The sequence below is a fragment of the Phalacrocorax carbo genome, chromosome 1 (genome assembly GCF_963921805.1).
Source record: "Phalacrocorax carbo chromosome 1, bPhaCar2.1, whole genome shotgun sequence".
NCBI classification, from domain to species: domain Eukaryota; kingdom Metazoa; phylum Chordata; class Aves; order Suliformes; family Phalacrocoracidae; genus Phalacrocorax; species Phalacrocorax carbo.
The window spans coordinates 144,383,234-144,527,412 of record NC_087513.1 but is presented as its reverse complement, the minus strand read 5'-3'; the positions used below and the strand labels follow the sequence as shown (position 1 = coordinate 144,527,412).

General features: G+C 39.7%; 1 protein-coding gene across 1 annotated transcript; it reads left to right on the top strand.

Annotated features, from left to right (window-relative positions):
* Positions 1-62,407: 62,407 nt before the first annotated feature.
* LOC104051281 (gamma-aminobutyric acid receptor subunit gamma-3) lies at positions 62,408-123,626 on the top strand. Its single transcript, XM_009512304.2, has 6 exons — positions 62,408-62,603; positions 65,073-65,210; positions 102,713-102,865; positions 110,482-110,678; positions 112,237-112,266; positions 115,646-123,626. Exons 1-6 carry the CDS (start codon positions 62,408-62,410, stop codon positions 115,922-115,924), a joined length of 993 nt encoding a protein of 330 aa, XP_009510599.2. The 3' UTR covers positions 115,925-123,626.
* The last annotated feature ends 20,553 nt before the right edge of the window (positions 123,627-144,179 follow it).

Below are 144,179 nucleotides of genomic sequence, written 5' to 3'. Positions count from 1 at the left end.
AAGGTCTCAGTGGTAACATCTGAAAAATAATAATAGCGCTCTCCAGGCTTCACAGTATATTGGAGTGTGAAGTGCTGATTCATTTTCTGTTACTGTGCTTGTCAGACTTATGCCTCTCAGCAAAGAGCTGACAAGAACAATCCATCAGTTTGTTCCTCCACCCCCCACCCCCCACCCATATATTAGAACAAGTTTGGGTTTTGTTTTGTTTTGTTCAAAGTTGCTTCATTTTGTTTTTGAAGTACTTATTTCTTAAACTTGTAAAACAGGCAAGCAAGCTGCCCCCTTCCTGTAAGCGAGGCACCACAGTGTTGAGCAAGGAACCAGCATATGAACTAAAGGCATCACTCAAGAGCATCCGTGGGGAGGATGCATTTCCTTCTAGATGATAAACACAATGAGAGGTGCAAAGTTACCATAGCTCCCAGTCATTGAAGAAACTGGAGGTAGAGGGAGCCTGGGAGGTCCAAAGTCAAGCCCAACCAGGTGCCTGCTGTCCCCATCAACACATGCCATACCACTTGTTCAGAGCTTCCATCACTGAAGGCTAGAACCAGCCTGCCCAGGCAGGCTGTATCCATCACTCACTGTCCTTGCTGTTAGGTTTCGTTGGGTATTTTCTTGATACCTGACTGAACTCTTCTGATGAAACTAAAAGTCGTTACTCTCTGTTCTGCCCATAGAGGAGATGGATTTATTGATTTTATACCTGTCTTTTTACAAAGTTTAAAGAATTACCTAGTGTTCTTATGCCCCCATAATCTTCTCCAAACACCATTTTCTAGTTTACATACTTTGGACTCTTCTTGTTATTTCCCTGTATCTAATTACTTTGCAAACTTTTAAGTTCAAGTAAAAACAGTTTTCCAACCAGCTCAGAGTGGAACATCACAGGTTCAGCATCTGCATTGCTTCCTATTGAACTATGTCCTGTTTTTCTCAAACCATTTCCCCAGTTTTTTCAGTTTTCTTTCAATTTGATGCCATCTGAAAGTTTAATTTAGGTTTATTTCTTTCCTGCTAGTAAAAATACTAGGTAACACTGGATCCGGGACAGACTCCTGTGGAACTCTACCTCCTGTTTAGGCGGCGAAACACTGATAAAGACCATTGAAAGACACAGTGGGTACTGTGCTTGCACTCTTCTGTCGGAGAACCAGCACATTAGCACATTGTTGGCCTAAAACTATTTCTATTCCTGAGCTTTGCACAGGTGGGCATCTTACCGTATTGCAGTGCTTGCTATGTGATTGTACCAGCTCCAACCACTGCTACTTCAGGGTGCTGGAACATAGGATTTTGTAGAGGAAAGTAGATCAGAAAAAAATAGTATTATTTTGCAAAATTCTTTGGAGAAAAACTGTGCTACGACTCAAACATTTTTTCATGACTGCTACAATAGATGAGGACATGCATTAGGTAAGACTAGAATTAATGTAGTTATAATTAAGCTGCTCTCAAATCCATTAGATATTTTAAGCTGTTGAGCCATTTTTCCAGCCCATTAACTTTATTTAGACGTAATTGTATTTTTTAACACGTTAGCCTAGATAACATGATTGTGGTTTTACATATACTATGGTGCAGTAGAGAGACGACACAACAATGTATCTTTGTTTTGCGTTTCTTGTATGGCCCCAGATATCTGATGATGAATTGTTGTAGGGGTTTCTTTTGGGAGGGGGGGTGTTCAGGGAGATGCAGGGATATGCTTTGAGATGGTGGTGGGGTTTTTTGTTTAGTATTTGCATTTTTCTCCAGAGTTTTTACAATCTTTGTCAAGACTGTGATTGCTTCTCAGACTATTTGTCCTTTTCCTGGCTACTGTAATTACACCCCAGCTTTTGTTTCACAGTTGGCATCCTGTTTGCCAAATATGATGGTATTACATGGCACCATTCCAGAATTAAGAGAATCCGTATTTTACTAAATTTGTGGAATTGTTGTGGAATTTAAAGCTTCATTTACTACTTGGCTTCTGGTGGCCTGAAAAGTGTTGAACAAGAAGTAAGAAATTGGCCAAGTATTTCTCCCTGCACAGAGGTAACTCTCAAACTTCCAGCCAGGAGCACCCTTGTTTGATGGATGGAGACTGATTTGTGACTTTGAAATACATGCATCAAGTTTTAAGGAAAAGCAATACATTTTGCCAGTTAGGAGGTTGTTAGGAAATCTCTGCCTGTGGATGGGAGTTGCTAAGGAAGACTGATGTGCTATATTTGGAGAGTTTCAGGGAGATAAGGCTCAGGAACAGTTTTGTTAATTCCCTTTGGCTTTGTGAATGTTTTTGGTTAGGATAGAGAGGAGCATTCACAGTCTTTACAGATACTGTGCTATGTTACATAGCTATCTCCACATTAGTTAACAAGGCATCTCAAGTTAAGCAGAGAGTCTGCATTAGATCCAGCGACATGCTTAGGGGTTTAAAATGAGGCAGCTTATCCCAGCAGCATAGTCCAGACCACTTCCAGGCCATCTGGTCCCCCATGACAGTGGTGGGGGTAGTTTGGTACAGGCTGACAGGATCCCCACAGGCTGGTCCTCAGATCTGGAAGATGCTAGACAAAGTAAGCGTAGGGATGTTTAAAGACTGTTTTTCTTTCCCATCCCTAGGTATCTTAGCCAGAGCTTCAGAAAACATTTGCCACTGATGCCCTGGATTCTCTTTTGAAATAGTCTAAAGTACTTAATATAGGGTTTGTGCAAGTGGTACGGAACAAAAATATTTTCATCCCTAGCATGTAACAGCTTTTGCCCTAGAGATGAGAAAACTGGGTTCAGCTCCTTCTTTGGCTTCAAGCACTTTAAATCCCCCCACAACATATAATGCTGACAGTGGAAAAATACAAGAACAGATTTGGGAACAAAGACCAAGACAGTCTTAACCAGAGGCCATGCTCTTGATTGATCCACTGGATCTTGGGTTACGTTTAGCCTGTCCTTACCAGACCACATGGATGTCCTAGTCCATCTAACCCTGTGTACAACATGGAGCAATCCTGCAGTTAGTGGATTGTGTGGATTTGGATCCCCAGAAACTGAGGGAGGAATTTTCTCACAATTTTTCTTATCTTCCAGACTAATACTAAATGAATACCACCTGCCTCTAGTCTCACCTAAATGCCATGTGAATTTGACAGTTTCAGCTGGTATCATTTAGGTGTGATCTGAAAATGTCCACCAAAATGAGCGTTGAGAGGCAAGGTGTTCCACCACAGAGATTCTGGGCTCTGATCAGATTTAGGTGTTCCTAGGCCAAGCCAACTTATGATCACAGGCAGCTTTGTAATGGGGATTAAAGTCAAGCAGAGAAGCACCTCATGAATTCAGGCACTTGTCTCATTACATAGGGACAAGAGGAGGCTTTGTGAGGTTAGGAGTGGGACTGATGCACTTCCATTCCTCTTAGCACTGTGGTGGATTTCACTGTTTATGACTAAAGTGAAACAAATCATCTCAATTATAAGAGTTGTATGAAGAGATGAAACTTACTGATGAAAAGTGGGTGAGCTACAGTATTTAATTAATGGGTTTAATTACTGCATCTAATCATTGTGTTTAATTAATTACTGTATCTAATTAAGATAACATTAGCTATGAATAAACTAAGTTGGGCTGGATGGAAAACCATCTCTCCACTACCAGTCTCCCAGGGAGAATCTGTCATTACACATTGAACTGATTCTGTGGATATTGCATTCTTCCTCCCATGTGAAGCAAGAAGGCATGCTTGGAGGCTGAGCTGGAGCTTTAGCTGTGGTTATATAAGGCTTGTGCTCCTTTACACCTTTGTGACTCTCTCTTGTGCGTGGATTGTAACTTCACTTGGCTATGCCAATTTCACTGCTGGACTTCAAAGGTAGCCACGTAACTCTCCCAGGAGTAGGGAGTCTGGGTTAAGTATCTGAGAGCAAGGTATTGTACACATGAAAGGTACTGTACAAGCTTCAGTCACTTCAGTGATGCATACTATTTTGCATTTCTTTCTGATCTTTCTAATTTCCTGCATTGTGCTGCTGTACCTGTAAATACAAGAAATATTTTCTGAAGGGTCTTTTTCATGTCAGAAATTATATTTATGTAGACTGCAACAAAGGGTTTGTGTTGTATGACCAGGGTTTGACATGGGAATATATAGGGAGTGTCCAAGGATATAGTTTGCTGGGATGGAGCTGGAAGACTGTGTAACGTGGAAAGGGATAACCCTGGCCTGCATTTATCCATACTGACTGTTAGTACTGGTCCCTGGAGTGAATCAGATCCAGAAGAGTCCTGGATCTTCATCTGAGAGGACATTAGTGGTTTTACTTCAAAGGCAAGTTTTGAAGGAAACACATACAATATGGACAAACAGGGGTCCAGCTGCTGGGAGGTAACCAGAGAGCTTAGTTAACTGCCAGTAGATGTGTCCTTGAGATTGCCTGAGGCTACTGCTAGCAGTGGTGGTTTACTAGACGCTGGTCCAGTTCCCCATTCCCACAGTCATGGTCCCCCCAGCAGCTGCCCTGCAAACAGTCAGCTGTGTGCCAGTAAAGATAGCAGCTCTTTGTGAACGTGAGCATTTAGATATTCTGTTTAGGGAACTTTGCTTTCTTAAGACTTGCTTGTTTTGTTTGTCTCCCAGAGCATTTCTGTTGAGGCAGGGCTGGATCATCCTAACAGTTTGTGTGTTTTCCTGAGAATATGTAGTTTGTTCTCAGGGGTGGCTGTTGTTAACTGTTTGCACTATAAGAACCACATATCCAAATGAAGTGCTTAATGTGGGTAATGTGGGTATAATCTGAACTACCCATATAGCACCTCTGCTAGGTAAAACATACAAATATATATGCAATTTCTGTGACTCCATCATCTATGGAAATACACCACCTTTACAGTTACAACACTCATCTCCACTTTTGAATCCCCAGGAAGACCATGAGAGTTTTGATAGTCATCCGTATATGGAGCTCAGGCAAAGACAGAAACATACATCTGTGGTTTTTGTAATGAATGAATAAGCTGTATTTGGACTCATTTTTCTGTAAGACTGAAATGTACACCCTTCAGCTAACAGGCTTCAGAAGGCAAGGGTATTATTTTCTCCTTTTGTTTCTGAAAAACAAAGACTATGTCTGGTGGCAAGAGGTCATTAGTTTTCAGAGGGAATGATGTTTCTTCTGGTATTTCACAAAGGCTTAAAAGAGTGCCATATTTTCTCAGAAGTTTCTCAGATGAAGAACAGCTGACTGAAGGAAGTTGGCAGCTATTATTTGGTGAAATTCTTTAGTGTTTCTGCAGTAGATTCTCTTACTCATTTGTTATAAATTCTAGCATACAGCTGAGAAAATAATGTGAAGAAATAGAATGTGTAGAATCTGAATTTCTCTCAAAAGTTCCCAGGGGAATCGCAAGCTTTGAATAGAACAGGTATAAAGAATGCTGAAAAGACTATGGTTCATTACTCCTGACTTGTCTTTGAACAAAGCAAAAAATAAAAAAATTTGCAGTGATTTAGTCTAATAACTGGAATTAGTAAAATTGGTCTATCACTTTTTTTCTATAATGACTTGCAGTTTTCACTTGCAGCACTGCAAGTATAAAGTCACTGTTTCAGTTCATAATATTGTTTATAGTGTTTTATTTCTTTTTTTTTTTTAAATCTAAAGGATTTCTTTTATCGAATTCTTAGTGAAATAAATGAACAGTTCTGGTAATATTATACCTACCAGCTTTTCTTGGCTGATTTGCATCCCAAACAAATGCATAACTTCTTCCTGAAGGCAATCTGCAGGAACACCGTGCACAAAACATTCATTAAGAGTCACAGTAGTGACAGGAACCAAATTAGAACAAGAACATTGCCATTACTATGCATGTCCAAACTTGACGGGCAATGAGAATAAACACAAACACAAATACAATTTCAGTGAATGCCTTTACTTGCAGAGAAATAGCTAAAACAGATAAATCACATTTCATTTCCTTTTATTTACAGCTGGGAGAGAATAGCCACTGTCTTTCAGCCTTTATAGTCAACTATGCTTTTAGGTGAACTGCTGTCGATATCGATTATAACATAAGGTCAGAAATATAGTTGAGGCTATTCCGCTTTCAAGTGGACAGGAAGGATAAGAAGTGGCTTCAGTGGCACCATTATTCACTGGCTGTTGGAGGTGAGGGAGGTGGAGAGCGGGCAAAGAACACAATCATCCAGTCAGTACCAGCACAGAGATATCAAATACTTAAAGCCGTATATATGGAGCTTGCATCTTGCATTCTTGTGCTGCTTCTCAAATAAATTTTGAATTTCCAGCTGAAGGCTTAGTTCTCCACCACTGCCATGCAGAGGCATAGACATCTAAGGATCTGGTCAATCAGTTTTCAGGAGAGTGAGGCAGAAATTCTTCAAGTCAAGATTCCTTGAAAATTTCCATTTATATTATTAGTATGCGTTTGCCCCTAGGCACTTGCATCAAATCTTCCTCATTGGGGAAAGCTGCAGTGCCTCGAGGATTTTGGTTGCTCAGTCATCCAGGAGACTTGCTCACAGCACGTCAGAATCCTCTATACCCATGGGTGTTTCTTCTCTGAAAACCTGAGTGCAAGTGGGGCTGGTGAGTGCCCAGATCTTGCCCTAGTATGAAGATGTCACACAGTGGGACATCTTCAAACATACATCTACAAATGTGGATCTGGAAACGTGAAAGCATCCCAGTGTTAAGCACATACATAACTTCATGGGTGTGAGGAACTCAGCTGTTACCCCATGGAGCTGCTCATGGACAAGACACCAGAAAGCCTCCAGCTGTCGGGAGTTAGTCCCTTTTCCCACGGGACCTTATGAGAGAACCATTGCTCCTTATGGTTAGAAGACATAGGCCACCTCGACAGCGTCCTGCTCCTTGCAGTGCACCACCTGCATTCCTGCTGGTGGAGCCCAACTCCTTTTAGACAGGGAACAACTGCTGGAAATCATCTCCAGCCTGGTTTGAGAACCCCCCCACCAGCATCTTTATGTGAGCTGTCTCATCGGTGAACAACTATATATTTTTTATTTGAAAGGCAGAATAAAATAGTGCAGTTATAATTTCTCTTATGTGCTGTTATTAAATAAGACTGATAGGTGTTTGTTGTTTGGCTTTCTCACACTCCCCCAGATTCAGCCACTTGAACTCAGCTAAGAATTAGGGTTTAATTTATTTTAAGTAGGGATGTTCTGTTTTCAATTATTTTCTGTTACCTCCCAAAGGACTGTTCTATCTGGGTATTTATTTTTCAGCTGGAGATTACTGTTACCATCCTTGGATCATTTATTAGCTGATGACAGTTCTTGCTGACTTGGTGGAGAGATTGCCAAGGAAAACTAATATACCAGCCTTCCTACTATATTAAGGGCTTCAAGTTGTTTTTAACAGAAGAGAGGGAAAGAGTTTTTTTCCCTTCACATTTTAGCAGAGATCAAAACTGCATAATTTGTTTTCTCCTGAAATTGAAAGCAACATCTCTTAAAGAAAATTTAAGTGGAAAACACCTGCTGTACTGTTTCTTGTTCTTGCTCTAAAAACCAGCATGCTAAATCCAGTCTTCATTTCCATATCAGTTACCTAAGGAATGTTATCTGAATGTACCTGACTGACGTTTTGTCTGTCACTGTCTGTCACATTTCATTACTGGAGATACCGCTTAGACTTTGTACAACCAGTCTAACAACTCAGTGATTATTTAATTGTTGCATCGCCTGGTGAATATATGTTGCTTATTTGTTAAAGAATGTAATGAAGGGAGCGTAATAAAGTACTTGAGCCACTTTGAGCTGAAAATAAATTGAGAAGATAATTCCCATCATTTTAGGAAGCTTACTTTTTTTTTTTTTTTTTTTTTCCTGGAGCTTGAGTACTTTGTGATTACAGCAGAGTAACATGTATACCAAACTGTTGCTTCCAGGAACGGCAGCCATAAGTCTGTTTATCAGCATGGCATATATGTGTGCTGCGGTATCCCCTTATCTTTTGGCAGCACTATTTGTATTGTTCTTAAATAACATTTCAGCTGAAAGCTTTGGAGCAAGCTGTGCCTCAGAGATGCAAAGAAAGAGACCCTTCACTTTTCGTTCAGTCTCACCCTCTTCCATTTTTGCCGTTTTCCTCTCTGTATGAGCATGTGAACGTGTGTTTTATTCAGAAAAAGAAAAAAAGAATCCCAACAAACTACCAAGAAAAAGACCATTTGTTTTAAAAGAGACCTTTTTTTTTTTTCCATGCTTATGACTATACCTTCACTGTATTTATTCTAATAATTTTTATGTAGTTAGAAAAATGGACTCTGTTCGATGGAGTCTTATGTTCTGTCCTTTTCATTGCCAGAATTTCAGTGTCAGGAGGACTCTCACCACTAGCTACTACAGGTTTTGCAATACAGCACTAACAGCCTGACTGGTCTTGAATTCAGAGTCACAAGAGGAGCTGCCTAACAGATATTCAACGTTGTAAATGGGCTGTTAAAGGAATTCCTCATTTCTTCCATCCCCCAGTGCTGTGCAAGCATAAGTAATAACCATAACGCTTTCTCTGTAGGGCTTTCTTTGGTTAAAGGACTTCAGCAGTCATACAATCTGACATTCACAGAGTGCAGGAGTAGATTTTGTGAATTAACAGGATTTTTTAATATTAAATCCATTTGTGAATACAAATATAAAAGTATAAGTGCATACATATGTCTACTTTGGGGTTACCATCTGCCCATGGCATATACGTGCTAGCTGGCATTTTGGGAAAAGCTGAATAATCTTTTTTTTTTAATTAGAAAAACATCTATCATTATGCATATACCCCAGCTCAACAGGCATCTGCTGGCCAATTCTGAAGATAGCGAACGCATGTAGTCTCTGTCTCCTTCATAATACATTAATCTTGTAGGTATAATTTAATGACACACAATTGCTTGATTGCTGTTTCTCTCTATAGAAACCCTGAAGGATGTTAATCAGCAGTATGATAATGAGCAAGTATTTTGTAATGTCTGATATTAGTGTTCCACAGGGTAATACCACAAGAGGGGATTTCCAAGTAAGGTATTCCTGCTGAATAACCAAACTAGCCAGAATAGTAGAATTCACTAAATAGCTACATTAAACAGGGTTTTTTATTTTGGGTTTTGGGTTTGGTAGTGGGTTTTTTTATGAGCTAGAACTACGAGCTGTTCTACTTGCTTTCAAAGAGAAAATACTGTTAGTATGTGTACTTGTGATAGAGAATAGCTGTGAATGACTGCACTGGAAGCAGAGAACACTTACTACTAGATTAGATAAAGCATTAGAAAGCACTGATTCACTACCAGCATAGACTAGACCATATAATGGTACTGCTCAGTCTTCTACCACAAAGAATCACAGGGAACCAGGAGAGTTACAGGCTCTTACAACATCAAACAAGGATGTCTTCTGTAAGTCACTCTTCCAGCATGAGTGACTCACTGCCAAAACTGACTGAATGCCAAGTTTATGCCAGGTTTCTTTCAGCTGAAATAGAAATATATGTATCTAAAACCCTGAAGTAGCTTCTACTCAGGGAAATCGTATTGCTGTCTCCGAAGTCCTGTAATGAATTAGGGAAAATAATAATTAAAAAGCAAGTGTTTTAAATAGCAATCTATCACTCCCTGTAACAAATGTACAGTACTTGGGTTGCTAGTTGTATTTTAGCAACTGCCCATGCTGTTTAAGCACAGCCTGTTCTGACAGCTATGAAAACAAATTGTTCCAGTGAGCCATGGAGCTAATAAAACCCCATTTTCAACACACTTTGTCTTTTGTCCCCACACCTGCAGTAAGTTCAGCTTGTGTCCAGATCCTAGGGCACACTCACAATGGAAGACCCAGTCTTACTTTGCCTGGGTGCACAGGGCTTAGCCAGCCACAGGCCTGTAGCTGCTACTGGCTCATGAAACCTGTAAAAATTTCATGTTTAAGCTTCCTTCTTGCTTTTTTACATTTGATTGAAACTGGCCTCTGGGCCCATAAATTAGTGGGGAAGGAGATCACAGAATAGGTGATTTCCTTGCAAATCAGACTAACATTAGCCCCATAAATTTTCTCACCTATTTTATGTCTCAGTAACGCCATATTCCTCATCCATAGTTTTAAAGTAAAAAAGATTGGATTGTCAAATATGTTTTCTCTGCATTTGTATGTCTTTACCACACAGGGTGAACTCTGTTCTGCTTAATTAAAGATCTACCCTTATATAGGTTGTTTATCCACAAATTCAGAGACTTCGTCAAGGCGTCGAAGTATGTGCTGGTATTAAGCAGCTGAGTAGCCCTGCTGACTCCAGTTGCACATACTTAAGGACCTTGATGAGGAAGTTTCTGAATACGTGGATAAAGATCTGGTGCTTTCCCAAAGTGAATGAAGGGGTGAGCTGAGAAATATAAAAAATAAAAACAAAGGAGAAAGAAAAAATAGCTGGGTGTACTGAAAAGAGGAATTCTGCAGTGAGGATAACTGTAAATAATTAGCTGCTTGTTAGCTCATTAGCTGAGCTCAGATGGACTCTGAGGGCTTTGGCAAAAACGTGGTGGCAAGTTAAAATCAGATGGCTGAAGTTGCTAGTTCCCGTCATAAACCACCCTGCACCTTTGATGCCCTGAGTTAAGGCAATGTTATACACCTTGGAATCAGATCCAGCATCAATTAACTTTCCATCCAAGAATATTAGGATGAATCTAAATCAAGGGCAGAAGCAGTAATAGGAACATCAGAATGATTCAAAACTGATTGAGCTTTATTTTCTATTTTATGACAAACTATTGCTACTCATAGTGTAGAATAGATTGTACTTTGCTAAACATATAATCCCATTGCCTTTTGATTAAGTGCTTTGCAAACCTCACTGTCTTCAGTGGGGCTTCATTTTTGAAACTAACAGCAACATTAATCTCAGAGGGAGGATTCGCAGAGCAAGATACTACTCAGCATGAACAAGGTTGTGCATTAAGGGAAAGCTGGTCCTGCAGGGGGGTTAGGCTTAGCTCCCTCTGTGATTAATCATCTGCCTCCCAGCTGCTGCTCTGATTTTTTTTTAGTACACTCCAAATGCAAACAAAGGCACAAATATACCTGAAGCCAAAACTAGCTCACAGCTTTCAAAGTTGTTTTTCAAACACAAAATCTTTCAAACACAATTCTTAAACAGATATATTCCTACTGTTATTTACCTCAGTGTTGCTCAATCCTTGCCCTGCTAGTTAGGTAACCAACTCACTCACAGGCCAAATTCATTCCTTTATCACATAGGTAGTAGGCTGTTTCACTCACCCCAGTGGACCTTGGCAGTGCAGCACTTAGATATCTACAATTAGAAAAAATAGACACTTAGGTAAACAAAACATAAAATACTAGTACATTGCAAGTTCCCACTACCATATTCTCTTATAGTCACAAGATGTATTAGCAGAAAACCTTATGGATATTTTTAGGTAAAAGATTCTACAAGTGTTTGCTGGAAATCATTCTGGGACTAAACTGAAATATGGAGGGAAAGCCAGATATAGCCAGAAATATGGCCATTGCTTGAGGCTAAAAAGTAGGAAACAAAGAAAAACTATTCCAAATTCTCACAACAGGAGAGGTTAGCAGTGAGGTCTCAGAGGGAGATCACAGAATCATAGAATGGTTTGCGTTGGAAGGGACCTTTAGAGGTCATCTAGTCCAACCCCTCTGCAGTGAGCGGGGACATCTTTAGATCAGGTTGCTCAGAGCCCCGTCCAGCCTGGCCTTGAATGTTTCTAGGGGTGGGGCTTCCACAACCTCTCTGGGAAACCCGTTCCAGTGCTTCACCACCCTCGTTGTAAAAAAATTCTTTTTCTTCCTTATACCCAGTTGTCACGATCCACTGTTGGGTTGAACAATTTGGCAGAGGTTAAACCCTCTGGGTGAGAGGTAGCTCTGGGTGGTTGGGGGCGGCTGGACTTAAATTCTGATTAACTCAAATCTTTTATCGTGGCTAGGTTTCTTTTACATTCTCAGAAACAGAATTAAGACTCAAAATGGAGTCAAGTGCCAAGTCACTTTATTTGGCCAACAACAAGTATGGAAGAGAAAAGGAGAAAAAGAGAGAAAAGAGTGAGAAAGGGGGAGAGAGAGAGAGTTGTGATAGCTACCACCACAGATCTGTGGCATCCTGTCGGTCTTCAAATCCACTGGGAGAACATCCTTCTTCCTTTTCTTCTTCCTTTTCTTCTTCCTTTTCTTCTTCCTTTTCTTCTTCCTTCCCACTGGTCTCTTCTGGTTTCGCCTTTTATAGCGTTGTTCTCAGAACTGTTTTGCATACCTATGCCTCCCATTCGGCTATGGGGACACACACCCAGTACTGTCACTAGAGGGTCTAGGGGGTCCGAGCCCCCCATGTGAGGTCAGTCGACCCTGGGCCCAGGCGCATGTGCAGAGGACTAGGGCTATGTACTCTGAGGCAACAGGAAGCATATGTTTTCCTGTGGGGTCAAACTGTCCTGGTTGCCGTGGTGATAAGGTTTCGGTGGTTAAACTGTCCTGCTCAGTTGCCATGGTGGTTAAACTGTCCTAGCTGCCTCATAACTAAAACTGTCCTGCCAACAATGTTGAGACAAGTTTCTAGTCCCCTACATTGGTCTAAATCTGTCTTCCTTTAGTTTAAAATCATTACCCCTTGTCCTGTCACAACAGGCCTTGCTAAAGAGATTGTCCCCATCCTTCCTATGGTCCCCTTCTAAGTACTGAAAGGCCACAAGAGGGTCTCCTTACAGCCTTCTCTTCTCCAGGCTGAACAACCCCAACTCTCTCATCCTGTCCTTGTGGTAGAGGTGCTCTCCAGTCCTCCAGCACCAGCCTCAGATCTATTTTGTGGCCCTCCTCTGGACCCGCTCCAACAGTTCCATGTCCTTCTTGTGCTGAGGGCTCCAGAGCTGGACGCAGCACTCCAGGTGGGGTCTCACAAGAGCAGAGCAGAGGGGCAGAATCACCTCCCTTGACCTGCTGCCCATGCTGCTTTTGATGCAGCCCAGGATACGGTTGGCTTTCTGGGCTGCAAGTGTGCATTGTTGGCTCATGTCCATCTTTTCACCCATCAGTACCTCCAAGTCCTTCTCTGCAGTGCTGCTCTCAATCCCATCATCCCCCAGCCTGTATTGATATTGGGGGTTGCCCCAACCCAGGTGCAGGACCTTGCAGTGGCCTTGTTGAACCTCATGAGGTTCTCACAGGCCCACCGTTCCAGCTTGTCCAGGTCTCTCTGGATGACATCCTGTCATTCTGGCATGTCAGCTGTACCACTCAGCTTGGTGTCATCTGCAAACTTGCTGAGGGTGCACACGATCTTGCTGTCTATGTCATTGATGAAAATATTAGATAGCAGTGGTCCCAGTACAGACCCCTGAGGGACACCACTTGTCACTGATCTCCATCTGGAGATCAAGCCCTTGACCACTACCCTCTGGATGCGACCATCCAACCGATTCCTTATCAATGAAACAGTCCACACATCAAATCCATATCTCCCCAATTTAAAGAGAAGGATGCTGTGGGGGACCATGTTGAAGGCTTTACAAAAGTCCGGATAGATGACATCCATTGCTCTTCCCTTGCCCACTGATGTAGTCACCTCATCATAGAAAGCCACTAGGTTGTTCAGGCAGGACTTGCCCTTGGTAATGCCTTGCTGGCTGTCTTGAGTCACCTCCCTGTAATTCCCTGAGATCTACTCTTTAACATATTCATAAATGACCTGGAAAGGGAGATGAATAATGAGGTTAGAGAATTTGTGGATGCCACCAAATTATTCAGGTTTATTAAAAGAAAATAAAGATTGCAAATACTTGTAGAAAGATGTCATGGCAGTTTTGGATGAATAATGTACAGCATATAAATTATCAGTGACCCAGAGACAAGGAATGATTACTCTCTGTTTCTTCTGACATAAGAACTCAGGAGCATCAAGTGAAGCAACAGAGAGGCAGTTTTTCAATAAACAGATAGATTTACTTTCCTCTATATGCCATGCAACTTGATTTTTAAACTCTCTGTCACAGGTGTTCTGGAGACTAAAAATATAAATGGTTCAAAAAGCACTTAGCCATGCCGCTAGACATTGAGAAAAACCCATCAAGAGTTATTAAACATCAAAATAAGGATATAAAAATAGCTAGCTCTAGGGAATTTCTCCTGCAGCACTAGTCACTCCCCCAAAATCCAGAAGAGTTGAGAATTTTAAAGGAGAGAAGAAACCATTTGTTAGGAAGAAGAGAGGAGCTTGCTATTCTTTCTCACAAATTATTCTTCTTTATGGTATCTCTTGCCTGTTCCAGGTCTAAGCTGAACCTCCACTACTGATAAATCCCCAGTGTTTTACATTTCCTTTCCTCATGGTTGTTCCATTGGTCTTCTAAACAGGGAGATGTTAGTCTGCCGTTGCCTGTTGTGGGCCAAATTTCTTGGCATCCTCACAACTGAAATAGCCATAGCAAATGTCATTAGATGGTGAGAGGAGAATCTTGTTACCATTAGCCTCAACATGATGGTAGTCCAACTGACTGACAAGCCAGAGGAGCCACAGCAAAGAGATGTCTTATTCCTGCACACAGAGAACCATTAACCCTTTCCCTTCCCTGATCCCTGCTTGAACACCCTTTGAATACAGAATTTGCGATGCTGAATGAAGCTGTCCAAACAACATGTTTGGGCAGTACAGTTAGTTATATTCATGTGTTTTAAGGACAAAGCCTTTTATTTAATTTGCAAAACAGTAAAACTTCTGGGTAAATTTTCCAGCAGCCAGGCTTCATCTATTTCGTATCAGAGGTGCCAACAAGTATGAAATGAGCCTGCCCTTCATTTATGCTCTGCAAGGCAAGCACTGTTCAAGTCAGTGTTCAAAGCAACTTCCTTAACATAATTTAGCTAGCCGGGGGGTCTTAGTTGTGCAAGGATGTGTTTTATGCCCATCTTTCTAGACAAGATGGTAATATCTTTTGTAGGGAGTATCACACACTGTTTATGTACTCTGGCGAATAGTGATGTAGTCTAGTAAGTACTCTAGCAAACAGTTTTGGAAAAGCCAATTGTCATAGGCTTTCTAAGTCTAGAGAAACTTTCTGCTCACAATATTGCTTCTCCCAGTTGTGATAAGATAATGTCCTTCAGATCCAGTAGCATCCCTAGTACTGTGGTGGCCAAGTTCTATACCTTTTGCACTTTTGACACTTGGGGAATGCTGATTTGATACTCCTGTCTCTCATCTGCTGGGTAGGCTTCTCCCAAGTCCACCAGCAGGAAGCAGTGCAGCATCCTTAGTCACTACCTCACTTGTCAGTGATCTGGAGGAAAGCCCTGAAATCAAGTCCCTTTTCTGTTTAGGAGTTCCCTATACCCTGCCTATAGTGAGGGGGAAGTTGAGTAAACTATTCCAGGGCCTTTCAGTATCTTGACTAGCATTCTTCTATTTCCCTGCTCTTAGACCACCATTATTGTGAGTGAGGAAAGGAAAATATAATACCATAGATATAAACTTCCATTTCCAAAAGTTCCTTTAGGAAAGTTAGAGAGTCAAGTCAATTCCTACACTCAGTCAGACTTCATTACTTGGTGAATATGGTGTTGGTCCAGAGAACAAAGAATAAATGCATCAGCCTACCCCAGGAGGATGTTAACTTGGATCTGTCTGTTCAGCGAGGCATATGAATTCACATTTCCCACATCTTTAAGGAATAATAGCCCAGCAGTAGCTGGTGAGCAAAAGCTTCCTTCCAGAAAGCTTCTGTAAAAACGGTTGTTTATCTTAGTTTTTAAAGAAAGAAAGTGTGGGACACTCAGTCCTTCAGAGACCACTAAGAGAAAGGAGGTGTTTTTTCTTATACTAGAGAAAACTGCCTAAATCCAGAAGGGCTGAAAATGCAAGCCTTCTCTGCAGGATTTCTCACTGTGACTCTCCACTCACTATTATCTGATTTTCCTATCATACTGTGACAGGATCCCTAGCTGGATCCCTAGAGGGCATGTTGGACTGTTGGTCCTATTGCGCTGGCAAAATTTTCATTGTGAACTCAGGCCTGTTTGTTCTCTCAACTGAAAGACTGACAAATTTAGAATTAATATCTTCTCCTACCCAATGTCCTGTTCTAGATGGCCCAAAACAAAATGTAGCCGTTAGAGACCTATGGCACAGAATTATTAAATTATTACAGAATCCAGGAGCCTTTGAAACTCACTAGATAATTGTTATTTTAGATTCTTCCATGTTAATGTACTTGTGAGGTCATAGTGCCAGAAAGATTAAATTATAGATTTTATTACTTGTGCATAGCAGAAATGCTTGTTTTACATATATTAATTGCATACAAAACAGGAAAAAAAAAAAAAGAAAAACCAAACCAAAACAAGAGACGCTCTTGGAGACTTACCTTTAGCTAAAATAGGCAGGTTTAGATATGATTTAAGAGGCTTATTAGCCTTCAGTGGAGAAATCAAAGAATTTCCGAAGTATGTCTATATTTTTTCCTGGATATGCTTCAAAGACAAAGCATATCCTATAGCAAACAAGCTGAAAATGCAAGCTAGAGAGTAAGTTCTTTCTTGTGACCCTGAGTCTTATCAGAAATGTTCAGTTTATTTCGGGTAATCGCTGAATTCAGTTCATTTTTGGTAATCTGAAGTGAAAGTGTTTAAAAAGAACCCAAAAGTGTGATATAACACTAAAATTGGCCAGTGAGTTTGGTGTTATAGGAAGAAATCCTGTTAAATAAATGAAGTAAAACAAAGTTTGAACTGTGCAACCAAGAAAATCTATACTCTGTTTATGTTTTAATGACATCCCTCAGACTCAGTGTTAGAAGTTCCTGCTGACTTACTGCAGGTGGCTAGAGAGAGGCTGCTCCTACTTTCCTTCTCATTAAGTTTTTTTTTTGTGTAAATGGTTATCCAGTTTATCATAAGACTTCTGTAACCTCTGCTGATGCCTGGAGTTGTTGATTTTGATGGGCTGCTGCTCTTAAGATGCTGCATGCTCTTTGTTTAATCACTGTGGTAAGCAGTTTTATCATTCAGTTGAATTGCTCTCTTAGCTTTAAAAAAATTGATTACAGAGTATGCAGTGACACAGCAATCCTTTTTAGACTTCAAAGCTGCACAAAAGCCCCCTCAAATATCTGGCTTCTTTAATGTTTTCCCGAAAAATATGCAATGAACAAATGTGTCACATCCTGAGGCCCAATTCATTAAACGTTGATCCTGAACTGAAAAACTTCCAGAAGCTTCCTGTGAATTCTTATCCCTTTTTTAGTTAATTCTCATCCTTCAGGTATGTTTGATGAGCTGTGACACTCTACCATTGCTACAGTATGTGTACTTCTGCTGGCTTGCATTTCCAGTGCAAGGAGAGATGAGGGAATACAACTTGGAGAGATGAGGGAATGTGGTAGACCCAAGCGGTGTGGGGTCTAGCAATGTGATGCTAAGCGATGGAACAGCTCAAACACTGCACGAGTGGAAAGCATGAGAAGCAACCAAGACAATTATTTCAAAACATCCTTGGGAGTATGGTGACTTGCTGAAAGAGTTTGTAACTGCAATGGGAAGACAAAATTCATTCAATCATTTGCTATTAATTATTCACTGAGCTGTCATCTCCACTTAATGGGAAATTGAACTAAACCTAGTGACCTTTGGAACAATTTCATTAATGCCTAACTGCTTTGCAAAACGGTTTCAGACCTGATTTACTGAAGTAATATTCTCTGTTCCTGTTAAAAGAGCATCACGGAGGTCTGTTTTTAATAGAGGGTTACGGAGCTCTTGGAGATAAAAATGGAACATGCAGTATGTGAAGAACTTTCACAGGGAATATTTAGAGTAATTGTGTCATGTAGTTGTGTTTATAGAAAGCTGTTAGTTGACTGCAGTGGTTTTCACTAGACTTTCACTTACGATCTTTCCTGGGAAAGATGAAAATCCGTCACCCCTAAGTAGGAATATTCCACACAATTTGAAGCTCCTCTTCAAGGGGTATATGATGCCATAGTGGGAGCATTCCCCTGGTTTGCTTCCTAGATATTCTGTATTAGATGTGTTTTGAAATAAATGTGCCCCACAAATTCAAACACAGGACATCACCAATTAATCTTGTACCTAACAAAACAACAAAAAGTAAAGGTGTATTCTGTCATTTCCATGGCCAAACTGTAAAGTTAAATAGACAGTACAAATGAAGACTGTTTGCAGGAACCAGTAAAATCATAGACTGAGGGATTATGCCTGGTGTTTAGGCCTGTCTGCTCTATATTATTCCAGTTTTATGCTGCTGTAATGTGATTAAAATTAGCGGGGTTAAACTGCTTTCAAAATCAGATCACAGTAAATGTATGCATGAGGCTCCAAACTGATTTTCAGGAGTAAAATCTCTGTACTGATACATATTTTTTCTGAAGGTGTACCAGTTAAATCTGCTTAACAATGACACTAAAGCTCAGCTAGAGACCTTGCAGGCTGAATAACATCAACATGTTTATGAGACATGAAATACCTAACAAATGAGCCTGCAGTACTATTGGATACTGGAGACAAAAAGGTAAATAGTTCCCAAAGTATTATTAGAGCTTTTGTTTATGTGGCTGATGTTTTGCCACCATGTTTTCCAGTTACCATGGCAACTCTGCCCAACTGCCAGAGCCTTATAAGGCATTTTTACTTGGGCAAACACAAAATCTGGTCAGACGGCTGCAGGGATGCTGGCACATGGGGGCACAGTGTTGAATAGCACAGCCTGCATGTCCCTCTAGGGATTAGTAACCAGAGTGGCACCAAACAGTCATCCTTGCCTTGACTGCAATTACATCACATATCTTATGAAAATGGAGTTATACCTAAGATGTTTTGTTCAGGAAAGAAAGGTTTCACTGCAGAGATAGAGAGGGAAAAATACTTTCTTAATCAAAGTCGTAAGTCTCCTGAACTTTTCCCCATTGCAAATTCTTATCATATTAATATTCAAATGGCGAATGGCTAGGTAAGAACAAAAAAGATATTAAGAAAAAATACAAGAAAAAAAAGATTTCTCTGGCTGCTTATAAAAGAGAGAATTATTAGCCTGTACCATCAGTAATGAAGTTGTGTCGAATGCCAAAGATCTGCTAGCAGAAGACCTCTGATAACCACCCTCCAAACAAACATTCTCCTCTGACTTGGTGTCTTATGAGTTGTGTTGATACTTAGAAACTTTTTGTTCTCCCAGGAAAAGCCTGTATCAGCTTGATTATACTCAAATGCACATCTTAAAAGAAAGATTTTTCTCTCACCATTGCTGTGAGTAAACTTACTTCTGAGGAGGGGTAAAAAATTGGCATCTATTAAATGGCTACTTCTACAGGGACTTTAACAGCTCCAGATGTCTATGTCCCAGGAATGTCACCTTTCCATAGCTGAAAAGGAGTGCTTCTGGCATGGAGACTTTGAGAGTGCATTCTCTTTATAAAAGGCAGTGGTACTTCACATCACTAAAGCATAGAAATGTAAAGCTGGAGATGATTTCAAGAGGCCATCCAGTACCCTTTGCATTGAAATAGGAATAAGGACACCTACATAAACCTTAACAGAAGTTCATTTGATCAGCTGAAAAAAACCCTTCAAGAGGAAATTGTATGGTCTACGTAACTCTTACTAAAACTTTGCTGTCTTTTTTTTCCCCAAAAACTAAACAAATAAAATCCTTCCATCCTTTCACCATGCTTCTTGAACCTGTTCTTACTCTACGTTTCTGAAGGACTCTCTGCAGCTTGTCTGCATTTCTCAGAAAGGGTGGTACACCGAATAAATAGGCATAGGCCTTGAATGGTGTTCATATATTTCTGCAAAACTGCTGAACAGCCATTGCATAGCTACCCAGTTAATACATTTATATTTAGCAAGTTGCTTGTTTATTTTGGGCTCTACTGACCCTACCTCCAATTTATCCATATTATTTGAACTCTGATCCACTCCGGAATGTTTGCAGCTCTTTTCAAAGCTGATGTCATTTACAGAATTTGAGAGTGGTTTTTATTCCATGATTCAAGTCATTACTGAAAATATTAAATGGAAACAGATTTAGAAAACAATTTTATCAGATCTTGTTTGCTATTTCTCCCAATGATACTTAGAGGTACGGAGTAGAGTAAATCCTTTTTTTAGCAATACGTTACAATGGGCTGTGCCAGGATAGCCAGTCACAAGATGGCACTGGCAAATCAGGGCATTTCAGCGTTCCAAGGACATATGTGTGTATGGGTCTTGCTCCCTGAAATTCCTGTTAAAGGTACATTCAGAGTGGGCTACCAGAACAGAGCAAATGCTCCTTTGCTGCGCATAGAGCTCCTGTATGTAGTGGGAGCAGAAGGAGCTAAGCTCCCTTGCCCAGATTTCCAAGGTGGCCACCTCTGGTATGCAAACTGGGTGCCTGAGCAATGTAACATGCATCTGCTAACACTTTCCTACTTTCCTGCTTAGGTACTGCGCTACAGTAAGGTTTTATGGCTGCATCTATATTACTGTTTTGGTTCAGATCAGCTGAGCTTTCCCTTTAGAAATGGATCTCCCAATTGCCTCCCCGTACTGTGGCTTGGTGACACCATGGAGTGATCTCAGAGCTCACAAACCAGACCGCTTTTAGATGAAGATGAATTGGAAGCTGTGCTCCAGCAGAACACTAGAGACACTCCAACTGCAAAGGGGCACTTAATCCTTGGGCTAGACTAACATCAGCCTAAAGAAAAATTGTGGAAATGTTCAGACAACACCAAGAGCTGTTCACTGTAACCCTCAGCACAGCTGTACCTCCTCGACCTGTTTCCTGTAGTGGAGGAGAAATCCTACTGTATTTCATGGCTTTCTCCAGCAAACTGAATTGGCAGAGGGCAGACTGGTTGTCTGGTACAGAAAAAATAGAGTAGGGCATTCTAGCAGCTTATGAAAAAGTCTTTTATTCTGAATTGCCTGTCATAAGAAGGATCGGCTTATACAAGAAATCCCTAAATTGCATTTAGTCAAGTCATCCTCTTGTCACAGAACGGGAGCAAAGAGCAGCTAAAATCCAGAGTGAGTGAAAAGCTCAGAAGTACTTTGTCAGGTTACTGTTGAATCCACTGGATTGAGATTCTTGATCCTGCATAATTCGGGCACTCAAATCACTGAACTATGGGATTTTTCTTTTTAGCAAGTAGGCTTTTATTTTTTATAAAATACAAAACTACAGAAAAAGTGCCAATGCTTTATGAAGTACTTACACAGGCCCACAAAGATGGGATGTTGAAGCAAGCATGTAATAAGTATTCACATAATAAATAATGCATTAGTGGCTAGTCTTATAGCAGTTATGTGTTAAATAGAGATTTCCAAAGCCAGAAGGAGGCTTTTTGGAAGCAAAGTTTTGAGGAAATGGATGGAAGCGCAAAACAAAATTGACGTGAAACAAAGTTACCTGTGCAGATTTCAAAGATATAATCCCCAGGAGCACAGCAAAAGCTTTGTTTTTCTTGTAAAATAAGACTGATTCAAAGTGAAAGATTGCCAAGACTTCAAGGAATTTTTGATTCCTTAGTACACATATAATAATAGGAAGGATTTCCATGTCATCCTATAAACACTTGCAAGCATAAATCAACAAAAGTTTTTTTCAGGAAAGCTTTGCTATTTCCAGTCCACACTCTCCATGACCAAAGGAACCAATTCATTTTCCTAAACTGAGTATGGCTTTCCTTTATAACTCTGTAATAGTGGATACTAATTTTTTGTCAGGTTCATTTCTTAAGAATCTTCTCTTTGTAGACCTTCATGACTGAAATATGTTTATACTAAAATAAACACATGGTGATTGCACCATATGTCAACACACCCTGCTCAACAGTGAGAGTTACTGTAGGGCTCTTATTTGGTACCAATGTTATCCAACGGGATGAATGCCCATTTGATGCAGGTGATCAACTATAAAAGTGGAAGAAGATTCAGAACAAAAGATTCTGTGCAGGATCTTAATTTTCACAGATTTGCAGTTCATGACATAAAGATGATGTGTACAGGATTGGCCATAAAGTATGGCATGCATAGGGGTTGGAATATCTTTCCAAATAGTTTGAGCTATAGAAATACAGCTTTGTTGTTCTTGGTTTTGGTTTGGTATTGTGGTTAGCTACATGAGAATATCATAACATAAGAAAGGCCACACAGGGCCAGTCCGGAGTTCTAGCTCTATATCCTGTTTCTATCTGTAGCCAAGAGCAGGTGTTCAGAAAAGAGTATAAAAATTGAAAGTTTATACTATTTCTTCCTCTGTGCATTCTAATCTCTACATATCTTCAGCCCAAGGACGTCTTGAGCTGAAGAGGATACCTTTGTGTTTAATAGCTTTTATGCATTTTCCTTCCATAATTATTCTTGTGGCTTTTTAAACTTAATTTAACATTTCAGCACCTACAGAATTCTGTGCCAATGAATTCCCTAGCTTAAGGGAAGGAATACTACCTTCAGTTTGTTTTGGAACTGTCACCTGCTAGTTTAATTTAAAACCTCCCTAAATATATGTGTGTAACATCTATATGTAAGACAACAATCAGATAAATAATCAGCAGTCACTCCAGTTGCTTCTAGAAAATACTTTGAAAGGTTGCTGAATCTCATTGTCAGCTGAGTGCTTGAAGATTCTGTTGAAAAAGTGCATCTTGATTCTATCAGCATATATATAAAGGAGGCTTTACCTACCACTTAGGGAAAAATGAGTCATGATGCAAAAGCAACATTACCCTGGTTCTTCTGAAACAGAGCTAAGATAAGGTTAAGGCAGCACAGAGAACTAACTACTAAAAGTACCAGGATTCAGACAGCCCAAACATTTTAAGAGCATAGACAAATGTCTTCTTGTGACTATGGTGAGATTGTTTTTATCTCAATGTCTGCCACTCTAATAGCAGTTTAAGTGAATATATTACTTATTTAAGCTAGGTGGCTGAGAAATTCAGCTTCTTTCTAATTCCCTGTTTCAGATGTGGCAATATCCAGGAGAGAGATGATATGGGCAGGTGTGGGGAGAAATGTCTTCAGCTCCCTCACTTGATTCTCCAGCAGATATCTCTGAGTATCTTTGGAGACTAGAGTTACAGGATGGCAAGGAATCTTGCACTGACGGGAAGTCTTTAAGAGACTGTGGGAAGAACCCTGTTGCTCAACCTGTGTCCCCATTCCTGTGGTCTTGGTTATCCATGGCCTTTCAGACTTCAGGCCCAACAACACTTCTTACAGGGTTTGCTTGCAATTAACTCCAGCAGTGCCTTGTACTGATAGGTACAGATGGCAGTTTCCCCAGACAGTGCCTTGGTTGGTCTTCCCCACAGCTTAAGGAATATCTGGTCCTATACAGAATATGTTTGAATGTGGGGAGCACCCTGATTAAACGTATTCTGACACTGATGGTATGATGGAAGATTAAGGGACATCCAGGAACATTCAGGCTGGGCACAGACTCTCAGCTCTGCAAAGAAGATCCTGGATATCTTGGTGGTTGACAAGTTGAACATGAGTTGTCAGTGTGCTCTGATAACTCTACATGAGCCCATATTGAGAAAGCAGAGCCAGCAGATAAAAAGAATTGATTATTCCTCTCTGTTCCTCACTGATGAGGCCAGTTCCGAGCACCTTAATGCAAGGCAGATGTCAGCAAACTAGACAGAGTCCAGCTGAAAGCCACTAAGGTGGCTGGGGAGAAGCCAAAGGAGCTGGGTTCATTCATTTTGGAGAAGGGAAGGTTTAGGGGGAATGTTGTTGCTGGAGCCAAACCCTTCTCAGGAACACACAGCAAAAAGACTAAAGCAATGATTATATGCTTCAGCAAAGGAAATCCTGGCTAGGCATAAGGGAAAAACTCCCTGTCAGAGTAGCTAAATAGAGAAAAAAGTGCTGTGGGAGAGGCTTTGGGATCTCAGTTCTTGGAGATTTTCAAAACTCAGCTGGACCTAGCCTGATCTGACTTTGAAGCTATCAATGCTTTGAACAGGGGGCTTGAACTGAAGGACCTCCAGAGGTCCCTTCTAATATTAACGTTTCTATGACTCTATAAATATGACTTCTTTGAAGTCACAATTTCTTCGCCTCATTGTATGGCCTGCAGTCAGGTTGCTCTATTAATATTTAAAAAAATTAAATAAAAAGGCAATAGTCTTCGTTCTTAACACCCAAGAATCCCACTGCATTTAATGCCAGCTGAGGGAAAATTTCAGAATACTCTAAGTAAGGAATCCCAGCCACCAATATGGAAGATTTTCCACATAAAAATGAAACTAATTTTCTTTTAGTAAAGGTTTTATGGTTTTTTGTGCTTCAATATGATATAACATATACTATTTATGTCAATATGACAAAGGAGAAAAGTAGCTGCATGTATAGCTCAAGAACTAAAAACCAAATGGCATATGCATTTGGTCTAAGACCCCAGCCCAGTTTCATAATCAGATAAAGCCACACCATCTCAAGAAGTTTTGTTGTTTTTTTTTTCTTGTCAGCCATTTTGAAGCATTTATTTAATACTAAGATAAGAGAAATTAAGATTTCCTCACAAGCAGTGCCCCTTCACTACTGCATTCCATTATGTGAAGCAACACAGTAGTCTCTTGTAAAAATGACTTCTGTGTTGTCAAAGAGATGTTAGGAGTGTGACATAACTCCTCAAATGTAGAAAGCTCAGAGAAAACCCTTGTCTTCTTGTTCCCAGTGAAAGTTAAAAGTATTATTAACTGTACAAGTATGAATGCTTCCAAAAGTGTTGAGCAGACTGACAGGCCTCCTAGCTTGGCAATGTACTGACTTCCTCATGCCATTTACATAAAGGTTTTAAAACAGGATTTTGGTTGGAGAAATCCAGACAAAAATATTGTAAGAGGCTGACAAATGTATTACAACATTTGTAACAGTACACAACTTTCAAATTAAGATATATTTTCTTTCCATTTCAAAGCCTGCAATTTCACCTCGGCATCAGATCCAAAATATTTCTCTCCTTCCTTTCTTATTCTCTCCACAAATGGATCCTTCAAAAATTCTGTTTTTCAGTATGATTGAGGAATGGAGTTGGAAACTGCTAAATTATTCTGTTGCTCATGGTAGAAAACCCAGCTCTCTCTCTCCTTTCTGTGTGAGCTTTACTGTGCTATTGGGAACATGCATTATTAAAACGTTATTTGTCAGTGAAGCCAATGGAAATGAATTTCAGTTCTCATGAGGACTGTACCTGTTAAGCAATAAAGGCCTTGTCTTATCTGGTCTTCTTGCACAGTAGCATCACACACTGAAACTAGTGAAAAGTGCTGCTCACTCCTTTTCAACATAGGAGAGTGCTGTCTGTCAGAGGTAACTGTGTACTTCAAGCAAAGAGAGGCTCATATCTACCCTTACACAAAGTTCATCTGTGAGCAAGGCACTCTGCAGCTTGTTATACAATGAGTCTGGATGCTTCAAAGAGCACTGGTGTACTGACCCACATCTAAACCTCTGCAGTCTTTGGAGTGGCTGCTCAAGCTTCCATTTTCACTTTGAATTCATATTTTCACTGAAGAAGCTCAGTTCATGTGAAAGAGCAAACTTCTCTTTCAACTCACATATTCCTTTCTCCGAGTACAGCTGAAGAGGCCGGTTTTTGATCTGACGGCCAAGACAACATTTGTGCACTGTGACCTTCCCTTCTCCTGCCAAACACATACAGTTCAATGAATATCTGAAGAGTGTTCTTTAAAAATGGTGTCATTTTGCTGAAACATCCCTTAGCTGGTATTTAAGTCATTAATGGAGGTGGCTTGTTGCCTTGGACAGTTACCAAGAGACGGCAGACAGTAAATGGAAAATACTGTAACTTTATTGGGTTGACTGATCAAAAAGGTCCGCAGAAGAAGAAAAGTCTGAAAGAAACTTCTGCATGTATTTTGTGAAGAAAGCTTGACCTGTGGTTAAGGGGTAGTTGTAGGAAACTCTTAACTGAAGCTTTTTCTTCCCCTCAGTGTAAAAGTCTAAAAGAGTTAATGAAGAAATAAATGCAGTCATAGATCTTATAGGATATTGTGTGTAGCATATTGGTAGATTTAATTTCTTTAATTTTTTATTTTACACTGTAAAAACATTTATGTATTAAAACACTGGCAGTGATAGCACTCTTCATATTCTTTATGTATTTGTGGTATTTGGTATATTGAAAGATAATTTATTGCAGACCTACATTTGGGCACGTAACTCAAACTTTAACATCGTTGAATGCAAATATGAAATCTGTAACAGATTTTACAAAGTCAAATTTCATAAGCTTGGGGTTCAGGTTTAGTTTGGAGTTTGACATCTTTAAGTTATCACATTATTATTATCACATCTAACCTAGCGTATCATTATGTTTTGTAAGTGGCTCTGCGTTTTTCCATCCTTTCGACTTATTAAAAAGAGACAATGATTGTACACGATCTAAAAGCAATTTGCTTGATATTTCATCAGTCCTGATCATGTTCACCAAGAAATGCAATGCAAGCAGGAAATTACTACTCTTAGTCTTTCTTTGACAGCTTGTGTATCAAAATACCGACACTTAGGACTGTGACTGATCACTAGCTTAGTATAAGCTCAGTTGGTTCCAGTGCTAAATTCGGCTGAATATTTATGCTGATCAAAGAGCAATTATTTGGATCAGTTTAACTTTCCTAGATGTCAGTTCATCACTATGTCCAATAACATGTGACCTGTGGAGTCATGTTTATCAGAAACATTTTGCAGATTGACATTTTTTTAATACTGACATTTTTAAGCTCCAGTTGCCTGAGAGTACTTAATGATGTGAAGTGTCAAAAATGGTGTCTGATATATGCATTGGTTAACAGATTTTGTAGCATCCAAACAGGCAGGTGTACCAGTGATTCTCCACACTTACCTTCTTTGAATACAATATATCTGCAGTGTGACTGAAAGCCAGGTTGGCTTCTTGATCTGATACAAAGCAGAAAAAATTAAGATTTTAACCTGGTGACCAATAAACCATCCCCCTACACCAAGTAATGTTTCTTGGTACTGTATATATAGTTTAAATTTAACTTAAAATCAAATCGTCTTTCAGCAGTGTGAACCTCTGCCAACATTCTTCCTTTTCCAACCCTTCTTCCTCTATCTTCTCCTCTGCAGACTGAAAAACTCACATTCTGCTTTCTGGAAGTAAAGTATTGAGTATCCTTCTCTAACATGGCATTCCATTTCTGCACACTGTAGCAGATTATTTAATCATAACAGATTAGATATTGTGCAAATGTTGGCTAATTGGCAATGGGAGAAATTACAGATATTTCTAACCAAAAGGTACACTAATTGGCTTAAAGAAATAAATACGATGCAGTACTGATGCAGGTATCTATATCTACATAACAGTAGGTAGAAGGGTGGATAGTTGGATGGATGGCAGAATGGATGGATGGACATGTGCCATCCAAACGAATTAAAGCCATTCACACTGCAAATCCCATTTCATCCTACCTATCATACAATAACACTACTACTGCCTCTACAATGGCTGTGGTACATGAAGGCAAGTGATTACTGAAACAGAGCATTAAATGATGTATTGCAGAGCTGAGTATAAAAGGCATTTATTCTACATACAGATTGTTCTTCTTTGGCTTTTCTACTAAAATCAGCCACAGTGCTAATTAAAAAAAAAGTTGTTGCTGGCAGACTGTTTGTTAAGAAAATAAATAGCCAGAGAATAAGGACAGCAGGAACAAAGAGGTAACAGAAAACCCACTGCAAAAGGTGACATAAAACATGCACCTTCTGTCCCTTCTGTTCTCCCTCTAATTAAAAACAGAACCAGGAAACAAAGTAAATGTACTAAGCCTCTGCTATGTGCAAATCTCAGACCTGGCAAGGCATGCATACCTCCTGCAAAAAAGTACATGTGATGGGTGGCATCTGATCAGACTTTAGTCCTTTTTCATCCCATTGCTACAGGACTGTGGAGCAATGAAATACTGAACAAGTAGGCGTGCTTATACTGTCAGCTTGGTTTGCTCCCTGATTTGCTCCTGGCCCTGATTTCCACCAGCCTATATTTACGTACATCAGACTTTGCCTGTAGGTTTCAGTCTGGAGTGCACCAGGTTGCCATAAATGTGGGTGAAAACTGACAAAAACCAGGTAATTATTTGCTCTAGGGTCTCTTCTCCCTACCTGCAGTATTGAACATGAGACAGTCCACACCAGTAAATCTGTAGAGCAGGCCCCACTCCTTGGCACCAAAACCAGTTCCTCTTACCGGTATGGATGTACAGAAACGTATCCAAATCACTTTGTATCCAGCAGTGTCTCCTGTTCTAAGAGTTTACAGCACAGGTAGACCTAGTGTGAGAATAAAACAACTAATGTATTTTAACCATAAAATTTTTCACCGTCTTTGAATTTTTGGACTCTGAGGATGGGGTCCGTCTCACCAACTCACAAATGGAGGAAAATATGCACCACCAGAATACGATTCATGTGACGTGTTAGAAAACTCTTAGGACGTGCTGAATCACCTTGTAAAAGCACGTCCAGAAATATTATCTGGATAGTTTGAGATGACTAGCTCAGAATTTGCTCTCTAAGTTTTGGGTACCTAGTTTGCAGCAGGTGAATCAGAATAATATCATATTGGGAAATCCTAGAATTTACATTTTCATATGTTTTCTTTCCTTTTTTTTTTTTTAAGGTGGAAGTTGCTAATTCAGTGTATTTTAGTGCTAATTCCTTTCTGAAGATCATATTCTGAAAGCAGACATATGGAACCATGTCAAAGTTACATTCTGTACTTTCTGCAGCGTATATGGGAAGTAAACATGTCCTAACTGATCTACAGGTGTATTTATTTCTGAAAAGATCACCTGACAATGAAGGGACAACAGCAGCAAGGTTAAGGTGCCTCCAGATTTGGTAAAATTATGTAAATGCACAAAAAAAGTAGAAAAACTAATTTGGGGAATTTCTTTTATCTACAATATAGTGAAATAGTGCCAAAAATGGGATTTTGAAGGGGAAAAATATTTTAAATATTTTAAATCTGAAGTTTGATTTTAAATTATCTTTTAAGAAAGCTGAAAAAAAGTTCTGTTTGTAACAAACGACTGTCATAATTCCCATCTTGTCCATCATGTCACTGGCTGAACAGGAGACCTGAAGTTGGAAACATGAGCTCCTGCACCTCAGACTACATCCTGCTTTGGTCTGGAATAAGGTGTTATTGCCCCTTTGGCTGTTAACACTTTGGTAAACTCTGCACCAATGAGGACCTTTAGTGTACACATATTCCAGGTTACATGAACAGTCAACATTAGTTTTACTAGAAGTTAATTTTCCATCATATAAATGAACATTAAAATCTCTGTTACTTGGTCATAGTTAGAGATTATATGTATCTTCCTAGGGTTTCCCAGATGGAATTGCATCCATGTGCCCTGAACCATCCATGTCCTGCTCCAGTGCATTATGATTCACACATACACAATTTTCTCCTGCTCTCTGGTGAGATCTGTCGTGGTTTAGGCTCAGCCAGCAACTAAGCACCACGCAGCCGCTTGCTCACTCCACTCTGGTGGGACAGGGGAGAGAATCTGAAGAGTAAAAATGCAAAAACTTATGGGTTGAGATAAAGACAGTTGAATAAGTAAAGCCAAAGCCACACACGCAAGCAAAGCAAAGCAAGGAATTCATTCACTACGTCCCATGGACAGGCAGGTGCTCAGCCATCTCCAGGAAAGCAGGGCTCCATCACGCATAACAGTTACTTGGGAAGACAAATGCCGTCACTCCAAACGTCCCCCCTTTCCTTCTTCTTTCCCCAGCTTTATATGCTGAGTGTGACATCATATGGTGTGGGATATCCCTTTGGTCAGCTGGGGTCAGCTGTCCCAGCTGTGTCCCCTCATGGCTTCTTGTGCCCCCCAGCCCACTCGCTGGTGGGGTGGTATGAGGAGCAGAAAAGGCCTTGACTCTGGGTAAGCACTGCTCAGCAATAAAAAAAAAACTATTATCACCACTTTTTCCAGCACAAGTCTAAAACATAGCCCCATACTATGTTCTCTGAAGAAAATTAACTCTACCCCAACCAAAACCAGTACAGATCAAAAGATTGAATCCTTAATGCTTAAATACAAATTGTTCCTCTGTTGTTTGTGTGACTGTTAGCTTTAAAATGTTAACACTTTTTAAAGAGTAGAAACTGAGGTTTCTTTTCAGTTTTCACCCAGACCAACTCCAGCTAAGTTCCAGGAAAAAGGTAGATCACAAAATGAAAACCATAAAGCTTTGATAGATCCTGAAGGCTGGATCTTGTCAGACCTTTCACAGGTACAAGAGCCTGCCATGTTAGAACAGACCATGTCAGGGCCAGGTGAAGCTGTAGCTCGGGCTTTTCAGTACAAAGTGGGACTAGTTGCCTTTCTGCTTCCATAAGGTACAGGTATCAAACCTGCAGACCTCTGAAAAGGAAAACTATTGAAAGACATTGTCTGATACTAGTGAGAAAGATACACCATGCCCCTCAGCGATGTGCAGAAGCAAGCTCATTTCTTTGCATGCTTGGAAAACCCTCTCCGCAGTTGCAGGAGCCCCTTACTACAAGCCAGGCATTTATAGCATAGTTGAACCATAGGATAAAGACCTTAGTACATAGCCTGCAATACTGTAGACTTTAGACATATATAGAGCATGTTAATCCGTAGAATATTTCCTCTCTGACTTTCCAGATGTTCTTCCAAATTGCAAATGCAAGTAGAGTGCATAACACCTCATTCTCTGAATGTCTACAGTCATGATAATCTTGTCATCTAGTGGTGTGCGTCTTTCTTGGTCAACTGAAGACAAGTGTAACAAACAATTCATGGGTTGGCCACTGCCATTATCACTGTGCCACTGATATAGTCTTTGCAGATTACAGCGTTCTGGAGAAGAGAAGCCGTTGATCTGTAATGACAGTAAAAAAAGGAACCTCATCTGCAGGAGAGTGTTAATGTCCAGGTTGCATACAGAAGCTCTGGGGCCAATCCAAACTAAAAGAAACTAAAGAAGAAACTAAAAGTTGTAGAAAACTCAGTGTGCCTGGCATGCATATTGAGGAAGTACTGCTGTCCTTGGTTAAATACTGAGTAAAACATGAAGATAGAGGCATTCACAGTTCGAAAGAATCTGTTTCATAACCTTACCTGTGTAGCAGCTTCCTTTTTTTACTGTGCTGTTTTCAGGCTTCTCTCAGGGATGTCGTTGCACAGTAGAAAAGTATTAGAGTGTACATCCTCAGGTATTTCATTCTGTTGTGGTACGGTTTATTAGCAGTCTTCACAATATTCAGTCCAGGAAATGATTTGAAGTGGTTGCACAAGAAATGTGCTAGACGTCCTGCTGCCTGGGAGCACTCAGTTTTAGGTAAAAAATGGAAAGACACAAAAAATTTTAATATATGCTGGAAGCTAATCCTCAATAGATTATTTTTGCATTAAAAAAGAAGAAATTTTAGAGCTGCAAAAATAATCTTGTAGGAATATTTGGGGAACAGGACTGGGAGGATTTGCAGAACAAAGTTTATGAAAGTCCTAAATCCCCTTTCAAATGTACTGTTTACTGCACTGCGTAAATGACTCTGACTTGGTGAGACCAAAGTACCTATATATTTAAATAAAAAATGTTATATATGTCTCCTTATGGCACAGGGATGTAGTCCTGTCACTGAATGCATCCTGGGATGAGGAGTGTGTACCCAAGTCCATGCAGTTGCTGAGCTCATCCATCCAGACTGTAGTTATGCCTGCCCCAAATACTGCCCTCATCAGTGGGGTTTTTTGGAGTTCAGCTCCTGGGATTCACAGGATCCCCTTTTTGGTGCTAAGCTGGAACTCTGAAAAAGAGATCGCATAAAGTACAAATAATAATTTTTGTATTGCTGTTTTTCTCTTTGTATGAAGCCCTCTGTGTCTCAGTTTCTCAAGCTGCCTAAAGCCAACCCAATACAGATTCTGGAGTGTCAATTTAAAAGTACAATTTCCTAATTACTTGTTCCGCACTAACAATTGATTCCCCACATTATTTTTTTTCTCCTGCAGCAGGTGTCAGCTTACAAAAGTCTCTGCAGCAGTTAATGAAAAAGTGGAATATTCTGGGAGTTGTAGTCTTTCAAACAGAGCTTCGCAAGGACATACCTGTATTGGAACACTACAGCTCCCTGAACTTCCTCGCATCACTGCCTATGAAACGTCCTGCAACGTGACTAGTTTGGGGGTGGTGGGGGGTTGTACTCATGGACTTCCAGCACTGCAATTCACACACCACCTTGCATCTGTGTATGGGGCAATTGGGAGCCAGAATGGACACCTGTGAACCTGTGCATGCTGAAGGTGGGGAATGAATAAAGGAGTCTGGTATGAGGCGACACTGTGATTTGAAATATTTCACTTTATAAAAATTTTCAACCCACTTTCTGCCTTCACCACAGCGCTCTGCAGGAGCCACGCCACCTGGACACTCTTCAGACACCTATATTTTGGTCAAATCCTGTTGCGCTTAACTGCTTTTAGAGTTTTCTTTGATCTAAACAGCTTCCAGTGCTGGCTGTTTTCTTTACCTCCTCTTGCTTGTGCCCCAGGAGCAGGTTGTCTGTCTGCAGTCCCAGAATAGAAGAAAGACTCCAGGGCCACTGCTGAACTCCCATCCCCAACTCCTCCATTGCTTAAAAACTTTCTAACCCTCTGAGAACTATTTCATTTTTCTTTTTTTTTTTTTACAGCTTAACTCTCCAAGCTAGTTCATTCAGACACACACAGGCTTTGGAGGAATTACAAAAGCAATCACTCTACCTAGGTGGAGATCCATAAAGACCTAAATAAAAATATTTAAAACTTGGACATAGTTCTTGCCTCTGTTTCTTTTGGCAATTCCTTCGCCTCCAACTTGCCTAATGAGCCCAGATTTAATCAGACCTACATTATTCCTGATTTGAGAACTTAGGTGCAAGTTACATATTCCATGACAGCATATGGCTGGCTCCAGATGTAGACTATATTCATTGACAGAGCAACTGGAGAGCTTTACTAGAATTTTTCAATTTATTATAAGATGAGAATCCCCCAAACATCTTGCTCATCAATTTGTAAACCTGTGCTGAAACTCCTACAACAGCAGCTGTGCTTGTGCTGTGAGCTTTGTTGGATTCTGCTGCTGAGCAGGTGGTGTTAGAAGAGCCTCTTTCACTGCCTTTTTGCGTTCATGATCCTAGCTGGAGAGCAGAAGGTGGGAGAAAGCATAAAACTATAAAATAAAGAGATAGAGATAATGATACTTTCTTTCTCCCCAAGGGTTCAATTTTAGTTTCACTTCTGAGCAATTGTTCTGGGAAATCTTATTTTAGCTAACCAGCCCAGTTCTCCATCTAAGTCACAGTTTTGCTTTATCTGCACTAACACAAACTTTCAGTGGCACTGCTGCAGAAAACCTCATTTTCAAGTCACAGTATTCATTCAGACTATTATATCATTGAAATTCCATGGAATAACTGTATGCATGCATTTATATAAGCACCTAAATATTTGGCAGAAAAATGGGATTTTAATTTGCAAAAGAAGTATACAAGCCCGGAGGAGAGAGGGAAGAGAAATTGATGCTGAGGGAATCAGCTTCCACAGACGTCATTCTGTTCATAAGAAGGAACTTCAATTAATCAAAAATGTTAGGATATACATGAGAAAAGTAAATACTTTTCAAGTTAATGACTAGTTTTATGTTTTACAGTCCTTTCCTTATATGCACAAATAGATTCCATAAACATCCAACACTTAGATCTGTCAGAAAAATTATAATTTATAATTATAATTATAATTTATAATTAATGTCTTGTTGGACTGAGTGATGCTTATTTGAAGATTTCACTAATAAACAGCATGTTTAACACATTCCTAGAGAATGCCAAGGAATTCATATGAGGTGAAAATTTAACTGTATCTTGGCTGCATAAGGGAAACTTTAAATGCAAAGTGTTCTTGGATGCTCTCTTTTACCGGAGGAAATATACTTTCTGATTTTGAATATGTGATACCACCTGGTCCCTAACAGTGAAAAAATGACAAACAAATTTTTCTGAGGTGCAGCCCTCCAAAGAAAAACAAAGAAAAAAAAAAAAACCCAAATGGAAAAGATAGTGAGAGATTTTTCTTTTTAGATAATACATTCATGCAGGGGACAAAGATGTCTTATCATCTTTACTTTAAAATAATTAAATAATTTCCTAATGTTATGTGGCTTGCTATTCTTCAAAAAGCAAATCTTTGTTAGTATAAGACCTACCATCAAATAAAAAAGAACACATGCATTTTATCTTCAACCAAAATGTAATTCTTTTAAAGTCTTCTGCAATAAGGAACACTTGCATGAGCCAAGATGCTTTTGAAGATAAATATACATGTTAAATTAAAGATTATTCATTCAATTAATTAATTCAGTTTATTCAATTATTTATTCTATTAATTTATTCAATGAATAATTAATTAGCTGTTTACTTTAAAAGGTTTGAGGCATCCTTGAGCAATTCATGGACCAACAAGTCAGTGTAATTAACCACAGGCCACACTAGAATCACAGTGAAAATTTTTCAGCTGCAGCTTACAGTGGACGGAGCTGCTGGTCCTTAATGGGCTGTAACAGACCTCTTTGGAGAGTGCTGCTATCACTCTGTTCTGCTTGCTGTCTAAATACACAGGAACAAGGAAACGCATAATCATAACAACAACAGCCCCTCCTTCCATTGTAGGTCAGTAGTGAACAATGAAAAATGAATGCCATGATTCAAGCAGTCAAGACACTACAGGCTAGATCTATCTTCTCAATCTGCCCTTGGTTCTAATCAAGGGAGCTACTTCCAAGGTCAAACATTGCTCATCAGGAGCAGTGTCAGGTAATGGTCCAGGAGCACTAGGCTCCAAATTTGTCCTGATCCGTACCTACGTGGGGAGGATTTGAGGACAAAATTTAACTACTACAGTGAAGGAAGGCATATATTTACCCAGTAAAGTTCAGTGTTAACCCAGAGATGTTAATTAGACTGCATTGATATTACCACATGTTACACAACTGGTATCAGTTGTCTGCTGCTGTCCTTTAAGGCACCCTGGATTTATACAGCAACTTTGGCCCAGCGTTTGTGTCAATAATACATCATTTGTTTACAGTCATTATATTTTCGGGTAGTACAGCAAGAAAAACATTGGTAAGTGCTATTAGCTGTTTGGGCAGCAGACCAGGAAAATGGCTATCCCTCAATGAAATTACTGTAAAGCATTTGTTAGGAGATCTAGAATCATGAACTAAGGGTAAATCAAGATGTTAGCTGTTGAACTAAAGACTCCCATTGGCCTTTTGAAGTTACAGAGTGGGGATTTTTTTTGTTTCTTTTTGACTACATCACTGAAGAACTGGACACATGATGATTAATATAAAAGAGATTCCCTACATTTCAATATGGCTTTCACTTTTAAAAATAATTCATCAATATACTTTCATGTTTATCAGTATACTACTTGTAATAGTTGATGAATCCTTTGGGCTAATGTATAAAAACCAAAACTTTTACTTGGGGAAAAACTAACTGCATACCTTTTTTAGTACATAGTCATCTCAGCATTGCTTTTTCTTTCTGACTGGGTGCCTTAAAATCAAATAATAGGTGAGAAACCAAATGGCTCAGCTGCAACCTTTCCCATTTGCATGTGCATTGACATTAAGTTTTATTGTTATATAAACAGTATTTGAACATAGAGAAGTTACTCCTGCTGGTATTCCTGGGAAGCAAACAGATTTTGTTAGAAAGATAACAGAAGAAAATCTTTTGAAGTAAAACTCCAAACCTGTTTTATCCTTTATTTTGAAATGCCGATTAAATGTACTATTTCATGTCATTAGGCTGAAAGTTTGGTGATAATCAAGAATAATTTATTAATCATAACACATTAAAATATGTTAAGATGTTTTTCAAGTATTTATAGCAATTTGCATAATTATTATTTATTCATATAAGTAAATTTGCAACTCATTATGTGTAGGAAGCATTGTGAGCATGATCAGTTCAGTGATATTGCTGATCAGTGATTCCACTGAGCTCTGTGTGGTGGGGAAAAGACCACATCCTGCTGAAGCCAGCCTTTCCCTTTCCAAGGGGAAGTTCTAGCTTTAATTATTCCACAGCTGAACCTTTACAAATCTTTTCTACGTGAATTTTGCTTTGTGACCCAGGCAAATGTGTCCCAAAGTCTTTTGGACTTCTGATTAACCTTGAGGTATTCCAGGGACCTCATCTGCTGAAAATTAAGTGTATGCTGAACTTTGTCTTTCCTGGGAATTAATCACATATGTATACTTAAGCATGTGAGCATTTGGGTTTTATCTTTATTTTTAATTAAATTTAGAACAAATATTAATCAAAATGATTTGATTGAAATACAATCGTGTTTACAAGATTTTTTTTTCTAAAAAGCTTTCAATGTATTCAATTTTTTTTTTAAAAAAAATATAATTTCCCCCACTTTTTTAAGGGGTGTTTTTAATTCTTTCTTTGCATTAAAACTAAGGAACACTTAAACCTAAACGTAGTTGCTATGGAAATAATTGTCAATTAATACTTCCTGAAAAATAAGCAGCAATTTTCTATGGACTGTAGTAAATATTCCTCATTTATTACAACTTTTTCCATTACCACTCCGTGGGATGTTTGATCTCTCTAAAACCTGTGACATCACTTAAAACTGTACTTTTTAATTAAGCTTATCCAGAGAGATACTAAATGCCCTTTAATTTTTTTCTTCTAAACAGGGTAGGCATTTTATATCTGTAGACAGTAGATGTAGAAAATGATAGCATTGCTGTGTTTCAGGCGATTCCACCTGCCAAAGCTACAGTTTAAATGTTGTTGTCGTTGTAGTTGGTGTATCATTCTGATAAGGTAACAGAAGCAGACCAAAATGCTGATAGAGTCCAAAAGAAGCAGAAAGCAAATCATTGATATAGCCAGCGTTACTGGCAACTGTAAATTTAGGCCACAACAATGTGATTTTGACTTCATGTTGATCTGTGCAAAGTTATAGTACCACAGAGAGCTACAGTGTGGTGATCTTGCAGGTAGGATGTGAAAAACGTAGACGGTAGGAAAAACGTCCCACACCAAGGTGTTGTGCATACACTCAGTGAGATGGTAACTGTGGGCAGCGGGCTCTGCGGGATGGCAGAGTCAGGCAAGGGCTCAAGGCGAGGGCATGAGGAGAGGTGAGGACGCATGTCATCCTTCCTCTATTTCTGCCTTTTCCTTTTAGATTCAGACCACATTTTCCCTCCTTAAGAAGACACACAGCAAACATTCAAAGACTTAAACTGCATTTTATTTTCCCTTCATGAGTATCAGATCCTGTACAGACCCTCTCATTCTGCACTTCGCATGCCTTTAATAGGATGCTGTTCCACAGCATAAAAAGATAAACCTATACCATTTACAAAGGTCAGGGTTTTTTCAGACTGATAGCAGCACAGTTGAGAAAAGCCTTCTTAACATCATATCCTCCTGATTTTCAAAGAATATACTTATTTTCCCCTCCCATATCAAGTCAGTGGTAAATACTCTACAATTCACTGAAATGACTGATTGTCTTTCAAAAACCGGCTTATATACAGGGAGATGGAGGTATCTTTAGTCAGGGTTTGGGTTGGGGTGTTTTTGTAGATGTGGAAGTATAGTGTCTATGGAGAGGAATAAAGGTCTTTGGTTTTAAATTGATTTTTAGTCTTACTGAAAGCTGTTCAGCTGACAACAGTAGAGAATTAAATTCTCTGGCAGCCATAGAAATACTATAATATGAGCAGTGTACCTTTATTATGCTGCCAAGTGTATAACTTCCACCTTGGTCAGAAGGAAGAAGGCCAAAAATCCAGCAATGACAAAGAAGTCATTTGCCTCCATAGCCCTGCAGTATCTGGCAGATAAAATAGCTGGGACTGTCCCAGCTGTGAGGATGCAGAAAGCAGCTGGGAAGGACTGATTCATGTCACAGACCACAGAATCATAGAATCAGTCATAGAATCATAGATCAGTTTGCATTGGAAGGTACCTGAAAGACCATCCAGTTCCAAATCCCCTGCCATGGGCAGGGACACCTGCTACATCAGGTTGCTCAAAGCCCCATCCAACCTGGCTTTGAACACTTCCAGGCATAGGGCATCCCCAGCTTCTCTGGGCAACCTGTTCCAGTGCCTCACCACCCTCCTAGTAAAGAATTTCTTCCTTATAGCTAATCTAAATCTACCCTCTTTCAGTTTAAAGCCATTACCCCTTGTCCTATAACTACAATCCCATTGTAAAATGTTCCTCTCCAGCTTTCTTGTAGGCCCCCTTTAAGCACTGGAAGGCTGCTATAAGGTCTCCGCAGAGCCTCCTCTTCTCCAGGCTGAACAACCCCAACTCTCTCACCCTGTCTTCATAGGAGAGGTGCTCCAGCCCTCAGATTGTCTTCGTGGCCCTCCTCTAGACCTGCTCCAACAGGTCCATGTCTTTCTTATGTTGAGAGCTCCAGAGCTGGACGCAGCACTCCAGGTTGGGTCTCATGAGCCCTGAAGGGGCAGAATCACCTTCCTGAACCTGCTGGTCATGCTGCTTTTGATGCAGCCCAGCATATGGCTGGCTTTCTGGGCTGCAAGCACACATTGCTGGGTCACGTTGAGCTTCTCATCAACCAACACTGCCAAATCCTCAAGGCTGCTCTCAATCCATTCTCTGCCCAGCCTGTATTGTGTATTTATGTATTTGCAACTGCATCCACCAGTTCCTTCAGGACCTACAGATGCATCTCCTCAGGTCCCATGGCCTTGTGCACCTTTGGGATCCTTAGATGGTCTCAAACATCATCTCCAAAAGTGGGAGGTTCTTCACTCTCCCAGTCCCTGCCTTTGCCTTCTGTGAATTGGGCGGTGTGGCTTGAGCACTTGCCAGTGAAGACTGAGGCACAAAAGTTCTTGACTGCCTCAGCCTTCTCTACATTTTGGGTAACCAGGGCATCCATTTCCTTCTGGAAAGGGCCCACATTTCCCTAGTCTTCCTTTTATCACTGATGTACCTATAGAAGATTTTCTTGTTGCTCTTGACATTCCTGGCCAGATTTAATTCCATCAGGCCTTTAGCTTTCCTAACCTGATCCCTGGCTGCTCAGACAACCTCTCTGTATTCCACCCTCTGTAGGCTTCCTTTTTGTGTTTGAGTTTGTCCAGGAGTTCATTGTTCATCCATGCGGGCCTCCTGGTGTTTTTGCCTGACTTCCTCTTTGTTGGGATGCATTGCTCCTGAGCTTGGGGGAGTTGTTCCTTGAATATTAACCAGCCCCTCTTCCCCCCAGGGCTTTATCCCATGGTACTCTACCAAGCAGGTCCCTGAAGAGGCCAAAGTCTGCTCTCCTGAAGGCCAGGGTGGTGAGCTTGCTGTGTGCCCTCCTCAGTGCCCTAAGGATCTTGAACTCCACCATTTCATGGTCACTGCAGCCAAGGCTGCCCTTGAGCTTCCCATTCCCCACCAGCCCCTCCTTGTTGGTGAGAACAAGGTCCAGCATAGCACCTCTCCTCGTTGGCTCCTCTATCACTTGGAGAAGGAAGTTATCATCAACACATTCCAGGAACCTCCTGGATTGCTTATGCCCCACTGTGCTGTCCCTCCAACAGATATTGGGGTGGTTGAAGTCCCCCATGAGGACCAGGGCTTGTGAATGTAAGGCTGCTCCTATCTGTTTATAGAGGGCCTCATCCACTTGGTCTTCCTGGTTGGGTGGCCTGTCACAGACCCCCACTATAACATCACCTGTCCCTGCCCTCCCTTTAACCCTGATCCATAAGGTCTTGGTTGGCTCCTCATCCATCCCCACGCAGAGTTCCACGCACTCTGGCTGGTCATTGACATAGAGGGTGACACCCCCTCCTCATGTCCCCTGCCTGTCCTTCCTGAAGAGCCTGTGTCCTTCCATTCCAGCACTCCACTAGTAGGAGCCATCCCACTAAGTCTCCATGATGCCAATAAGATCATAGCCCTGCAGGTGTGCACGTGTCTTAAACTCCTTATATTTATTCGCATGCTATTCGTGTTTGCATAGAGGCATTTAAGTTGTGCCCCAATGAAGCTGACTTACTGGCTGGAGTGGCTGGAACTCCTTTGTGCTGCTCTTCAAGTGCTCTCTTGCTGACCTGTGATCCTTCTCCAGGCTCTGAGCATCTACTGCTGGCACTGGTATCAAACTGGTAGGAGTGGGATGGCAAGCCTACAGCCCCAAAGATGCTCTTCCTGTTCTCTGACAGTTGGATCCCATCACCAGACCAGGTTCTCAAAGTAAGTCCATGGTCTAAGTAACCGAACCCCCGGCTGTGGCACCAGTCCTGTAACCATTTGTTGATTTGCCAGATTTGATTGGCCCTTTCAAACCACTTCCCATTGACCAGGAGGATTGATGAAAAAACTACCTGCACTCCAGATTCCCTTAGCACTGCTCCCAGGGCTCTGTAATCCTTTTTTGGTACTCCTCAGATAGCTCCTGGCTGTATCACTGGTGCTCATGTGAAACAACAGCAAGGGATAATAGCGAACTGTACAAGGCTTGATAGTCTCTCGGTGACATCCCTGATATAAGACCCTGCTAAGCAGCAGACTCTCTAGGGAGTCCATCAGGCTGGCAAGCGGCTGCCTCTGTACCTCTCAGAAGAGAGACACCTTCTACTGTCACTTGTCGCCTTTTCTTAGTTGCACTGGCTGTTATACAGGGAGCAGATCCAGGTGCCTTAGCTCCAGTATCTCTCCCAGTGTGACCGGTCTTTCCTCTTTAGTCTACAGACTTGTGAAGCAGCTCTGCAAGGGCATCTCAGGCTTTGGCGGAAGTCTTTTCCTCCTGCTGGTCCTTGCCGTTGCAATCATCCATTCTTCTGCATTACTGCCCTCCCTCACTTCTGTATGTGCTGGTGGGGAAGTTTTCAGCTGTTTGGCCAGGGGCTGTGGATCCACTGCAGACTGCATTGGAGCCAGCTATCTAACTCCTTCTCAGTCTCCCTGATGTTACACGGCCTTCTCGCCGCCTTCTGCAGCTCAGCCACGTGCTGCAGGAGGTCCTCCACCTGGGAACATCTTTGCAGGCAGGTCTGCTGCCTGTCCCTGCCCCAGGAGAAAGGTCTAGGCACCTCCTGCAATCTGAGGTCTGCACTGCAACCTCTCCCTTCAGCAGCAGCATCTGGGTGGAGGCATCAGCTGCTGCTGGAATAGATGGTGCAGACCCCCCAGCCGGAGCTGCAGCTTTTGCTCTTAGAGAAGTGCCCACCATTCTGCCTTGATGGTGCTTTTGTGGGAGTGGGGGGTGGCCGCCATTACTCCTGTCCCTGTCCATGCCTTGTCAGCCGCTCCTGTGAGGGGTGCCAGCTCCTGGAAGGTCTCTGCGCTCCCTGGGCTTTCCCCGGCTCAGGAAAACCCTCTGAATGCCAAAATCGCCCACTCTGCTGCGGAATGTGCCTGCACTGGAGCCGATCACCTCCGCCAACAGCCATCAGAGGGGAGCAAAGATCAGTCACAGTTTGGCCTCTGTTTGAACCAGCAGCGTACAAAGGCAAAAGGCTCTACGTGCCATTATCAGTTCCCAAAGTCATCCAGTCCTCTCATGGAAATTAAATTTTATCTTCAGTATAGCATTCCTGAGCTCTAGTCGAGAGGACAGCAGAAATCAAGGCTGCATGCAAGCCTGTCTTTAAATTTATCTGCCTCCTGGACTCTGAAGGAAGCCATTTATCACGGGGGTTTAAAGACAGAATTAGAATTTGGTTTTTCTCTCCAGCTGCTTTATGTGTCTATGTGTCTGAAATATTTTATTGAAAAATAATTTAATACTTTTGTAATAACCATGTTTCTCATGGAATGTGACGTTGTTATGCCGGAGTCCCTGCTGTGTTCTGTAAACTTTGAATTCATTACTGAGGAAAGGCTATCAATATTTTTTCATTATTACAGTATCCTTTTGCTCTGAAATTATCACAGAGAAAGAAGCAGGCCAGATGCCATTTGTTTTCATTGTCATCCCACACATTCAGATGTCTCTCATGAAATTCCCAGAGCGGACCTTACCCCTTGACTGGTTTTGCTTCCTTCTGAACCAAAGTGTAGACTTTGCTTCACCTTCCAAGGAAACATGCAGGGCAAAGGAGCTTTGAGAGGGTATCTTACAGTTTACCCTGAAAAAAAAAAAGTAGTAGCAGTAACTGAGTTCTTCCCTTACACTACTGCAGGAGGAAATAAGCTGTAAGGTTCCAGCCCCTGACTGGTGAGCAACACCAGTGCTACTGGTGGTTACTAACTTTTTGGTCATGTCTCAAGGCCTTTTCACATTGATGGGTTTAGAATTGGGCGGTGTCCTGAAGTATTTAGCCACTCTGGAGTAAATGGAGTCATTTAGCTAGTTGTCTGGGAAATGTTGTTACCCAGAGACGGCATCCTAAATGGAGCCTGGAGGTGCCTGGGTCTGCTCAAGTACCTTAGTCCCCTTGTGCTCCTGGCACCAGCTAGGAGGAGGCTGTGAAATGCTTGTTCTTTCATTCATGGTCCCACCTCAAGGACTAGTGGAACATGGCATCCATTTTTGGCTGTCTTATTTCTTAATAACTTGGGTGGTTTGTTAATGAAACGGCTAGAAAAAATCTGATGAGGAAAAATTAGCCTTCAATTTTTAATGTTTAACCAGAAAAAAAAAGTCAGCAAGAAATGCCAAACTGTAGAGGAAGCTACATGTTCAGTTTAGCCAGATTATATGTGCTGTGTTATGTGAGGAAGATGATTGATTACATAATTTTTTAAAATTTTTATTTCTTATGAATGAAGTTTAATTAACTATGTGTTATCATGATGTAAATTGCTCAGATTTAATAATTGCAATGGATGGCTTTCCTTACTGAGATATCCATTGTATTTTGAGATATTCTGAGCACAAAAAACCCTGTTGTTCTATTAACAAAAAAGGGTAACAATATCACCGAGGAGTGAGGGTGATGCTATTAGCCTTGGCCCATTAAGTGGGTTTCCAGGCCAGGTGCAGGGAGAACTGTTAGCAAGTTTAACAATAGCCAAACAAATCAACATATTCAAGGCTATAAGCTTGAATGTCAAGAGACTATGGACCTTAAAACAAGCTTATACCCTAACAACAGGAACATTTTGAAGGATCCTCTCAAACATGCAGCAGTACATTCAGAAACCCATTGGGATAAGCAGTGCAATGCAGCAGATGTGGCTGGAGACACCAGAGCCCTCAGTATTTCTGACTCTCTTGTTGGTCTTGTGGAACAACCTGCAGCCGGTCTCTTCTCTTCCCTATTGCTTCCTCTGCCAGTCCAAAACAGGGAGGAGGTCCAAGGCTGGCCTCACATGCCACCAGGGACCAATGCTTCTCTGCTCTGCCCCTCTGCTCACCTGAGAGCCAATGTGGTCGTGGACATTACCAGAACAGGACACAGTGTCAGTCCAGAAATGCAGTTACCATGTGACATTTTAAGTCTTATTCCTCTGCATTGTGCAGCTTTATATTTATAAAATAAAAATTAGACTCCATTCTTCCACAGAAGATAAAGAATTCAGTCTTGGATTCCAGCTGTGAATATGAAAATGTGCAGTGAGGAGACGGTTATTTGAATTAACTAAGAAGAAGTAAATGTATAAGCCAGAATCAACAGTATTTCTGTAAAAGCTTTAATTTTAAAGATTATTTCTGGATTAATTTTTGTTTAATATCAGAGAAGAAATCACAGGGCAGCTGCTCAGTTTTTCCCTCTCCAGGACCATACTGTAGAGTGAACAGTACACTACTTAACTATAGTTTTGCCTGGTGCAAAAAATGGGATGGTAGCCACATCCTACAGTCAATACTCAAGGGCACTGTGATTGTCAGCCTCTTTATACATAGCAGCTTTATAGTAATCATCATTTCAGCAGCAATTGACCTTGCAAATATAAGGTCCTGAGGCAAAGAAATGATTTACAACATAGCTGCTGGAATGCCGTCCAGGGTGGAGAGCTCAGCAGAAGTGCAGCAGTGTTTAAGACTAATGACAAAAGGGGGTATATTTGTTTCCCAGACATAAACAAGAAATGCATTATCAGCAAAGTGTGAAGAACACTGAAAGAATGAATGTGTCTCCAAGCTATTTTGGAAAAGGACTCACCCTTTTGGCTCTACTTAATATTGCAAGGAAGAAAATTATTTTGGCTCACACTTTATGAGTGTGCGAGGACAGTAGGAAGGGAGCATCAGTACTCTGTTATTAAAAACACAAAGATTGCTAGATCAAACTGGACCCTACATCTAGTCCAGCATCATGTTCTAGCAACAGGTCATACTTGACGTTTCTGAGAAACTCTGCAAGACAAAATTAAATTATTTTGTTAATTTAGGAAGCTGTCTATGTGAAATTTGTGGATTCTGCACAGATCTGAATCAGACCAAAACTCCAGTCAGATCACAAGGTGATCTGTCCTGACTCATTGTCTTGCTTTTGCCTTAAATTACAGTTCCTGAAGAGTCCTGGAAGATGGTGACTCTCTGTTGGTCATTGCTGCCACATATACACAACAGAAGTATCAATACCAATCTTCTCTCCCTCTGAAGGTTTGGGCTCCCATGAGTAGCTGCTGTGGCAATGTAACATGTGCTGCCTCCCTTTAGCCGAGTTAAACACTAGGATCCCCCTTGCACCATCATCCCACTGCCCAGGGCTTCTCATGGACTCCCTGTGCCCCTTCGCTTTGGGCTGCCAGGCTAGAGCACCTCCCAACCAGGCTGTCCCCAGAGCCCGGGTGGCTCTTCGGCAGCTGGCTCAGGTATCTCTGCATCATTTCCAGGGCCAAAGAGCACTGCTAGGTTGAGTGTCTGTACCTTCCCCAGATTCACCCAGCAGCCAGAGACGTATCGGAGGCTAACCAGGTGATAACAGGCAAGACCATCAGTTTCTGCTATTCAGTGTACCTCAAGCTGAAAGGCACTGCCAAACAGGCAATCGAGTGAGGAGGGGAAGACCCTGCCTCCATCAACACTGGTAGATTTCCTGGCAGCAGGTCTGGTAGCCCTTCTGCCTTCCCTTCCCTGTGGGGAACCCATCACTCCTCCAATGATGGAAACTTTCTTCCCCGATGCTCTTGGGTGCAGGTTGAGATGCCCTGAAGGGGAACGAGGATTTGTCTCCCAGTCCATATTTGATTTTTTAAGTTCCTAAAGTATGCATCCTGTTGTCTTAACTGTAGGTTTGTTTAGTAGTTTTGGAGGTTTTTTTAATGATAGCTTTGATAATAACCATAAATGGGCAATGAATTTTATTGTCTGATTGTGTACTTCATTGAAAAATAATTCTAACTTTTAAAATATAATTTTCTGCCCTCTGAATTCAATAGCAAGCTCTCTCCTTGCTTCCCTTCTGTGGGGACACATCTAGAAGCACTTGATATCATGTGTTATTTTGAAAGCTGTTGTCAACACCTCTTTGTCTTTTTTTCCTAAAATAAACTATCCCAAACTTTTCAGCCTCTCTTCCCAAAAAGGTAGTTTCTGAATCCAGCAATTCCCATTATTCGCCTCTCAGACCTCTCTATTATCTTTTTTTTTAAATAGGACATCTGGAGATGAACACCGTGTTTCAGGTGACAGAGTATGCTGTAATGGTATTGTTCCATTTTCAGGATGATTTTCCCATTCTTGTTGGTTCTAACATTTAATTTGGTTTGTCTTTATTTTCTGACTGCTGCAGCCCTTTGGACAGCAAGGTTTTCACTGAACTAACCTAGTCTCTTCCTAGAGTAGTTACAGCTTGAATTTAGACCCTGGAAAGCTGTTTGAATAACTCAGTCTTCCACCCAGTGTGCATTTTGCTGGTCAGAACCAAGGAAGTGACAGGGATGTACCAGACAGTTATTAGAGTAGTTGCAAGGAATCACAGATGCCAAAATAAGCTTGTGGTAAGTGAGATGTTTTAGATTATCAACACTGAGTGGTAGGGTAGCTGTGAGATTGATAAAGGAATTAAGACACTTGGCAACAAGGATTTCAAACCCCTTCCATTTCTGCCACTCACCTGACTCTCCTAGAGGAAGAGGTCTGGAATACCTGCATAATTCCCCGTGGCTGAATGGCAACAATCACATCGGTGAAATGTGTTCTTTGGGGAAGGGGCATAAGAATGTGGAAACTTGAAGAGACACTGGAGCTGAATGGGATTGACACTGTCCTGGAGAAAAGCCATTCTGTCCCAGAGATGATTGTCTTTAGCCCTGCCATAACAGGCATGGCATTCTGCTGCATGGCTCCTAGGCTCAGTTATATCTCATTAGTGACTAGATGTGAGACATCTAGTCTTGTGAGACATATGTCCCACTAGACATGAGAAGACTTTAGCAAAATCAGACCTTCAGCCATATAGATTATATATGCCCCCAGAATATCTGCTTTTCCGTTATAGAAGTGTGTTTTTGTCTTAAAAAGTGGTTAATCCAATTGCACATTGCAAGGGGAAACCAAGAAATCTCTCTCAGATCACCCAGAAAATTTAATGTCTTGAATCACCCCCAGACATAATACCAGGCTAGTAATTTCAAACAGTATCTGACATCTCGTTGAAACAAGCTGTTATGCAAGCAATGATAATCCCTTCAAATTTAATGGATTTTCTGAATTTAGTACCATGCATCTACATTGCCACCTCATCTTTTTTTTCAAAAGCAAAGACTGAAAAAGGTACAAAAAGAGCACTTTTTTTGATTCAGAGTACTAATCTAGGTGTCAATCTGTTTGAGCAAAGCACTACATTCCGAAGATTTACCAAAAGTGTCATCTTTTATTATTATTTAAAACACAGCAGACCACATTGATATCTAATGAGATGCAAACTGAAGTAAAAAATTAAAGAATTATGTAAAGTAGAAGGACCTAAGGAGATAGAAAAATTATTAGAGAAGTCTGTCATGTGTAGTCTATGGACTTTTTTGTTGCTATACTAATTTAGTATTATGTATATCTTCAGTACTGCTGTTCTACCAACTCCCTTTTCTTGGCAAAGTTCATTTTATAAACCCGTGGAAGGAAATTCAGAAGCCTGTGCTCATGCTGTGGGTATTATAAATATCAGCTACCATAGTGTATAACTTCAGCTGCATTATTTTATATTTCAGCAGTCATTAGGATCATGATGGTGTAGTTTTGATGGGCGTGTGGGCTTCCTCTATATCAAGCATCTGTATCTACATAGGGGACCTATTTTGCAGCCCCTGGAAATGGAGGCCGAGTGTATGATTTGCATGGTAATCCAAATTGAGAGTGATGTCAGGCTCCCTGGGCGACTTGCCTGCGCAAGTAGGGAAGAAGGAAGAAGGAGAACAAACTCAGCATAGCCACATTTCTGTATTCTGCCCCAGGGACAGGGAGTGGGTGAAAGCTTTACTTTGCCTTCTCGCCCACCAACAGAACTGGTCTGTCAGAAACAGCAGATTTTAATGAGAAACACATGTGGCCACCTCCTTGGCCATAGAGATGGGGGAACTGGTGGCTTCCCAGTCCTGCCTGAGGTACAGCACAGTTACGCGCTTCCTTCCCTGCATATCATGACAAAGTTATAACTAAGTCTTAATAATTTCCTGAGGATGAGCTGCATAACCACTGCCAGAACCCCAACTCTGCCATTAAATATCCTGTGCTCCAGCCACAGGACAGTTTTAGTTTTGCAGGTGCACTTTCCTGAAAGTGTTCTGATTATATATTGGATTTAGAAAGAAGGCAAGGAATACGCAAGAGACACGTTTCCTCAGACGCTTAAAAACAGGTAGTCAAGTCAGTCACTGCCTCTAAAGTTGCCAGGTTTTTTTGTTGTTGGTGGTTTGGGTTTGTTTTTTTTTAATAGAGTTTTAATTGAAAATCTAGCAGTATTTGACTGACTGGAAAGAATTTCTCCCTTCAGTCCTTATCTCCTTATGTTTTATACAACCTCTGCTATAAGCAGTCTACATTAAGGTTTGGACTTTAAGGTCCCTTTTGTAGTTAAAAAGTACTTCATATTACGCTTACACATAGCACCTGGCTGAAGCAACCTGCCAGGCAGCCTACGCATCAGCATCAGCATCTACCTCTCCATACGTCATAACTCAGTTTCAAAATGTAGCCAGTTTTGAAGGGCATTGCTTGGCTTCATTATAACACAGATGAGCAGCAGGTGCCAGCTCATTATGAGATGCTGAGTCTGAAAAAGTGAATTTTCACTTTTAATTTTCACTCTTGACTTCTGTGCAGTTATAAAGGAAATGTGCCTTATGAAATGATCTCTTCAAAGCATCTGTAGCTATTATAGCCTCCTATAAATAGCTCTCACCAATATCTTAATCTCATCAAAAAGTAAGGAGAAAAATAGGCCCAAAGTAATTCCCCAGAGACTAGATGACATTTTTTAAAGAGAAGAAGATTAAAGGGTCTCCAAGCACCAGAAGCATCTACACCACCAGAAAAAAAAAAAAAAAAAAGCAGCTATGACTGCTTTTTCAAGTAGATTTCAAGTAGAGGGAGGACATTTGCACAGTGTCATCTCACATGTGCCATCCTATTCTGAAGTGAGGAGCACTGCAGCTAGTTAGCATCTCTGGAAACTTGAGAAATCTATACTTTTAATAATACAATGGCTTAGAGGCTCCAAACAGTTAAGTCTCACAACAGGAAGCATTGCAGAGCAAATGCCAGTGCATATAGAGCGATCAGGAAGAGGGGGATACTGAAGTTTTATAAAGGTGCCAATAAGCACCTAAAATACCGGGCACCACTCTCATGTTCTCTCCAAGGTAAATGAAGCATAGTGAGCATCCCACCTTCTCTCTACCACTGCACAGCAGAAGGCAAGGGCAATTTCTCTCTCTCATTTAGTTCCTCAGTATGCCATTTCTCTGATTCTTTGTAGCCAGATACACGGGTGGTGAACTGAAGGGTGAGTCAATATAAGTTATATATGTCTATTGATTAAAAAAAAAAACAAGAAAGAGAAATATAAGGTAGAGGTGGTGCTTTCAAGAGGCAATACTCTTTCTACCTAGCCTACTATGGAAAAGCTCTGTGTTTTCTGAGGTGGAGCAACTGGTTTGACAATATGCCAGTCAAATTTTCCTAACTGCTGCTGGTAGTAAGCATGGCCTTCAGCCCCATTTTCACTCCTTACTTGACACACATCCTCATTCACAGAAGTCCACTGAACCTTTTTCAGAAGAGAGGAGGGTGACGTCAATGCTGGAGGGCTGCTGCACTGTTTGCTTTGCTGTGTGATAGCATCACAGTTACTGTTGTTTCCTTCCTTTGAAAGTTTCTTTTACCGAGCCAGCTGAAAAGCCAGGACAGTTATTATTCTCTGCATGTGTTTATTTAGGCTGCCAAGTTAGTAGACATGGGAGACTTTTTGCAGAAAGGAGCAGGATTGGTCACATACAGACAGATAGTTTCATTACAGATGGTGTAATTTCTGTGCGAGGTGCACCGACTGTGCAAGCAGCCCTGGACTTTGGTAACCCCTTTAAAGGAAACAGGAAACTGCTGACAATTAGGACAGGGAGTCTTGTACAACTGGACACACTGCTGCGGTGAGTAGGTGGTGGAGTTGCTTCTCCCTTCTTTAGCTGATAAACATGATTTTTATTGTTACTACAGTTGAGCCCGAAAAACAGCTTCTGGCCTATCATTCAAGAAAGGGAGCTCTCATTTCCACAAAATCTAATCCTTTCTTGATCCAGAAATCGTGCAATAGGTGCTCACAGGTTTTCAGCATATTCAGATTCCAGCTTGAAATTTATCCTGTTCCTTTCTCAGTGGGGTTCACTTCCAAAGAGAAAAGAAATGCTGCTCCCTGTGCCCATCTCACCTTAAATTCTTCTGTTTGTTCTGACATGCAAAGTATTAGTCAAGGAGCATATTTTGGGCTGTAGGGCTCTCCTTGCTCTCCTCTTTCACTTCTGCATTAATTCCTGTCATCTTGATTTCCCTGCTTTAAAAGCCCGTACCTGGCAAGCAAGAAGAGGCAGCACCAAGACAGGAAAATCAGCAGTAGTCTGCTGTCTGGGGCAGCAGCATGCATGTTTCTGCTGACCCTTTTGCCCATGCCAGAGCCTTGGAAAACTTGTACAATTCTTAAAGTCTTAGACCAGCCATCTGAGCCCCTTGCATTTGAATCACTTTACCCCATGTTTCTCTCTCCCCTGGGACACAGGCTGTGTGTTTTGGAGCTGGGCTTCCCGTCCTGGTGATGTTTTGAATAATAGCTACCTATAGCATCTTCAGCAATCTCTCCTTAGTGAATGGGCAAACAGAATTAAGAACAGACCAGAACCCCTGCTTGCAGTGGGGTTTTAAATACCCAGAAAGAGTAGGGGACAGATGGGGAAAAAGGAGATAATGAAAACATATACTTCTTCCAAAATACTTTCAAGGAAAGGCTAGAGAGAAAATCCAGGACTAAAATTTAAGATAGAGGCCAAAAGGGTTTAGGTAATGTGAATGGAGAAGACTCAGTGTCAGTGGTGATCTGGTTGGGGCGCACTTTGAATCGCCTTCAAATGAATGTGATTGGCATGAAACAATAGCATGTCACATCAAAGTCAGCCATTACAGCTGAAAAACTTGTGCTTGCTGAGAAGCAGAAGGCAGTGTCCAGAAAGCCTCCTTGATGACAGGTTTTTGCCTGCTGGTAGGCTGAAGGATTAGATCCCCTACTTGCCAATGCCCTTGGGCAAAGCCATTTGACCAGCCTAATGCCCAATTAAATATGGCATCTGCCAAATCACTGGGTGGTAGTAGGAAAGATCTTTTGGGAGGGATGATAAAATAACTAGTGCTGCTGGAGAAATAAGTGATGAAAGGAACACAAAGGAAATTGTATATTACGGACAATGTCAGGAGACCTGTTGAGGCTCAAAGTTGAGAGTTTGAGCTCAGCAATGTGTGTGGCATTGGGACAGGATGAGCCCACATATCCATTTTTAAAAGCAGGTGCTCTGTTCCCCTCCACTTTTTTGTGGGACCGGTCATCTCAACCCATCGGAGCAAGTGCAGTGTTCCCAGCATCAGCAGCATTTTTGATTGCAAGAGCAGTGAAACTAATGAAGGCCGATATCCCAAGGGCATACGACTTGAGGATGAGCGCCTGTGGCCTTTCTCTGATCCTTAATAAGGTTGCAGCCTTTTCCTCCTTGAAGGACATGATTAAGAAAAGTCTCCCCTGTTTGGGAGCTTCTTATTACAGAATATGAGTCTTACCTTCTTCCATCAAATTTCAGTGAAATTGGTGAATGGGTGCAAAAGGTATTGAAGCAAGGACACATAACACACACATAAACTTAGACAACAAATATAATTACAAAAACCTAATTTCCTAAGCAAACTAAGCTAAAAAGTATTTAATTACTGTAACTTGGCCCATACACACATGGAGCAAAAACTGCTGAGGGTGGGATTTTCTGACTGGGGATTCTTTTTTTTCTTTTTAAATAGTTGTCAGTATGATTTATAAAGGGCCTGGAATAGCCATGAAATGGCAGCCATACACTTTTCAGGAGAACAGTGTTCAGAATGGTGCTGGGATATGAGGAGTAACAAGAGTGCGGAACAATGGGGAGCTTGGGAAGAAACTGAAATTTGACCTCTCCCAAAAATTCCAAAAAAGGAGTTTTCACAGATAGGATTGTGCACAGAGAGTCTCACAGTTTTATAATGGTGGGTTTTTTTTCTAAATATAAACACACAAAGAACATTATTTAAAGAGGGTTTTCCCTGAGCTGGATATACAGACAATATTTTCTTTCAGAAACATGGGCACACACTTTGCAAGAACGGATGATTCTGACAGAGCCTGGCAACTGCTTTGTGAAATTGGCATCACTGCCATTTTAAGTGCCACTGGAAAGGCATTTTCACTGTGAATCAGCCAAGGGCCAGAAAGCACCTTTGTCTGAGACAGGGCTGCCAGGCTCCCAGGGCTGCAGCTTGGAGACCCTCGCAACCACGCATTTGGGCTTTTTGAGCAGTGGCAGCTGCCTGATGACCTGGAAGGGCTTGGGGGAGCAGTAGCCTCTGGAGGATTCAGAGCTATTGGAGGCAGTTGTGTTGTGTGCTGATGCACAGTACTACTGCTTTTAAGCTTTAGTGAAAAATTAAGTGGCACAAAACTATGTACAGTTAGTACGTAGACTTATTTCGGATAGTGCCTTGTTCTGAAACAAGGTACTGAAGAACTTGTTCTTAATACTTCTTAGGTAACTATAGGCAAAGCTACCTATTAATCTAAGAGCTGAGGAATGCTGCACCACAAGGAAAACTGAGATGCATGAGAGAAGTTCAGCTGATATCTGTGTTTTATCAGGCAAAAATATTAGTGAGTTAGCTTCTTCAGCCTTACCTCCACCACAGCTCTTCAATTTTAGAGCAATAACTGATCGTCTGAGGAGATTTAGATCAATATTAGTGTTTAGGATGAGAAACTGAAAAATAAACTACCAGGAGACTCAGAATTCACCCTACTGTGTACTATAAGATACTGAGATTTACAGTCACTGTGGGTGTCTGGGGATAACAATAAAGGAGCACGACTCCTCAGAAACTTTAGAAAGAATGTTTTAGCTGAGCTAAAGTAAAGCTAACCAAAACAACAGTCTCATGTGCTTGAAATAACATACCTGGACAAGAGATTAAGACATTGAGATAGACAGATCACAAAAAGATTGCTGTGATAAAAACGGGTACCTCAATAGGTAAGAAAAGGACATGATGAATACTTGGGCTGACGTACTACACAGGAGCATTAGCTAATTTCCATCAGCAGTATCCTGATGTATTCCTCCAAACTCTAGTTTGGAGGAAGAAAAGGCATTAACTGGAGAAGTGACAGCCCTGAGGTCCTTAGAAAGTAAATGACAAACCAAGGCATTGATAAATGCCTCCAGAGAAGAGGAAGGACAAGTTTAGTGATTGCAAAATTAATGTATTTACCAATTCATCATAACACTGTTGCTGACGTTTAAATGAAAACAGTGCAGTGCTCTCACTAATTTAATTGAGTGTGACTATAAATATGTCAGGCTCAACACAGTGTCCTGTTCATCTGAAACTCTATTTCATCAGCTAATTTCTGATGGGCTGTGATGAAGAACAGGGAGATTACATCTTAGCCATGACCTTTTCAGGAACTACTCTTTTTGTAAGCATAAGATACAAAGAAGTATGTTAACATTTATCTTTGGTTGCCTAGCCTTGCATGCTATGCCAACAAGGTGCAGACAAGTCCTAAGGAGCTAAAATTGAAAACTAGCAGAATATTACAAAAAATAGAAATCTCTTTGTTGCTTTACTTTACATAGCTATAAAAACCTTTCGTGTGCGTGAATTCTAGTATGTGTGCATGTGACTACAAATGTGTGTAAATGACAATAAATCTACATACAGAACAATAATAACTACATGAATAAGCAGACACCACTGATTTCTAGCTGATAGGCTGAAAAAACCTGACTAGAAGAACCTGGTCATAAATAATTTTGATTTTCCAATATCAGCTCACATGGTAAGTTACACTGTGATGCGAAACAGAGAAATGAGTCTTTAAATAAAAAAATGCAGGTATAGGCTTTTTTTTTTCCAACGGCAGCAACAGTATTTCACAAATCTTTTAAAAGCTAACCCTGCTTAATATCAGACCTAATGAATTTTTCTGTAATGTTTTGAATTTATGGTGCAAATTGTTGTTTTATTCTATGAAATGGCATATGAAATGGTTTCTTTTTTTTTTTTCCTCAAAAAAAGAAACCGTATTTTCAGTTTTGAATGTTCTGGTGATTTACCTTTTATTGTCCATTTGTGATGCATTCTGAGAAGACCTATAAAAAAGTCATAATAATCTTGTATGGAAATCTTTAATTCGTAACCTGCTTCCATTAATGCTATGTTGACTAAGCATAGCGTATTTCTGACAGCTTCTGTAAACCCACAGGCTCTGCTGGTGTAGCTCCTGTGAAGCCTGAAATGGTTTTCATGGCAGTTCAGAAAAAGCATTGTTGAAATCTAAATTTTCATTTTCTTGGGTCTGAAATGTACAGTTCAGGCTAGTCACAAACCCTATGTACTATGTAAGCTGAATATATAACTACAATGACTTTTGCAGTTGAAATTGGATAGAAAATTTCTGTACATGGGACAACGTGGATAGGTTGCAGTATATTTCTAGCCTAAGAAGTTGGGCACTGGTAAATAGGTGGATGCTAATACTTCTGTGGATGTTATTACTCTTTCATTGTAGCAGCTACCTTCAAGTTGTGAATGTATTTTTTTAATCTATGCTTACTCTATTATTATTATTATTTTGTATTAGAATACAAAGTCTTCTTACCTGTCTTTAGAAATGCAAGCTATTCCTTGCCAGTCCTTTTTTATCTACTTTGAACAACATATAGCTTATTTACTTATATTTATATGTTGATAACAGTACACTTCTAAACATAATATTGTTTTATTTTACTGCTAATAGATATCCCTCTTTTAGTTGCACTCACACAACATATATATACTAATTATTGAGTAGCAGTTGGAAGTATTAAGCGTGTTTAGCATAGTCTTTAAATGCTGCCATGTCTGTGTAAGAAACACAAAATGAATTCTCAGTGTTAAAAAAATCTTCATATCAGGTGTTGAAATAAAAAGCTTAGATAGATTACTTGTCAATGAAGGGAAGAAGCCTGTAAGTAAATTATGTTCTTTCCATTCCTAACCACTTACACAGATTAAAAAACTTTTACAGTTTTTTACAGTCTTTCTTTTCCTGGGCTATTTATGGCTGTGTTGTTTACTTTACTAGGGCTCTGAGTCTCTATTGGAATTTCTGTTTGTTCATTATATGTTTTCAGATGAGCCAAACACATTTTCTCAGCACTTTTTCTAACAAAGTAATGGATGAAGTAAACAACATTATCTTTCTCATCAGGATAGTCTTAAGGAAACGTTAGTAGTCCTACACAGAGGATACAGTTAATCATTGCCATTAAATGGGTAAAGGCAAGATTACGTTATCTTGTAATATCCAGTACAGTTGAATTTGATACTGAGTATTTATGGGCTATTTTTAATTCGATTCACATGTATTTGATCAAATTTACTCAATTTAATTTACACAGCTATTCTGCCCCTAAATTTCAGGTGCCCTACACAGTCAGTGGAAAAAAAAAAAGTATTTTTAAACACTTCTAGAGAATGGTATTTCACTCCCATTGGGGTGTTTGAAGTCAGCTGGCCAGCATCTTTTGGTGGCACTGCTGTCCATGTTAGTCATAAGGAATTTAAGCGCTTGCTTTAGAAAGGCTGTGTCACTAAGCATCTTCAATATAAGTGCAGTTTAAATGAATGGAAGAGGAAAGCTGTGTCCTGGCTATAGCAGACTGAAGAATTGCAGATTTGACAGTTATTCCTTTAATAGACCGAGAGGTTTATGTTTCGCTTTGGCTATTTTATTGCTTTGTTTCCTAATTTGTCCAAAGCAACCCCAGCTAGGTTTGGTTTTAAATTCTGATGCCAGGAGCTTTGACTTGCTCTGGTTTATCCAAATATTTTTCATCTGCTCTATTGTTATGATGTTGGCTTCCTCTTTTTCGTAAGGCTCAATTAAGCATCAGCTTCTGTACAGAAAATTGTGAGTGATTGCCATCACCTACATCTGATTGAGATACTACTTAGCATGCAGCCGCTCAGACTTTGCACATCTCAGCAAAAATCCTGGGAAGCACCTCAAAATTTGCCCTCAGCACATCCAACACAAAATTCGTGTTTAAATAGGCCTGAGAAAATCTTGCATGCAGCTTAATATTCTTTGATAGTCAGTTACAAACTGTAAAGAGAAGTGTTTTTTCTCTTCTCATTTAAGTTCATGCAGTCAGCCAAACACAAAATTTTAGCTGCTAAAATATTCATTCTGCGCTGTTTGTTTTCTATTACAGAGCTCAATGTACATATTTAACAGTACAATAATGAGGCCGATCTCTCGGCAGTAGTGCATAGCTCTTGAAATCTCAGCATCATTCAGTCATTGTAGGCCATGTGAAGTCCATGTAAAAAAAGGGAGAAGAGATGAGACTGATGGCTAATCAAATCTCGCCCCAAATCCTCCAAAGAACAGCAGGTGAAGCCTCCCATCTCTATGCAGAGCTGGCCGTGGTATATAAGATCTAGGGCAGGGCAAAGCAGCAGCACAGAATTCCAGCAGACTCTGAACGGCCATCTTGTTGCACACATTTCTGAAAATTTTCTTTCCTAGAATCACCATCTGCAGTCTCACAGCCAGTAGAAAAGTGAGACTTGGTCTACATTATCAAAAATTATCTAAACCACATTATGAATAAAGTCTTTGACTATTCTTTGTCTGTAATGAAACCCAAATGTGAAGCATCGCAAGGTTATTATGAAATAGCTATGTTAGCAATGAAAAACCAGTACGGGGAGCTAGAAATGAAATTCTGTCTCTTACTGGCATCTTTGTTTATAAGCAGAAAACATCTATATATGTGGAGGATAGAATGAGTACGTATTCCAGAATCATTCTGATCAGGAGAGAACCTGAACTAGAAAAAACTATTTCAGGACTTTCATTTTTTCCTGGAAGGCATTGGTACTGCAGAAAACTGAGGATAAAATCTTCACATTGTTCCATACAGAACAGAACAGGAGGTTGGCATGAAGTACTCATTCTGTAAAAAGGACAAAACTGCATATGGCTAGGCAAGGTTTCAGTATTTGTCTTGAGTACACTGATCTGTGCAAGAATACTCCTTAAAGAAGATAAAATTTATATCCAGTAAGCTCAGAGGAAGATGAGCCCATTTACCATTAATGATGTTAGGAATGGGGATGCAATATAGCTAAATCAGAGGAATCTGAACATTTTTCAGGTGTTCTAATTACCATTGGAATAATTTGTGAGATAATCTGCTGGCCAGAGCAATGCAAGCAGATAGGCAAAAGCAATTGCTTCATGCAAGGCTTCTGAAAATTGCCTTCCAAATAAAACTATTAGCAAGCAGTAAACATAAGTAAAAAAATAAAAAAGCATACCAAAACCTTAAGACAGGCTATAATATGAAAATTTTTTTCTTTGGGGGGTGGTGGTGGGTTATTGTTTGGGTGTTTGGTTTTTTTTACAGAAGAGTGAAGGCTTTTGCAAGACAATAGAAAAGTGTAATTACAGGGACAAAATGTGATAAAACTAACCATTTAAAAAAACGCCAATCACTCTTGGTACCAGCTGCAAATGAATCAAAAGGGAAGTTGTTTGGTGGCCATAAAGACAGAGTACAAAAGTATGATGATGCAACAGAATTGCCTTAATTCTTTAAGGTAATTTCAAGTTATTCCACATAGAATCTGATACTTGGAACTGGGATTTTTCACTCCTGGGGCTGTGACAAAATCATAGCACCCCTATATGAGAAGTATCTGTTAGAATTCAAAAGGAAATTGGTTGGTTTTTTTTTTTCAAAAATTGAACACAAGGAAATGCCACATCTCAAAACATCTTCAAGGGAAAATTTCTGTCTCTCATTTCAGTTCAGTCCTATTCATTCTTCTGTTTTCCTTCTTTCCCTTCTCTTTTTCACCTTTCTATTCTCTTTTCTGTTTTCTCCAAGCCAACATTACGATTTGTCTATGAGTAGCAAAAAAAAAAAGAGGGAAATATTGAACTCCTACAAGTTAACAGAAAATCCTTTTGGGACTGACTTCTCTAACATCAACAATTCTCTTTTCCTCCTTTCTATTTTGAAGGCGCAAAAGATGCATTGATGCCGAAAGTTCCTCCCAAAACCTAATCTACCATATAATGTATCAGTAAATTGTATCAGCGTTCTAGCGCTCCTCTCAAAAAACCAGAATTAGTCCTGGGTAAAGGATAATTAAACATTACTGTTGATGATGGTGACTGGATCCTCTAGTTCTTGGACAAAGTGATATCACAATCATGTTCCAACACATTTTTAGGCAGAAAAATTATTCTCTCTTCAATGGGAGATGTATCCTTTAACCTCAGAGCAGTATTAGATCCATTATTCTGCAGTCATGGTTATGTTGGTTGATTTTTTTTCATGAGCTAATGCACTGTTAATAAGGTGTCAATTACCGATGCAAGCAAACAGGGCAAAGAATAACATTTATAATTGCTGTAGTTATCACCTAAGTGCAATTACCTACAACTGCTGAAATAAATCACTTCAGGTTTTAAAGCTATCTTTGCAGCATTCAGGTTTATCTTTTTTAATCATGGCTACCTTTTAAAATGCTTCATAGTTTTTTCTCCTTTTTTTCTTTTTTTTTTTTTTTTTTAATCACTCGGTGAGAAAAATGTTAGCCACTTCCATTTGTGGACAAAGGGAACTCAATATGTATTCAGTTATGAGTATTATTTTCCATACGTCTTAAGTAAACAATTAAATGTCTCCATTCTCTTTCCCTACTTCTGCTTCAGTCTACCCTAATGGTTTCCTCCTGAAAAGACATAATGAATTTTCTATATCCTCTAATTTTTGTTTTGTTTTATGTTAAACTAGTTGAACAGAAACTTCGCTCTTTCTGCCATCTAATTATGCTTAATAAGTCATGAAATCTGAGGTAGCGTAATTTTTAATAGGGGAATTTCCAGGATTCTCCTAATTAAAAGTGTACGTACCTTCTGAGAACAAACACTGGACAGGTAACAGGAACAGATCACTGAGAAACCTCTTCCTCTGAAATGTTGAGAATCTAGGATTAAAAATGCAATTTGCTTGCCAAAAAAAGAAGCCTCTATAAAGATTGCTAAAAAAAAAAAAAAAGATTTGTGATTTGTCATCCACAACACGGTACCAGAGAAAGGTGCATTTCTGGGCTTCATTATTGTCATCTGGCTGGGACTGTGCTGACAGGGGTCTCCCTCTTCCTCTGACTGAGTCTGTGTTGACAGAGGTCTCCCAATTAGCCTGAAGAAGAATTTACTAGGTAGCATTCAAGGAAGCAAAGCATGTCTGGGAAGCAGCTGGCTGTAAAGTGTAAAGGGCTGCTCATCACCTGCCTCTAATTGTGGCGGGGCATCCTCCCCCTCCAGACAACCTTCATTGGCAGCAGTCAAATCTACCACACTCCCTCCATGCCCATGGTGTAAACTCAGACCACTAGCTGATGGCGACACCTTGTCTTTCAGATCATGATTTCTCCTGACTGAGTATATATCTAACACACCTGGAAAAGCAGAACCTTCCCAGAATCTGGCTATGTCTTTCAAATATATAATCCTGTCACAAACATCAGTCCCCCTAGCAGATACTTAACTGAACCCATCCTTTCTTGCCTGCTTCCCCCACATTTTCAGCTTTGCTGCTGCTTTCATTAACTCCTGATTGCATGCTCTAAGCATACAAATTTTTCTAAAGCTAGGAGGAGAGATGAGCTTCCTTGTTTCATTATTCCTTCTGCTACAAGCTGGGTCTGCCCGTGTTACACATGAATACAAAATGCAGGGAACCAGCAGTAAAATAAACTGATTTCACAGAGGGGGGAAAATATGTCTGAAGAGAAGAAAGAGGTTGGGTTTTTTCCGTGCCTCTCTGTCTTTCCATGTCTTGGATATATTTCTAAGGCAAGTTTTTTTAGACAGAAACTAGTTCTTCAAGGGGTGTGTGTCCTTTATGACACGACCTCCTTCCTGCTATCTTCTTCCCATCTCTACTCACTTCCTAAAATAGACTCATTATAACAGAAAAGGAGGTGAAACAAAGAAATCAAGCATTGATCTAATATGTCCAGACCAACAACATTACTGGGGAAATCAAGGTTATAGGGAATATGTGCTAATAGGCATGGATACATCAATGGTTGTATAATGGAAGTTGCTGATTTTCCATCAGTGTTGACTCTTGTAGCAGACATGCTTCAGGGCCACTTGACACCAATTCTCATGGTTATCTTGCAATTGCATATGCCTCTCATCTAGTCCAGAAATGTTTCTGGCCTTGACCATTTTTCCAGCAGTTTGGTGGAGGCTTCTGCACAAATCGCTCAGTCTCCCTAGAAAGTGAAGCAGTAAGAGCGTGAAGAATGAAGTTTAAATATTTTTAACCTGATAGTTACAAATTATATGGTGGTGATGTGAGAAGATGTAGTAACATTAATTCAATTATTCCAGTAGCAAAAAGGAAATAAAACAAAATCTGCAGAATCTCACAGCTTGTCAAGACAATTTGGCTTTCTGTTATAATAGGTTTACCTCCAAAACCGCAAAAAGTGCATTTATTGTTTATCCATGTTTGTATTATTGGAGTTAAAGTCAGTCATGCACTTTGAAAATGTATATGTTTAAGCCTATGAGTAAAGCAACAAAGGTACCAATCATTTGCATTAACTGGAAAAGCCATTAAGTGTGTTTGGGGAAAGTAAACGGGAGGTATTACATGGATATCTTCTACTGGCTCTTAAAGAAATAACTTCAACCAAATTTGTTCTTAACTTGATTTTACAAAAGCGTGTAGTATCAGTATTACAAAAAGCCAAATGGTGCTCTCTAAAAGTCTTTGACATAATGATATATAAATCTAAAGCATGCAGAAGATGCAAATAGCTACAGCACAGCCTACAAAATAGCCATCAGGACAAAAAATAGGAGATTTTAAAGGCAAACAAGTAAATTAATGGGAGAGAAAGTGAAGGTGTTGACACAGACTTTTGGTTGAGAGGCTCCTGAGTTGCAGGTTGCTGGAACTTGGATGGTTGTAACACAGAACACACACTTGGTTGTCATGATTGTCTTCTTCCCATGCTATCCCCCTTGCTGTCTTACTGGTACCCACTGGAAGGCCTCCAGGACCTCCTGGAGCCTTGCCCTGCTGCAGTATGGATATTCTTACATAACTTAAAGCAACCTGACAAAATAACTACACTTGATAGCAATTTGCTCAGTGTGGATGGCTTGAAGTCACAAGGTCAAGAATTCAAGGTAGTTTACTGCCATTTGTCATGCTGGGGAAGTGAAGGAAAACAGATATTTCTGTAGATAGTACACTCTTAGTTGTGTTGCGGGCTGAACAGCAGAGGTTGCATTTTCTTGTGGAAGTACTGAAGTCTCCAGTTCTGATATTTTCTAAAATGAAGCATTTGTGAGGGTAGAAGCAATTAGGCTGTATACAAGAAATATTGGGTATCATTGAAAGAAGAACCATCATGAATAGTCCATTCTGTAACATAAATGAAACCTAGGCGTGATATACTATCCAAGTAGGTGTGTCATTATTCCATAAGAAATATTATATCTTTTAAATGAATTGAAAAGTGAAGTCACCTGGCACTGGAGCAGAACATAAGAGCAGTTATTTAACAGGTTGAAACAACTCCCATTGAATCACTAGTACTTATCTCCTCTCATGTATGTAACCCAGCCATTGTAAGATCAGATGTCAGTGACTGTGGATTAAGGGGACTACTATTGAAAGGGCATCATGGTCTCCTGAAGTCAGTTGCTTATTATTTAATGGTGATGAATAATACTTAAAGTAGTTATTCTGAAATTGAATCTGTCTCTTCTTAGTCAAAAATATAGGAAAAATCCTGAAGGATGTGAGTCTCGTGAACTTGTTCCTGACTACATGCTACTCATGCGAGGATAAACAGATATGTCTTGGATAACATGATAGCAAGCTTTCAAGCTTACTGCCAGTGTAAGGATTTTTGATGGGGTGGCCATGGGATGAAAACAAAAAAAAAATTCGGGAAGAAATTGAATTCAAGACTAATTGACACAACTTTTTCAGTAAAATTTGGGAAAAAATGTAAACAACTTTAAATAATGTATTAAAAAATAAAATCTTTGTTACTTCCAGGATATTTGAAACATTCTTACTTGCAACGATTGTGGTGAAATTTATCTGAGAATAGGGGGCCCATTTACTGCCTGCTACAAAGTCTTCAAATTAGCACTTGAGGCCACAAAGTTCTGCAGTGGGATCTGGTGTAGGGAGTGCAACAGGGCAAGGGTTTCCTTTTCTCCATTATCAGGACACAAATCAGGAGGTAGGATTACAACCCAGACCGCATGGCAGCCTCCCCTGTTGTCCTGGAACTACTTTGAAAAGAAGAGGTGGTTCTGCCACTACCACCTGGCATGAGTGCACAGCAGCCACAGCACGGTGAGGAGGCCATCTGACGCTTCTTCCTTCCTGAACTGTGGGGAACAGATATCAGAGTCTCCACAAATTAAGACAATCTGAGAAGGCTCCTGAAAGCCAAGTCTTGCTTGACTAACCTGATCTTCTATGACAAGATGATGCACTTAGTGGATGAGGGAGAGGCTGTGGATGTTGTCTACCTGGAGTTTAATAAAGCCTTTGACACCATTTCCCACAGCATCCTCCTGGAGAAACTGGCTGGTCATGGTTTGGATAGGCGTGCTCTTCATTGGATAAAAAACCGGCTGTGTGGACAGGCCCAAAGAGTTGTGGTGAATGGACTTAAATCCAGTTAGTGGCCAGTCACAATTGGTGTTCCCCAGGGCTCAGTGTTGGGGCCAGTTCTGTTTAATATCATTACCAATGATCTGGATGGGGGGATCAAGTGCACTCTCAGTAAGTTTGCAGATGACACCAAGTTGGGTGGGACTGTTGATCTGATGGAGGGTAGGAAGGCTCTACAGAGGGATCTGGACAGGCTGGATCATTAGGCCAAGGCCAATTGTATGAGATTCATCAAGGCCAAATGCCGGGTCCTGCACTAGGGTCACAACAACCCCATGCAACGCTACAGGCTTGGGGAAGAGTAGCTGGAAAGCTGCCTGGCAGAGAAGGCCTTGGGGGTGTTGGTTGACAGGCAGCTGAACATGAGCCAGCAGTGTGCCCAGGTGGCCAAGAAGGCCAACATCATCCTGACTTGTATCAGGAATAGCGTGGCCAGCGGGAGCAGGGGAGTGATCGTGCCCCTGCACTTGGCACTGGTGAGGCCGCACCTCAAATACTGTGTTCATTTTTGGGCCCCTCAGTACAAGAAGGACATTGAGGTGCTGGAGCGTATCCAAAGAAGGGCAATGAAGGTGGTGAAGGGTACGAGTCTTATGAGGAGCACCTGAGGTTGTTTAGCCTGGAGAAGAGGCTGAGGGGAGACCTTATTGCTCTCTACAACTACCTGAAAGGAGGTTGTAGTGAGGTGGGTGTCGGTCTCTTCACCCAAGTAGCAAATGATAGGACAAGAGGAAATGGCCTCAAGTTGCATCAGGGGAGGTTTAGACTGGATATTAGGAAAATATTCTTCACTGAAAGAGCGGTCAAGCACTGGAACAGGCTGCCCAGGGAAGTGGTTGAGGCACCATGCCTGGAGGCATTTAAAAGAGGTGTAGATGTGGTGCTTAGGGGCATAGTTTAGTGGTGGACTTGGCAGTGCTAGGTTAACAGTTGGACTTGATGATTCTATGATTCTGTGATTAAATACAGAGCTTTCCATTAGAGGGAGACAATATTCGGTCAGAGATGTGATCAGAGGGCTTAGTCAAATAGAAGCAAGGCTCAAGAATATTTCGAGAAGATGCAGGGCTAAGGCTCAGAGGCCCTGCAAAGCTTGACTTCTTTCACTGTACCTCTGCATCCTCTGACATAATCTGCCAGCCAGAAAGAATTAACCTTTAGATCAATCTTACAAACAGACACAGCAGAATTGGCAGTGAAATCTGCTTGGCAGCAGGAGTTCTCATGGAGAATGGCAGGGCTTGTGTTTGTTACTCTGTTGGGTTCTTCATGGGTTATTTCTTTATTTACTTTGATGGGAAATATATGAACACGGCATTTCAAATTAACACATAGTCATTTTCCACAGATTAGAACTGAGGGACTGGGCGTTACTTCTCATGCTGCGTTAGTAAGAGGGATTAATGAGGCCATGGACACCTTATAGCAGTGCCCCAGCAGGGTGGAACCTTAAACAAGATGACGAAGACACTTATAGGAGGAAAACTTCAGGAAAATAGCACCATGACCAGAGAAGTTGTTTTGTAACACAAGCATCAAAATTTATCTGTATCCAATTACAGCTGAGACAGTTATATTAACTGGCTATTGTTGTTGTTAGGCTTTTAATTTGCCTAGTAATCTACATCTATTACATTAGTTATTAGATGAATAGGCATTTATTGTATTATGCATTAGAGAACAATCTAGTTTTAACTAGCATGGGTGTGCTGGTGTTTTCTAGATGGTCTATTATTATGGTTTGGGCTGGTGGAACATTTGTTGTTGAAGTTCTATTGGAAAATGCCATTCTCTAACAAAGAAGAAATTAAATATTAGCATGAGGATTGATTATGACTACTAAGTGCTAAATTGATAAAGGAAGACTTTCAGAAGCTATTTCAGCTGTAGAGATCAGGTGATGTCTCATTAAATATCACAGACTTTGGAAGTAATATGATGGCATAATCAGTTTTAAAATCCCATACTAATTAAAAATTTGATTTTTAGCACTGTGTTGACCTCATTTCAAAAGTACAGTAGCACACACTACATTAGAACTATTGTAATTTTTAAAACAATCTGTCCTTTTCTATTGTTTACATCCTACACTGACACCCCTTTTTGGTTTTTTTTACATTCTATTTGTTTACACAGCTTCTCCCGAGCATATGTAAACTGGTATAGTTCTGTGTCTGGACCTCAAATTAGCACAAACAACTGAATCTCTGAAGAAATCTACTTATAGAACCAACCAGAATTTTTCTCCATTTGAAAAAAAATTATGATTGTGAAAAATCATAGTTTTGCCAGTATTTTGTCTCTATTTTTCTGTGCTGTACTACTCTTTAGCTGAATTATACCACCAAACTCACTGAGAAAGCATCAGATCAGAAATTTAGGTATTCCCAGACAGCTCTATATCACTGAACTGATACTGGTTTTCAGTATCTTTTTTATGAAATGCAATTTTTTTTTTTTTCTTTTTTTACCTAGATGGCTACCCTAAAGAGGAAATGATTTACAGATGGAGGAAAAACTCAGTGGAGGCTGCTGACCAGAAGTCTTGGAGACTCTATCAGTTTGATTTTATGGGACTGAGAAATACTTCAGAAATTGTGAAAACTTCTGCAGGTAAGAATGATAAAAATGGTAGTGCTTGTTTTGGAAAACAAATTATTTCAATATATTTGTTCCAAGTTTGCTTTCACTCAAGTGAAATTTTATTTCAGTGTGTCCCAATGTTCGTATTAAGACCTCTAAAGTGTGGACTTCAAAACGATTGACTTTTTCTAGATTTTTGATAACTTCTTCTCTACTCTTTTTGTAATTATACAAATCAAGGAATAAATGCTAACTTGACACGGCTGTTTGTTATATGCATGAAATTACTATATGATTCTAGTTTCTCATTAAGTTTATTAAGCCATTCCTGCATCAAGACATATATTTTCACCATAAATTAAGGAGAAAGATTTTGAGCACAATGGTAGAGTTAGTCATATTAGACACTTTCCATAATAGTTAATCATTCAGACACAGGTTTAGTATTTTTCTTAATGTTTCAAAGACACCTTTTATTTCTCAGCTGATAAATATCTTTGCTAGTGACCTTTCCAATTGATTGTAATTAAAAGCTAATGATGCTTATTTTATTTCTTCAGAAATCTTGCTGTTTCTTATAATAACAGCAACATAGAGAAAAAAAGATATAAAAATGGAATACCTTATTTGAACTGGATAAATTCTCATAAAATTCAAACAATGTCTAAACTTTATACATGACTATGCAGTAAGCTCTGTGATTACCATTTGGTAAGTATTCTCCCATCTGCAGAAGGAACCTGCTAGAAGTAGTGGTGAATTTTTGAAAAATCCAAGTTGGTTTTTTTTTTTCAAAATGTAAGCAGAACTATGTTATTCTTTTGGAAACAATGTGAATAATAGCAATAATAAAAAAAATTTAATCTGTGAAACTACTGCTTTTGGGTCATGACCCACCCACTAACATCAGTAATGTATTCTCAGGACTGGATAGCAATTTTTGTAATGAAGACTCACTGAAGCTTTAGTGAATATTTTGGGCTGGTAGTTTAGCAGAGCAAAATGTTGCAGATAGTGCATGTGTAAAAGTTCTCTTCAGTTATGGATACAAATCCCTGTAGTCTGTACATTTCTCAGGAACGCAAATTTCTCAGGTAAGTCAGCCATATGTTAGACCAGGAGTTGGTGAATAACAGTCAAGTACCAACACCAAATCATTAAAATATCTGTGTATACAGGTGTGGAGCTCATTGGAAGGGAAGGTATGAATAGGAGAGAAGGCCATGCTCTTTCTGTTTTGCTCACATCTGGAGTGATGCCATCCTGAGTTTGCATCAAGAACACATGCAAGAAGAATTACCGAATTGGCCATATTAAGGTGTTGACAGTGTCTTGATAAACAGATCTGTTAAACTTTCCTTTGCACAGAACAAAGCCATTTTTATAGAGGTGTCATTCAAGTGAGTAAGTGGTTAATGTGGAGCAAGGAAAAATATATTTCCTATGCTCTTTTTAGTGTGTGTCCAGTTCTTATTAAGATGAGTGAGCTGACAGTATGTTTTTCCTATTATTGTTATTGTTGCTTCTGCCCGCCCATGTTTATGAGTGCAGAACCCAATAGCAGTGTTAAACTGAACCTACTGGAGCCATCATGACATTTCCATTCTCCCAAAGGCATCACAGTAGCAGGAAGTTGTTGGCAAACTGGAGTTCATTCAAACACCAAAAATAAAACCCAAACCCAAAACAACCCTATCCGGAGGCTGTGGAAACTAACTTGGAAGAAACAATGTGAAATGTATGGGTCAGATTGTCAGCTGCGTTTTTAGGTAGAAAAATGATTTGTGCATATGGCCCATATATTCTGGCCAGCAGGTGGCTGAGAAGGGGCTCTCATTCAGCAAATATATGAAAGATGTGAAAAATAAAACCCTGAGTTTGCATGTGGACCTGAACTTGCATAGACTCTCTGGCTGTATTTACACTATAGTTTAAGGTACTTTCAAGGCCAGATTTACCGAACGTCAACAGTATTTACTGTCAGGAGCGAACCCAGGGCCAGGACCCCAGAAAGCTAACTGGTACCTTGGAAAACCTTGAGTATGCCCTATGCTATAGAGCAAGGACTCCCAAAATGGAGGGAGGGAGGCAGGATACAACCCACCTGGGACTGTGCGATATGTGTCAGAGACAAATTTTAAGATAATTTTGCAACTACCTGCTGTGAGCATATATGTATATATGAACAAATAGGATAAAGAGGCAGCTGTGCTGTGGTACATGCCTATTTACTAAAGAAAAGTAGCCCTTTCCAAAAAGTTTGAGAATTAGGGAACTCCCAAAGCTGCTGTTTCCTACTGTGTGGGCAATTTCTGGTGAATGGAGATGGCAGTTGCTGCCTACAGGTATCCCATCTCCTTTCAGCCATGCCACAGGGGCTACAGGCAGTCAAAAAAGAGATGCCACGTTCTGTCATGGAAGATCCATGGCATATTTGCACTAAAGCTGCCCAAAGAGGGAGACTGTGCGGGGACTGCCCCTAGGATGCTATGCATATAGGACCCCCTCCACTTTGGGCTGTTCCCCTGAGAGATCAGTTCCCACCGACTAGCCTCCAGGACTCTGTGTAGCCCCTCTGAACTGTGCAGGAGCCCATAAAGGCCCCACCAGCCACCCTCCATTTGCAGACTCAGGACAGAATGGAAGAGCAGGGTTGTTCAGAGTGCTGTGCAGGGAGTCATTCAGAGTAATGAGATGGAGTTAGGAAAAGGGAAGCAGGCAGGATACCAACAGCAGCTTTCTAACAAAGCGAGGTATTAAACATCATCTCTTCCTCCCAAGGGAAATTGTCAAAACTACTATTACACAGGGCATTTAAAAGCAGGCTAGGCAAAGTATGAGAAAATGTAATGCAGGGAGCAGTCTCCCACTAGCAGGAGATGTATTCATAACCCCAACATCATTTTTTGCTTCTGATTTACACCTTTCCGCTGGTTTATGACAGTGTTACTTCTCACTAAATTGTGTGTTCATCATATATATTATAAGAGCTGCTGCAGCATTGCATACCTGTGTCCAGTTCAGGGATGCCTTTTTTTAGCTCCTTTAGAGCAGTGTTCTGGCTATAATGAAGAGAGGTCATACTGACCACACGGCAACACGCTGCTTGTCTTCCAGCATTTGTGTAAGCCCTTTCTTGGTAGTTTTTTTCACCACAAAATGAGTAGATTTAGTACTCAGCAGAGTTCTGCTATTTGATATTCTTTCAGTCTTTCCAAACCTTTTCCGGACATCTAAATAACCTTTATGTTAATCTAGGGTAATTTTAGAGGTACACAAGTAGGAAGCCACAATGAGTGTATTTCTGAAATCTGAGCAAGATGAGAAACATCATCTCTTGCCTTGAACAAGCAATGGCTTCAAGCATTGCCACAGTGGTGTGCTTTACCCTCGCAAGACTATCCTCTTTTACAATAATCTGGCAGCCAGATAAATTTTTCATTGCCATCTGGAAGAGGTGCTCAGTTTTTTCTTGAGGATTTTTTTGAATTTCATGCGAAGATACAAATACAACCAGATAAATATCTACTGCATATGGTGATTATATGGAATACCTCGCAGAAATCACTGTGCTGGTGCTATGGTCATGAACCTTTATCTTACACCCTAAATAAGCTGTCACTGTCAGGTGATGTCAAACTAGTTCACAAGTACCGAAGAATTCCCTTGTTGCTATCTGGCAAGATACTCAGATGCTATTGCAAAAGCACTTCTCTTGCTACGATGACAAATAAGGCTGACAAAGATAATTAAGGTAGAGGGAATACTAAGCCACCTGGCATTGCACTGTGAAAAAAGAAGGAACTACATATAAGGAGAAAATTCTCAGGTTTTAAAACTGCAAATCAACCAATGGAAGGGTGGTCAGGAAAACAGGACAGAGAAAGAGGGAGAACATCACCCTTAAAAGCACTTTGTGTGTGTTTGCAGTAAACTTCAGGTTTCAGAGTCCCAGTTTTTCCCAGTACACTTAATGGGGGGGAAAAAAACCACCACCACCAAACCATCCCAAAACAAACCAACCAAATCAAAAGAGAATCATGAAGGAATCCATGAGCTGTAGTGTTGCTTTCACGTTTCTACTGACTTGTCCCCCAAGGAAAGTCTATTCATTCTTTTTAAACCTCTCAATTTTTTTACACTGCTAGATAAACACAAAGATCTTGTAGCTACTGAATCTAATTTTCATTTACTTGAAAACTTCTTTGCATCATACAAGTCCTATTTGTGTTCTTCCTCAGATGCCTTTAGCCTGAGAGATTTTTGCAGTCCAAAGGACTGCATAAATAAGTTCAAGATAATTCATCAGAAATAGAAAACACCACAAAAGTGCTCTATTTAAAAAATTTAATAGCTGATAATTACAAAAGAAATATACAGAACCAGACAGAAAGTACCGTTTCATACATTCTGAAAAACCCCCAAGCATTAATACCCAAACCCAATAAATAGCCGTAACTACCATCATAAAAAGGTATATGTTTGCAGACATACAATGGATGAGTGATGATGGTTAGTGGAGTCTGCCTGTCTTACAACTTTTAAACTGTGCTTTATATTTCAAAATGACTGTCCCATCAAGTATCTCAGCTTACATGATCAGCCCTTTATCACAGAGCTGCAAAGCAAGGTTAATATCTGTTATCACAGATTCATATAAAGCTCTTTGGGACAATGCTGATAACAACACAATTTAAAGTACATGCTCTGTTGCAGGGGACTCAATAAATGGCAAGTAAAAAACTACCCTAGAACAAAAATAAGAAAGCTTGTCTTTTAAGAAGGTGCAAAGACCTACATAAATAGCTATTGGCAGAAGAAGGGAGGAGCAGACGTGGTTTTTTAGGGAGGCCAAATTTCACTGGGGGAGCCCTTATCAGGTTGAGGGATGGACCAGGTGGAGTCAGGTGTTAGCTGATGCTTCTTGACTTTGTCAGAAGACCAACACACTCCCAAAGATTTATCCAGAGGAAAAGATGCTTATGTGCCTCTCTCTTCTACTAGGTGAGTAAAGAACAGTTGGCTTTAGAAACTATTTCAAAATTGGCACTTCTCTTATTTTTTGCTGTTAAATGTTCCCAGATCACTTAGCTGTAGGCCCAGGGGGCCCACAATGAGTACCTGCATTAGATGAGCCAAGCAGCCCAGTGGCAGTACAGGGTTCATCCAGCAGTCCAGCCATCACCCCATAGGTCCACATTGTTGGGGCAAGACCTCCACCCAGCCCAGACGTCGGGTTGGCAAGGCACGGCCAGTGTCGGCAGCAGGCAGCTAGGCCCCTCAGCTAGGGGAAGGGGTTGCAAGGAGGGTAGCAAAGAGGGATGGTCACAGGCTGATCAGGGCAACTGGAGCCTGTTGGTGCACTTATGGCCCTGACAATGAGTGGAAAAAAATGCATGAATAGTTGCCAAATGTGGTTCTGTCTGTGCATGTTTGCTTTTAATGATCTGATTCAGTTACACCCGCTCCTGTACCAGCTAACTGATCTGAAGACATTTATTTAATGAATATTCATGAAGCCTTTTTAATTTTAAAGTCTTTGACATTTTTTAATGTCCCACCGAGTCCTGATGGCACATCAGAGAGTGTTTGTCATCTGTGTGTTTTTCCCAGGACAAATGTGAATTTTGGGGTTATTTTCCCTCAAATATAAAATTCAGCGGGATCCAGCATATACTACCTCAGCTGGCTGTGCTGCACAGACTATCTTTAATCAGATGGCATCCTGAAGCAGACAAGTGGCACCTCAGATAAGTGCACTCCATCCTTGGAAAACAGTGCCTATTTTTGCCTACTTGGCATTGCAGGAGCTTTGCCTCTTTCAGCCACAGTATCACATGATTTCAATTGCTTTAGTGGTTAGGCTTTCATTTACAGCCCTCAGCAGGCATCTACTCTGGGTTCCCATGATTCTAGGCAGTGTCCACTCCTCTTCCAAATACTGCCCTCTCCTCCCCTTATCCTGTCCTACCTGTCTGCTAATATGAGTGCAGAAGGGGAGAAAGAGAATTTGCCTTTTTTTTTTTTTTCTCTTTTTTAACCTGGCATGAGTGGAATGATGGCTAGATTCCAGCATCTCAGAGCCTGCTTTCCCCTGACGCCAGGCAATATCTCTGTGTGTCCAGCATTTGTGTGAGGAAAAAGTCTAACACCCCCCAAAGAGGTAGGACAGAAAATGGTTTTGGTGGGAGAATTCTCCATTGCTCTGCTCTCTGGCTCTTCAGTTCCTGCACACCTCCCCTGCCCTTTAGATACTTCTAGATACAACCCATTCTCATGGTTGTTGGGTCTTCCTTTGTATCAGGTAGATGTAATTATCCTCACAGCTGTCCTTGGGTTCTTAAAATTTGTGGTCTGAATTTTAGACCTTGCAAACCTACAAACTGTGCTTGCATTTGTTCCCAAAGTTCATTAAATCAGGTTTGGGCTTTCAGAAATCCGTTTCTGTTGTTTAGAAGGAAATCCTAAGAAGTTAAGAATCAAGCTAAAATCCAGTCTTGAGTCTTGAAGCTGAATATAAGTTTATTTTTATAGGTGGTAAACAGAACCATACAGGGACAGCTGATGCCAGAGGTGCCACCCTTCACCAGAATCTGTTGCCTCCATCACACTCCTTCCTGCTTTCTCACCTTACCTGCACAAACACACACATACAACCTTTCACAGTCATTGTGCATCTTCTGCCCCCATGGGCCCTCACCCCCAGCAGCTCCTGCATTGCTGAACTAGCAGGTACTAGGAATGCATGCCTTGAAGCCCCTCTTGCCCAACTCATCAGCTCTAGTGCTGAAGATACATCTGCTTGCTGTCTTCACGCAGACAGACATGCACACGGTAATAGCGCTTGCAACCTAGTCTTCATTCATCTTTTCCTTCTTACCTGCAGCTTTCTCCACAACTTTGTCCTTAATGAAATCTATCAGACCTGGTGAAAGAACATAAAATCCCATTTAGGACTTCAAATAGGTTGGAAACACTACTTAGTACTTGAAAATAATGCCTAGTACTGACCCACAGAACTGACCTATGGCATATATAATGAATTAACTCTCTTACTTTTTCCCTGTTCATTTTTCATAGTTCATTGTGAAATATGACTCCAATAACTTCTTTAAATCCAGAATGTTATACAGCTTAAAATTACTTTGTGTGCAGCATTAAATACACAACCTGGATTTGAACTGGCTATCATTCTTTGACTCCTTTCAGAGGAACAGTCCTTGCCACTGCAATCATCTCTGCAATAAGGGAATATCCTAGGACTTTGTTTCTGACAATAAACACCAATTTATGTGAAAACAGAAAACTAGCCTGATTATCAGAAGATTCAGCAATAATCTTTGTTGACAGAGGTTTTCTCTCTGATACAGTATTTGCAATAAAGCAAATCCCAGTTTAGCAGAGATAATCAACAGTGGCTGTATAGACTTTTAAAAGATATTCACATGTCAGATGATAATTGATCAGAATGAATATTTTGAATAAGCCATAGTTTTTCTAAGAGAAATTTCAATTTTTAACAGCAATTTTTCTTGCATTGATATTGTAAACTTCGTATAACAGATTCTGATAATTTTGTCTTTTAGCGACGCAGGTTAGAAATGTAATAATTAAATAAATGATTACTAATAAGACTTCTATTCTATTAAAGTGTTTTCCTTTGTTGGTTATAAGTTCGACTGACACTTATGGGAATCAAAACTTTTATACTGCCCTGCAAATCCAGCACTTGCCCACCTTGTTACAAAAACGTCTCACAAAGCTCATAGTAAGAGAGCTTCTAAAGAGAGTGATTTATAACTTGATCAAGAGCCTACTGCAATTAAAGGAGCTTTTCCCTGATATTGGCCTGGGATCAGACCCTGAAATGCAGAAGACTGAAACTGGCTATTTAATGCAAGTAACTCTTCAGTCACTAGAAACTAGAGAAAGCTCAGCTTATCGATAAAACAGTGGGCTAAGTAGAACAAGCTCTAAAAACATGTTCCTTTTTCTGTTTATGAATAGTACAAAAGGTGACTATAATAAGAGGAGTGGAGAGGATATTATTCCTCTCCATATTTTGTAAGTTCAGCAGAACTGCATATATTGTGCCCATCTTTAAAAAGGGTAGAAAGGAGGACCCAGAGAACTACTGACCTGTCAGCCTCACCTCTGTGCCTGGGAAGATCATGGAACAGATCCTCCTAGAAGCAATGCTAAGGCACATGGAGGACAGGGAGGTGATTCAAGGCAGCCAGCAAGGCTTCACCAAGGGCAAGTCCTGCCTGAACAACCTAGTCGCTTTCTATGATGGAGTGACTGCATCAGGGGACAAGGGAAAAGCAGCAGATGTCATCTGTCTGGACTTTTGTAAAGCCTCCAACATGGTCCCCCACAGCATCCATCTCTCTAAATTGAGGAGATATGGATTTGATGGGTGGACTATTCGGTGGATAAGGAATTGGTTGGATCAATGGCTCAATTACCAGATGGAGCTTGGTGACAAGTAGTGTCCCTCAGGGCTCCATACTAGGACCAGTGCTATTTAATATTTTCATCAATGACATGGACAGTGAGATCGTGTGCACCCTCAGCAAGTCTGCAGATGACACCAAGCTGAGTGGTACAGTTGACATGCCAAAAGGACAGGATGTCATCCAAGAGACCTGAGGTTCAACAAGGCCAACTGTATCCTGGGCTGCATCGAAAGAAGCGTGGCCAGCAAGATGAGGGAGGTGATTCTGCCCCTTTACTCCACTCTGGTGAGACCCAACCTGGAGTGCTGTGTCCAGCTCTGGAGCCCTCAGCACAAGAAGGACATGGAACTGTTGGAGTGGGTCCAGAGGAGGGCCACAAAATAGATCCAAGGCTGGTGCTGGAGGATTGGAGAGAACCTCTCCCACGAGGACAGGATGAGAATGTTGGGGTTGTTCAGCCTGGAGAAGAGAAGGGTGCAGGGAGACCTTCTTGCAGCCTTTCAGTACTTAAAAGGGGACCACAGGAAAGATGGGGACAATCTCTTTAGCAAGTCCTGTTGTGACAGGACAAGGGGTAATGTTTTTTAACAAAAGGAGGGTAGATTTAGACTGGGTATAAAGAAAAATTTTTTACAATGAGGGTGGTGAAGTGCTGGAATATGTTGCCCAGAGAGGTTGTGGATGCCCCATCCCTGAAAATATTCAAGATGAGATTGGATGGTGCTCTGAGCAACCTGATCTAGTTGAAGATGTCCCGGCTCACTGCAGAGGGGTTGGACTAGGTGACCTCTGAAGGTCCCTTCCAACACAAAGCATTCTATGATTCTATATAATTGGTTTCATTCTTATGCTTTGCCTTGCAGAGTGGAATGCTTAATGTCATTTGTATAAGCTCTTACTGCTTCAAATGGTGAGAGAGATTAGAAGGAAAGAAACTTTACTTTGTAGTAAAAGCAAAAGTAAAAAAATAGACAATGAATGACTCAGAGGCAGGTTTTCACCTCTATATTTTTCTTAAGGGAAAATTTCAGTAGGAAGAAATTTTTCTATAAAAGTATACAGTTGTCCTCATTAAGGGACCTTGAGCTTTTCATATTGTATAGAAAAAAAAGCCTCACAGTCTTTTTCCATTAGGTTTTTCTTCAGCTGAGATTTTATTTGATAGTTCCATACTTTGTAAGTTTTGTATGTGTCTAACTTTAAGAGGTTCTTGAATTAGTGTCCTGATTCACTCATCCATTGGCAATTTTGTATTTGTCGTTCCTCCTTGTACATGGAACCCTGATCTCCTGTTCCCTTCTGCTGGACCTACATCACATTCCATTCCAGGGTAATTCACTGGAACAGGAGGGTGACAGGGTTGACTCTGTTCTCCAGTAGCCATAACCTGGAGCTTGGGGTCGTCAACCTGAGGTTTCCAGAGCTTGAAAGAGTGATTGAATATTTAATAGCCATACCAAGAACTAGGTGAACCTGTCTCAGAATTTAGCATGAAGGCTAGCTAAATCACTCACTTGAGAGGTAAGGACTTTGGTTTCACAGGCCCTGGTGCTTTAACCAGTAGGCCACAAGGTAAAAAGCAGAAGGCTGCTGTTGCTTCCATGTTTTGGTAGGAAAAAGATTTTGGTTTCTTACTTCAAAAGAACAGAGTTGTGAATTCTTTATAGCAACAGAGGCCTTCCTAGCAGCCCCTTCTCCTCATCGGCACTTTTTCCTGCCCAGCTTAGATGACACCGTGGTAAGCTGCTGGCTTTCATGTATTTGTCCTGAGATGCCGAGCTCCCCCACTTACTACCAAGGGTCATGGCAAAATTTGGCATGTTGCGATGATTGTGTGGCCAGGGATTGCCAAGTGAGAAGTTGCACTGCCACATGCATGATATCCAGGCCCTTAGAGGTACAATCCCTGGTCTACTGGACTACATTTATAATGGCAGTAAGTAGCATGCTATCCTTGGTGGCAAAAGCAGTAGGGAGAGAGGGAAGTATTTCCACAGAAGAGACACTGTGACTGCAGTCAGAATGGCTTTACAAGTATCTTTAACATACATGATACAAAGCAGAATTCGGTTGAGAAATTGTATTTACTTCTAAAAAGGTAGACAATGTATACAGGGTATTTTGACTCAACTTGTGAGACATATCTTGAGATTTTCTGACCTACAGTGCAGATTGGTGATACAATTTCTGGTATTAATATCACTGTAATGGGGGTGGAAAGATATATTATATAAGAACTGTGAGACTCTGCATTTGTACAGCTGAGAACAACTTTCAAGACTCTTGCTATTCCAGCACCTCTGGCTTTTGTTCCTACTTCTGTGTCATTACACCACTGTATTGGTGATTTTTGGTTGGTTCAATCAAAAGTTTTATATTAACACAAACTGTGAAGGTTTGGCCTTTGCCCAGAGAAGCTACAACATTATCTAGAAGTCTTTCCCAATTGCAATTGTACTTAATTTAAAACTCACAGCATTGCACAGGGTATTTTATATTTTATTCACTGCTGAATCTACAGTCTTAATGAGAATTTTAAAATACAGAATGGGATGACTATTGACATGTCACAGAAAGGTGCTAAGTGTCTTTTTAGATATTTTTTTTTGCCATACCTTAGAAAAAGTGCAGCACAGATTAGTTATGGGCTAGCAAGATCTCTCTGAATTTAGCCTTTACAATTCCTCATTGGGGTCATGTTTCCAGAATTCTTCCATATGGTCATAGGGGCTCCTTGCCTCTAGGACCCTTTTCTGCAGTTAATATTCACAACCTTCGGGTCTTGTTCTTAATAACAACTCCATTTCAGTCAATACCTTCTGCTTCCTACTTACACCAGCAAGAACCAAAATCTCTTCTATGATTAGTTGCCTGATGCTGAATTTATCTACGACCTACTGAAGCCAATATGTGTCTTACCATTACCTGCCCGAGAGTCTGGCAAGTATAAGCTATGCTGTCAGATAGCTAAGGAAATGGTACAGTACAAGAATAAGTGTTTAGCAAGTTTCCAAACCTTCCAGTAAATGCAACCAAAGTAATGAGATGGGATAACATGAAAAAGCATTTCTGAAGTGTAAGGCAGCCTGCCATGAGCCTACCACGAGCCTACCACAGCATCCGACAGAGAACGAGAGGTGAACCCTTGGCACTTGGCTGTGGCAGTTTGGCAGTGACAGAAATCTGGGATGGCATTGCCTATGGATTGCAGGATTCACATGATGTATTGTGGTGTTTACAAAATGATTTTGGCATAAGACATGAAACAGTTTATCACTCATTACGTCAGAGAAAATTAATCATAGTCAATTTAGACAAACTGAAGGTGTGGACCAGAGTTTCATTGATTCATAGAAATAAAATATATAATCCCAAGAACACAGGAAGGTGGTATTAGGACAAGGATCTCAAAACACTCAAGTGACTTTTACTAAGTTCTGCCTATGTCCTTATGCTTCTGAACAGATGAATCCTCTTGAATACATTGCCTTCTCATTAGAGCATTACAAGTGAGTCTTTAGTCTTTTAGATCTTGTTATATAAAACATTGGTAGAACTATAACAGTAGACAATATCCTTATATAGGATAATTCTGCATCATAGCGGGGCATTTTCTTGTCAGCCTTTCAAAACCTTTCGCTGTTTCTCAGAATTTACCATATTGTATTTATACTCAGTGGAGAGGAAAATTAAAATTGTCATTCTGACATGACCCCTGAAGACTACATTTGGAAGGCTACATTTAGCTATGTTGAAAATCTAAGTTGCTCCCCAGTGCAAGGGTTTCACAGTACCATCTACATTATCTTTCTTTAACAGAAACAATCCACAGCTACTCCTCAGATTTTCATCTGAGAAGTACAGAACAGCCACCCACATTCTAATTCAAGTCAGTATCAAAATTAATTGCAGACCTCCTACAAGAGTGAGAAGTTAGAGTGAAAAAAAACATCTGAAGAGTTTTCTGCTCTTCAAGTACACAGCTTCAGGCATGTCTTTTGCATACTATAAACAGTGTGCCAGATTATTCGTTCAGTACTATTGGTTCAAAACAGAAATTTTCTTAGAATAAGGAAGCAGAGGAATCATAGAAGAATTATAAAGCAGCTTGAAGAGAAAAAGCAGTATGCATCTTGTACGTTGTTCACTAGATGCAGGTTGCTATGAAGCACATAAAGATGTTAAAAGTGTATTGAAATTCCCATACATCTTCCCACTCTAGTTGGACACTTGTCAAAATAATGAAAATCTGTAGGCACAGCTGAAGCCAAACTTGCAGGTCATGGTTTTAATCTGTGTCTTTGTCCACTTTGGTTTAAATTTCTCTCCATCTTGTTAATTTTTTAATAAGCAAACCTCCCAGAAAAAATACTGTTAAACATGTGTCTATTAATATAAAACATTGATTAAAATGTCTGTTGTAGTAATACCAATTTATACATTTCCATCCCAAACTCTCCATTTTATCCTTCTTCTTCCATTCCTTCACTGATATAGAGCACATCTGTTTGTTTTTCTAAATGCTTCCTTTAAAAGGAGGAAAACTTGGTAAACGTTGCCTGTGTTAACACAATAGATAAAGACAGAAGTACATTAAAGTGTGAAGAAAACCTTGTTGGAACTTATTATTTATATGAAAAGAGAGATTAATTTCTAAAGACATATCCTGAGCAGCATGTCTGAAAAAACTAAGTCCTTGATCAGGTTTCCACAGTGCCTGCAAGAATCCCCTCAGCAAACTCTTCAGCTCACCCCTGGCTTATGCACCTGGAATGATTTTTGTTTTTTAACTCAAGCTGCCTAGGCATCATCAGAAACCTTCAAGGAGCAATACCTGGGCTATCTTTTCTGATTTAAGTCACCAGAAAAATTGAAGCAGAAAAGCTGCATGGTGTGGTTGGACCATTCCCTTTGCAATGAAGCGCATCTTTGAAGAGTACTTTCAATACTGGGCTGATGAAAGCTCCCTCCATCACCCTCAGGGAACACTAGTAAGGGTGCAGAGCTGACTTTAGCCTCCTCTAGCAGCAAATAAAGTAGCTGGAAGCTGTTTTGGTCTTGACATCTTACTCTACAACTTGCAGGTGTAGAAAATTTGGGTTTAGCTGTGTCATCTGAGATAACAGAACCCCCTTTAGCACAGCAGTAGGCTCATAACTCATTTCAGGCCAAGGCCCATTGCACACAGTGCTTAATCCCATCCTCTAACATCCTGTGTTTAAAAATCACTCCATGGTGAGATGTGCAGAAAACAGGAGTACAGGATGCTAACAAATACCCTATCACCTAGGAATGGAGGATTTCTTAAAACATAATACAAAGTTTTCCCATTGTTACAACCTTAAAATAAAACTGCACCTTAGATTAAAGATTTAATTTCTTTGTGCAAAACCCAACAATTTTATGGCAAAAAAACTTAGGACAGGGGAACTCCAGAGAAGTTCAGAAATTATAGCAAACAATACATTTTTCATTCTCCAGTTTTCAGTAACTTCTGATTATCTTTGATATTGAACTGCCAATATACCCCTTTTTTTGTCCTATACTCAAAACCATTTCTAAAATATGAGCACTGCTGGCAGTTATTCTACGTCTAGTCTCAGTCATCCTGAAGAAAGAAGAATTTACTCTTGTAGCTTTATCTGAGACTGAACCAATAATAACATCCTGAAACAGTTTCAATCCTACTAATACTGTATTAAGTATTGCATTATAAGGTAACTTGTAAACATGTTTTATAGTTCACAAATTTATGCCTAAATGTTCACTTCCCTCCACTGCTTCCCAAAGTGTTTAACAAATTGACAAGAAAAAAAATCACAACTGAACCGTTGCAACTTCTGGAAGTAATAATTTCTTGAAGAATATTGTAAATATAACTTTGCATACTTAAGGACAATCAGTGTTTCTACTGCTAAAAAAAAAAAAAGAATTTTGAAGACTGCAGTTCACCATTTTCGTGAGGTAATCTCTCTTTGACTGTAAGACTTTTGTACAACCCTATAATTAGTTTTTGGAATTGGTTTTTTTAGTACTCATGCTGGCTCAGAAAAAAAGACAGAAAATAAATTTATTATCTGCTTATTGTAAGCTTCAAGCTGATCCCATAAAGTAGATGTAAGATGCTGTTATCATTTTCAGCTTTTCTTCAGAAAGCTACTCTGAAAGGCAGTAACAATGAAGTAACTTTAGCATTATGTATCTCAGAAAAACCTTCATCTCATATTATCTCATCTGAATTTCTGTAAGTAAAGAAGTCATTCCAGAGCAGAATTGAGTAAGAAAATGAAAAGAAGAATCTGAAGAGTTTTTCATTGCATTCATGTTTTTATTCAAGTAGTTCATAAATCTTTGAGTACATTAACACCTGGGTTTGTCGTTTTTGTTACTTTGGTTTTGCTTTGTTCTTGAAGTCATCTGTTATTTTCCCATTTAGGAAAGCTGTATTAAAGCACAGACAATGCAGTTTTGGTTGATATATCATAAAGGGCTTTTTGATAATTGTATTGTTAAATTATTTATTGAGGCTATTCAACAAGTACTTTAGCCCACCACATTTCTTAATTACAATCTTAAAATTTTAGTCATAGGATGGGGTTCAACAAAAGTACAGTTTATGGCTCCTGGTATTGGATCAAAGCCACCACAGACACACTGTAAATAGTAGAAATCACTTATAACCTCACTATGCTGGTTTAGATGTGGTCAAAAATGTTGGGTTATCTCTGCTTTCACCAGTTTTATGCCAATTCCACTCTAACATGTCAAAGCCAGCTTGCCTTTCCACACTTAGCCTTCGCACCTCTTTGCTTGTTTCTTTTGTTTCCTTCTCACTTCCTTGTCCCAAAGACCATGTTCTCTCAATACTACTGTCCTTCCATTCATGCAGGCTTGGGGCTTTGCCCCAACTGAAAGTAAAACTTTTATTTGAACCCATGCTGGAACAAGACCTTCATTTTTCTTTGACCATTTGCCACAGACCTCTTGCCTTGCTCTTGCTATTGTGTTTTTTTAGCTCAGATCTTGCCATTCTTTCCCTACGCAGAGGCACAATACCATCACCTAATGAGGGTCACGCCACATGAGAACCATGCACATTCTCCTGGTTCTATCTGCCACCCTCCAAACTGGACATGGACACAGGTAATGGGTTTAATAGGGCTCTGGAATGTCCAGTATCCCTCACTGGCAACACATCAATATGCCTTATTGCAACTTTTCTACACAAACAATCCAACATGGAGATCTAGGGAGCTGGAGCAATGCAGGACCAAGGATCTGAGGAAGGTCACAAAGAAAGGTCATTAATGAACTATTAAACAAAGATTCTCAACATTAGTGTTTGGAATAAGAGTCGTATGAAGATGAGACTATAGTTCTGGAATGCAACAAGAATACATCGACAAAATATCTAGGATTCCTTTTTTGTAAAAACCTAATTCTAGTATTCTAAGAAGGAAAAGGGATTCATGGAGCATTAGCAGATCTTTGTGAGAGCATGGACAATTGCAGAGATGAGTAAATTCCCAAGAATTAGGTCCCTGTAAAGATCAACTCATTTCAGTATTTCAGGAACAACAGGATCAACAAACCACCCTCTCCTTTATGTCCCTCATCCACATGGCACGGACAACCAAGAGCTTTAAGAATAACACATGTCACCTTTTGAATCACATAGGTGGCTGTTGTCTTTCCAGATACAGTCTGCTTGCACTCTGTAGTCAGCAGTGATGGTAGTCAAGCATTGCCAGCTTCAAACTCAGCAATGCAGATCTCTTCCCATACTTGGAAGTATACTCCCCTTGGCCATCTGCTACATCCAGTAAGGGTTAAGGTCAACATGGATCTTCATTAATGTTGCCTTCTCCTGCCTGATTTTCCCCCTGCTCTGATGCCTGTTTTTCCCACATATTGCAGGAGAGCAGTTCACTTCCTTTCCCTCCAGACTGACTGTCATCTCCACTGGATTCCCTGCCCTGTGCAACATCCATGGTGCATTGGACCATGGTGCACTCACCCTCTTGTGCCATATATGGGCCATACAGAAACCTGAAACATTTTTGTCACCACTTCAACTGCAAGCATGAATAATATTGCTGTATGGTTGCATGACGCATACATTCAGTGCAGGGAGTAAAGGGTGTTAACTCCTGCAGTGGCAGCTTCACCTGGTAGCGGCATGGCATATAGCAGTCTATAAGACTGTTTCTGTTTTGGAGTCACAACCTCAAGGCTGTCTCTCTTCTGCTTTTCTCCCTCCACCTGGGGTTGATTCCACAGTGCACAAAGCTGTTATTGCAATGATTTAGCAAATCATAGCACACAGAATGTCTAAGACCCATTTTTGGTTCATAGTGAATTTTTATCTTCAGGAAAACAGCTCAGAGGCTTTTGCACTAGAGGTAATGCAAAATTACAGGATAGTGTTAACTTCAGAAAGATTTATGGGCATGGACAAAGACATTCCCTCTACCTTTGAGAGAGTTTCTGCTGTAGAAGGAAAAAATAAACAAAAGAAGAACAAAGTAAATTTTGCACAAGATCATGAAATGTTCAGGAAAGTGAGAAGCAAAGGTGAAATAAGTTGCCCATAAACACAAGTAGTCAACCAAGCCAGAAATTGAGTCTAGCTTTAGTAATCCCTGTTTGTGTAACAGGTTTCTTCTGAAAGATATCAGAAGACATCCTAGTGAGGAGTTAAGATTCAGTTTGGTATTATGCATCATAAAAGGCTTTCCCTCTTCCAAAGTAGAAATTCTCTTATTTACCTTTACTGTCCCCATTCCTCTTCTGCTGGGGGACTGTGATCATGGGGTTAATGCTATTCTGAATCAGAACTGACTCAAACTACTCACAAATTGACAACAGATAAAAATAGCAATATTTCAACCTGTTTTGCTTTCCTCTGGGTAATTTTTCCCCCCCCTTGCCTGCCCTGTTCCCTACCACTTCATATTATGAGACATCCAATTATCAACACTGGATATTTAAATCACTTTCTATCAAAAAGAGAAAAGCAAACCTATTCTTAAAGGATTGCATTAGAAAGTGAACTTTTAAAGGTTTTCTTCCCTCCTCTTTTTCTTTTTGTCTTTTTTTTTTTCTTTTTTTTTGTCTTTTTTTTAATTTTGTCTTCTGACACCTGCAGCTCTTCAAGCTGTAAAATCAGTTTGGCAAACTGCTTCACAGGTAGACTGTATTGTATGTTCACACTGCTTCTAGGGACCTTCATGGAATGTGATCTATGGATAGATATATGTTATAGGAAGACCACTAAAATCAGGCAAACAAGAAGAAACAGAAGAGATTGGGAACATATTATCTCTTCCCTTGAATGTAGTGTGGTAACTTACGTCAGTTTAAGGAGAATGTAAAGACAGCAACCAGTCAATACGTAATATTTAGAATTATTTGACCAAAGTTTATGTGACTTCATAAAAAGGCGAGACATTCTAACTATATATGATTAAATGTACTAATTTCCTACTATAGATGCATTTATACCTTTTTTTTTTCCCTGCAAAAACTAGACATACACACAGAATGCATAGAATCATGCAGGTTTCTGATCTACATAATGGGAGACTGAAGGAAGAAACAAGGAGAGGAAAGATTTACTTTTTCAGCTGTAATATATAAAGGTTGAGGTTTGCATCTAGTTCCAGTTAAATATGCTTAAAGAAAAGACAAAAAAACCCCCACCAAACCCAGGAAAAAAAACCTCTTTGTAACACTGTCTATGGAATTAAACATATACTGATGATAAAACAGAGTTTTCTCCCTCTGCAATTCCATGCAAATGCAGCCTCAAGCTTTAGTATTACAAGACCTCTGATGATTTCCACCTTTGATTTTCCAATTCAGAGTTTTTACTAAGTTGACAACCTTAGCATTAATAATGAAAAGTGGCAGTTTTATTAATCAAACATGTTCAGCCACCCAAACACCATTAAAACTTGATGTAATCTTATAGTGCAAATGCTTAAGCACCTGGAAATAGTTTCATGAAATATTGACTTAATGGTAAATGAAGTGTTGAGAAGATATCTAGCTCTCTGCTCCCTTTGTCTTTAAATATGTAATCCAACAATATAAATCATAAACAGGCCTGTCCTGACATTTGTAAGACTACAGTCCAGTCTCTTGCCTGCCCATTTAAGTAGCTAAATTCTAAGCAGTTTTGGATAGTTAAATATCCTGTTTAACGCTTTGTTTTATGTTCCCAAAAGTAAAACAATAAAGAGTTTAAATAATAAAAAATTGTGGAAATATATTTATACTGAAATAAATCATTTTGAGGAAGAGGGCTAGTTAAGCTTAAAATATCCTCACTCCACCTATGTGAGGTCAGCCTGTGAGTTGAGGCATACAAGGAAGAGCTTGTACTTTAGAGTTAATGAATCCAGCATGAAAGTGTTCCAGGGAAAATACCTTGCCTCGTTCTGTGTTTGAAGAGTTTGTGGGCCCAGGACAGGCTCCCTCTGGTCAGGAGATCACACTGAAGGAGAAACATAACAATGTCCTGTAGATCCAGGAGGAAAGAAATCTTCTCTTCCAGGTCAAAACATTTTTCTCCAAACTTAATTAACTTAAAAGCATGTCTCATTTGGTGATTTTGCTTCATTACTCTTCACAGTTCATTAATAAATTCAGTAATCAATCTTAAAAATTTCCAAGAGAAGACAGAGCTGGGAACTGATGAGAAACTGGAAGCTTGGATCGGGGTCTAAGACTGGTTAGACAAGAGCACTAATGCCCAGGGCGAGGCGAAGTGGGAAAGATGGGACTAGAAGCCTGTGAGAGAAGGAAAATAAAAGACAGACAAGGAGCTTTGGGGAAGGCTGGACAAGAAATTATCTGTGGTAGGAAATGGATCCATGCAGCATAGGAAAGACTAGGGCACAGGGAAGAAGGGACATGGCAGGGATGAGGAGGCTGGGACTGGGATGAGAAGCTGGTGACCTTGTGATGGAGCTGATTGCATGAAAAAGCTAGAAAGTTGGAGCTGTGAATGAGAAAAGGCTTTGGACAGAGGCAGAATATATTAAGCTTGATGGAAAGGCTACATTGCTGTTCAGAGCCTGGAAAGGAGTCCAAGACCGTCAGATCTCATCTATTCTCTGCTGTCAACAAAATGCTTATGAACCCATGGCAGAATGACTGTGTTCTGTCCTTTTCTGGAACTGGGTGCTAAATGATCATGGGCAGTATCAACCACTGAGCTCAGGTGTCCATAGGGCTGCAGGATGGTCTGCAAAAAAAGTAAGGAAAGAAAATGTTCAGGGGAACCCTTTTTCAATCACAACACAGATAGATTCAATAGACGCAATTGAATCTAGCAAAACTTTGGATGAAAATCAAGAAATAAGGCTGCTTATTTTATCACAAACAAACAAACAAACAAACAAACCCCTAAATGCAAGAATCACAAAGCTTTGACCATTTTGGCTCTTGTCGTTCATTGCTATCTGCAAGGAACTGCCAAAAATGTAATATTCCCTGTTGGCAGGGCTTCAGGCTTTGTGAGACTTGATAGGCTCCTGCAGAGAAAATCAAGGCAATTTGCATTAACAATGGGCAGCTCTGTATTGAAATACCCTCGCAGAACAGGGAACAAAAGGGAAGGTTTCAACTCTTAACATTGTAGTCTGCTGGTTTTGACATGAACCTATTTAAAGGATTACCCTATACAATCACTGTGAGAGAACCTGAATAGCCCCATTTAGCAGGACAGGCTAACATAAGAGAATGGCACTTTTCTTCAAGAAAAGTCTTACAAGGGAAAAGATATACAGCCAACAACTGAAAAGAGAACATGCCAGATTTAGAGCTTTAGTTTTAGTTTTAGATTTAGATTTAGAGCTGTTCTTGCTTATATCCATCCAAGTCCTTTATTGTATTAGAAATACTGTAGGTAGATCACAAGCTCCAGATCCTGGAATGCCTGTCTGTAGTAAGGAATAATACTGACTGTTTTGGCCTCCACCTCATCTTTTTTCTTTTTAAATCTGAATAATTATGGGGTTGTATAGAAATCCATTCAAGGATGGAGTAGATGTAAGAATATCAGTTATTGCTGAAGTTCATTACTGCAAGGTTGAGAGGGTGGGATGGCAAGGAACAACATATAAACCAAGTTTAACCAAATCAGAATCTTAAAATCTTGAGCTGCTAACTTCATGCATTGCTTATGAAAGAGTTATCTTTTATGTTTATGCATTTTCACATCTATGGAACTGTATGTTTTTATAATATTGTCTACTATATTAAATCATGCATGCCATGATTAAAACCACTTAAAATTAATAATTCATGGATAGTATCATAAAAGATATAATGAGAATAGGAAGATATTTCTGAGTGCTCATGGGAACTAATTATGTTTGCCGTTTCTGATGGAGATATGTATGTTATCTTGCAAGAGTATAGGTCACTCTGGCTGGTGTTTAGACAGCAGTATTATTCATCAGTCCCATTGGCTTCATTAAAAAGCTGTGTTTAATGATTATTTTAAAGAACAAATTGCATTTTCTGACATTAAAATTCCATGTATAGAAAACTCTTAAAGTGACAATTTCCAAAGTAATTTGTAGACTAAAAGGGAGTATGCCAGAGGAAAAAAAAAAGTGTGTGATAGCTTGAGATGGAGCTCAATTGCATATATCACTTTCATAAAGTAGGAAATGAATCATAATAAGGAAATAATGAAACTGGATTGAAGACTGCCTGAGGATAGGTAGCTCCAGCTGAAATAAACCAGGTAGAATAAAACTGATTCAAGGAGAAAAGCATTAAGGAAGTGTTCAGAGGTTTCATATTTGAATTGATTTGAAGATATTCTCAGCATAAGAAGGCATTTGGTTTGAGCTTTCTTTTCAGTATTGTGGTTATTTAAATGTCCTGTTTCCAAAATAGCCGAAGCAAGTAGTTTATGTCAATCATTAATTACAAGACTTGCCAAACCAACAGTTTAAATCAAACCAGGTTATGAATTATACTAAGAAATCCTTAACCAGTGGAACAACTTTCTTTTTCTTTTTTGGGGTAATATTTCTGAAAGTTCTGAAAGTGAAAAGCTCCAAGGCTGCAGTATTGTTTGTTAAAGTTCAGTTCTGAATACATTTTCACAGATGATCCATCCATCCCTAAAAACTCTGAGGAATGCTGACCAAATGCAGCTACACATAAAAAACATAAAATCTCAAGGCAGTGCTCATAGGTCATCTGTCATTTTCAATTTGGTATATATCAGTATTGTTGCCCTTGTCCTAAAATACACTTAAATATTAATGGAAAAGCAACCTACTTGCATCACAAGTGATTCTTCAGGTTCTTCCAAGCACTTAATTTTTAACAGTGTCTCCTATTCATTTTCTGACAGTTTAAGGAGTTTACATGTGCCATTAGCATCTCATTAACTTTTAATTTATGTACAAAGACCCAAAGTTTGCCATTACTCATTGGCAGTGCCACAGAAGCCTAATTCCAGGGGCTAAACCATGTAGGGGCTTAGCACAATAGCCTTTTACCCAAGCAGATCACAAGTCTACTGCACAGCCTGGTACAAATGGAGATAATGCACAGCAGAGGTCTAGATATAGAATAAAATTACCAGTAGACAAGGCTCAAATTATGTAGTCAAAGAAGGGCAAACTAACCCTAATATCCAAATTCTCAAGCTGTTTGCCTAAAGTATTTAGTTTCATGTGGAGCATCTTGTCATAGTCAGGATCATTAATAAATGCACAGTAATTGATCAGTGGTAACTCAGTTCCAGAAGGCACTTCTCATTCCTCAAGGTATAATCTGCACACACAAATAGGCTCTCTTTGTAAAGAGCACTAACAGGTGGGAAAAAAAAAAAAAAAAAAAAAGAAAAAAAGGAACAGGCACAATATTTGGTCCTTCCCCAGCTTTTTTTCAAAAGCACTTCTTATTGGAACAAATGTACACAGAGAACTTTACTCCTTGTTGACAGAAACTCTTTGAGCATCTATTTACACAGTGCCAACCTCTACCCTAGTCTAATCTAAAGTCTTTCTTAAATATTGTAGATGTTGCAAATCATTGAACTGTAAAAAGCTAGCACTCCATAAGCAGGTGCTGTCAGCACAGATCCAGCCATAGCACTTGGTTGCTGCACCATTCATGGACTGAAATTTAAGACTAGTCTTCTTCCTTGAGCTGACTCTTCCCCTCAGGTTGACGCCTATTAAGTATCGTGAATATTAATTGTCTTGCTGAGACCTGTGACCAACCTGTGTAAATAAGGTACTCTATTCTCCAGTCTCTCTGGTGGTTTCTCAAATCAGTACTGTTATTGGGGAGAAATACGAAAAACTTGTTTATGCTTCTTTCCCAAAGTAGACTGTTGCTCAGATAGCTCTTAGGCAGTGTGGGTCTCGAATATAATGGCTTCTCTGTATGTGGTCAGGTTGCAAAGTTGTGTATGCTATTTAATGGGACCCTAACTATGAATTTCCTGAGTTTCCTTCTCACAGGGCTGAACTATATCTCCCCAGTGGTTATTTCTAACCTGTTACCATTTTGTGCATATAGTATTTTTCCCCCGTGCTGCATTCAGATTCATCTCTGGAGGCAAAGCACAGGGCAAAGAGACTGCTGGCTGTGAAAAAAAATAATCAGAGGCTTAAATTAAGACTGCCATTGAAATTTTTTCTCTGCCCCTCAAGTACCTCATTAAACACTTCATTTTTGTTGTCCTGAGCCCTTCAGAAGTGGAAACATTCCTATACTTTCTTCTCCAGAAGACTTAATTTGAGTGAAATGTAGAGAATGTAGGTCCCATACTCTTTTCATTAGATGATGAGTACTGGCAGATTCTGTTTGCCTATGTAAAACTAAGGTACTTATGAGAAAACTCAAAAGTCCCTGTTGGTCTATCTGTGTAGTGCATACAGTCATGAGGGACCTTGCATGCTGCAGGTGCCCAGTAGCGGTAGTCCCAAGTGATCCCACTAATATTGGCAATCCATCAGTATTAGCAAGACGTTGATACAGCTGCAACATGGGCTGGTGCCAGAGCATGCTTTGCTTACAGTCTCCCTCATGTTCATCCAGTTACCTTGTAAATACATGGCATAAGTGACTAGAAACCTGTACCTCATTGATTTCCAATAGAATGAAGCTTTTGAAAGTGCTACCACTAATACTTAGGCTGCAGTCAGCAGCAGATGTCCACTGAGCTAGAGTTCACACCTAGTTTTTTAATGAAAGCAGAGCATGGTTACAAGTCCCAGGCCTGCGAGGCTCAGCAACAAAGGCTGTTCATGCCGAAAACATGCAGTACAACCAGGGGTACACAGGAATGACAAACTTTCCTTAATTAATTCCATTCCACTGGTGTAGCTCTTCAGATTTTTACCTGTGTCCTTTCACATGAATGAAGCAGACTTGGCCCTTTCAGTGAAACATGCTTGAAAACTTAGTATTTTACAGACATTTGGGAAAAAAATAACCTTCAGTCACACACTCTGTTACTATGTTCAGACTGGATATTCAACCACCAGAGCAACACAGTCATTAAATAATTAAAAAACTAATAGATTCTCCCATATTTAGCCATTCCCAAACTGTTCTTTTATAAATAGTTGGTTGAAGTTGCTGAATTTTCAAAGAGTTTGTAGTGTTACAGTCAGTTAGAATTCATCTTATGTTCCCTTTTAATTTGCTCATACCCGACATACAGTTCTTTTCACACAGACCCATGTGAATAGGTGATTAATAGTGATTCATGGGTTGAAGCACAACAGGACACGCCACTACCCCCAAAACATATACATTTTTAGGTAATTGTGTGGGTATTTGTAGTTGAGGAACTACTTGGAACCTATAAAGTAATAATCAAAGATATTACCATATCATCTTCAAAAACATAGTTGAAAAATAAATCCATAGTTTGGTCTGGCTTCATTACACAGAACTGGTTTTTTGTTTGCCCAAAACTTAATTAACTTTCAACATCAGTGCATGTCGATATCTTCCTGCAGTACAGTTGCTCCATTCTACAATTAACTATGAATTGTGAATGAAACATCACCTTCGTGTCACTGACCACTTATCTTGCTCATCCCTTTCTTCAGAATTTTACAGGAATCCTTTCTTCTCTCTGCAGTTTTTTGTGGTCACTCTTCCTTTTCTGGATCATGAATGGAAGATATAGAAAGACATGTAGGCTCTTGCCCAGGACTGTGGAGAATGATTAAAAGGTGTTACTGAAAGGCACTCAGGGAAAAGAATTCTTATTTCTTCATTTGCAACATGGATAGCACTGATAGTTTTTCTGACAGTTTGCAATTTAAAAACACCCCTTTAAAAAGTCAATGCATGTTATTCTCCTGTAATTTAAATATTTCACGCTGCAGAGTATCAGGTAAAGATAATTGATCATTAAGCAAAAGCAATTCCCTAGAGACAGCAAAGAGAGCATTATCAAGAGACATGAGCTAAATCTCGGATTTTATGTCTTTAACAGTTTTAAGCTAACACTATTGGCAGGTTAAAACCAAGTTTATTGACAGTTGAACTAAATGAAGAAAATACTTCTGATAAAAACAAGTGAAAGTGTGAGCATGGAGTTCAGAAATGAAAAATGTTACTCATAAATAGAGATAAAGAGATGAGAAGCAGTTGTATTTGTATGAGATTTAGGCTGACTTTTTCAGTCGTCACAAAGGAACTGGGAAGTACCAAACAGACCACCTAGATAATCCAGGAGGGCAGTACACTAAAGAAAAAAGGCTAGAAGGAACAGGAAAAAAGGGACCATTTATTTAGCACAAAAATAATTTATTAACAGCACATTGCAACAAAGGCACTAGGGGATGTGAAGGAATAAACATTACATGAATACCAGAGGTACAAGCTAGGGAAATTCACAAAGGCAATAGTCATGGCTTGTTTATGGATGTATATTTGAAAAGGGGATATCAATGAAATTTGAAGAGACAAAATAGTCATTGTTGGGAATGTAAGAAAGACTCATAATAATCCAGTTAGAAAAGCTTGAGTAGGCAAAGAAGGAGCTAAAATAACACTCAATCAGAAATAGTGCTACCTTTTTCCAGCTGTCAGATGCCTTGGAAGTAAATAAGTGTGACTGCATATGGATCAATATTTTCCTTTATCCTACCAGATAAAACAGCAAACAGAATGCAAACTTGCATCTGTTACAGACTACCAAATACCTCTGTAAAAACCCAAAACACATCTACCTATAATGTGAAGTGAGAAATAGCTGTACCACATGGCTGTAATTTGAAAGACTATGCTAGAAAACTCTTTCTGCAAATAGTAGTATTCCTTGGAATTTCTCGACCTTCCCCTTTAAAATTTCTTAACTAAAAGAGCATTGTCTCCAGGGCTCAGAAATTTAGTGTGAGACAGAAAGTTGGAGTGTAAAAGATTAACTCTTACAGGTTTTTTGAATGTAATTAATAACTTACTGATTTTATGTGTGGAAAACAGAGAACACAAATTAACAGGAAGGTGAAGGTACTTGAATGCTTCCAGAGGAGGGCAACAAAGCTGGTGAAAGGGCTGGAAGGCGTGTCCTATGGGGAGCCACTGAGGACTTTGGGTTTGTCTAGTTTGGAGAAAAAGAGGCTGAGGGGCGATCTCATGGCTCTCTACAGCTTCCTGAGGAGGGGACGTGGAGGGGCAGGTGCTGAGCTCCTCTCCCTGGGATCCAGTGACAGGATGCATGGAAATGGTTCAAAGCCACATCAGGGCAGGTTTAGACTGGACAGAGGAGCCATTTCTTTACCAAGAGAGTGGCCAAACACTGGAACAGGCTTCCTTGACAGGTGGTTGATGTCCCACGCCTGTCAATGTTTAAGAGGCATTTGGACAATGCCCTTAATAACATGCTTTAACTTAGTCAGGCAGTTGGACTAGATTATCATTGTCAGCCCCTTCCAACTGAAGTATTCTATTCTATTCTATTCTATTCTATTCTATTCTATTCTATTCTATTCTATTCTATTCTATTCTATTCTATTCTATTCTATTCTATTCTATTCTATTCCGTTAATGTTACCAGCCACTTCCTCAGCACTACCTCTTCATTAATTCCTTCTTTATTTAACACACCCTTTGATAAATTGAAAACAACTGTTTAAAGAGCTGACCAGCGATCATTACTGCCAATTTGTAACAAGCCCTCAAGGAAGGCTTGAGGGGAAATAAAACACTGTTTTTTGTCTTCTTCCCCACCCCCTGGCTTCGAAAACCTGTAAATAAAATTACCAAAGTATTTACTGGCTTTTCATCCTGGCATTGGTCTCGACAAAGTAATGGAACAGCTGATCCTGGAATAGATTAATGAAAATATAATTAACACCAATAAACATTCATTCATAGAAACTAACTCCCGTCAAACTAGCTCAATATCATCTTCCAAGCTTATACATTTCTGGTGATATAATGTACATTTGTAAGACATCTCACTTGATGCAGTGTGACATTTTGATTAAGAACCTACAGTGATAAGAAAATCATTGTGGCACACATCAAATTATTAAATTTTGACTACCTGGTAAGGTTCACAAAATAGTCAGAAAAACCATTATTCATCAGAACCTTCTGTTGGTATGCTGTGTCTTCTGGCTTGATGCTATTTAGTACTTTTTGTTAATGATGGAGAAACGATCATAAGGTTAGGACTCATTAAGTTTATAGGTGATGCAAAAGCTGAAGGAGTGGTCAATAATAGATACCAGTCAGGGTAGAAAGCAGTTCAGCTAGCTTTGTAGCCTGGATTCAAGTGCCAATACGTATTTCTATACTTTAGAACATGTATTCAGGATTGAAGCCTTTGCTTTCCCAGAATTGGAGACCTGCCATTCTGATGTTGCAGGTCTAAAGGCTCTGGGCTATTTCTTGTCAATTAATAGTTATTTTAAAATATGCTCCACGTTTGAAGGTATGGCCAAAATACCAAGCACAGATTTTGGATATGTATTCAGAGAAAGATTATTCCCTCTAAGAAGGGCATTTATATTATGCATCTATTATGCTTATGCACCTGCTATTACAATAAACCTAATTCTGTTGGCTGAATTTCAAGGATTTGAAAAGTTGTTTTGAAAATCTGAAAAGTTATTTTGAAAAGCTGTGGAGTGCTCAAAAGAGCCAGAAGATTTATTAGGGACTGGAAAGAATTCCTTTTGTTAAGAGACCATAAGTGTTTATCTTGAAGGATAAAGGGTAATTGATTACCATCTCTAAATACCTGCACAAGAAAAAGAAAAGTGGTTAAAAAGTGTTATTCAGCCCAGCAAAGATGTATTAAGACTCAAGGTCTGAGCCGATGTTAGATGACTGCAGACTAAGAAAAACCCACCTGTTTTTCCCAGTGGGAATAACTAAGCATTGAAAGAACTTCAAGGGTTACAGTGCAACTCCACTGCTGGGAATTTTTAAATGAAGATAGGATGCCTTTCTAAAAGATGTTCTACTTTATCCATAACTTTCAGGTTTGCAGGAGTAATTACTTCAGAAAAATCTCATCTCATGCAGAAAGTGTGACCAGATAATCACTACATAGTCTTTTCCAGAATGCTACACAAATTGCTACATGAGGCTTCCAACAGTGAGATACTGTTTAAAGCTTTCAAAGGATTATAAGGGACATTAGGCCATAAAAGTGGATGTTAGGGACATTTGAGGTGCACTAGATGTCAATATGGGTAGGAAGAAACAGGTTACCCCATTCCACAATTCATTAAAGATGTCACAGTACACTCACAATGGTGAGGTCAAACTCATGAACATTTTAATTGAACAAAAAGAATATCAGGTCAAACAAAATGTTGCATTTTTAATATTTTTTTAATGTGTAAAATTAAATTCTGAGGGAGAAAAAGAGCATTCTATCTGAAAATGTTGAAATAGGATTTTTTGATGGCTAATTGAGAACTGTTTTGACTGCTTTTGGGATTAAAAGCTCACTAAATCCAGTCCTGTGGGTTTTCATAACAAAATTGAGTACAAAGGGGCCTCCTCACACAAACAACAGCTCTTGTGAGTAAGAAAATCAGTCCTGGAAATAAATGAGAAGTGATCAGCATTGACAGATGACATAAACCTGGGCATTCCCAGGCATGAATTGGTGCTTATTAAAAGCAAAATTAATGCAAGAGTCATTAGTGTTGTACACTCTCAGACCTCTTACAGTACTTGGTGCTCTCTTGGAGCGTCAAGAATGTTCCGTTCGAAAAGCACTACACAGTTCCCCATCAATAAACCCTCTCAAAAAAAGATTCCTACATAAATGACACTCATTTTGACTTTGGTCCTGCATCTACTTTCACTGACGCAGACAGCTATAGTAATTTATTATTGTTTTTACTTCATCAGCTATAGTTCACTTATTCTTCAAGCGCAGAAGAAAACCTATGTATGGTAAATAGCAACACTTCTTAGGAATAATGAGTAATGTATCATGCATGCTACACCATATTTGTATATTGATTTTCTCTCAGATTGACGCATGAATGCAAAGTGAGATTATGTGGGTAACTTTCTATTGTTAAAGCAGAAATCAAACTGGACTGGTAATCATGGATCGAAGTCTTGCTTATGGCATTATACATTTTTATTCCTATTATGTGGCTTAATGAAACTGCATTTTTGGAGGATTTTCAACTATTACTTTTACCTTACAACAGCCAAATTAAAACCCCCTCATTTTCATTAGCACCCCATTTGAAAAACATACAAAATGATACTACATGTTGTAAAATGAAAATGTCATTATGCCTAAAGAAAATAGGCCTGACTATCCTGAGCAATTCTGATGCTCATAATACTGTATAGACGAATAAGATGCTAAAATATCACATAGGTTTTGTTGGAGGAGAGTATTATATACAGTAGTAAGACTGGGAAGAAAGAATAGATCTATTTGGCAGGACAGCTTGTATAAGTATATAAACACATAAGTACACGAGTAAGCAAAACGTTCTTGATCAGGGCACTAAACACTATAATATTTTTCTTTGCAAAGCTTGTATCTTTAGGATCCATTTTGGAGGTCAGTTTTTTTCATGGGCACTGATCCATTCTCTGAGTACATTCAAAGTACTCCAGGCACTTAACAGAAGATATGGGCTACAGCTGTAGACAGTGAAGTGATTAAAGCTGAAACAGAAGTAACTGGTATGGCATATAATGAATTGGTTAAGGCACAAGAAGTATTGACTAGTAGGTTTCAAATCACTATGGGACACAATAAATTTAAATGATGAAAAAATGGCTCTTTTATTTATTTAATTTCAGTTCTTCATTAAAAATTCAACCATCAAAAACAAAATCAAAGAAATTAGATCTTTGAACAAATTCATCGGTTTTCCAGATTTAATGCTAAATGCCAAAATCAGAGGATGAAATAATCTTTTGTGCTGGAAACATAGTAATTAACTTTTAAAATCAGTCAATAGTTCATTTAACAAAACTGTAGTTTTACAAAAATCCTTCAAAAATGCTGCTTGCATGAAAGAAGATGAAATTTTACTATCTAAGGCAGAACAAACAGAATACATGCAATTTTTTTGATGGTGATGAAAAAAATTGATATCTTCAAGTAAAAATATATTCCTCAATATTATATTCTTCTTGCTACTACCCTAGAGAAGAAAACTAACTTGATGTATTTGGTTCTGATAAGTTAGGACCAAGTCCTGGTCTTACTTTAAAAAATCTGTTGTCTTCAGAGAGCCTGGAATCTGGTCTTTGCTTTTCACATTTTAATCTGTCAATATTCGATGTTCATTATGATGCTTATGAATATGTATATACTTATAATTGAACACGATTTCTACAAACACAAACAATGCTGTTGGCATTGGGGTTTTTTTTCACTGTGTATTGGTATAGTAATTTGTCTATGAAAATGGGAAACTTAAGCAATGAGTTGGCACTCATGGTGTGCATGCATTTCTGGAAAATTTGCTGTTCAAGTATAAGTGCTGAAAGCCAAATCTGGACTACGCTGTGCTTGTATATGCACGCGCGCGCGCACACACCCCCTGATAATGCCAAAGGCAATTAAGAAGTCAAAACCAGTGTTATTTGGGACACAGAAAGCTTTTTTGTCCTCTCTTTGTTCAATATCTATTATATAAGGTTGTGACTGGGTGTCTCATAGCTGCTATGGCAATACATATAAAAATGACACCTCTGAAGAGCTGTATGTATTTCTTGTGTGGTTAAACATGCAGTTTATGCAGAAATGAGATCAGAACGTTCAATTTATGTAATGTATGTAATGAGAACACTCAATTTATTTTGGATGAGGCGCAAATATGTTTCTCTGCTGTACACATGCGCCCATCCAAGCATGGCATCTTGTTTATCTAGGTATCACCATGAAGATACCTAAATGCTGGAGAAGCATAAAGCAATCTAAGACAAGCTCTTAAGTGACAGCATGTCCTCAGTCATTTTGTTCTTCCTTTTGGCTTGGAAGCATTTGTCCTACAGTGCTACAGAGTAAAGATTGCTCCTGGAAGTGGAAACTGTTGATGCATGCTGATTGACATATTTTGGAGGAGTCAGCATAAGCCTGCAATAAGTCCTCAGCATTTCTTCATGTTTATAGAGATGCTGAAAAAGATACAGGCATTTTTAATTATACTTTCATGACTGTCATTCCTTCTACATTGCTCTTCAAGACAACGGCAAAATTCCATTTTTACCCTTGTCTTTTTTAATAATAGCTCCTTTTGGAGTTATAACCACCTGTGAGGGCATACAGCTATTATTTCTACCATTTTGCTTAGGTTTTGGATCTTCCAAAGTTCAGACCTCCTCCATACCTGGACTGGCTGGAGACCAAGTATCTAGGAAAGTCATGTTAGGATGGGATACTGGCTCTGTAGACAGACCAGCTGCTGAAGTGTCAGTAATAGGCAGTGTAGTTTAGGAAAACCTGATGCATCTGTTTTCATTTGAACAATGCTAGTAAGAAGATAGCTTGAACTTCCACTGGGCATGTCTCAGAGGGACTGTCATGATGGCTTGGGATGCAAAAAGGCCTAGTTTGCATGACTATTCTGTCTGAGTGTGAAGAAAATTTCTACCCTGAGTTAGGCAGGTTTGGGTTTTATACCACAGTCTCTGTTTCTGCCTCTTTCTGAGTTGACATATTCTTTCCAGACTGTGCAAAATCTGGAACCTGAAACCACCTCTTGAACCGGAAACTTGCACATCTCCAGTTGACACCAGCACTCCCATGACAGAATGCGTCTCTTCCAAAAAACTTCACTCGTGAACATTTGCTAAAACTTCAATATATACTAACTTAGATGAAAATTTTTTTTTCAGTGGTTTTATTTGTCAACTGTCTAACCAATGTATTAAAAAACAGGACTGGTCTCCTGTTTGAGCTAATTGTTTTGAATTATTACAGTTCTACCCTGGTACCAGAGAGAATTGTAAATGAAAACATTTGTGATGTAAAGACACCATCCTGGATGACTGACAGGAAGTGGCCAAACCTGTAGGAAATTTTCAGTTTACTAAGAAAGAAGGGAAACCTAGTTCAGGAAAGAAAAAATAGAGCTTTGGGAAGCAAAGATCAGAAAAAAGGTTGGGAGGAAGTGAAGAATGAATGGGATGATTAAATAGGGTCTTCCTTTGGCTTCCAAATAAAACTGAAAGTAAAAGAAAAAAAGCACTGGTGATTAGAAATGTAGTTTGATTACTATTAAGAAAACCTGATTTATTGAGATAATAAGGAAGATGCCTCAGTTTACTCTCTGTGGTCGTGCTGATCAACAAAGAAATATTCGTGGCACACTGTGTAAGTCCTCATTCTAACAACTAGGACTTTTTTTCTGTAATCAAACTCTTGTAACAACATGGATAAGCTCTGCCAGACCTTATTCTGCAGTTCTGGTGATGGACAATTAGCATGTAACCTTCACTCACATGCTGAATTTGCTCTGTGTATGCATTGTAGTTTCATATTGCAGTCTTTGTAAAGTTTTTCTGTCTTTAACTTTTTTCCAAGATAATTGGGATTGTAGTACTTGTTAACCTCAGAGCATAATGGGAGGATAAATGAAAATGTGCGATAAGACAGTATAGTGTGGTTTGAGTAAATAAATTATTTACAGTATATAATTTTGTATTTTTAAAAGATTTTCTTAACATAATGAACTGCATTCTGCTCAAACATTTCACCTTTAAGGGAATTGTTTTTGGTGCAGTGTAGGCAAAATTCTGGCTATTCAGCCAACCATGCCCTTAATCTTCAATAGACAAGAGAAATAGGCTATAGTTTAGCATTTTTTCATTAAAATCCACAGCAGTTATTCTTTTAAAAATCATTATTGTTCTAAATAGTGTCCTACTTTCAAACTGAAAAATTAAACTAATGTAAGTCCTATGGGTCACAGACAGCAGTCATCTTGGTTTCTTGGGAAGGATTGCTACGCTATTCATATTGCTCCAGATTTGCTGCCTCAAGATGCGTCCCTTGTTCCCATTTATAGAAAACTGGACTGGCATTATTTTGCCTCAGGGTAATTTTCATAATTTCAGTGAATTGATGATCTGATGGTTCAGTTAAAAGTTAGTTTGCCTTCCTGGGAAATTATTTAAGCTGCTGAAAAGTAGAATTCCTGTCTGAGTTTCAAAGTGAAGTTTTTTGGCATTAATTGTTCCAGTGGTCCCCAGCTAGGCAATCACCATGTGATTACTTCTAAACCAAGTACACTGATTTAATGATATGCAGTTTGGAAGGACGTTTCTTCCATCTTGTCTGCACTGCAGGGCTTTGTCTAACAATGAGCCCCAGCTCCTCTTCTAGCAGTGGCAGTAATGGCAGGGGGAGCTCTGAAGGCTGTCGAAGGAGTAAGAAGACACTATGCAGGGTGCTTGAAAGCTTTTTCTCTCCTTTGAGTTGCTCATACCTACAGGACATATAGAATAAATTGTAGGTCAGGTTTTTTTAGAAGAGGAGAGTTTCTTTGTACAAATTACTTTGTGTGTGTAGAGAAAATAAGAAATGTAGGTACCATGGTTACTTTCCTTTAAGATGCAGATAAGTGATTTTAGATTCATAGAGAATAATTACTTCTGGAAGGAGTAATTTAGACAACAACAATAATAATAATAATATTATTAATAATAATAATAATAATGCTGCAGTTTGGAGTAGTGCATTGAGGAAAGTAGCCATAGTACATACATCCTGGCTCTCCTGTATGCAAAGAGACAATTCAGGAGTCTCAACAGAAGTTGACTTGGCTGAGAATAGAAGAACTATAGTAGTAATTTAGTTGAAAATTGTAATTCACTGTAGCTATTAGAAAAATGGATCCAGTATATGCTGTACAGAAACACACTTGCCTTTGACAGCACTCACAACATTGGTGCTTACAGTTGAGGTTCTGCACTTCAGCAGTGGCAATTCACTAAGCATTGTCATCAGCATTCATCATCTCTATGCTGTGCCCTCTCTAAGCATGGTTAGAGTATTGTAGGAGAACCAGCAAATTCTCCTTTTACTTCCACTTTGCATCACTAATTCCACTGAATGAAATTGTTCTCCCAGTCTCTTGGTATATTATCTGTCAGCGTGTTCCCCTAAGTTAGAGTATAGCACAAACAGTACAGTATATAAGTCCATATTCACAGCTGTTGCCTGTATGACTAGTTCTGTCCTCTCCATTGTGAGAATTTTTGTATGGATTTTGGAAGAGAAAACAGGTTAGTGGATAAATGACCGCAGCCAATTATTATCCTAGGATTTCATTTTTATTGGAAGCTTGTTAGACTTTGGGTCTTTGTTGGATACTTGGGAATTTGTGGCTCCTTGTAAAATTTGACTGAGTCACGGTTCCTTTATTTAGCTTGCTGGAAGGATGGTCTACAGAGAAGGGGTATCTTCACAGTTTTAATTGGGATAAAGAGGAGTTGAATAGTTCTGTTGTAATAAAGAGCAGGGGAGGGAAGGGAGGAAGGGTGGAAGGGAGGAAGGGAGGAAGGGAGGAAGGGAGGAAGGGAGGGAGGAAGGAAGGAAGGAAGCCAGCCAGCAGACGAGCAAGCAGAGGAGTTGTGCATGTCCTCAGGGATGAAGGCATCAAGTTTAACCATGAAACAAAGGAGGAAAATAACTAAAATACTCTTTAAAACATTAAGAAGGTTATTATATCTAGGTAAAATAACCTTAGCTCCCTCACAGACATAGCCCAATTTAGCTTTCACCGTGGAATGAAGAGGTGTGACTGACTCCTTGGCTCATGTGCAAGTGTCTACAATGTCTTTGTCCACATCTAAGCCAATCGCTCTCCTTTTTTTTAATTACTGAAGAGAAATTGAAATGTTTTGGGCACATTCACCTCCTTCTAACGTGAACCTCTAAAACAGTTTAGACAAACCATATACTAAAAGTACCAAATTGTCTTCATTAAATACAGAAAGGAGGACACAGTGTGCAGGTCATGTGTAGAATCTACCCTCTAGATATCTAAAATCAGGTGAAGTGAATACTGCCTGAAAGATACTGCATCAGTTTGTGACTAAATAGGATGATGGACTCTCTATGTCATTTAATCTTTGTCTCCATTCCTGTCTGAAAAACAGTTGAAAAGCTCCATAATTTTCTCCCGCTACCAGTTTATCAGGGTTTTTTTTTTTCAGTAGAAGACCTTGGGAGCAGGGACTCTGCCTTACTAGCCAGTATCTTTCTATCTAGTATCTAGCCCCACTCTCATTTGCTGTGCTGGGTGTTACAGTGATACTACTCAGAGGAGCAGTGACCTGTGTGTGTACTTGAATTGTGTGTATCATATATCATTGTACATAACAATAAGTCTTTGAATATTGCTTTGCTTTATACCATTCTCAAGTAGCTTATCCATAGACATGCTGTAGATACAATAACTAAGGGAACTGTAAAGGCTTGGCACATTTCCTAGAGAGTCCTTAATTTCCTGTTTTTGCTCATCCTTCTGCCTTGAAAAACAATGTTTGAAACATTATCATATTTTCTTCCCATGGTTGTTGGGTTGGTTCCTGTCAGTGGAAGCACTGGTTTACAAAGCCTCTGGCTCCTTATTCCCATTTTTTGAAGTTACCTCAGCCTCTGTGGTGTAAATCTTTCTTCGGTGAAGCAAACCAGATTAGGGAGCTGATGTAATCTTAAAATAGGCCAGCAGAACAAACGGTTAGTAATCCACATCAGTTCCCTGGTACCATTCGCTGCACAGAGAAAAGTGCTGGAGATTAGTAGAATGAAAATAACCATTCGGGTGTGAACAGGCCACAGGGCTTACCATGTCACGATGTAGTGCAATACTTCCTCCCTGGAACAGCACTGAGATCTTTCATTAAAGCTCTGTCTCATTATGCCAAATGAACAAGGCTTCTGAAATGACTGTCCAGCTCCTTGGGGTCACATGCTTTTTATGCCACAGTACTCATGAAAATAACAGAGGCATGATGAAAGCACCCACAAGCTTATCAACCTCTTCCAAATATATCTATCTCAAAATGATGTACTTAACACATGGAAACTTTTCCTTTTGACTCACTGTTTTAAGTTTCTCTCCCCAAATCCCTCCCTCAGATTTTTATTTACCTTTGAATTTGTAGCTTATGGTAGTTCACTTATTTTACAGTAGCCTTCAGAGATTCTTTGAGTGGAAGTTATTTTTCTGAAGTAATTTATTTTCTATGTAATATTTAGCTATAGTCAAAATATCCACTGCATTAAATGCTTTTGTTCATATGCTCTCTGTTACTAGAATATTAAGCTTTAATTTGTCTCAACTCTTAATGAACCCATTGTGCCTGTACTCGGGTGAGTTGTACATACATTCCTTTGGGAATTAATGCCTCTGTGCTACCAATTTCTTCAGTCTTCTGATATTTTGCTGTAACAGAACAGGCTTACCTACTTATTGCAATTGATGCCTTCTGCAAATATCGTATTCTAGAAAGTCAAGGTTTGTAACAAGAAGCAATAAAATTTATTAGGTCAAGTCTGGTGTAGTCAGACAAAACCCGATAAAAGTCTCAGGCATATAAACTCTTCTTCACATCTGAAATGGAAACAACATACTTCAAGCAAAGTACAGAAATTGGTCTCAGTTCAGTTTCATTATTGTTAATCACTGTGACTGTCTGAGAGAAAAGGATAGTTAACATTTATGAAGCTAAGGGAGCTGTTAGTAAGGAGAGAGGTGATAAGGTCAGTAGCCTCTACTGGGTAGAAAGAGAGGGACAGATTATTATCCCCTGTGGAGTCATGAGGCTTAGCAGAAGAGATACTGTGAAGAAAATTATATAATGTGAGATAAACTAGCCTTCTTACTGAGCTCTTGATTTTATGAATCAGAGCAGAATAATAAACGATATATACAGGCTCACCTTTTGAAGGTTTACAGATACAAGTGACCACAGCTTCTTTGAAATGAATGCTGACAAAAAGAGACTTTATTTTTAATGATGAGTCCTTTAAAAGTATGCAGTCTGACCTCTCTTGCCAGCACCAAGGCTCTAGTGTCTATAAATGACTTCTTCTGTAAAGGCATACACATGTGCATGCTACACTTACCATAAAGACCCCTACTGCCTGATTCATATCTCAAAAGAAGATAACAGAAATCACTCAAATGTGAAATTAGGGCAGAGCTAAACTGAAAAGACACAGCTTGGAGAAGGAGGGATTTTGTGTGGCTTGGTTACAGAATCTGGTGAATGATAGTAGTTTACTGTTCGTGATCATGGAACCACCCAGAAATACCAAACCTGGAAAGCCAAGATGCCTTTCAAAAATTTACTCATCCAGAATGATTACTGAGAGCCTCTGCCTTTCCAAATAGGTCAATAATTCCACAGAGACCTAAAACTAAAGGAAATTAGAATTGAAAGGTGTAATTGAATTCTATTTCACATGAGCATTGCTGCACAGGTGCTCTTGAAACAGTAAGAAATATTTCATACGCAGTGTTTTTATGAAGTTTAAAAAATTAGCAGCTCAATGAACAACTGTCTGTATCTTACCACAATGTCAATTTATTTTCTGTGCTATTATTGCAGGTGATTATGTAGTCATGACTATATACTTCGACTTAAGTAGAAGAATGGGATACTTCACTATTCAAACATACATTCCCTGCATATTAACAGTTGTTCTTTCCTGGGTATCCTTTTGGATTAAAAAAGATGCCACACCAGCAAGAACAGCATTAGGTAAGTTGTTAATAATTCCTGTTTCTGCCCTCTTTGTATAGTTTCTACGCTATCTTTTGCAAATGTCAGCTTTCTTTCAAAAAGACCACTAGCTAATGCTTTGGATTATTGCCACCACATCTTACAGACCCAAATCTACAATCACTGAAGCCTCTGGTTTACTGCCTTTAACAGGGCAATTAAAAGTAAACTACCCTGACCCTTTGGAATGACACTGCCACCTGTTTTGCATAATATTCTAGAATTAATGTCTGTCTCCTTGTTCTCAGTATGATATTTTAGTGACATTTTTGAAGAATAAATTAATTGCACTGCTGGCTTCTTTCCTTTCTGAAACTCTCCCCCACAGGGCATTATGTCTTATATATACAGAAAACTGTGCAATATAATAATATTAACTCATGCAAAGTGTTCTAGCTTATGTGCTTGAAGTTAAGCTCCATGCTAGGTGTATAAACATTTTTCATAGATTGTGGAGATTCATGCTGGTATAGGTTTTCCAGCAGTAAATTTATTTCAGAACCAGCATGTGCATTTTGGCATTGTGCTTCAGGATACGCTTAGAAATCCTGACCATTTAGTCTTATGTCTATAGGAGAACCTGCAGGTTTTGCTAGCACCAAGGGCATAGGGGTGTATACTAGCCAATTATAGGTGTACATCAGAACTGAAGGAAAAGCAACATTTTAGTCTAGACTGTGGTTGTCAGGGCTGCCAATGCTAACTGATTCAGAAATCTACGAGTCTAGTGAAAAAGGGGAGGCTGTGTCGAGGTTTACATATCTGCTTTCAAGCACAGAGACTACCATTCCCAGCTATTATTCATTGCTTCCTTCTGCTGGAGCTCATTACCATCTCCAGCTAACCAGCTGGACTCTCTAAATCATTTCAGTCTGAAAGAACAAATTATTAAAAACTGGCCTGCCTGACTTTTTGGGCTGAAATCAGGTGGGAAGCCTGCATAGGAGCAACTGAGTCCCCAGGTTTGAGAGGGTGATGCTGCTACAAGGAAAGGCTGGAGGACAAGGGCTGTGAACAGGCTGCACCTCCTTGGAGGACACGTGAAGGCAGCTTGCAGCAGGCTGTTCTTGAGTGCTGCTGTGCGCTGACAAGCCTTCGTTCACAGTATAGGAGAGGCTATCTGTACAAACTACCTCTGCCTCCCAGTCCCCTAAAGAGCTGATCAAGGCTACCCAGTACTCCTCATCCTTTTTCATCCAAGTAACTAAACATTTATTAGAAATGGTGGTTACTTACATGTTAGCTATTTTTCAAACACTGTGTAGAGGTGCTCTACTTGCTCTCAGGAGGAAGACACCTTGTTTGACAATGCAGCCTTTGTACAGTTGTTCAAAATGACTTGTCCTGCTTCAGTCTGAGTCTCTCCTGTACTAATAAACCTGAGCAACCACCAATTTTGAGGGTGCTGTGGTTTCTAGCATAAAGGCCCTGAAGGGGAAAATACAAAGGAAGTGCAAAAGAGCCTTTGAAGTCCTTTCACTCTGAAAGAGATTTTAGCTGCTAAGTCTCTTGAACTTGTCCAGAAGTCTGATCCCACTTTAAATCCTTCACTCATACAAAAAACTTCCGTTCATCTATTCAGGATGCACAAGGCCCAGGTTACAAACATTTTTCCTCCCCAAACTTCTAATGCTTCAATAGCTTTTTATCTTTCAGCTGAATGATAGAAGAAACACATTACTGAAAATATCCTCTAAGTGTAACTCCCCCACTAGCCACAGCTTTATTTAAGCAATGAAGCTATATGCCAGCCATTCCTGCTATCAATCCTTAGGCATCTTCCCAGGGGGAAGTTGTATCAGCTTTAATTCTTAGTGAGTGGTGAGGGACATCCTTTCAAACCAAGAGCAGCTCAGTGACATGGAGCTATGCAACAGGATCAGTAGAAAGAAAAGATCCAGAAAACCTGTAATGAGACAACTGCAAGCAGCCAACACTGGTTGACACTTTACAGATATTTTATGTATTAAAAAACATTTTGTGTGAGCTCAGCACAAAACCATAACCTGCTGGATTTGTTCCAGCATTTTGTAAAATTAGCAAACATAGCACTTCTGATCATTATAACTAATGTGGCATCATGTGGGTCCAGTTTTCCGAGGTTGTTCTCTGAGAAAGGAATAATCAGTCTTCACTCCCTTCACGTGAGTGCCAAAGTCCTTTTACACTGCGGCCCCAGCAACATGGCGGACCCTCAGGCTTACAGTTATTCTGTGACCCCCTCCACCTCCAGGACAGCATGAAGATGACGCAAAGGTGCGGACAGAGCAGCTGTATGACTGCCTGTTCCTGGCTATGTAGACTTTCCTCGGGTGGCCAGAAAATTGAGCAATAGGCCTTTAGCATATGTCTCTGATGAACTCCTTTCCTTTTAAACTGGGTGACTCAGTGGAGATAAGGAAAGATTGACCATCCTTCACAATGCTTAAGAGAAAAGGGAGAAAGCGTGTCTAGCAGTTTGCATTACTAATTCTCCAGAAGCAGTGTTCATACCCTGTCCCTGATGGCAGTTGCCCATACCACACAGCTCCATTTTCCAATTAATTAGACATGGAAGTAGGTTAGATCACTAGTCATAACAGTATGACTCTCCCTACCTCACCCCCTCAGCCAGCAGGAAATTTAGAGGAAAAAATGTGTTCATATACTGATGTCATGGATTTGAAGTAAGAACACAAAAATGAGATCTTTCCAAGGCTATATTAAATGTTATCATGACTAACTCTTAAAATTCTGATAAATAATTAAATTATTGGGCTAAAATATAACCTTTTTATAAATAAAGTCAAATGACCAGAAAATAATGTGTACATGGGTCACCTCTTTTTGCACAGAGTCCTGTTGCCCCCACATCGGCCATTGCCTGTTGATGCTCAGGATGCAGTAAGCAAATGTTCCCAGTTTACTGTAGGTCTGCTTGTATAATGCAACTTATAAATCTGTCTGAGCAACAGCACACATCCACATTTAGGTAGAGGCACATGGTGAAATTGTGAGTAATACAGCCAAAGGCAAAGCACCGAAATTTTCCTAATAATTACTTGCAATGAATTGTAGATTTAGTGCACGAAACCTGCTCTGGCAACTACTCACAGTTATGTGAAGGATAGGTTTTACCACATTCTGAATGACGCTAAGTAATAAGCTATTTCTGTGCTGGAAAAACAAAAAGTAATCAAAGTATTTGGCTGTGAGGAAAAAAATGACACCATAAGTATCCTTTCAGCAGCACCATCCAAGTCTAGAGGTGTCAAAGTAGTCTTCAAAAACTTGGCACCATAGTCCCTTTTTCACATGCACTTTGAGGGACTGAGGCCCAGAGTGGCAACGTGACTCACTCCAGACCACCTGAAGAGTCAGTGGGAAGCTGGAAATAGAATTTGAGTGTTGGATGAGAACTCTGTTTTGTGATCCCAGGTTATTCTGCTCTCCATTCAGAGAGAAAAAAAAATGGCGCTCTACTGTTTCTGCTTGTCTCTAGTAATCAAAACAATCTTCTCCCAATGTTCAAGTCAACAGCAGCCAGCAAGTGTCTGAAGAAAAGTTATGATCTGGAAAAGAATAGGTTGTTTTCGTTGAAAATGAAGGGAATTAAGTTAAACTGAAGCTTTCATCCCCATTTCCCCCTGCTTTTTCAAAATTGGTAAAATATGTAATAGGACTAGGCAGTTACTAGAGAGCAATTTCAAACTGCAGTTTAAAAAAATACAGCGGGTATCAAGGCCAGCAATGTGTTGATGTACAAGAAGATAGAGATGGTTTTTAACAAAAAATGAACATTGCTGTCCTTGTCATTCCATTTTAAGCTCATTCCCTAGAAAAACAGGCAAATGATCAAAACAGGTGCCAGAACAAACAGTGGAAAAATTAAGTTTACAAACAAGTGATAGCATGGTTAAAGGCAGTACACCTTTCCTCCCATGTCCTATCAACATGTCCTTAGGAAAATAAGAAAAACCGAGCCTTGCTGACAAAGAGTTTCTAACACTGAAGCCCCTAATACCTCACTTTGCATACTGTTGCCCAGTGAGGAGATTTCAAACAGTAATAATTTTAAATAACTGTTTAGACCAATGATCTAAACGTTAAAGTGTTGTTATGCATTACGTATCCCTGCATCTCCCAGACAGTCCTTTCTGATTTATCAAACAGCATCTTTGGTATGGAACTTGCTCAGAGAATATAAATGACACAAACAGTATTTATACACAAGCTTGTAAGATCCCGCTTACATCTGTCTACCTGAAATTTTTGAAGCCAGGTTAATTCAAAGCTGTCCTTGGCTGATATTAATATTCTGTTGAAACAGACAGTTTGAGAGTACTGTGAATTTCAATAACAGATGCAAAACTCACTTTACCATACGAGCCTACCCATGTGAGAGACGACGATTTCATCTGGCAAGGTTTATTGCATTTGAAACCACTCAACAAACTGAATTTTCTTAGTGTGAGAGATAAAATGAGCTGAGGGCATGGAACCTAGATATTCTCTTTGGAACTAACGGGTGCTGCATTTTATTCTTACATGCATAGCTATACATTTTGACTTGTATAAGATTACAAAACTGTATCATCTGGTCCACCTTCTTTCTCTTCGCTCTATGTATGAATCCCCATAAGACTCATTCTAATATTCTAAAACTTGTGCCTATGTGTCAAATGTAAAATTGACACAGTGGGTAGTATTTTTATGATTTCAAAAACAACTCCTTGCTTGTTTATGAGCTGGGATCCAAGTTCAAGCTTCATCTTAAATGAAGAATGATGCTTTTCTTTTGGATTTCATATAATTAAAATATTTTGCATAAATAGTAGCAGTAAAAATGTGCTTGTTTTAGCATTGGATGTTTCTGTCTATGTGCTCAGCAATCTTGTCTCATGCCCTTGCCGTAATCTGAAATGTGACAGATGATAATCCAGAAACTATGACGGCTTGTGATAATGCCAAGATTTCCTTTCCCCAAGGTTTTATATTGTGGTAGCAAAATGTGATTTGTCGTCAAAAAGACTGAGGATAGACATAATTAGTATCTGAAAACCAAAATAAATCTTACATCATTGCTGTGTCTGTAAGTTTATTAGAACCTACTTTGTTTCAATCAGATAAAATTAATGCGGAGCTACCCAAAACTCCCAGATTCTGTAACAGTGAGGCACTTACAACATGATTTGCTGCACTGGTTTTGCTTAGTTCTCACCTGGGTTTTCAGAGTCTCAAGCATATTTTCGGCAGACATTTCAAATTCAGGCTTAAGGCATGAATAAAGGGCTCAGGCTGAGTTGGGGACTTCTATACTTAAGTGCAGAGGCTAATGGTAATTTTTCTTTCACTTCTCACTTCTCTGCCTTCCTGTCCATAGTCACTTTGGCAGCTGGTCATCATTACAGATACCTGCACAATACTTCTTGTCACAACTAATACAAAGTTATACATCCATTTCAGTAAAAATAGAGGAAAAGTAGTACATTGTCAACACAGCATTCCGTAGAAAAATTGCAGACCTTTGCAAAAAATCTTTTTGAGCATTGCAAGCTTTTTTCTTTTTTTTTTTTTTTTTGACTTTTAATTATAAAAAAAAGTCCTAAAGTAATCTGAGATCCTATCACAGGCCAAGTGGGAAATAAAAACGTGTCCTTGAGTCCAGGTAAAAAGGACACTGTATATTGTGCAGAAGAAGGCTACAGGTTTTGAGTCATTTTTTAAAGGTAGTAAAACACCTGAGAGCAGGTGCATGTATATGTGGCTCTGAAAAGACAGATTTGTGTTAGACATCTGAATGTGGGTTAGAAAGTGTTAAAGAACTTAATTTCATATTGTAGGATGTGTCATAGTCTGGATGCAGTTCTTCTGAAGTTAGTGATTCCCAAGGCCTGAGTCATGGTCATACAGGAAGACTAATTAACCGATAGTTAGTGATGGCCAAATGAAAGCTAGGGAGTCAATGCCTTTTGCAGTTGGACGTCTTTGCAGCTGACTACCATCATGAATGGCTAAGCATGGGGCTTGTCTCTGGAGCTTTTCCAAAGCATCAGCTAGCTACGGAACTGTTGTTGAAGGGGTTCTGGAGAGGTTACTGGATCATGCCAGCCACATGTGCTTATATTGGGATGTGGCACAGCTGACAGGAAACACAAATATTTTCCCAATAGCTTTTAGGTGTCCAAGGTACATACAAAGTCCACATTTCTTACTTCCTATCAGCATTGCTTTCATCTTGATTATTGGGTTGTGGTTTTTTCAACATTTTTTTCCCTTTTTTTGTGTGTTTCTGGATAGTGGATATTTAAGGTATATAATTAATTATTATTCGTTGTCAGAGAAGGTCAAGGCACAGGCAATAATTTGACTTCTGGCTCTTCCAGGGTGTTTCTAACAGTCTGAATGTGGGGGTTTATTCTTGTGAATTGCTGTAGTTTCTATCAAATGCTACAAATCAGAGGTGGGCATTCCTTCATAAACAGAAAGTAGTCAAAAGTAATCCACAGACACTTCTTCCTGTCTAGAGTGCTGTTTGTCGGAAGCAATTTTACTATAAGGCATAATTTCAGTCATCCCCTGCCATTTCGAACACTCTGTACCATTGCAAAATATCACTTTAACTATAAAAAGAAAGATTACCTTATGGCTATGCTGTTTTTAGAACAGGTTCTCTCTTGAGGCTTATTTAAGTGAGAGCTTTATTTTTCTTCCCAAGCCATTGAGAAGTTTTATTTTTTCTTTCAGAAAGCCTGCAGTTCGTAAAAAATGATTAAAGCGTCAGTCCAAAGTGGGAATGAAAAGACTTCTATACCTCAGGAATAAAGAGAAATTATATGAATTACCAGCAGCCAAATAACTGACACCCCATATATTTCATTCTAGGACTGGTTTTATTGTTTCAGGATATTTCACACTAAGTAATTCCCATTATATTAATTATTACTGAAACAATCTTATATGTGATGCTTTGTATGATTTAAAAAGGCTATTTCCTTTAAGGTTACATCTGAAGTTTGTATGAAAGTCTGTTCTCCCTTACTCAGAGGAGAATAGCAGTGGAGGACTCCCAAGGAAGCTGCAGTGTGAAAACATATTTTCAAAATTCATGGTCAGAACCTTGCAGCAAAATTTCCTTTTTCTTCTCCCCCACTTTTTTCTTGCTTGAGCACAAGATTTTTCATGAAAGCAGTACTACTATGAAAAAGACTGTGTTTTCTTCATTGTTTTCTAAGTTTCTTACTTTTATTTTTCTGGGTTTAGTATCTTTTCTGCTTTATACTTTTCTTAAAAAGTTTCTTCATTCTCTCCTTCTCCTTCACTCCCATCTCCAACTAACTGGGACTAGAAAAAGGAAGAGATGAGGAAAAGCATATCAAGAGGCATGGGAATGTCACTTTTGCAAAGTTGAATAAAAATAGCTGAGGAAATCTTTGTTTACAAAATATGACTGGCACTACTAATGTTATTTTCCATTAATTTTCATACTACTAAATGAAATTAATGAATTATTTGGGTATGCTTTGGATTTCTGTTTTATGCATTTGTTTCCAAAGATTCTTCTGCGGCATGGCAAAATGCTGTTTTATGCAATTAAATCAAGTTTCTTTCTGCAGGCATCACTACAGTATTGACCATGACAACTTTGAGTACCATTGCAAGAAAGTCATTACCCCGTGTCTCCTATGTCACCGCTATGGATTTGTTTGTGACTGTATGCTTTCTATTTGTCTTTGCTGCTCTGATGGAGTATGCAACCCTCAACTACTACTCAAGTTGCAGGAAACCAAACTGTACTAAGAAGAAAAAGTCGGTAAGATGGGAGCATTTAATTTCTTTTCTAGCATGTGTCTGGCTCAGACAGCAGAGAATCATTCAATGACAGCCTGTAATCCCATGATACTCCACTCCTCCAAGCTCTTCCCAGTTTGTGGTATGATCTGCCGTGAAAGCTGATGGAAAATAGTTACCCACAGTAACAGTAGTAGTTATGTGCCTGTTGAGTGAGGTCTGTTCCTAACAGAAGCAACCTGCTGACCATTAAGCAGCAACCCTGCTTACGTGTCTTTTGTCCTCCAATTACTATGCTGGTAGTCATAAAGGACTCCCACTGAAACAGATTGCATAGCTTTTTATACAAATATATGCACATCAATGTATATTCAAATGCATCTGCTGTTTCATGCTTTAACAGGTCTAGAAATATCTATGAACTTTACAAACAGGATTTCAATGTCTGCACTGGGAACTAGCACTCGGTTTTAGCCCTGTGCAAAAAGGGGCTTTTTCCTAAGTACAAAAACAGAGGAGTTCACTTAAAGGTTTTATACATGGCTGCATTTTTGGCCAAAAAGTTATTTCCAGAAGTATCACCAAGATACCCACAAAAGCTGTTTATTTAGAACCGATTAAAATGGTCATGAAGGAAGAATTGCCTGGTGTACTTCATAATTGACTACCAGAACGAGAGGGGCTAGTATAATGGAGAAAAAAATGCCAATGTAAACATGGAGAAGGGGAAGTGGGTTGTCCACTCAAGATCAGTGATAAAATCTTATGTGTTTGAGATCCATAGCTAGAGATGTGGGATGCCATTTTGTGCAATGGAGGAAATAAGGACATTTGGAGTCAGAAATACAAAGCCAAATACAAAATAGGTATACAACTCCAAACAGCAAAATGTGAAGAGGGAAATTGAAGAGACAGAAGGCTAAATTCAGGGAATAATAGGTCACAAGGTAAAAACGGATTGAATTAAGAGGTATAGAAAATTATTGAATGAAGAAATAATGAAGGAAAACCTGAAACAAGTATGGAATTAGAGAAAGCCTAGAAAGCCTAGAAAGCCATAGACTTAGTCAATGAAAACTCCATTAAACCTCTACTAGTTCTTGTAAAAATGCATTGCACACAAAAGGCAAAAGAAATGTATGAGACAATCAAAATGAACTTAATGATCAAACTAAAATTGCCATCCTATAGAAAGACTGAATGAAAAAGTCATTAATACCTTTGTGAGCAGGATGTATTTCCAGACGTGTACGAATATGAGGGAAAGCATGCAACACTGATGAGATTGAAATTAACACAAGAACAGGTGCTCACTTAGATATTGTTTGCTAAATACATAAATGTAACTGGTTGAATAAAGATTTAAAGTGGATGGAAACTAGGTGTGCATTCTGCTGATGTTTCATGCAGTTTTTGAGTTTACAGACCACCATGCTGAACATATAAAACACTCAACATAAATTGTTTTATGGACAAACGCATTTAAAGGTTTGGTTTAAGATATGTTATTAAACATTAGATGCATATGAAGCAATAAGTATGATTTTTTCTGAATAATTATTTTGTTATCTTTATTTAAGCTACCTGATGTCAGTTTTGGTCATGTGATGGTGAGTAAACTATTTTATTCAGTGAGAGCAATGGAGGCATGAATGTATGGTTGACATTTACTTGCAATAATTCCTGAGAAAGCTGTAATGCTATGTTTTGCTTTACTCTGACTTCACTACAAATATTGTTTTGCTTTTTTGTTAAAAGGTCAGTTTGTTTTTGGCTGTGGCAGAGGAACATAGCTGCCTCTTTCTATAAGGACTTATCAAATGATTTGGGAGGGAGAAGGGTCAAGTGTAGAATATTGTGTGTTATTTTTACCTGAGAAAGTTTGTGTCTCTGCTTTATATAATACTGCAGTTTCTCATTACATTTTATAAAAAAGTAATAAGCAGAAGTTATATCATAAACTTATATGGAGTTTTAACTGAGTTTTATAGAAAATAGTTCATTTTTGCATATCTGTAAAATCTGTAGCAAGCTTTCAAGTGGATTTTCAGACAATTTAGGTACACAACTTTAACACCTACTATAATATATATAAATATAAAGCAATGCAGAGGGCCAGTTCATCAGCTGGTTGGATGGCCTGTTTCCCAGCTATCAGATCCAAATAAGAACAGGGACAGAACTAAACCATTGATTTTGCATTTCTTGGTTTGGTTATGCTGAAGTTTATCATTTACAACTGCTAGCTTCATGCTGCTAGCTTACCTTTTACAAATAATTATGTACACCTTTTTTTCCATGAGTTTTCCGATGTATTTAAAGAGCTCATATGTCACTGAAAGTCTGCACATTGAAAATGAACTGGTTACAGCAAGCACTGCATTTATGCACTTGCTGCTGCTGTCACTCATTGGACAGACTTTTCTGAAAGACGAAGTTAACAAGGCGCATTGCATGGGCAGTGGCATTTTCCTTTTTCTGATTAAAAAAAAAGGAAAAACATATGCAATTAAAATGACAATAGGGTTTTAACACTCTTAGTCTTTGTCTAGATCTAGTCAGTCTGATCTGCCTGGAAAGTATCTGCAGCCTTTTCAATTTTTTACTCTTTTCTTTTTCACTATAAGACAGATATTGAGCAGGGCCTTATTCTATACATAAACAATTTCCATGTTCAAGTTGTAGCATAAACTGAATAAAATAAGCAGTGTGTCTGCCTCTCAAGATATCATCTTGTTGTCTTTTTCAGTTTTGTAGCAATGCCACCTACAATGTTAAATATATTAGTCTTAGTAAGTCTGTGTTCAGGTAATCCCACCCCTTGTTTTTCCTCCTAGAGAACACACTTATACCTTGTCTGAAATAATTTTATTAAGTGTGTTTAACACTGCCTTGTCCAAGGCACCTGAGAAGTGCCTTGCCTTGCCAGAGCTCTCAGGTGGTACTAGGCTTGTGCCCACTCTGTGCGCATCCCTCTCCTCCCAACACCAGCTCAGCAGGATGCACAGGACACAGTGGCTACCATCCACCTTCACCTGGTATCTAGTGACTGCTGTACCCCTCCTACATGACAGGTATTAAAGCAACTAGATTAATTTCTCTGTATTATCAGAGCATTTATTTTATTTTCTGTCCTGAGCAGATAGTTGATACAACAGAAAAAAAAAAAGTAACCCCTAGGCTATTGATACATGAGAAAGTTTCCTTTGCAGAACAGGGCGCTTACTTCCTTTCACTTACTGAAATCATCTGGAGAGATCTAAATTAGCCTTTTTTTTTTTTTCTTAACATAAATATTGTAAGCAGGCATAGAATTTTTTCATAAAATTCTGCAAGAAATGAACAATATGCAACACAGTGGTACAGCAGAATTTCATATATACTCTAGTCATAGTTTTTTTCCTCTCCAAACTGCTACAGCCAAAAAATGACTGCTTGTACAATAATCTTAGACTTTTTTCCATGTGGCAGCACATTGTAAAGCTCTGACACCAGCCACCTGAAACTTTACAATTGAGAGAGAAAACCGTGGAGGCGTAATTTGTGTCATCTAATCTCAGGGATAAAGTCATTCACAACAAATAGATTTGCAATAATCTGCTGCTTAACTGCAATCTGTTTACAGTCCACAGCACAATGCACCTGAGAGATTTTAGCCATCTACTTATGATGAGATGAATTGTGCCCTAGATGTAATTGGCTGGATACCATAGGGCAGTTGTTCAGATGTAGTTATATATGCTGGAGATGCCAACATCTAAGCAGAGGGACGCCACCTCAAGATCTTAGCTCAAGGACCAGCAATTTAATGAGATGAGTAATATTATCATGTGCGAAACCAAAGGATTTGTAGAAAGAAAACAAATTCAATAGAAAAAGGAAAATTTCCCCTAAGGCACATCAACCATAACACCGATCTGTTTCACATACAGAGGGAAAGCCTTCAGATACACCCCACACCCCAACACCTTCAACAGGAAATGTTGCGTATTTTGTATAGCAAGTGTGGAGCGGGGGCCCAGAGCACCTTCCAGAATGCAAGCGGGCATGATGCAGAGGCATGGCTAGCCTCTATGGTAGTACATACCTGGCATGCTTCTGCAGGAAAAGGCAATGCTAAGTGCAGTCCCAGGGAGAGGAAGGGCCCCTGAGGTCGAGAAAACTGTGCTGACCGGGCTGGAGTCTGCTTTGTTGGGTCGATGCAGACAGGCAGTGAAGATGATGGGACCTTTCCTAGTGATGTCAGTGGAGGAGATGACATTTGTGAGGATGGAACAGGTGGCTCGATGGGAGAGGAGACTATTGTGAGAAAGCACCTTTCAAGATGAGGAAATGGTGTGACAGAAAAGCTGACAAACTGTAAATAGGGAGTACACTGAAGAAGAAGAGGCCTGTAGGTGCGAGTGGTACTGTGAGGATGAGTGATATCAAAGTGCCCTATTTCTGAGCATGGTTAGTGTGATAAGCACTAAGGGGACATGCCTAGGGATGGCATTTTGAAATGCTGTACTGAAATCATCGCTATGTTGCTAATCATACCTGTTTTTATAAATCATGGTAAAGTTAAGAGGCAGTGACTGCAGCTACACCAAGTGGATATTGTTCTGTAATTAAACAGGGAGGGGGAACATCCTTCTTATTTGTCAGGGTCCATTCTTAAATGTAGTAGCTGCAAGTGTTTATAGCAACTTGCAAATAATATTCTGACAGTCAAGTGAACTCCTAAGCGTGAAAAAATGATTACTAGGCAATATATTCTTGAGTTACCCAAGTAGAAAATACACCTAGAATTACTGAATATGCCACTCCACAATCTCTCTATGGAAATTCATTTGAAATGGCATCTTTTGAGGGAAAGAAAGAGGATCCCCAGATCCAGAATTCCTTCAGCGTTACCCTCTTATTCCCAGCTCCTGTGATTTCTTTCTAATTGTGATGTACATCACCATGGAAGTTTATCAAACTGTTGGTTTCTTTTTCTCTCCTCAGAATTATTCTGTACTTGATATGAGACCACCAACTACAGTCATCACGTTGAACAATACCATGTATTGGCAAGAATTTGAAGATGCGTGTGTCTATGAATGTTTGGATGGGAAAGACTGCCAGAGCTTTTTCTGTTGTTATGAAGAGTGCAAATCAGGCTCATGGAGGAGAGGACGGATTCACATAGACATTTTAGAACTGGACTCTTACTCTAGGGTCTTTTTTCCTACATCCTTCCTGCTGTTTAACCTGGTCTACTGGGTTGGATACCTCTATCTTTAAATGTTGCCTGTAGTGGTGAAGACTGCTGTGTTTTCACAGTGCAGAGGGATGGTGAAAGTGCAGAAAAAGTGAAAGACACGGTCAGTTTCATCTCAAATTATAAAGGCCATATTAACCTTCACCATCACAGAGCCTGATGAAGAATTTTAATATGTAATTGCCTGAAAAAGAAAAACATGGAAGAATTCTCTCCTTACTGCTATTTATTTTAAGGAAAAGATTCTTACAAAGTTCAGCTGAATTTGTAGTGTAAGCGATGTTTATGAATAATTATTGCATATTAGAATCTTTACTATTCTCCCTTGGCATAGAAGCTATACACAATTCAGGCAAAAGTTTAATATGTCATTTATGTCCCTCATTCCCGTACTTTCTTCAAAATGCTGCCGTATCCCTGAGGCTCAGAGCAACATACACTGGCCCTGGCAAATAGGCCAAAACCAGTGAAACCACTTATTTGTATTTAAACTTGCTTGAGCTGTCCCCCATAGGTTTTGGGAAATATTTAATTGGTGATCTTCTTGCTATAGAGAAACCACCAAAAGACAATAAGAAATGTCTCTGGTGGGATCAAAACATGGACGTTACTTTCTGCAAAGGTCTGGGATTCATGGAATTAGCCACTTACTTACCTACACGTGTTGGTTTTGACTTAAGGTGAAAAGGTAGAGTTATAAGAAAGCTGTTATTTTGATATAAACAAAAGACTTGCCTATCGCTGAGGCAGCTGTAGGTATAACTTCTACAGGTTTTTCAAGCTTTTATCTGTCTTTTTTATGACTGGTTAAACACAGGATGGTCATTGATTTCTAAAGTACTCGAAGCAGGACAAGATTCCTGCTTGTTTGTGTCATTGTAGCAGATCATAGTTGATAGGCCATGAGTAAAAATCACTATATAATAGCACTAGGAATATGTGACTTTCTTCAGATTACAATTTACTAAAAAGTGCTCTCATGCATTCTTATTTTTTTCTTTCAAAGTTCTTCTACAAAACTGAAAAACATGTGTGCCAAAGGACTTTTTTTGTTCCTTCCATAAAGTTAAATATTGTGGTCCTTACTCACGGCAGTTGTTCCCTGGGGCTGAGCTGAAGACGGAACACTTTTGACGTGAATAGTGCATTACAGGAACTCAATTGTCACACTTGGATTAAACATGGGAGAGTTGCCACATATAGAAAAAGGTTATTTTCATTTTGTTCCTAAACTACCAACTATATTTTACTTTAAAAAGCTACTTCATATTTTTCAAGCTTTTGACCATTAAATTCTTAAACTACCCATTTTTTCAAAAATTAGTTTTACAGTGTTAAACTAGATTAGTCCTTTTATAGACTGTCTCAATAATTGTTATTAAGCAAACAAAACAGATTCAAAACTAAATAACAATGGCTTTTCACTACCCTTTGGATAACAAATGGTTACAAATGATTAAAGCTAAAATATACCTAAAACCAAAATTCTAATTTTTTTCTCCTCTGGAGGACCTGATAACTTCATCATCTCAAAAAACGTGTGCCTCTTCTACACAGTATTTGATAAAAAATGAGTAGTAGGTGTGATTGCAGAGCAGTTCCTTTTCTCCTCAGAAGTAAAATCCTGCAAACAAGCAAAAGCTAATGCAATGGTAATTCTAAAGGAAAAGAAATGCTGTCATGTTCTTTGAAACATCACTGCCTGTCATTGCTGTTTCTCTGTGCTTCCAGTGAGTTTTCAACTGAAACAATTTACTAACACAAAAGTTAACTGTGGTTATTCAAAATAGTTTCTTCTGTTTTTCACTTGTCTAAAATATCAGAAACAGAGCTGGGTTTAGGTGGGGGAGGGGAATCACTTCACTAAGGACTGACGACATTCAAATTAGAAACACAGAGAAGAAATACTTTGGGGCAAGATCAAAACGTTATTTTTAGAAAAATCTGCCCAATCTGATGTTTTCTAAACCAATGATAACCTGCTGATTTCAAAATACGTGTTGAAGTTTTTGCTACTCTCAGTAGCAAATTTCTCTGTAAAATCTATTACTCTGCAAATCTGTGTCCTGCACTTGGAAGTACGGATTTTATTTAAGGATGAGAGTTATATTTGCAATAGTGCAAGAATTCAAGTTGAATATTCTGGTCTCTATTTATGGATTAGTCTACTGTAACAGCCACCTTCAGCCATATTTTGCAAGAACACTATGAATATTTCAAGCCTAAATAAAAGAATGGGAGCACTTGTCCTTTTAGGGGCCTGATCCTGCAAACCCTCTGCACAATCAATTGATTTTGGTGGGATTATTGAGGCAGATGAGGCACAAGAAGATACCTTCCACCATTAGATCTTGAACAGGTAAAGTGAGGTTTGTTTAACAATTCCATACTTGAATGAATGTCCTGGGAGTAAGTGTGGAAGTGAAACATTCTCATTTTTAGATGATGAGCGTATGCTTTTCTTACACTTCTGCTCATGGCTACCCATTCCTGCTAAAAGCACACAGTTCCATCGGGTCCTTACTTGGAAGACCGATTCTGCTAAGTCCATTCATATTGCCTCTGTTTTCTGAGTGCTTTCGTAAACAGAAGTTGGAAGCATACAATTCCACTTTTTTCCACAGTCCTAACCAAGAAAGAATCTCCAGACACTGCTGGCTTTCGCTCTTATACTGACAGCAGAGGACATATTCTACTATGTAATATGTTCTACTCTGGCATTTTGTGCAAAAAATTGATTTCATGTAAGGTGAGCAGCCCAGGCTGGCAGGTTCTGTTCCAGAACTCATTCCTCTGCTCATTTCTCATTGCTTGGTTTGCTCTCTCTGCTTCACTGCTCTGTGCTTTGGCAGCCACTGAAAAACTGTAGAGATCAGGGAAGATAAGATTTCTAGGCTCTGCATCAGTCAAAATACGATTATTCTAGACACCTAGGAAATGTGGTCTCTATATATCTATGTGCCATATCCTTCTGTAGGAGTAAGAATATTCTCATTAACCTCCAGATATTCTTCTGCTTCTTTTGCAAATTGAAAAAAACAACACTTCTGCGCACTGTCCCATGAGAAATGTAAGCATATTAGATTTCAGCATTTTAGAACAGACTTTGGCATTTAGATTTTAGCAACTTTTAGCATTTTACAACATTTTCTTATCAGGTAATTTCACATTAAAGACTTGCATTTATTCAACTACATTTTTATTATTTAATACTTCTATTTACCCTTCCAAGGAAGAGAAGGGAATGGAGGTAGGCAAAAACAAATGACTAGTGAAATTAATGCGTTTGGATATGTATGTAAAACCACAAAATCAAGTCTCTTCACATTACATTCCTTACTTTTTGAAGTTACAGAAAAGACTGTAAGGGTTTATTTAGATAACCAACTTTCCCCAGGAAGATCTAAAGTCAAACCTCTTATTCTCCCCTTCAATTAAAAGTTGATGGAGAGTGTTTGCCTGCATTGAGGGCAGCATTTTCAAGGCAATTAAGAATGTATAAGAATACTGTTCTGCTTAATTCCGTCTTCTCAATTCTTCTGGCCCTGATGCCTACCACACTGACAGCTCCTTCTTTTACAGCCATTCTTCCAAGAGTAAGTGTACAAAAAGTTGCAGCCAATTTATGCTGGCTCCTTGTCCAGCAGTAATGTGGAACTGAAGTATGCTACATGCCACACAATTTTAATATAACTTTCAAATCAAGACGTATGGCTGTAGATTCAGACACTCGGGCACTTTGATAACCTTTCTTATTTCAGATGCTCATTTTCTCCTTCATCAATTCTCAACTGTATATTCATATATTGTACATACTAATAAAAATGGTACTGCCTTCTCAGAGACAGCAATGAGTAGTGAAGCTAAAAGAGAAGGAAGAAATTATTTTTTTATTGCTGTGCAGTTCCTATCTGTCCCACTCCTCTTATTCAGTTCTTCCCACCAACTACCCACAGCTAATTCCAAAGCACCCGCCTGGCAGTTTGCACATTCATCAGCTGTGGAACAGCAGTGACACATGAGCCTTTAGCTGATAGGAAATGATATTTCTGGAACTGGAGGCATCTTGCCAAATAACTCAGACAGCTATCTCAAACACTTTTGCAGCCCTAACATGTCTCAGAGTCTAGACCCTCATATTGCTGCATGAATTTATCACAACTCACCTTACTTGGTCATTTCATGAAGGGAAGGATGCTTACCTCTTTTTTACACCAAATTTAGCATACATCTAGAAAAATTACTCTGCCCTGCCCATGCTCCAAGCGACCAGGTGCAAGACAGCTCTGGAAAGACCATTGTTGCTGTACTGCTGACTTTGTGGGAAGGGAGACTCAGTATTTGGAGACAGATTTCTTTAGCCTCACAATCTGGACAGTTGGTGTTACCTTCTAAGCTGTAAAACAAAGCGCCCACTGCAGACTGTAAAGGCTGGCCATAACAGGCTGCTTTTCCCATTGGCTGCTCTTTCTGGATTTCCATAAAGCACTAACAGGAGGCAAACCACATCCCATAACCTTAAGCTGCCTACAGAATTAGGTTTCTTTTTTAAAGGTATATTCTTCTTGCTTACAGTGAAATCTCTGTCTCTCTTACATTAGTGCCTTTAGCATTTATTGATATTGAAGGATATGCTATTCCTGGCCTGAGAGGTAGAAGGAGGGACGACGATCTTGCTGGAGTTCCTCCAGAGCACCACTGTGTGTGATCAATATTCTAGATGTCTTCGAAGCACCACAGTGTGTAATCAATATTCTAGGTGTCTTCAACCTACACATTGAGCATTTGTCAGAGTTTTCTTTATATTCTAGGCAGGCTGTAGGTTTCTTAATTCCTAAGTGGCAAGAAAACTGCAGTGGAATTTCAGCAGTTTAGCACAATCCTTCTTTCTTCACTTAGCAACTTCATTCCAAGAGATGCAGAGCATAAATTCAAGGCTGATGTTTACCTCTTCCAGGTGACTTCCCAGAAGACTGTTCAAAATAGGCAAAACCCAAACTATGCATTGGGACTGCATTTCCCCAGCTGAAAGGTGAGGTGCTTCCTCCTTGAGAGCTTTTTTTTCTACCCCGAGTTCATTTTAGATGCTCCCTCCATCCCTCCCTTGACCTATACAATTGGCAAGCACAAAACCAGCTCAACTTATGCTTACCTACTGAAAACTTGCATTGAAACTTACATACTGAAAAAAAAAGCGTAGTGTCATTAGTCTTATACTATATTTGTATGTCTACAAGCTTCTTATGGTTCACCACGTTCTCTTTTTGAAAGGTTCTAGTATATATGCAAAAAATGAACACCTGCCTTCAAGACTCAGTGGCCTTAATAGTTTTACCTTTTCCCCTGGGATCCATGGTTTGTCTGGAAAACAAAAATTCAGAGAATCTACTTTCCTCATCATTTAGGCCACTGTTTTAGATACTAAAAAACCCCCTATGTTTTATATCTAAGGTGAAATGATGTTTTAACAGAAAAAAAAATTCATCTCTGCTTGAACTGCATTGCTTTGACAAGTTAAACAATAAATTTTAGTACACTGTACCTGTGGTGGATAACTCAAGGAGATATGCTACCCTATAACCCTGTCGAGGACTAAGTCCTGAATTAGAGATAAATATTGTTTGACTCATCCAATTTACTTAGCAGCTGTTTCTTTAAATGACTTTGGGCTGTGACTGACTTCGAGCACTTGGTTAGTGGCCACTGACATTCCTCAAGGGAGATACCGAAGATCTATGATGATATATTACTTTCTACAAACTTTACTTTCTTTTATTTTTTCTCTTTTTTGGTGGATCCTCAAGCCAGTGCCTGTATGCATCTGGACTCCTCAAGGGTTTTCCTATAATGTATGTGAAATTAGACAATAAAATTCATCATGAAGTTCAGTACCTCAGAGCTGGACACCTGAGAATTCTCTTCTTTCTATCAAAACATGCATTTTTATCTTCTAATCATTTGCTATTTATGAAGGACAAAGTAAGACAGCAGAAGACATGTGGTTATGTTTATTCATATGTCTGGGGGTAGGCTTTCTCAAGGACTGAACGAGGCAAACTGACCAGGCACTGACCTGGCACAGTTATTTGCCAGGTTTTCTTTTATCTAGGTAATGAATGGCACTAGCCAGAGAAGCCACCGCAGCCGGTTTGGTGTCATGGAAGCACATAACTCAGCTTTACTCGGAGGCCTACGCCACCCTGGAGAGCTTCTTATAGGGGAATCCAGGTGCTCCCCTTAGTGTTTAATACAGCACTTAATACTCTCCTAATGTCTTTTTACCTTCTTGCAGCCTATGGCAGTGCTTGGGAGAGATGAAGCTGTACTGATACAATATATTATAAACCACAACAAATGAAATATTCACAGTGAAGCTGGTGACAGCTTGTTGTTGAGACTGTTATGATAGCAAGATTTAAAGAAAAGGTCTCTAGGTCTGAGTCAAAAGCTTCCTCATCAGTCAACACCACTGACCAGAAGAGTGGCCAGGAAGAGATTTGGATCATATTCTGGTGGGGTTGACTATCCACTGACTAGCTTCAAGGCTTGTGGAGAGCAGATACGTAACTTGAGTACTTAAAGTGAGATTTGTGATCTACGTACTTATAGTGAGATTTGTGATTTGCGTACTTAAAGTGAGGCCTAAAACAGGTAAATGCCAAAATCTCTAAGTTGCACATTAATAGAAAATAGATGCAGAAAACAATACTGATGACATATTTTTTAAAAAACCTGCTGATGAATGTGAAACACAGCATGCTACAGAGTCCATTCCATAGTTACAGACCACATGGGATCCTTAAAACATGAGCTGCTGTTGAACTTTTGGAAAGCTGGAAAAATAATTCTATCTGACAGTATTACCCAGGCAAACCACTGCCTGGGTTTTTTGTGTGCCATTGCTAGAGAGAGTGCTCCAAGGGAAACAAAATTTCAGAATAAGCTTCTACAAAAGAGTGCTCCTCTGAACAACAGTGGGAAACCTTGTGCAGAGAGATTACAGCATCAGCCCCCCATATTCTCTTTTGTAGTCATTGAGGAGTTCCGTGACTTTATTGTCACCCATGGTCACATTCAATACCAGCCATAAATCATGGGCCAACATGTGGCTGTCACAAGTAGGAACATTAGGCTGGAGGGAATCTGAAGCCTGTCTTTGGGTATCACAGGCAGTCATCAAACACCTCATCTAACCCTGTTTTAAACTCTTGATATACTGCTCTGAAAACATTTTTCCCAACATGACAACATATGGATTTTTTTTTCAAGTGAGTGCAATTTTAAGAATTACATAAAAACTGCCAACTATGTGCCAAATTGAACTTTCTTATAGAACACAGATAAAATTTTAGTTTTCTAATTGTCATTCCTTCCTAAGTTTTTTTTAGGGGTGTGTGATTTCTTTGCTAGCAGTGCAGCTTGTGATGTCATAGTGAAATGAAAGTACAATTATGTGCCCAATGTGCCTTGAATAATACAGGTAGCACTAGTACCGGTATGTCATTCTAAGTTAGATAGCCATCCTAGTGATTCCCCAGACTGACCTAACCAGAAAAGTCAAACACCCGTGTGCTTCATCTCCTCAAGTTCTCAGATTATGGCATTCCCTTATTGACTACATCCATTCCACTTTACTTTGTGTTAAGGAGTAGGGCTGTGCGTCTAGAATACTATTTATATTCGTATTTTGATCCCAACATTTGTATTTCTGGATACAAATAAATACACATTATCAGAAAATGCAAATATTGTGTGCATATATTGGTGATATTTTCTTATGAAAGTTGAGAGCTTAAAAAAATAGAAACAGACATCTGAAAATCTGCCTAAAAGATGCATAGCATATTAACTTTCTGATAGGGTGTTCTTACAAGGAGTTTCAGAAGAGTCTTTAAAAATACTTTCAATAGAGAGCATGAGTAGACAATAAATTAAAAGATTTCAGAAAGAGGTTTATCCATGGGGTTAACATAAATTGGGAAGGATATCTTATAAAAATCAAAGAGAAATCCAGAAATAAGCTGTGTCTTTAGGACAAACTACCTGAATATAAAGACTTCATTAATCAAATTTGGTTTCAAAACTTTCCCAATCCCAACTTTTTCAGTAAACTGAAAGCTAGTTCTCTCAATCTACTTACACAATGAAATTTGCTGGTAAAACTATACTCTGTATTTTTACAGGTACAATTTTTTGGCTGCCACTTACTGTTAAGAAAGAGTGTCCTCTTGATTCATTGGAAGGTTAAAAGTGAGAAAACTCATGGGTGAGATAAAGACAGTTTAATAGGTAAAGCAAAAGCTGCTCACACAAGCAAAGCAAAACAAGGAATTCATTCACTACTTCCCACCAGCAGCTGTCTCCAGGAAAGCAGGGCTTCATCACACATAATGGGAAGACAAACGCCACCACTCTGAATGTTCCCCCCACCCCGCCCCCAGCCCTTCTTCTTCCCCCAGCTTTATATGCTGAGCATGACGTCATATGGTGTGGGATATCCCTTTGGTCAGTTGGGGTCAGCTGTCCTGGCTGTGCCCCCTCCCAGCTTCTTGTGCACCCCAGCCCATTTGCTGGTGGGGTGGAGTGAGGAGCAGAAAAGAGTAAGAACTGCTGAGCAGTAATGAAAACACCCCTGTATTATCAACATTGTTTGCAACACAAATCCAAAACACAGCCCCACACTAGCTAATCTGGAGAAAATTAACTCTATCCCAGCCAAAACCAGCGTGTATATTTATGCTTTCTTTATGTTCCTACTACTATGGAATTTTTTTACAAAAGACACACACAATCAACAATTTACCTAACTCTTCCATAGTCTTTCATTAAGTTTTCACTAAGAAACCTCTTTTCCCTTCAGGAACTCCACTGTTTTCACTTATTAGTTTGACATGCAATTCATGTTTTACCCCTATTTGTGTTTCGATAAAACAAGTTGCTAGTATAGACCTGTCTACTCAAAACCAAACATAGATTCTGGACGTCCCTAACAGTGGCTAACACTTGTTACAGCAGTGTTTGACATGCAGTAACCAAGTAGACGTGGTTACGCCACGCTCCCCAGAATAACAGGTAAGCATAGTTGTTGCCGTGACTATTTGCCTTCTACACATCAGTCCTTAACACGTACCATTGTCACAGCGTGAACACAATGCCAGCTGTACGCCCTTGCAGAACTTAATCTGGAACACCACCTATATTCTTGGAACAATTCAAGAGGACTGAACGTGAATTGAGCACATCAGCCCTATAGAGATTTAAGGTGCCCATCCTGCCAAATTCCAAAGGCTCTGATACATCTTCCAACTTAATAATGTTTCCTGCCCAGTAGGCTCGAGTGTGCAATAAAGTATGATGATGGATCATGCCAATAAGTTCTCCCTTTTTATGTTACTCTCTGTCTCACCACCACAAATCTAGTTAAGAACTGAATTACTGCTTGGAAGTTTCAGTTAAAGTGAACTCAGTCTGTGAAACAGAAAATTAGCAAAGCTGAACATCAAGGAGCTATCCAGAAAGTAAAGCATGAACAGAATAGGCATTTTCCTACTTATTGATATTAGAAGATCACTGTCAGTTAATAACCATAGTAAAAAACTCTTACATTTTTAAAGTTGCTTTAGAAATGAAAGGCATCTGCATTAGCAGTGCAAAATAATTCATATATGCTAAAGTTTAACATACAGCAACGTGTTCCAGTGGTGTTTTTATTTATTAATCTGCATGCTTGCTTATTTTTATTACCATTTATTATATGTTCCTCCAGAGCACCACAGAACTGGCCTTAAAAGAAAGACTTTTTCGTGTAAGTAAAACCTGGGCCAATGGGACTTTCATTAGCTCATCCTCTAGTTTTGTGCAACCAGTGCACATCACAGATGTTTTTATATACTATAGTGGCTTCAGCATCTAGGTTGTTAGAAGTTGGATTATTTCTTATAGAGCAAGTCTTAATCTAATAGTGTCATGGATCATAATAGAACTGAAAAAGTTCCCTTTGCTAAGGTGCAGCTAAGTTTTCTGGGGTTTTGTGCTTGTCAGACAGGAGCCAAAGGTCCACCAGATCACAAAAATAAGACAAATCAAGAAAAAAGCAAACTCTTGCCCTTCCTAGGTAAAGGAGGGAGTCCTTGCTATCCTATGTGTTTTTTCCCCTCTAATATTCATTTTTTTTCCCTGCCACAACTAAATAGAACTGCTTGAGTCAGATAGGGCAGAGCATTACTGCTAAGTATCTTCACAGCAGTGAGGGCACTGCAGCCTGTGCCAGCCCAGGTACCACCGTGCTGTGTCAATAACTACCAGGAGGGAAAACTGCACTGAATCCTATACAGCTTAGTGTGATGGTCACCTGAAATATGAAGGAGCAGACCCTAAGACACACAGGAATAGAGGCTGTGACAGTTCATCCACCAGGCATCCTCAGTGGAAGCAACCATTAATATGTTAATGAAAGATTAGATTTTATCAGAAAATACTAGATTTGAATACATCTAACATCAGGGCATTACGGAACCCAGTAGAGCTGAATTGGCAAAGTTCATAATCAGCCAAAACTTTACTTCTCCCAAATCCTGAGACATTCTGTTTCCAATATTTTTGACTATGAAATACTGTTGTTTTAAAGATACTTATGCGTTTTCTACTAGAAAAACTTGGTAAATATTAGGTCTAATGCTTTGATCAACATATTTCGGTAGAACTCTCCACTCAAAACCAATGACAACTATAAAAGTTAAATGCAAAACTCCCATCGACTCCCCTACTTTCCGGTGTCCATACTAGGTGAAGTGTGAATGAAAGCTGTAATGCTTCTTAATTGACTATAAGAAGGATCTAACTCAGAATCCCCCAAAGACTCACAGGATTTGTACTACAGCTATGCTGTCATGATTACAAATTGACAATGCAATTGGCAACCTACCTCTGAATATCTTTCAAATCCAGTGAACTATAAACTATTCAATGGACCACTCCTGGCCCTTCCTTAAGCTGACGATTAAACAGACAGAAACCTCATGGAGTTCAGTAAGAAAAGGCATAACACTGTACCAGAGCAGAAAAACCCCATGAATCAATACCGGCTGGTAACCAGCTAGTGGAGCAGCATGAAAAGCCAGTGAAGATTGCTGCAATTGCCAGACTGAATGAAAGGTAACAATGAGCTTTCACCACAGCTCATGCAACTCTATAATGTGCTATGCTGTGACTGTGTCCTGCAGATCAAAGAGATTTATCACTACCCTGTATTCAGCAGTGGTGAGGCCACACATGCCATACTGCGCCTGTTTTTGGCATGTCCTCCCCACCCACGTGGTCAAAGGGGATTTTGAGAAACTAGAGGGGACCTGTTAGGTAGTCGCTAATATGGTCAGGAGCCTAGAGCAGATGAACTATGAGAAGTTGAGGGAACTGAGCTCATTTTGACTGCTAAAAGGCAGGCTAAGGGATGTCCTAGTTGCAGGCTACAACTGCTTGAAGGGCAGTTACGAAGACATTGGAGCCAAACTCTCAAACTCTTCTCAGTCCTGCTACAATATAGCAAAGGGCACAGGTTTCACCTCGGGAGGCTCAGGATGGAGATGGGAAACAGCTTCTCCACAATGCACTGGTGCAAGGAAGGGGCTGCCTGGAAGGGCTGTGGGAGTTCCCTCCACAGAGGCTTTCAAGACCTGGCTGGACAGAACCTGGTCTGGTGTCAGTGGTGGTCCCACTTCAAGAACAAAGCTGAACTACAAAACCTCCAAAACCCCCTACATTCTAATCAACATTTCTACAATTCTATAAAAGGATTTTTTTCATCAGTTACCTCTTCCATAAATACTCAGCTAGATACATAATGAACAATGACATAACTGAAACAAACATGCAAGCTATCTGCTTTGTCGTTGCCACTATTGTTCATTCTCTGAACAATTTCTCTTTTTATATAGCACATAAGCCATGTCAGGAATCACATTATGCTTTCCTAGTGAGACCTCTCAATGCCATCTGGAGAAATGGATTTTTTTATGACTATGCAATGTCCCAGTTTGAACATGTCATTTATGTCAATGAATTTTTTTAATGTATATTGGCGCCCCAGTTCTGTCAAATAAAACAAATTTGTTTATTATGCAACTTCTTCAAAGAAGCATCTGATACCATCCCAATCTTATTTTCCCCTTGCAAATTGATAAATTATACTACTTACATATTATATTGCATGAAGGAAAATCCCTAGCTGCTTTTAGAGGGTAACCTACATGCTACATTTCTAACCAAATCCAGGCTGCAAGAGGCAAAAGTATTCACTTTGAACATTGAAATGTGTGATTGAGTAATAGGTTCATTTTTATACAGGTTCTATGGTGTGGTTCAACTGCATCTGTAAATGTAGGAAAATACTTAAATGTATGAAACAAACAAACAAGACCCCCTCCCCATATTAATGACATTTCTAGCCCTTATTTTAACATAATGTGTAATAGATCTTCCAAAGGCATACCTCCAGCCTGTGATTCTGTGATTCTGTGAAATCAAATCACAGTATCATCTGCTATACACCTAATTCTAGGAAGGGGATGTTTTACACAATTCATTCTAGGAAAGAGGTATTGGAAACATCAGGACGGAGGCTTTTGGCAGTAGGACCGTTCAATGTCCTCATCACATGGCACTGCGCCTCAGATGGGGCAATGAAGGATGGCATCTGCAGAAGTAAGCTGGTGCAGAATATATCCTAGGGAGAGTTGAATTCACAGAATGAGCTCATCTACATCGCTTCTATTTAAGCTACTGAAATGCAGCTTAGAGTCACAGAGTGGATTCCAGCACACAGACAATACTCCCAGAAATGCAAAGCCAGGAGGAGCTTAAACTATAGGCAGTAGGCACTCAGGTGCTCTATGAAGTGCTATCAGACTTTTCATGTCAGCAAGCAGGACTGGAGAGAGCTGCCTGCTACAGCTCTATATAGGCAGTTCTCCCGCCACCCAAAGTACCAGGCGATAGAGAGCAATGCACCTCACACAGAAAGGGGAGTCTTCAGTTCTAGAAGTGTTGAATATCTGAGACATTGATAATTCTGGGAGGCAATCTGTGATTCACAGGATTTGCTCCCTGTTCTGTAGGCCCACAAGTACCACTACCACTTCAGCCCTCCCCCATCAAAAATTGAAACCCCACAACTCTTTCCATGGTGTGAGAGTAGCTCCATGAGAAGACGAAAAAAAAAAAGACCCTTCCAAGCAATGTGTTTCGTGAGTTACTGTTACTGATTGTGGCTGTCAGGCAAAAATAAATCCCTATTTCTATATTGCAAGAGACCAGTCAAATCAAATCTCAATGGAAAACAAACAAACAAACAAAACACAGCCCAGCAATATAACCAAGCAAAGTTCATCTGACCCAATATAGATATAAATATTGTAGACACTGTCACTGGAGTTAATAATCTAAACTCCCTTTACAGCTGATGGAGAGGCACAGACACTTCTGGAACACAACTCCTCTTACCTTAAAGTAGACATCTGAAATTGGAGTCATATAAACCATACTATAAAAGACTTCATTTATTTTTTATCATCTATAAAGGGAGTCTCTCCCAGCCATAAGCATTTACAATTGTGGAAGATGAGTCCCACCCACATTACCTCTTAAACAGCAGAAACAGGGATGCTGCATCGAGGAATGCAGAACAATAATAGCACAAGAATGATGAGAAGCAATGGTGCAGTTGCAAGGAACAGAGCTGGATGAGGGCATTTCCCTGTTCTTGTTAGGACTAAAGGAAAATACCAATACAAATATGTCTACAGTAGCTGCTATATTATACTGTGCACATTGTGCCCCTGCAAGTATCACAGCGCAGGCTGCTTGCGTTAGCACTAGTACAAGGAGCCTTTTTGCTCTGGTAGCAAGGAGCTGTGCATGAGATCACTCAGTCTGCTCTGCAGAGAGCTCTGGGCTAAAGGGTTTGGACTGTTTTTCCAATTCAAGCCACGTGAGGAAAATCAGCTCAAATATTTTTGGATTTCACCACAATATGCAGCAGTTTCATAGCCAAAGGTATCTGTAAAAGAAGTATATAGCACAGTGGTCTCAAAAAGTCATGGTTGATTTTCTGTAACAGAGCAACCAAGGGTCCCAACTCACTTTCCAGTTGTGTTCTAAAGGATCTCGAGCCTTTCTAAATAGCGTGATGATCAAAAGACAGTAATAAGTAGGAAAAGAAGATGACGTGAAACAGGAAATAATTGTATTCTGGAGAAAACTCACAGCCTTGTGCTTTTAATGTTACTGCTACTGGACTTGCAATGAGGTCTTCTGTGTGAGGAACACTCAAGTAGGGTGAGGTGGTGGATGTTATACAGCACACCTAAGTACGTAACAGACTTCAGGGGAACAGCTCCATGGTTTCTGTCATTTTTCTACTGTAATTTCGGAGGTCCATCATCAATCATTTCATATTGTGCTCTGCTAAATGCTGTCATAACTGTTTTTCCTTCCATCAAGACTATCCTGAGCCATCCCGTCATACTGAAATGTTCCTGCCAAATACCTGCTTGTGTTAAAATAACTGCTGAGAATATAGACAGAGTAGGCTACAACGCAATATTTTAAATATTTCACTAATATATTGTTTGCATATCACACAAACACTAGCAGAAATATGCTGAGAACCTTGTGTGTGGCTATGCAGCAGCATCCCTCCTGTCTTCTTCACTTGCGTCATTAAGACCTTGCTTTCTTACTTAATGTTACTGGAATGAGGGGAAAGACCTTATTGCCACAAAATGCTGACATACTGTCCCCGTGTGATTAAACTGTGTGTATTTCTCAAATCTCTGCATACAGTCTCCCCTCCTATTGAAAAACTAACCATCACACTTTCCAGAAACACCTTCTCAGTGGGTAGCAGGGTATGTCTGTGTGTTGTGCATATACTGTCACATATGAAAAACACTTGCCAGTGAAGTATGGAGGCAAAATGATCAGCATGCACAGCCACAGAGCATGCAGATTCTCACATCCATATGGCTTGTAGCAGGAGGTAAGCTATCCTCCCTTTTTGACTTGCATTTCATCCTGTACTTGGCACAATGTGAAGAATTAACTCAGAGCTGGCAGAGCCACATGAATGTGAATCCTAGCTGGAATCGTTTTTCATACTTCTCTCACGCACCATCCAACAGTCTTTTGACAGACACTGGCCTCCGTTCACAAAAGGGGATGTGTTCATTGTTATCAGCATAACAGGGAGCAGGGCTGCACTTCTGTCTGGCCATAATTGCTGCAGAAGTTGTACGAGGCAGACAATGGCCATGGCTGCTTAAATGCTGGTTCAGTGTGACTCACCACAAGCAACCGGCTGCTTTAATTTATCCCACTAAAACTCGCCTGCCAAAAGGGTGGCCCTTTCTCCTGTTCTCCTGTTCTCCAGCCCCAGTGTAACTGTTCCCTCTCACTGTATTGCCATCCAGCTGCAATAGGGCTGCTGTCCACTTTTGTTCCCCCTCTTTTCATAATGTGAGGAGACCATGGCACCTAGTCTGACAGGCCTCTGGAGTAAACAGGAGCTACATCTCTCTGTTTTGGAAAAGAGTAACACTGCCTGTTTAAGTAGTGCTCCTCAAGGATTAATAAAAATAGTTTTCATGCATTTCCCTGGAGGAAGGGAATTCCCTTTCTCTTCTCATTGCTATTTGCCCACTCTCTACATGAAATCAACGTGACAGACAAAGGCAAGGGAGTGTAGGTGCTTGTTTCTGCTAGCTGATAGGTACGTAGGTAGGTAGGTAGCAGCATCAATTTTAAGCCTCTTGTCTGAGTTAACAGAGATACCCAGGGCTCCCACCCTCCGATTTAGGTTCTTCAAGTCAAACTTGAGGCACATGGTTAAAGTCATATGGAGCATTTTCACTGTTGTTCTTCAGCTCATACCCTGTTAATGGTTGAGTAAATATAAATTCAACACTTCTAGTAATATCAGAATTCATTTGAAAAGAATATATTCAAAGCCACAGTGGGTACTTTCTACACAAACCCTACAAAAATTCTAAGTATTTCAGCACTTAGGAACATTTTTCAAAACAACATATGCATTTTAGTGAGAATGTTCCTGAAAGTCAAATGTTGTAACTGTGTTGAGAGTACTTCTGCCTTCTCTTCGACAATTTCAAATGTGTCAGTCAATAGCGTAATTCCATTATTCCATAACTTATTGGACCAATTTTTCAGATTAAATGCTGTACTGAAAGGTGTTTGTCCTTCCTATTGTAATATTCTTCTGAGACTATGGGGTTTTTAAATGATTCATTAAGACTAGAGAAATTAATTCCAACCCAGTCATTAATCTCACAGAACACTTAAATCATTCAAGTATTTTGCATATTAGTAAGTAATAACTTTTTTTAGTGCTACATACATAGTTGCAGATTTAGTCATATACTTTATAATCATGTCGTTTTAATATATAAAAAAGAACAATATAAGTAACAAAGTTGCATATTACATCTAATAGCGTATCACAGCTAATGATATAGCAATACTACATATATTGCTTATTGGTAAGCCTCAACAGGTTTTTCTTCATTTTAAACATTTGGTTTTTTCATAGTGATAAATACTGAGCTTGATTTATAAAACATCTGTGTGCTTTGGTATTTCCAGAACAGGAAGCATTTGTGGAAGAGTTATCCGATATTTTTTAAAAATTGTTACTGTCCACAACAAGACTACTAAGTCTACAACAAAAGCTTTCATACCCAATGTGGTTTGAGCTCAGTTTCAGGTGGCTAAATCTAACCTAGACATCCAACACCCTTTGTAAATAATGAAAATAAGTAAGAATAACCTTTTTTAGGGGTTTTACTCTTGCTCAGGAACAGCGTACAAATCCTTTGCTCACATGTAAGCACCCTGCACCAATGTGGGCACAGGTCTCCAGCAGGACCTGTGTCTTACCTGGAAGACCTAAGAAAACCCTAGATAACCCAGGGAGTTTCAAGTTACATTAGATATGTATATATGACAACAGAATATATGGCAACAGAATGAAACCCTAGATGCTCACCTTGGAATGAGGTACCTGGAAATATGTTCTTCTCTCACCTCATATAAATGAAATCAGGACAACCAGAGCTAGATTCAGTACCTGGAGAACTCACACTGGTGACAGTCATGACACAGGATGTAAAGGATGCCTATGACCACTGAAGTGAAAGCTCCAATGAGCCATGTTATTCTGTGGCATCTCCTATATGTCAGGAAAGATCTGTTTAGGGCACTTGGCTGAGAACAGCAAGAGAAGCCAGTGATTGTGGCACAGAAAGTGTTCCAGTTTCAGTGTTGCAGTCTCACAGGGTGGCCTCTGTCCTTGAAGAAGAGAGTTTAAGGTACAGGTTTGTCTTAAACTTTTTTTATAGACTAGCCCATGCTGTAATGAAGTCCCGGTCAGGTGCAAAACCCTTTTTATTTATCATATAAGGACCTTGTCACCCAAGTCACTGTGTGATTAGTACTTCCAGAACCAGGATTTTAGGCCTGTCTGTTATTCAATTATTCGTGGAATTGGGGCCATCAGGTTGCAAACCTGTGTATTTAGCAAACTGCTTTAGCCCTTCATGAGTGAAATGAAAAGAATGACATTTCCTTAACTCAGAAGCACTGTGAGAAACAGTACAATAAAACATGTGAGGAAGGCTCTTCTAAGCAGCAGAGATCAAACCTGCTTTTGTTCCTTCTGGGGGCTAAAGAAGTCAATACCATCAGACCACAAAGAGGATTAAATCTTAAATAAAAAGTTAAATCTAGCACTGTTTCTTTACGCCTAAACAATCACTGAATATAATAAAGTTTATTTGCAAAAAAGCCATTTATATGGAGAAATTGGTAGACAGCTATTTAGACGTAAATGAATTTCAGACTGGAGTTGTGTGGGTTTTGCTCTGTCATTCATTTAAACAAAAATGTCCTATGCTGTATGGTGTGAAAATGAATAAATGCACTGTAAGTATCCTGAGACACACTTCAAACAATCTCACAGCACATGAACTTCTTCCTCTGAAATGCTTGGATACCATGGAAGTTAATACCAAATAAACACCTATAAAAATATCAGTCCAGCTTCTTAGACAAGCTGAATTCTGAACCTTTATTGTGATGTAAATTTGAGCAACATTGTAAGTTGTTGTTATGAAAAACGTCAGCCTTAGTGTATCAAAACTGTTTATTAATTTGCAGTCTTCTTTTCATTCATTTCCTCTTTCATACTTTGTCTTTAATACCCTGTAGTACAGTTGCAAGGCTTCTGGTTGATGGCTCAGGGATCAAATTTACCTGTTGGAATGTTGTCAAGTGGCTAATGAAATCTTTGGATGTCTTAGTAAGGGACAAATGAGTAGAGAAGCTATAGCAGTGTTACATGTGCCAGAGGACAGTCTTTACTGGAACAAGTCACAGGAAAGGGAGACACCTTTTTGATCATGATCAAATTTATTGCAGCCAACCACATCGCCCTCATCCGTCTCAGAAGCCAGCCATGATGCTTCTTAAAATTAGGTATTTTCTCCTTTATACTGTTGGAAGGTGGTTCCAGGATATCACAAATTGGATATTTTCTTCCAATACCCACTCTAAATTCACTGAAGACCACTCAACCCTTTGGTATGAAAAATCTATTACTCACAATTCAAGACCATGTATAAACATTGAAGAAATTGAAATATGCTCTAGAGTGCCAAGGTGGGATCAACTGCAAAAAATTCCCACATGGCCAGGTCATTTGTAGACAACAATTCTGTACAGATCTAAGTTTCACTAGATGAATAATAGAGGTGAATCTATTTAATTTATCAATACGAAGTGACGAGAGGGCTGCCAATCAGAGGGTGCTCTGAGCTCATGTAGGTACAATGTGTTGAAAAATCAGCAACAAACCCATCTTAACGCAGTGTGAAAACAGGTGGGGAATTATATAATCGGAAATGGTAGCCTCTGTGTATGCAGGGTCTTCCTGTTCCAGGCAAACCAGAAGGGGTGGCTGGTCCGGCCAGCCGGTCACAGGGCTGCCTGTGAACGTGGGGGACATGGCACTGTCAGAAATGGTGGCTGCCTGCTGTAAAAATGGTGGCTGAAACAGAATGGTGGCGCTCATGCATGCAGTGGGAAAGCCTTCCCGTTCTGATGTCCTTCTGGGTAAAGTGGGAGGGGGAGCTGGCAGCCAATCGCAGGGCTGGCTGTGAACATGTAGGGGGTGACATAACACACAGCGGATACCCCAAGGGCAAAAAGAGGCGGAGTCAGCAGGGCACGTGACCAGAAGATGGGTGGAATTTCCTAGGCAAGCGGGTGGTGCGTCAGCTGTTAGGGCAGGGCTACAGCTTAATTCTTATTGTTGGCCTGCAGATACATGCCTCTGCATTTCCTCTGTTAGTTTTTGCTCAGTCTCTGTCAGAGCAGCTGACAAAATAATCTTGTATTATGGTCAGGTCCTTTTCAGCTTCAACAATACTTCTCTAAGTTTGTTTCTCATCATTGACTTTTGCCTGGTTCTCTCTACCTAGAGATGAAATATTATTATCTGCAGCAGGGACAATTTTAAGTCTGATCCCTAAGGGATACTTTTTTTTTATGATCTTCCTTTTTTATCCTGATAATTCTGCTTTAGTCAACTCTGTTAAACTTGGATTCTCTTTTATTGCCACCAATGATTTCCTATGAGCATCCGATAAAGTATTTTATTTAAGTACAAATGGATTAACCCACTACGTTACCTGTCTCTGAAAAATCTGTTATCACTAAAAAGGTATTTGAGCACACAAACAACTCTACCTTTGCCATTCAACTCCTCATTAGGCCCCATGTCTGTATCTCTGTTGCTTTTCTTTGAAATTCTTCCAAAATTTTGTAAAATACTGATGTCAGAGATGTCTATTTTCCTGAGTCACTTACTTCACTCCCACACTTCTACTTGTCCTTGCTACTACTCTCCAGGTATCAAATAGTCCTGAAATAAAAGATTCAGAAACAAACAAACAAACAAACCCAGACCCAAACATTCATTTTCCTGGCTTTACAATTTCTTGTGCAAACTCTCTCTACAGTCTAGGACAGTGGTTAGCAAAAGTTTCTGGTATTATATGCTTTGTAATGCTAACGGAAGTAAGCTTTTCTGTTAACCTCAAACGTGGTCATTTGAACTATTGTTCTATCCTAATTTTTTCCACAATTTGGAAGTAATTTTTTCTTTCTAAAATTTCTTAAACATTATTCTTGTGAAGCTTAGAAAATTAAATTCTTCCTCATGAGCCTGAATTCTATAATTTTATTCGTCCTCTTTTCATACATGTAGCTTCTGCATCTGTGTCTTTAATTATCTGGCTCAGTCTGTCCCTTTTTCTGCCTCCCTTGCAGACTCAGTCTATTTTCTCTTCAAACTTCTGGGCATATGTTGACAATACTCTTTAAATGGCCACAATCTGAGAGGAACTATTCTGAAATGCAATTCAGTTGATTGTTAATAGTAGTCATCAGAATACTTTGTAATTATTCCTGTGAGAATACTTGTCTAGATTACATGAAAGGATGATTGCAGAGGAAAATAATGGCTGTCTTGAGTGCCTGTTATTTATCTGGAAAGCATTTTTTAATAAAGGAAAAGTTTCTGGCATACATTACGTAAATGTTGCATTGTTTCAAGTCCTTGTTCTTAGCTTCTCTCCTATCCAATTTTCTAAAGTACTTGCTTTTGTTTTTGAGTGCCACTACATCTAGGGATGGAGAACTCTTGCAATTGGTGACAAGTAATGCTACTGGAGAAAACATAACCATGTGATCTGGGAAATTGTCATATGTCTACTATTTGGCTTGTCTTGTGCCATAAAGAAATAATAAATCGATTTCTTTCATGTTTCAGTCTGACATATTACCATGTATCTCCACACAATTCCTCAGCATAGATATGAGTGTTGGATGGCAAAATGAGTTAATGAGTTAATATAGAAAGTTTTCAATATTTTTGAATTTACTCAACCTAATGCTAGAAAATGAAAATATGTATTGTTTATTTTGTTCCTTTTGCAACATGACCTAAAAATACCTTCTTTTTCTGAGAAATTCTAGAACAATGTCATAATCCTAGTAGGATTCCTATGTAGTCCCTCATCTCTATTATTATCTGACTAAAGAGTAAGGTTTTTAATGCCATGTCATGCAGAAGATTTCAGAGCTGCAGTGCAGACTGGGAGAATGGATGCTCTAGGATAGGTCCAGAAGTGAGTGATGGTAGTGCCTCCAAAACAAGAAAGAGCAGCCTGGGAAAGGAGGTCCTCACCTACTCTTCCAATGGATTAAATGGTCTAGGCTTTTTGGGGCTGCCTGAATTTATGAGACTTGCTAGTATGTGATGAGCATTTCCAGAACAGAAAAAGACTGAGCTTTCCAGATCCACTGTCCTCTGTGGTTTCCACAGGTCCCAAATTGCTTTGGGACTTTACTCCTTTGTATTTTGCCAGGTAGCAAATAGAAGCTGGCATGTCATGTCTATTCCTTTATGCCACCCATGCTACCTGACAAACGACTTTGTCCGACTTGTTCTGACACCTGAAGTACAACAGAGATTTACAGCAGTGACAAATCAGTTGGGTTTTTACCATGTTCATTCAGTTTCACTTGAAGAATGCTAAAGGATACCCTACTAATAAGATCTCCGCTTGGGTGCACACTGCTTTCCTGGCCTATTTGAAAATATCAGACTCAGTGTATTCGCATGTAGTTGCACATGCCCCTCCTTCACTCACCATTGCAATGCTGCCATATAACTGAGCTATACCCTGCTCACTGTTGTCATCTATAGGTGATTCTACTTTCTTATCCTCTTTCTCCTGTCTTTTCTTTCTTCCGCTGCTCTGTCGCCCTCACAGGAAAGAAGTTTTGTCTCATATAGAGGTGGAACTTCCTGTGTTCCGGTTTGTGCCCATTGCCCCTTGTCCTGTCGCTGGGCACCACTGAAAAGAGTCTAGTCCCATCCTCTTGACACCCCTCCTTTAGATATTTATAGGTATTGATGAAATCCCTCCTCAGTCTTCTCTTGTCCAGGCTGAACAAACCCAAGACTCTCAGCCTTTCCTCATAAGGGAGATGCTCCAGTCCCCGATCATCTTGGTAGGTCTCTGCTGGACTTGCTCAAGCAGTTCCCTGTCCTTCTTAAACTGGGGGTCCCAGAACTGGATACAGTATTCCAGATGTGGCCTCTCTAAGTCAGAGTAGAGGGGGGAGGATAACCTCCCTCGACCTGCCGGCCACACTCCTTTTAATGCACCCCAGGACACCATTGGCCTTCTTGGCCACAATGGCACAGTGCTGGCTCATGGTCAGCCTGTTGTCCACCAGCACTCCCAGGTCCTTCTCAACAGAGCCACTTTCCACACCAGCCCCCAACACGTACCGGTGCACTGTGGTTGTTCTTCCCCAGGTGCAGGACCTTGCACTTCCTCTTATTGAATTTCATGAGATTCCCCTTGGCCCAGATCTCCTGCCTGTCCAGGTCTCTTTGGATGGCAGCACAGCCTTCTGGTGTATCAGCCACTCCTCCCAGCTTGGTATCACCAGAAAACTTGCTGAGGTTACACTCTGTCCCTTTGTCCCGGTCATTGATGAATATGTTAAACAGAACTGGACCCAGCACAGACCCTTGGGGAACACCGCTAGTGACAGGCCTCCAAGCAGACTCTATGCCATTGATCATGACCCTCTGAGCTCTGCCATTCAGCCAGTTCTCAATCCACCTCACTTTCCACTCATCTAACCCATACTGCCTAAGGTTAACTATGAGGATGTTATGGGAGACAGTGTTGAATACCTTGCTGAAGTAAAGATAAACACCCACTGCTCTCCCTTTCTTGATCCAGTCAGTCACACTATCATAGAGAGCTATCAGGTTGGTCAGGCATGATCTTCCCTTGGTGAATCCATGTTGACTACTTCTGATAACCTTCTTGTCCTCTACGTGCCTGGAGATGACCTCCAGGATGAACTGCTCTATCACCTTTCTGGAGATGGAGGTGCGGCTGACTGGCCTATAGTTTCCTGGGTCCTCCTTCTTGCCCTTTTTGAAGATCGGAGTGACATTTGCTTTTCTCTAGTCCTCAGGCACCTCTCCTGTCCTCCATGACCTTTCAAAGATGATGGAGTGTGGCATGGCTCTTGTCTCCAGGGAAGCAGTCTCCACAACCTCACTGGGCAGCCTGCTCTGTCACCCTCACAGTAAAGAAGTTTTTTTCTCAGGTTTAAGTGAAACTTCCTGTGTTCCAACTTGTGTCCGTTGCCCCTTGTCCTGTCATTGAGCACCACTGAAAGGAGTCCAGTCCCATCCTCTTGACACCCGCTCTTCAAATATTTATAAGTATTGATAAGTATGATATATTTATTTCAATAAAATTTTGTTAGCTCTTCCTTCTATAACTGGTTACACTCAGGTACATGCTGGGGTTTAACTAGACTTAAAAATTATGAGGGAAATGTGATATTTATCCTGATATGAAATAATTGGCTTATATTCACCATTCCCACCCTGGAACCTGTTATTGCTGAGTAAATTGGCTTTGCTTCTGCCAGCAAAGAATTCAGTCAGCCTTTCTCAGAGCTAAATACAGTGCTCAGCAGAGCCTGACTTATCCTTAAAACATCATTATTTCCCAGCTACAGTCCTTCAGTTTCTCCTCCTTAAGAGCTCACTGTAAACTGAACAAAAGTATGTGTGTGCATGTGCCAGGGGGTGGGAGTGGTCCTCAGGAAAATGGGATCCTGCTCTGGTCTAGTCTACCTAAGCACTAGTGAGCCCTGTGGGCTTGGATAAATTATATCCCTGGCAAGGATATAATAAGCTTCACAAGTAAATACGTAATGGAAATTAGAAATTAAGCCACAGTTAGGTATAAGTTTGTACCAGTCGGGTTTATCAAGTCAGCTTCTTTCTAATGGAGAAAGAAGAAGTGTGACACATTTTAAATGATCTCAAGCCCATGAAAGCGTCAGTAAAAAACCTGGATCTATCTTCTTACAGAGGATTGCTTATACCTTACATGTTTGTAGGCAACACTAGGGTTATGGATTTGTACACTTGCCATTGTAAGGCTTAATTTTCACTCATCATCTTTTAACTGTGTAGGCAGAAATTTTCTAGATACAGGGTTCACCTTAGGATGACAGTCTTTCCTTAAGAAGTTAAGAAAATGGTTTGGCTTTTTCTCATGGTGTGGTAGTCTGTATGGTTAGGATAACTGGTACTTTGTCAATGCTTTTTGCATTTAAGTCTTACACTTCCGCCCTTTTTCCCCAAGATGCCAAGGATCATATTTCCTGCTTTAGAAGGAGGACTCTGCGGGCAGAGGTAGGGAGAAGGTTTCCCTGGTGTCTGTCACAAATATGCCGTATGGGCCATTCTTGCCTAAGATTTGCCATCTCAGGTGGCAAATTATCAAGCAACACTAGGTAGGGTGTGAAAGTTGAGTTCTTACTGGCAGGATTTACAGTGAATATGCTTCAGCAAAAGGTCAGAGGAGTGGAAGGGCAATTTGCCTTTGGCTCTTCTGGTGGAGGCTGCGGTAGCTGTGACTGTTGGGCAATAAGACACATAGATAGGGAATGGCAGCCAGGCAGGCAGATCTAAGAAAGGAAGGAAAATGGCATATAGAATAATTTAGACAGGGGTTGGGAGGTGAAAGAACTGGGAGAGGGTATATATGACTGTGTGAAAGAGAATGATCTGACCAGGAGAGAAAAAAGCCTTTCAGAACAGTCCTGGAACCAGAAATACCTGGGTGTCAACTGCTGTCTGCTCTCAAATGGTATCTGTGAAACCTCCTCATGAACAGCCATAGACTGTCTGTCCAGAGTGACATCTAGTTACTGCTGCAATTAGCTCCGATGGCAGAGGTGTGTCAGAGGACGAAAAGCTTTAATCCTCCAGATGTGACCTGCCAGGGGGAGCACCTTAGTAACCACTAGTGACAGAGGCAAAAAGAGTGGACAATCAGAGTCAAACTGTTGGTGCCAGGGCCCTGACATCTACTTTAGACATACTTCAGGGCCTTTTTCACTTCAGACTAGCTGTAGGTTATGGACTGAGTGCCTGTGTGTGGTTGTGGTGTGTTATGTATGGTCATGGAGCACATAATCCTGTTTAGTCTGATACAACCTGAATGTTGTTCGTGCTTTCTGACACTGCTCCACAAAGCAAACAAAGCACAAGAGGTGGGGCTGTCCAGGAGATTCACTTAAACAACCCAGCAGTACCCAACGGTGGATAGATGGGAAACAGTGCAAGAGCCACCCCATTGTTTTCTCTTCTATGAATTGTCCAGCTGGTTTTAGAATCCACACAAGCTTTTAACATTTCATGCCAAGGTTTTTCACAAGTCAGATAAGCAAAGCATAGAAACATAGAATCGTTAAGGTTGGAAAAGTCCTCTAAGATCATCAAGTCCAACTGTCAACCCAACACAACCATGCCTCCTAAACCATGTCCTGAAATGCCATGTCTACACCTTTTTTAAACATCTTCAGGAATGGTGACTCCACCACACGTCTGGGCAGCCTCTTCCAATGCTTGACCAATCTTTCAGTAAATGAATTTTTCCTAATACCCAATCTAAACCTCCCCTGGCACAACTTGAGGCCATTTTCTCTTGTCCTATCACTTGCTACTTGGGAGAAGATATCAACACCCACCTCTCTATAACCTCATTTTGGGTCCCTCTTCATCCCTACTGTCCTCACTTACCAGCAATAAGGAAAGATTTTCAGGTGCTTATGGAAGTGGCTGCACACCTGTTTCCTTTTCAGAAGCACCGTACTCATGTAGGTATGTCAAACTTACCAGTCTGCTCAGGACCACTCATAGAGAAAGCTATAGCTGAAAACTGGTGTGAGAAGGTATCTCATAACTGCTAATGCCCCTTAACTGAAATGCAGTTCTTGAGTATACCTCAAGATGGGCTTAGCAAGTGCATTAGCTTATCATCAGTCAAGTCAAATGGGTCTGAAAATTTAGTTTGTTAGCAGGCATGCTGTGAACCATCCTATGACAGTGAGTGCAATAATCTCTCCAAGCTGACATACTGAAGTGACTTAAACGCAGATGTCAAAAGCCTTGTAGGCTTTTGTCAGAAGATTGCCTTTTGTAAGTGTCACTGGAATAGAACAGGTAGTAGAAGCTGGTCACAAAGGTCTGTGATGAACAGAGATCCCTCCCTGCCAAGTCTGATACAGAACAGACTCTCCCCTACTATAAAACAAGGACTAAACTCTCATCAGAAAGGGAGGAAAACTCTTATATAAATGATTGAACTATGCCCATGCTATTTTTTCCACAGAGAGGAAGTAGTGTACTTAAGCTGCCCAAAGTGTAGGACTAACTATTCTATTCTAATTTGTTTATAAGCTTTCCAAAGTTGTGCATAGCTGGGTGACAGAAATTACTGATGGATTTTTGTATACAGGGTAGTGAAGTCAAGGTCTGATTGCAAGAAATTGCTGGAAGACCTTGGGACCAAGTATCTGGCAGGGAGGTGGGGGCAGAAGGCAGATAAAATTGAACCTAGCAAATTCACAATAATGTAGAATGGACAAATGAATCCAGGTTTCACATATAAAATTATGGACTCTGAGCAGATCATTGCTCTGTAGAGCATTAACACCAAATCTTTATTTAAAAATATCATGAATTATCCTGTTCAACAGAACTATTATCATCAGAACCTGTGGTTTATTAGCCTCTGAAGTTTTTCATACTTGCTTTCTTGATATGTCCACTTTCAGCTCCAGGTCATTAGATTTTTTTTCCTTTGTTTGCCTCTGTTACCAAATATTTCTTTCCTATGTTGTTAGCTGTATGAGCAGTGACCAAATAACTGCCTTGCCAGGTCCTTGCTGAGAAGAGGACAGGCCCTGTGCCCAGCAGTCAGCAGGCTCCTGCCTCCCCCCTCCATGGCTCAGGGCTACTTGTGGAACCCCCCGATGTCCCCTTTGCCCAGCTGCAGGGACCTGAGTCACCCTAGTAGGAGCAGAGCAAAGAGCGACCAAAACAGGGGCAGAGATGAGACGCAGGAAAAGGTGCAACTGTAAAGGAACTTCCTCCAGTGGAGAAACCCAGGCTACATATTTTTCCTCAAGCTCCACTGTCCGCCTATGCCCATTCTGCTTTCTTTGCCTGCTGCAAGCCTGGTTAGGAACAAAAAGAGTTCATGGCACCCTTCTGTCTTCCCCCTCCTCACTCAGGCACATGGGGATTTCTGACACTTTCCAGAAGGCCATCAATATTAGAAGCATAAGGAAACATATTCAACACCAGCTTGTACCCTATGTAATGGTCTTACAGGCAGCTGTAAGCACTCCAGCAGCCGTGGGCAAAGGGAGTTCCCCGATCGCAAACTCTGGGTGAAACTTCCTTAAAACACAGTTTCTGATCCACTGTCCCATCAACCAGTTCTTCTGGTTCACATGGTCTTTTCCAAGAAGCCTTCTGGGGCTCTTCCTTATTTTCCCCAGGCACACATTTTTCTCAATTCGGCATTTTGTTCTGGTTTTCATTTTTTTTTTTTTTTTTACCATGCAGCTTTTCAGTTGTTTCCTGAAGTAGTTGCCTGTGACCAGGAAGGTGGCTTTAACCAAGAAAAGTCTTGCAAGCACAGAGAAAGATTTGAGAGATTCTGAGAAACAGGATAAAAGCTGCTTTTAACATCTGTATGTTTATTTGTTATTTCCCTTTGCAATTTATCCAAGCTGGTAATAGCTGAACCCATGAACCTGATAGTAATACACACATTCTGGAATGAAGAGGAAACCACAAAGCAGAAGTCTGGACATAAATCACGTATTTAATAAGTATAACATTTCCATAATGACAATTTAATGATTTGACAGGTCTGATATAGTTGCATTAATAAATAGGAAGAACAACTGTGGGTCTGAAACCATTCTGAACTGGCAATATGTCATGCACCTCATGATGGGTGTAATCTTCTTCCAGTTTGTATACAATCTGTAATATGAGGCATGCATATTCCTTCCCTATCAGAATTGCCTCCTGGAAATCAGCCTGTAAAAAGAATTGAATAGACTGATGCTAAATAACCTTTTTATTCTTGTGGGTCAAAACCAGTTTTCACAACAGTTTTCTGCCTGAGATCTTAAAATAAAGAGACATAAGGAAAAAAATTATAAGTTTGCCTTGCAACTCACAGAATCTTTATTTAAGAAATATATACTTTTTTTGTTTTGAGTCAAACATTTGAT

Excerpts from the sequence above, each read along its gene's own strand:
- LOC104051281 (XM_009512304.2), top strand. The coding sequence starts at position 62,408 with ATGATGCACTTAGTGGATGAGGGAGAGGCTGTGGATGTTGTCTACCTG. Across the intron at positions 62,604-65,072 it reads GGTGAATGGACTTAAATCCA|ATGGCTACCCTAAAGAGGAA; the intron begins GTTAGTGGCCAG and ends TTTTTTACCTAG. Across the intron at positions 102,866-110,481 it reads ACCAGCAAGAACAGCATTAG|GCATCACTACAGTATTGACC; the intron begins GTAAGTTGTTAA and ends TTCTTTCTGCAG.